Source organism: Micromys minutus (genome assembly GCF_963924665.1).
Source record: "Micromys minutus genome assembly, chromosome: 1".
NCBI classification, from domain to species: Eukaryota; Metazoa; Chordata; class Mammalia; order Rodentia; family Muridae; genus Micromys; species Micromys minutus.
This window is the reverse complement of record NC_137969.1, coordinates 46,786,962-46,931,140: the sequence shown is the minus strand read 5'-3', so window position 1 is coordinate 46,931,140 and position 144,179 is coordinate 46,786,962. Positions and strand designations below refer to the sequence as shown.

Sequence of the window (144,179 nt, the reverse complement as noted above, 5' to 3'; positions counted from 1 at the left end):
GACCACAGAAGCTAACATTTCCTTCTTTCCCTACACATCAATCAATTATTGTAAGAATACCACCAGAGTTTAAAGCCAAGCATGCTTTAATCACATACTGGAGCAGGTAGAGGGTTCTGGCCAAGCCCATCTTTGGGTTTCTAGAACATGTCCATGAATCATGCCTTGCAGAGACTTAAAAGGCAACCCCACAAGGCCACCATATCACCCATCGGGTCAAGCATATATCTTCACATATCTCCTGTTCACGTACCTCCTGCCTACATCCAGTCAGGGGCAAGCACACATCCTAATGTAGTTCCCCGTCTGGCCTCCCATAAACTTGCCAGGTTCTTCTTGTCTCTGTTTTCGTCTCACAATTGTTACATTATGGTTGTGACATAATATCAAAGAGAAAACGGGGGACCGAGGACATCCGTAACATCACTCAGCACTTGTGCGTTTATGAAGCCCTTTTGTGCATGCCATTGTGCTTCGTACGACAGTCCGTGGGATGTGTAACACAAGGCATGAGCATCCCCAGCTAGGCCAGCAGGGTTGCTGGCTCTAACAGTGACACAAAGCTGTACATGATAGATACCAGAATTATCTTTTGTGCACGATGTATGTGATGGGAATGTGCGGGGACAGAGAAAGCCTGGGAGAGGAGAGGCATTTGTAGGCAATGTTCTGAAGGACTGAGATGCAGAGATGCAGCCGGGAATGAGCAGACAAATGGGGAGAAAATGGGCAAGACTCCCTGGGGCTGAGTCCATCACTACAGGTTCGGAATCTCCCGAGGGCACGGCCTCACAGGATGACCTGAGTACGCTGGCTACCACAAGCACCCATGTTCTTTCTTCCCTGGGTGTTCTGAAGACAGGCCTGGGTCCAGATCAGCCTCTCCTTCCCAGACCCCTGACAGAGCCAATGCCCTGGAAGTACTGGCTCTGGGGTTTTCAGACTTTACTATCTGGAGCAGATTCCTTACCATCTCTGCATTTTGTGTACTTGATTGGCAGATGAGGATGACTATGTACTCATTCATGTTGCCATCATAAACATGGAAGATGTAGTCTGCACAGAGTCACGTCATGACTCGAAGGTGGTCCTGCTGATCTGTTTCTTCTTGAACATCTGGAACGCGGCCAGATGTAAACTCTGAAAAGGTATGATTTGGCCAGGAGCATAAACACTGGCCTTCTTAGCAGTGGAACCTCTGGCCATGACCCCTGACTTCTGGATCCCCACAGGGCAATGTGCATGGTCACTGGAAAAGGTGAGAACAGTTTAAGTACTTAAAGCCCAAATCACTGTTTTTGCTGCTTAAGAGTGAGCAAGTGCTGCCTTCCTCTGAGTTAGTCATAAATGCTACAAAGTGTGCCTTTAAAGTTCTTCCTTCCAGGCAGAGTCTTTAACATGGTGTCCCTATACCCTGAGAAGGGTGCATAGAGGAGACCGGGATAGAGAAAGTCTTAGAACTCCTATGTACAGATTGGCTAGAGCGTGTGCTGTTTGTTTATCGCTGCTGCAACAGATCACCACAAACTAGCCACGTAAACAACAGAAAACATTAACCCAGTTTCTGTAGGTCTTGGCCACACCAGATTCAATCCTCTATGAGAAGTCACACATGGTCAACACAGAGTGTCTACATCCCTCATTGAAGATTCTAAGGAAGGCAACTCGTTCCAGTTCAGTCGAGTTTGACTGAAATCAATTCCTCCTTGGATGGAGGACTGAGGTCTTCTCTCCTCGCCAATCAAGTTTTGGTCCAAAGTCACCAATAATCTGCCTCATGTTCCCAGGTAGAAGCTTCCAGCAACAACAGTTTAAGTTCCTAGTATATTGCAAAGTTCTTTGCTTTGAAAGAGGCAGATGCTTGCAGCCAATCATTGGACTGAAATCAGGGTCCCCAGTGGAGGTGTTGGAGATGAAAGGGTTTGCAACCCCATAAGAGGAACAACAATATCAATCAACCAGACTCCCCCACCCCTGAGCTCACAGGGACTAAACCGCCATCCAAAGAGTACACACAGAAGAACCCATGGCTCCAGCCACATATGTAGCAGAGGATGGCCTTGTCAGGCATCAATGGGAGGGGAGGCCCTGGTCCTGTGAAGGCTCAATGCCCCAGTGTAGAGGAATGCCAGGGTGGGCAGACTAGAGGGAGAAGGTGGGAGACCACCCTCATAGAAGCAGGGGGAGAAGGGATGGGATAGAGGGTTTCTAGAGGGGAAATTGGGAAAGAGGATAACATTTGAAATTTAAATTTTAAAATATCCAATAAAAGAAAAAAAAGAAAGTCTCCTGGAGCCTGCATGGGACTAACCTGTGTTACAACCATGTAGCTTGGTCTTCATGTCTAACTAGGAACAGTGTGAGCAGGGTGTGTCTCTGACTCTTTTGCTGGCATTTGAGACCCTTTTCCTTATAGTAGCTCACTCTATCTTGCCCTAATAAGAGGAGATGTACCTAATCTTACTTCACCTCTTCACATTTGGTTGATATCCATCGGAGGTCTGTGTCCTTTTCTAAGTAGAAACGGGGGAGAAATGAAGGGGTTGGGGAACAGAAGGGGGGCTAGAAAGAGAGGAGGGAGGTGAAACTATGGTTGGGATGTAAAAAAGTAACAGCAGAAGAAAAAGAAGTCCCTTGGTATTAGAAAAGACTCACTTAGGTGGCCCAGGACACTCTTTGGGGGTTTTACCTAAACTACAGCTATAAACTCCCTGAAGCCTTGGAGGTAATATGTCACAGCTCTGGAGATCAGAGCATGGCCATCTTTGGCAGGCTTTCTGCTGGCCATTTCATCAGAGAATTCAGGCCCTCCTACAGCTCTAGAAACTGGAGCAGCAGTACAGAGAACCACTTTAGGTGTCCTGACCAAAAGATTACAGTCCCACAACCCAGCAAGATTGATAGCCATGTTCCCACTTGTCCATTCATGCACAGCATGGCATCAGATTGTATTTTCTGTCATCTCAGGAAAAGAACCTGTATCGGGGACAAAAGGGGACAAATTGGTGAGTGTGATGAGTACATGACATGCATGTTGGAGATGTCATAATGGACCTCATCATTTATATAACATACTTCAATAATAATAATAATAAAATAATAATAATAAATGTGTGTCTCTTTAGTGGCTGGGACTCAGAAATGAGAACCCAAAGTCCTTCTGTGAGCACTTACATATCTTCTTACCTGTCTTTCTTAGCTACAGTAGCCTACAGGTTTAAAACACAGCTAAGAAGAGGATATCCAGTTCTGTGTCTCGAACTACCCTTGTAATACAAAGCTGTTAAAGACCATGTACTCATCTAACCCCATCACTCCCACTAGAAATTTGATTTTACTGATAAAAGATATTAATAAAAGCAACGTTTCTATGCCAAGCTAACAGGTAAAATCATAACTGTTAAACATTTATTTTATGTCTGCCTAGTCTCAAATTTCTACTGAGGGATGTGTTTTGTTTTCCCAGTGTAAGGAAACGCCAAGATGATGAGGTGGGAGTGGGTGGTTGGAAGTGGAAGCATCTTCATGGACACATTGGGGAGAGGGGAATGGAAGAGGGGGGAGGAGATGGAAAAGGGGGTAGGGGAATAACATTCAAAGTGTAAATATATAGAATATCCAATAAAAATGATTTTAAAAAGAACACAAGTTGATCCAAAGGTATGTGTTAATACAAAAGTATAGATAAACATGTACACCAGCTATGAACTCCTAAGTATATTTTTAGTGCTAAAGTTCCTGGTGTAAGGTTTGGAAGTTGGGGGTTATGGGACCAAGGACCTGTGATGGGGAGAACATAACCCTCTGGGGTTATTTCAAAGCTTCCCCAAACTTCCAAGATTTGTCACTTTTTGAATTTGCTTCTCTAGTTGTAAGTGAATTTCAAGCAGTTTAGAGAATTTTTTCCATGTATCCCCAGCCCTCACACCAGGCCTCTTGCTTAGCCTAAGAGCCCTAGGGAAGAAAATGAAGGTTCCTGCAGCTTCCATTTCTGAAGGTGTAAACAGAGTTGGGGTCTGAGTCTCTAAGTTTCTTGCCTTTGGGGACAGCAGGAGTCAAGAGTTTCAGAATGGCCATGGGGGTGGGGGCTTCCTGTGCAGGACTTTACACATTTGCGGTCCCATCAATCCAGCACCTCAGGGACAGGAAGCCAGCAGGGTTTGTGGAGCCAGATAGCCAAATAAAAAGAATCATTCTTGCCTTCCTGGAGTTAATTAATGATGAACAGAGCAGCTCAGCACACACACACACACACACACACACACACACACACACACAAAGAAAGAAAGAAAGAAAGAAAGAAAGAAAGAAAGAAAGAAAGAAAGAAAAGAAAGAAAGAAAAAGAAAAACCACTGATTGGGCTTCTCTGAGCAAAATATCCACATTTTACCCATACAGCCAGCTAAGCCTGACCCTGGGACCCCACCAAGGCATGTCAGACCTAGCTGGGGGGTACAGGGGAACTCACACTTTCTCTGCCTGTTCCTCATGGTGTTTCCCTTCTGGGTCTTGTTTTTATTCATTTTTCCAGTTTATAAAACATGCTCACTGATGGGCCCTTGGGGCACATGTGGAAAAGCTTAGACGACACAAGTACAAAACCAGACTGATCGAGAGTCGGGAATGTAGACCAGGAATTCTCCTCCATTAGCCCACCTAATGCATTAGCGCCTACTCCTGCCCCAGAAGCCTCTGGCCTTCACGTCCCAAACTCGATGAAAATGCTGTAAAGTTGATCTAACCCCCAAGCAGGAGAGCTACTCCCAGCAGGTGAGCCACCCCCACAACAGGTGAGCTACCCTCCCCCCCACCCCTGCCCAGCAGGCAAACTATCTGCCCACAATGCCTGAGATCTACTTTGTCTTAGTCTTTGTTTCCATCAAGACTTTTGCAGTAAGGACCATAAGTATGTCCCCATTTGTTGAGGGTGATGGTAGGGAAGACCTGGGAGAGGGTAGGGGAGAACAGGCATGGCCCTGTGGGTGTATATGTTCTCTAGCTGGAGACAAACTTATTGAGCAAAGCATTAGACCCTGGACTGAGGAGGAAGTTTTAATTTGGATGCCCAACAACTAGATGGGAGCCAGGTACAGGAGCTCATGTCTTTAACCCTAGTTGGGGTCCAGGGGAAAGGGCAGGTGGTTGTGGATCCTGGGGTTTCCAGCCAGGCAGCCTAGTCAATCCATGAGTATGGGGTTTAGTGAGAGACCCTATTCAAAACATAAGTAATAGAAGACTGTTGGGAGCCGTTTGTGCTGCACCCAAAGATGGTGCCGGCTTCCCGCCGATGACTCAACAAACAGAGCCCGAGGGATGCAGTGCGCATGTACCACGAATGCCACATGCTAATGAGTTACTGGAGGGCGCACCAATCAGGTAGCTACACGAGTCTCCTGGGCATTTATAAGCAGTGCATTTTTCTTCCACGTGGTTCCCTGCTCAAGAGTATTGTACAATAAAGGTTGTTCGCAGAAGAATCCTGTTGTCGCAGGTTGTTCTTGCCGGCGAGACGTAGGGCGCGTGACAAGTGGTGCCGTAAATCCTGGGAAGCCTTAAACATTGCTGGCGCCAAGGGAACCCTTCAGTCCACTGAAGTGGATTCAGAACTGCGAAAAGGTAAATAGGTAAGTTCCGAGAGACATGTCCCTTTTTGGATTTTACGGGGCGCCAAGAGAGCGTGCCAAAAACAGAGGCATGTCCCTCCTTGGATTCTCTCCGGCAGTAGAAGGGTTAATGCTTGCATTCGTGGTAACTGTTGTAACAATATTGCTGTGGAAGTTAGTTAGACATAAAGTTATCATGCAGCACAAAGAGGGCGGGTCAGAAACGGATCGGAATGAAGTAGGGAGCGCACAAGGAACAAAAATTAAAACAGGTAGGCTCCGAGAGGCATGTTCAAAACACGTCAGAAACGGAGCGAAATTCAAAATGAAAGTGAAAGAAAACCAAGAGGCAGAAGGACCGCCAGGAGAGCCCCGGGAAAGATTGCCGGGAGAAGAAACAATTGTGCCCTGGGAAACGAAGTACAAGTTATCCCGGAGAGAATACTTTGTATCCGCTAAAAGAGCAAAAAGCTTTAGAGCTGGCAGAAGAGGAGTTAGAGGATGAATTGTTTGGGTCTGAGGAGGAAGATTTAGAGGAGGAGGCAGCGGAATTTAAGGCGGAGCTATATCAGCCGGGGTGGAGAACTCCTGTAGCGAAACCATGGACAATGGCCCATTCCACCTAAAGAGTTAGTAAAATGGAAAGATGTCCTCACTGGTAATTGGAAAGGCCCAGATCCTAATTTAATACGCTCCAGGGGAGCTATTTGTGTGTTTCCACAGGGAGAAGAATACCCGATTTGGATCCCAGAACGTCTAACACGTCGAGTGCTACCAGAACAAGATGCTGTTCCACCTGCTTCTGATGAGCCTGTCCTGCATGACGATTCAAGCGGAACCGAGATGGGAGATTCTGTCGGTGTTTCCAAAACCGATGCCCATTCGCCTTAATGCAAAACTATTTCCTCCTTTGTTTGGCACCAATATAACCTTTGATGTACCGTACTTGCCCTTAGACACTGAGATAGCAGGGTTAGGGGAAAATAGAACTTTTGCCTTATCAGGTAGTTTTTGGCATGCCTTTGTGCGGAGAGACTGTGTTTCTGCTCTAGATGGTGTGCAAACTCCGTACTCAACAACAACGTGACAAAGTGGTCATAGCACAAGCTCTTGCTGCACTCGAAATGGGCACCTCTCCCTCTGTTTGGCTTAGTATGCTTAAGGAAAAGTGTTGGGTCTGTGTCTGGATAGCCCTTGCACCCTGAGCCTTTGAGGCATTGCACCAGGAATGAGTGTCCTACACATAGGCAGCCTTTGCACCCTGCAGGGCTCGTTCCCATTGCACACAAAAAGGTACCTTACCCAAAATTATTGCTGATCATGGTCTTGAACCCTAAAGGTCCAACAAGAGCCTGATGGTTGATCGGCCATGTTTTATTTAAGAAAGAAGGGGGAGATGTTGGGAGCCGTTTGTACCGCACCCAAAGATGGCTCCGGCTTCCCGCTGATGACTCAACAAACAGAGCTGTTGTCCAGCCCGAGGGATGCAGTGCGCATGTGCCACGCATGCCACAGCCCGCTCTCAGGGCATGCTAATGAGTTACTGGAGGGCGCACCAATCAGGTAGCGACACAAGTCTCCTGGGCATTTATAAGCAGTGCATTTTTCTTCCACGTGGTCCCCTGCTCAAGAGTATTGTACAATAAAGGTTTGCAGAAGAATCCTGTTGTTTCGCGTCGTCCTTGCTGGCGAGACAGGGCGCGCAACAGAAGAGAGTGCCCAATGTCACCCTCAGACCTCCACACCCTATGTTGCATCCCAGTGTCACGGCTCGCCTTATCCCCCTTAGGCTCAGGAAGAAGGTATTCATAGACAACTCAACATGTGTGACAACTGTGCACATACAACACACACACAAACACAGAAACCCACTAGAAATAGCACAAGTGTGAACTTCCAGGTTGGACCTGCCTGTGTTAGGGGTTCAGTGAACATCTAAATACTCCACTCAATGCTTTCTTCAGCCAGCCAAGGATGACTCTCTCCAGCCTGAACTGATCCCTCCAGAACAAAGATGAAGACATGCGCAAGACTGTCCAGCCACATCCTCATCCAATGGCAGCACAGCTGAGAGGCGTGTGGACTGGTCTGTGAATGCCTTCCTGCCACTAAGGGGGTAAGCAAAGCCATGCCACTTGCCACAGAGGTCAAGATGTCACCAAAATCCTAGACTCGTTTCCCACATAAAGAAACCTTCCAGAAGGACACTGTACTCCAGTAGCTGTTGGACCGCAGTATTTCTCACAAGAATGGAAGGGGGTCTCTGTTAAAAAAAAAAAAAAAAAAAAAAAACATCATATAGAGTTAAGTTAATGCAGACATTCTGTTCCCGATTTCTGAGGGATGATTCTCTGTGGTTTATCAACACTGTTTTTCCCCTTTACTTGATACATGAATAAGTGAAAAAGATGTACTTGGCAGAAAAGAAATAAGAGACTAGGTGATGCCCCCTGGCCAAAACATGGGGGTGTGGAAACAGGCAATTTTCCAAAAAGCCATTGCGTAGGTTAAAACCAGCCCAGGGAAATGTTTAACTTGCTCCTTGGTCATTTATTTGAGCTTTAGGCCACTCTTGGTCTGTGGTACTTAATGGAAAGAGTGTTTACCTTAGCAACCACAGCAAACTGGGATCCAGCAGGCATGCTGGGAGGACACAAAGTCCCTCCACAAAGGAGGCCATCAGCTAAGAAAATGTCACACTTCACATTTAGGGATGCCATCAAGGGATCTTTTAAAAATATTTTTCTGTTAGTGATGGCTAAGGGTGGAGAAAGGGAAAGAAAAGGAAAGGAAAGGCTTGCTTGAGGTCTCCTTCAATTTTCATGCATGCATACACACACACACACACACACACACACACACACACACCTAGTCCTTCCTTCATCTTTCTTGCTTGGCAGTCTTAAAGCCAGGAAAGATGGCTGGGAAAGAAGGAAGCTAGAGAATGCGGTATGGAAGCCATACTGCCCTTCCTTTGTCTGTGGTAAGTGGTCAGTGTGCAGGAAACATGGCCTCTGATGATGCACATAAAGTCTGGTTATTTCCCCACATGCAGAAAGGGCAGGGTATCCACAAGTGTATTTCTTGTAATTCACTACATCCAGTTAGTCCTCCATCTTCAATAGTAAATGCATCTCACCCTGTGCCTAAGATCAGGCATGCTATGTACATGCATATATGCACAGCATGCATGCAAGCACATGAAGGAATCTGCTGTGTAGATGCAGCCGGCTGGACCAGATGGCACAGCTGGCCTACTTGAGGACCTAGAATATCCAAAAGGAAGCAATGCACACATGGACCTTGCAAGGAACTCCAGCAAACCCTTAGCCTGACAACTCCCTCCGTATCTCATGGGAGGCAGGCTTCTAATGGTGGGGGAGGGGCACAAATGATGGGGGAGTCAGAGGATGAAAACCAGCAAGGGAAGTATAAAAGTGCAGAGAGCAGAAAAGAATCAGCGTGAAGACCTGGATTCCAGTGTCAGCAAGAGACTAAAGTCCAAAAGCACCTTTGCCCGTGGGGTGTGCTTCAGCTGGGCCCTGCTCTGTATTCACACTCTGCCAGACAACTGCTACTGTCCTCACTCACAGCCCAACCTTACCAGTGCCTTCCTACCTGTGCTCCTTCTCCTTCTGCCCCAGAGACTTCCACACACCCCCAAGAACAGCCCCAGTGTCCTTCAATCCCGGAACCCTCTGAGCATCCACTGAAGCTCTTAACAACGCTTTTCTCTGGGTCAGATGTGTCGACATTTAAACTGCAGGTTTTTACCCAGAGCCCACTTGCCAGTGTCTATAGATACTTATGCTCGTTTTGACTCAGGGTGTTACTGCTGCCATCTGAGGGTAGAGATCAGAATTTTGCTAAGTACCCTAACATGCATAGAACAGACCCCCAGCCCCAGCATGACTTACTCCCAAACATCAGTGATACCCAGTCTAGAAAGCCTGAGTGCTCAGGACAAGGATACCCCTTATCTCTGAAATCACCTGTCACTTTACCACTCCAAATACACACGGACTCTGAACATGATGCAGGAAGAGTAGCTAAGCGGATCAACACGTTTAAGACCACAGCCTGAAGAACAGTGTAGCTACATTTATCTCCCAAAAATGTATTTGTCATAAAAAGATATGAAATTACTGCACTTTAAGCTCTGACGGCCGGAAGAAAATGGTTACACTGGAGAAGCTTCCAAAAAGAGCCCTGGAGGATATGGCCCTTCACAAAACTCACCCCCAAATTAATCACTTCACTAATTATATTGGACAGCATTTCAATATACAATTCAATATGTATCTACTTTTTCTCAGCTTCTATTATGCTAATTTGTTTGTATAAATTATGATTATCAACATAAATAATTTGCATTCTTTGCAAAATGTGTTGGCTTTGCTCTCTATGTCTTCACACCCTTCATTTCCTAAAACCTCTGAAGGACAGTGTTAAGAAAAACTGGTTTAAAATGCACTCAGGAGGCAGAGGCAGGCAGATCTCTGGGAATTCAAGGCCAGCCTGGTCTACAGAGTGGGTTCCAAGACAGCCAGGACTATTGTAGCATGACCTTGTCTAAAAAAAAGGGGGGGTCATTTTGAGGATGCAGGCAGAACGTCCCATTCAGAAAGCAGTGTGACTCTCTGTGCATACCTCTAGCAGAGAGATGCCCTCACACCACTCCCTTGCCCCTCTGAGTCCTCGCTGAGCCCTCAGGGAAACGTGATGTCAGGGAGCCCCTACTCCCAGCCTGTCTGTTACTCTGAGCCCATCACTACAGAAAACAAGCCTGAAGATCTGCAAAGACCTCTTCCAAGATCTGCCATACCACCATGCCCATCAGGATGCTCAGCCGAGCTCAGGCCAAGTCCAAGAACCTTTGTGAAGCGAAAGCTTAGTGCTGGGAACTGTGCAAGAAGCAAAGACAGGGCTACAGTGGCAGGGCCGTGTGTGCTAATCACAGCCCTATGACAGTGGTGTCCCAATGGGGACGCTGGGCCTGGAAAATGGTGGCACATTAGAATGCAAGGCAGACTTTGACCCACAGCGAGATAGGGTGAAGCTCCCAAGACATCTCTGGCAGTCCTAAGCAGGATGGGGGAGGAGAAAAGTGCTGGGAGAACTTCGGGGCTGCTGAGCTTTCTCCATGTACAGCCCTCAAGATCCCATTTCTCAAGGGGGGGTCAATGGTAAGTCAGACCTATCAGGAGCTGAGCCCGCTGGGGCCTGAGGGTCTCCTTCAGACTAAACATGTAAACCCTGAACTCCCACAGATGTCAGTCTGGCTGGACCGCACAGTCGGACACCTCTGAAAGGCCATCCACTCCCTGTCTGAGAATAAACAGGACCATGAACTGTTGGATATTTTTTCTTGGCATGCATGGGAGGGTCAGGGTTTTCTTCTTTAAGGAAAGAAAATGTCATTTCCTGAACTGAGAGGTCAACCACAAAGCCCCCTCAGCCTGAGATTTTCCATGGCTGTCCTCTCGCTGTGCCTGCCGGGCTCTGCCTGTACCTCTGACCCCTCCCTTCCATGAAGTCTGGCCCTCACACCTCTATCAGAAGCACACCAGCATAGCAGTTGCCTTCTCTGTGACCCAGATTTGTGCAGAATCACCAGCCAGATAAAGCCAGCAACAGGCTGAGGAGTACCCTGCAGGCCTCCAGGCAGGGAAGTGAACCCACAGAGATGGAACTAGAAACTGGGTTCAGGTTGACTGCACCAACCTGGATCAGCCTCCGGAGCGTCTAAGATCAGATAATTCACTGTCAGCACATTTAAAGTTCAGTACAATCTAAGAAAATTCTCCAGGAACGGTCATTCCCATCCCAGGTTTCCAGGCAATAATCATTCCAATTCCAGGTGCACAATAAAGCTAAAGTGTGATTACTTAGAAAGTCCTATATACAGTACATGTAGCCATGCGGGTGTATTCTATCACTAAAGCAGTGTGTATTACTAAAATTCTGTTACTGAAATCTACTGTGGTCTCTGACAGAGGTCAGCAGGTACAAAGCAAGTGTGACTCCCCCCAAGGATGGGTTCTATTAACTGGGAGCTAGTGAGGGAGAGTCTAGGATAAACATTCTAGGGGATTTGGGGGGATGCCTGACTCTATACGTGGGTCAGGGTGGGTACAGTTTGCCAACACATGTCAAAAAGGTCACCAGGTCATTAACAATATCCATGCCCAACTTTCTGGATGGAATAGTGGGTATTCTATCTCCTCTGAATGCATTCATTCCTGGTTTCCCTGGTGATCTACCTGTAGGTGAACTTGTACCCCCAACAGCAAGCCATCAGTGACTAAGCTAGACCATAGCCCAATTCTGGCAGCTCTGGATGAGCCAGACCCATCACTGTGGTAGCTCAGAGCTCCTACCTGTAGCTGGTCCTCAGTCCTGCTGGGCTGGGGAGACAAAACTGACTTTCATATGGGTGCTTTGGGACTACAGTACAAAGGAAATTACCAATTCTGTAATATTAGCAATCCTTATCAGTGAATTTCTCTCTGGTGAAAGCAGAGAGACCTGGTTTGCACAGACTTGAAAGAGCCACCAGTTGGATTGTTGTACCACACAAATGCCTGTCTGCCACAGAGCCTCGAACTGGCTCACAAGAGCATCCTTCATTTCGCCTCTGCTTTAGATGCATCTACTTCCTCTCCCCAACCAGGCAACACCAGCCCACGGCAACTCAAGAAGTCTGAAGGGAGCTACCTGGGGCCCCCTTTTCCATCTGGGCTCATCAGGACAGCCTCAGCCCATGGTCTTCATCTTGACAAAGTCCACTTTCAAACTACTTGGAATTCAGAGGGGCACCAGTGTGTACAGCTTTGATCTAATTAGTATTTATTATTTATCAGCCCTTGATAAGCCAAGAACTGTTAAGCCCTGAAGTGAATAGCTGTCCTGGCCAGATCTGGAGACCAGAGCAAGCCACTGGTCCTTTCTCTTTTGCTTTATTTATTTCCAATATGACTACCATTCCCCCTAAAATGTGCTTACCCTGAGCTATCTTAGCCTAACCAAAGGCACAAGAAGCAGCCTTTAGCCCTCAGCTCATCCATCAGAAAACGGATATGTATTAAACTAAAAACTAAGGGCCCTTTGGCCTTACCACTGAGAAGCCAACCTCCTCCACTGCTGCCTCAGTTCACTTTTCCCATTGCTTCAAAGAACAGAAGAAAACTTGACAGCAAGCCAGAAAGCATAGGACCATCTTGTTCCACTAAGCCATTTCTCCCATCCAAAATACCCCTCTCAGCACTTGGGGCAACATCTTAAACCCCTGCTCCCCAGGTCAAAAGCCCCTGACTCCACATTCGAAGTGGACTCCACTTTGCATCAGACGCTCCCAAAAAGTGGCTTTAGTTCACACTTCCAAGACTGTAAGAGACCTATATCTGATCCTTGACGTAGTTTAGAAGGTGCCAAAAGGCATAGAAGGAGCAACATCTGGTGGGAAAGTCTGAAGATTTAGTTATATGATGCAGAGTGAATACTGACTTCATACTGCACAATGGCTGTATAATCCTGACTGAGTTACTTGACCTCCAAAAGTCAGGTTCTCTGTAGAAAGCATTTAATCCACTGGGTTGTCATAAAACATAAAGACAAGAGCAGAAGTGGATGGTCAGTCTCTTTCTTTCTCTTGCAGAAAGGAAATTCCCAAAGAAGCAAACAATATGATATTTATTTCTCCACTGAGCCCAGAACCAGCATTATCTCCCCCCTGAGACATAAATAAAAATTTGTAAGTAAAAAATATTTTTAAAAGTGGAGAAGTTACGCATTCTTAGGAGATTTGTGTGATAGCACATTTAGATGCTATACCAGAGACAGGCAAGCCTTTCGTTTCAAGAGCAGGAGAATGCATACTTTAGACTTTAAGGTCCTGTCTCTATAACAACTACTAGACAGTACCACACTTTAGAAAGCTTAGCTACACTAAGAAGCACTCAGGGGCCTGTAGGTTAGCTCAGCCAGTAAGGCAAGGTGAGCTGGACCACCTGAGTTCGATCACTGAAACCCACAGGGTAGAAGAAAACACCCTCCCGTGAAAATCAAACTAGGATAGCCTTAGGAAAAAACGGCCTTTAATTAGACTAAAAGGGAAATTGAAGACAGACTATTTTGTGTATTGTATGGATGCATCACCTGTCAATTAAAAAAAAAAAAAAAAAAAAAAAAACCTATGATCTATAGGAAAGGATAGGTGGGATATCTGGTAGGCAGAAAGAATTCTGGGATAGAGCCAGGCATTGGAAGAGTTGCCGGGAAGATGTGGGAACAGACACATGGCACCTAAACAGAGGTAGCCAGCCGCATAGCAGAGTGTGGATCAGTATAAATGGTTATTTTAAATTATTAGCTAGTCAGGTAATGAGCCTAGCAATATGGCCTAGGTATTTATAAATATATTTATAAATATATTTTGAGTCTGAGTAGTTGTTCTGGAAGCTTAGGTCAGGGAGGAAACCAGCCCATTGTACAACAACCTCCCACAAAACTATCCCCTGACCCCCACATATTCACCAGGATACATGCTCTCCTGCACACAAACACATGCAGAATGAATAAATTATTTTTAATGAAAAGAAGTTGGGGGGGAGACATGTCTGTTGTAGCAAAGTGTGCTTAGAAAAGGAGGTGAAGTTCCTGGGTTTATGCCAGGATGCCCAAGTCAGCATCTCACAGAGACATTTGCATATCAAGGTTTCCTGCAGCATTATGCACTGTAGCTAAGTTATGGACCAACCTAGGAGTCCAACAACACAGAAACAGATAAAGAAAAGGTGCTATGTATATACAATGGAATTCTTTTCAGCCATTAAGAATGAAGTTACGTTGATTGCAAAAAAAAAAAAAAAGTGCAATTAGTGGTAATCATATTAAGTGGATTAAGCCGGTTTCAGACAGACAAACATGCTTTGTCTCCACTTGTAGTTCCTATACTTTATATAGCTACATAACATGTGCATATATATTATCTAATGAAACAAAGGGATTCCTGGATGGGAAGTAAGAAAAGACAATAGAGGGGAACAGCGTGGGGTGGGCGTGGGATACGTCAACAGACAACAAATACTGACAGGAAAACAGCTGTAATCTTTTAGCAGAGTGTGAAGGTCTGACTGTGGCCCTGGACTGCAGATGGCAGACCCCATGCTAGCTCCACCTGAGCTTCATGGCTACTTCTGAAGACCTTACTACATCCCAATTTAAAGTTTCAAGAAACTGTGCAGTCTTACAATGTGTGGAGTTGCCACATTACCCTGAGCTTAGCAACCGACCTTTGTTTAGGCTTCTGATGGTGCCTGGTCACCCCTAGGGAATATGCTGAGTTCAGACTCCAGGCCAACTGACCATGTAAAAATGTGGTTTATCTTCTAGAAATACTCAAAAGTTAAGCAAACAGACAATGTGACGAACACAGAGTTTCTGTCTCATCCATTTTTGGGGTGCATATAAGGGTAAGCTTTGAGATATATGAATGCCCTACTTTACAGACCTCAGAACTGAGACACCAAGGAGACCAGCACATCTTTCACCAGAAGTGAAGCTCAGTCCTTGCTCCTCTGCCATGCTATATCTCTGTATATTCAGTTTCCTGATCTTTCCGAGACCCCATCCTCTTGAAATCAGCAGTGCGCAGACAGTTGCCACAGATAGGAACCCGATTGTTTTCGGGGCAAAGGTGACTTGCTGTTGGAGTCCTGGTTTTCTCCACATGTTGCAAAGATTTCACTTATGTGAAATCTTTTTAAAGAGCAGCCTGTGCACCTGGCAGCTGGCTTGGGGCGTTTACCAGGGCTGGGCTGCCGGCCCAAGTCCTCAGCCCCAGGCTGGGGCTTTTCTCTGCGGCACCTCTGTCCGTTCTTCCAGTGTATTCCTAAACTCTGGTTTTATTATTCAAGCAGGTCATTAAGCAGGTATAATTGACCTTGGTCTATTTAAAGACATTGTTCAAAGCAACAGCTGGTCTAAATGGAGCAATGAGCGCTCGTGCCCATCCTAGGAATTCTGCGTGCTTGCTGGAAGGGGTAGTCTCACCACAGTGCACCCAGAAGTGGAGAAATTTTCAGACCCCTCAAATCAGAGGGCCTTTGACTTCATCAGAAGTGCTAGTGGGTGGAGGAACTCAAAGCTTACTTCTAAGGTGTTCCGTTGCTCTCTGCCGAATGCACTTTCTCAGATCCTGCTTGTACCTCAACACGCCTCCCAGAGATGGACACACAGACTGTCTCTCATTCTTTCCAGCAAGGGCTAGATCTCTCTCTCACCAAATGGATGGTGACTCCAAGTTCCTGACAGTCCCTCCCAGGTGAGGACACATTGCCTGGGATAGCTCATTTGCCTGGGATAGCTCACTTGGTGGCCACAAACCTCACGGCCAAGTCAGTGCAGCTCCGTTTTCAGGACAGAAAAAATGCTCACACAAAGCCCAAAGGGAGTCGAGAGAAGGCCCAGCATCCATCAGACCGTGGCTTCTGCACCAGGCTCCCTGCTGTAGATGACTGGGCTCCTTAGTGGAAAAGTCCTCCTTGGGCAATTTTCAAATACTATCGGGATCTCTAAGCAAAGCCTAGGGCAACGTTGTTCCCTGGGAGTGCCTCACCTCCCTGCCACTTAGCATGCAGGACAGAAAGAAAGCAGCTACAGGCTTGCATCTGGCCATCCTTCATAATGTGTTCTTGGTCTATGCTGTGACACTTGTGGTTAAGGTCTCCAGGGCAGTGGGCTTCCACAGGACTGTGGTGAGCAGGACAGAACAGGACCAGGGCCTGAGTGCAGATAGATTAGCAGGCTCTGGTGACCAAAGCAGAGACAGAGTGTGGTCCACAGATGAAAAATCAACTGTCTATTTGTCTGTCTGTGCTCCCCTGCCCTTCACCCTAGAACTACAGACAGTCTGACACCCAGCCATCCTGATGCTGCTCCTGAAGCCATTCTAAACACATCTGACCTTGGAGCTTTGCTTCCCTCTTTGGAATTTCTGGTGATGACTAGACTCTGTACTGCAGACGCAGATCTTACCTTCAAGGATACTGCTGAAATCTAACACCACACCCCTCCCGGCCAGCCCTTCTGTCAATCCCAAAGCCCCAGACAGCCGCTGTACCCCAGGAGAGGGGGGAATGCAGACTGGCCAGCCTGGGGGAGGAAAGGGAGCCCATGACCCTCCGGGGCTTCTCATGCCACCACGTTAGAAAAATATGGAGCAGGTCAAGTTTCCTTCATTTCTTACGGTTTATAAAAAGCCAGTCTGTGAGTTTGGGTGGGAAGGCAACTGCAAAGGAAGGTCCCTTAGGCATAGAAACCCAGACAGCCTGCATGTCTGGGGGAGGGGTGACACACTGTTTGACAAAGGTGTCATGTGATATTAAACATGGTCTCAGACCTGTGAACACTGACCTCTGCCCTTTCTAGCCCCACCCCCATCTGTCCTTTGCACCCACCCCCAACCCCATTTCAAATCTGAAATGTAGATTTGGCTTGAATACAAATACCTTCCTCCAGCCAGAACTGAGCGTTCGCACACTCCAACTGCATTGAAGTGATACAATGCCGGGGTCAGAGTAACACAAAATACTAGGACCGCTAGACATAACACAGACTCGATTTCTAAACACCATTATAAGGCTTGGCAGTCCCAGCCCCCACCCAGCCCAAGCAGCGAGCTCAAGACACTTCCCCCTTTCATCTCCCCTGCGTGCCCTGCTTTTTCTTCTTAGGTGTCATGGTACTTTGGTTTGGTTTTGTTTTCATTTTTAAAATATGGGGGCTTATCTAGAGCTAGCCTTTTAAAAATAAGAACGGTGGAAATCTGTTTGTAACCTTCTTAAGAGAGTGACCCTGAACTGACAGGAAGAGCAGCCTTCTGCCTGCCCCTTGCTGCTGAAAACCCAACAGGGCACCAGGGCTTTTTCCCTCTGACTGGGAGGTGGCTTCTGTAGGAGACCTGAGCAGCTTAGCCCAGAAAAGGGTCTCTCTCCGAAATGCTCACTTTTCAGTGATGACCGTCTACTTTGTGTATCTGTGTGTGCTTGTGTTTGAATGAGGCCTCTGTGTGTGTCTGCAAGCTAAGCATATGCATGTGAGAAAGTGTGTAGATAGATCTGTATAGGGATGAGTTTGCACGTGTTTGGATGAACATCTGAGTGCCAGTTGAGCAAGTAAGTGCACGTTATCGCTGTGTGTAATGCACACATGGGGGGGCGTGTCACCAGGTGAGCCAGGATAAAGGGTCCCATACCTCCTCCTGGGAGCAGCTGCAGAACCAGTAGTTTGAATGGAAGATGAGCAGGAAGCTCTGCTGTGAGCCCACCCTGTTCTGGGACTTCCAAAGAGTATGTCAGAGCCTCTCTCTCTCTGTCTCTGTCTCTGTCTCTGTCTCTCTCTCTCTCTCTCTCTCACACACACACACACACACACACACACACACACACACCTGAGACTATCAATGACCTGCTTGTGCTCAGTGTCCTCAGCAACCCCTTAGCAGCTGCTGCCTGTGTCTCTGGTCCTTGGGTCCTCCATACCTTCAGGTCACTTAAGCCTCAAGTTTGCTTGGATTTAAGGAGCTCCTGGTCACTGCACCCAGCAAAAGCTCACTCACCCTGCAGACCTGCCACAGCAGAGGACCGGATGGAACCAGATGGACCAGAAAACACACATTCAAACTGCTCGTCCCTCTGTACCTTCCTCCTTGCTCCTCTCCCCATCTGGTCCCCAACAGTGTACCTATCAAGTGACAAGGACTCCAGAATTAAAATTTCCCTTTTCTCCATAAATGTATGCTCTTTACCTACCCCCTTATATTTCTAATCTCTTAAACTCATTTAATTATGTCCAGAGTAATTAAACTTGCTATCAGGGGGCATCTGGAAGGCAAGTTAATACATTTTAATTTTACTTATACAATGAATCTTTGATGGCACCCACGGTGGGGTAGGCCCTTGCACACTCCTGCAGTCTTGCATTAGATGCTCATGCGGATCATCAGTTGCAGGAGGTTAAGGAGCTGGCAGCCTCACCCAAAGCAGAACACCTCGTGGCAGGCCTGGGGACAGAAGGTATTGGGGAGCAGCAATGGAACAGAGCAGGGTAGGGCTCCAGAATCTCCAAAATCCTCCTGACCAAACATGGCTCCCAGCTAGACAAACCCTCCACAGGAAACCTGAGGATCTGCATTTCCTTTTAAAAGTCAGAGGAAGAGGACAGACAGACATAATAAATAAGGTGTGGCTTGTCTTGAGTCTCCTCTGGTCAAAGTCTTAAAGAGGTCTGCATTAGCCTTAACCAAAAGGCAGGCAGAGAAAGAAGCAGAGGGGCTCTGCCTCCTATAGATACACCCCGACATGGCTCTGTTCAATGCCATATCCTGTTTGTAAATGAAGAATGAATTGAGGGACACATACTAGGTACATAGACCACACGACTCCGGCAAGGATAAGCCACGTCCGCTTTACCACCTAGGGAGTGAGTTGCTGAGCAGAGGCTTGCCAAAACCCCCAGTCAGGGCCTGGCCTTGTGGCTTCAGGGCTTCTGGGGAAATGAAGCTAAGGGTGAGCCGGGTGCAGACTCACTTCACATGCAGTAAAGACACGAGGAAGAGGGTCCAAATCTGCAATCTACATGGGGACGGGTGGCATAGCTGACGTTTAAACCAGTAAATGACAAAAACATGGCAGTGAAACGCACTGCCCAACTCCGCCGTTCATGGAGTGCCAGGTCTCCCTCTGAGGGCTGTGTGGACCCTGATGCACCCTCCTGCACTGGGAGGCCTCTGGGCCCTGGAAGGCCCTGTTTGCTAACAAGCAACCAAGACAAAATGAATCCCCTCAGAGAGGGTGAGGGATCCCCTGTGGGAAGCGTTCACCTCACTGGAAACAGATGTCCCAGCCCCAAGGCACCAATTGTGGTATCACATCCCCAAAACACAAGCCCTCCCATAAATCACTTGGGGAGCCTGTTTCGTTTTCCTGTTCTGATGAAAGTGACCCCTGGGGGAGTGTGCACAGGCCAAGAGCTCTGTCACACTTGAGGGCTCCACACTTCCCTCCAGCTTACTGTAAAGGTGCTGGTCAAAACCACCACGGAACGCCCCAGGCTGTAGCCTCGGACCACACCAGCCCTGTGGGCGGCCCAGATGGCATTCCTGCCACCTGGCTTCTCCACCAGTTTTTGATCACGCCACGTGGATTTGGGGGACCTTGGGGTTCAGCTCTTAATTGTTCTAGCATTCTGACTACATAGGTAGCATTGTCTGTTCTGTGCAAATGTATGTTCTCTCCACGTCTTTAATCAGGGTTACTGAAATAGAATTACACAAAAGAGCCTCACTGATTCAGGGTAATGTTCACTGCAGGCAGTCACAATGCTGGGTGGAAAGAGAAGTACGCTGGGTCTTCTGGCCACACCCCTGACTCTTGGCAGTTACTACAGTTTTACTTTGCCTTTTTTAGAACTTACATTTAAGGGGGTGGGGGGTTGTGCAGAGTCTTGTCCCTGGTCTGTTCCCTTGGAACACTGTCTTTGGGATCCATACATATTGCTGTGTGTGTGTGTGTGTGTGTGTGTGTGTGTGTGTGATCCAGCATATGGATGTACCACAGTTTACCCATTCACTAATTGATACATAGTCCAGTTGATATGTTCCTCACCCACAGGTTTCTCTAATATGGAGTATCATTTCTTTTTTAACAAGAATTTCAGTTATTCTCACTCATTTAATAAAAAAATAGTCTTCTCCATCCTCTTTGTCCTCTTTGTCAGAATTCAGTCTATGGTTGGCCCATGGTTGACCTCTGACTCCTTTGCTCTGTTCATCCCATGCCCACTGTAGATGACAGCCACAGCCTTCTCAACATAACTTTAAATCTTGAACCCAGACCCTCCATTTTTCCTTTATTTATTTTCCCGACTGCTTTGGCCATGCTAGGTATTGGCATCTCCAGGTAAATGTAATTAATCGGGTCTTCTGCCTGTTATGTTTTAAGTTTCTAGAGTACCAGGAGCATGAGTTGAAATCTTCCATGGCTCCCGAGTACAGCCAGACCCACACTTCTGCATAAAAGTAGCTATCAGCTAACACAGGGAGGTCAAAACAAGAGAGGGAAGAGCCAGACAACCAATGGCAAGGAGCCATGGGAAGTCACATGTCAAAGCCAAAGGTGATGAATGGAAACCTCAAAGCCTCAGAGGGATAAGGCCACTCTTCCTTGTTGCCATGGTTGCTCTGTTCCACAAGTGGAGATGGCTCCAAAACCATCAGAACTTGAACATTCTAAAGTTTGGAGTAGCTGGCAGGTGGGGTCTGCTGATCCACCACTGAAGTAGGGAAAGGAAGTTGACTTCATGTCTTTCTGATGGTAGCTACTGGAAGGATCTAGAATGGTCTAGCAAAACACAGAGCAGGAGGTAGAGGTCTAAGATGTTAATAGTGAGCTGGTAGAATTGCCCAGGCTAACAAAGCCTACAGCTTCCTGTGGCCTCTGCTGAATCCCAGCCTGGTCCAGGCCATGTGACAAAGTCTGTTTGCTTCATGGAACTGTGCTTAATACTTGGTTAGAAAGGCAGAAGCTGGCCCTAGACCTCTGGTTTGCTTCCTCTCTTTCTTGAGCAGTTCAACTTTCTCCCTTTTGGGAAAGCCCAGCCCTCTCCAACTGAATGAGTTGGGGATCTTCTGTGTGCAGTGGAGTGAACTTCAACCTGCTGCTAGTTCATCCTCTTTGCAGAAAAGGAACCCCAGGGAGACTTACACTCAGCCTTGTGCTCTTGGAAACCCTTCCAGTCACAGGTCTCTGGGGCTGCTGGGAACAACCCTCCCCCTCCCAGGTCTGTCCCATCAACATCCTGACCCACCTTCTTAGAGGCATCCCAAACCACCTCTAATCTTCCTCTTCATTGGCTGCCTAGACACCTGGTATCTGAATCCTCTACAAGCTTGGCAATCCTAAAGTGAGGCTTAGGAGACTTGAGCCCACCTGTCCTCCCTTGACGACAGCACAGACCTCAGACTTACTTCAGAGTGGATAGAGCCCCATCTAGTCCACAGAGACCTCCTTCGGCCAGTCTTTCTCTCCACAAAAAAAGACCCTCTATCTCGAGACAGACACGGCTGAAAGGCCCCCAACTCGGGGCGCCTGGGAATGGTCTGGAAAGAACTTACTTCTCCTGTAGGAGCAGAAGGATAACTAAATTAAGGTATCTCCACTGTTTTTCTAAGCACAATGACATTACAGTAATACCTGTCACTAATGATCCAGCTTCCCACCCCCTCCCCCAGTAGAACTTACAGTCCAGTCCCCAGGGACAGTCTCACATTTCTATGCAAATCAAGTGTCCATAGTGAATGGGGAGGAGGCGGAGCCGCACTTTCTCCATGGATGGGTGGCTGGAATATATGCATAATAAAATGCCATTAACAGCTTGGAATTAATCACTGCTCTTACCCTGAATGGCCTAAGATCTATTTTCTGGGGCCTCCTCTGTGAAAACTGTAGATGGCATTTGAAGGTAATGGAGCCTCTGAATATTTTTCTAATTAACACCACATTTTTTCTATCTATTTCTAGAATGTTCCTCTATCCTAGAATATCGTAAGTTGTTGCAGATATCCAAGGATTTTTTAAATTTGTACAGTAATCCTCAAATGCTCGGTAATTCCCTAAGTGAGTTCCTCTTAGCTAGCCGATCGAGTTGGATCGGTCTGTCTGTGTGATAGGGTAACAGAGCCCAGCCCTGATATGCAGCTCCTTATATGGGGAACTGATGAATGTAGTACTCCTGCTAGGCATCCATCTCCTCTTTCTGACATGGTGCCTCCTGCCTATTCACCCTGGCCAAGCCAGGAGTCCCACGAAGCCAGCTGGTCTGGAGAAACCAACGCACAAACTGCAGCTGAGCAGCTGGGGAGCTGAGTCCCTTCACTCTACAATAAGGGATTGGATTCTGCCAGGAGGCACTTTGTCAGCCTGGAAGTGAACCTACTAGGCGAAGCTTCCAGAAGATTGCAGCTCTGCCCAGCACCGTGACTGCAGCCTGTGGACGGCCCTTATCTGGATGAACTGCACCTGTGTTCTTTCCCCACCAAGACCATGAGATGATAAATGTGCTGGCCCAGCTGCCATGTTTGGGGTGCTATGACCTGCAGCTATAAATAAGTACTCCTGCTTAGTTTTCAACTGATAAAACCTTATAGACTACTCCGCTGGGGATAAACATCTCCTAAGCCTTAGGGCTGTAAATCGTAAATCACCTAGAGACCTAGAGCATGCCTCGTTCAGGGCTCAGCCAACAGGTTGCTTTTGTAATTGCTCTACTGGCCTCCTCCAGATAGCAAGTATGCTGTCCTGCACATTGGATCCTGTGATGAGTCTGCAGTTGAGTTGCACTGTTCCGAGGTTGTAGGTGGAACATCCTCACCAAAGCCAGCAGTGCCTGGGCAGCGCTGAGAACAGTGTCCATGATCACAAGGAGGCTCATGCCATGAAACTGATCTTAGCTGGCTTCCACCCGTGATAAACACCTATTAACATTTATCAAGCAATCGGAATGTGCCAGTAGCTTTGTGACCATTCTCTAATATTCTAAACATAGCCCTAAGAATAACTTGGCAAATTTAAATCACCTGTGCAGTGACAAACTGTTAGATTCTATCAAAGCTGAATTAGAAACATTTTTTTGCTTGTGTTTATTTATTCTTGTCTTTTGTGTGTGCTCCCATATAATCTATTCCAGTAAAATTAAAATATATTTACTTTGTGTCCTTTTTTCTCATTCAACCCTGTAGCATGATCATCTCCCTATGTTGCTGCACTTTCTGAAAATACTTATTTTAATGGCTGCATAATATTCCCTCACTGAGCAGACTGACCCCGACTTGACTGTTCAGTACACAGGCTACTTCCTGAGGCTCATTCTCATAAGTCTATGGTAAACACTCTTGTACTAAAATCTGTGATCACATCTGTATTCTCTTAAGATTCTGTGCTAAAGGTGGGACTGCTGGGTCATGTACGAAAACACTTCTTTAAGGCTCCTAACGCACTGCCGAATTGCTTCCCTGAAAGGTTGCGCCAGCTCCTAGTCCCAAAGAGATAAACACTCGGCTTAGAAAGCGAGGGGACTTCAAAAGTGTGAGATAAACTGACCTCTTGTTTAAAGAAACAGCTCCTCAAGTTCCCCCAAAAGGGCCATCTAAGGCGCCCGGTGACCCCTGCCTGAGGAAGACTTGTTCAGCTTCCCTGACTGGCTGCTGCAATTCCCAGGGTCCCCAATGTCATTTTATCATCGTTGTAGGAGGGGATTGGCTGAGGTAAGAGGGGAAATGGAAACATTTGCATGATAATAAGCCTGAAAGTTAATAGTCTTGCTCTCACAAAATCTGGATATGCTACCTTTTAGCCAGCTTCTCCACAACCGGAAGTTCTTCTCCAAGGGGCTAGGATGTTCTCACTGCTGAATGGGGCCTCTGGTCAGGGCACTGAAACTATTTTCTAAACATATCCACAAAGCACAAAAAGAAAGAGTGAGCCAGGCCCAAGTGCTGCCACAAGGAAAGTAAAGGACACTTCTGTGACAGGAATTTTCTTGGTGGCAGCAGAGCCGTAGGGAGACCAGAACTACCACCCTTTCTAATCGTGAGAGTCCGACCCATTTTGTTACGTGTTGACAGGACCCAAAAGGATGATGTGCCTATTTTAACCTTTGAATGACGTCAGTTTGCTCTTGAAAACTAAAGATGAAGTATTCATGTTAAAATGAGTATTCAAAGTGGCAATAGAGGAACAGTTGCCAGAGTAAGGAAACAGGGGAGGGGAGAAGGGCCACCCCATCCTTGGCAGTGACCTAAGTCTTCATGAAAGAAATCAGAGTCCACTTGGTGCATGACCTCCACTGAGACAGCATGGGTTAGAGAGGCCAAGGTCCTTTGTGCAGCTGCTATGCGGAATGTTCTCCCTCAGCCAGAGCATCAGCAACTTTAACACTAAATGGTTCTGTTTCCGGTTTTGTGGGTCTCATGTAGGTAGAGGCATCCAAAGGAGGTCTACTGCATACAGCCACTCAGGGACCCAGGGAGATGTAAACCAAACCAGGAACCGCACTCATAGCTCAGATGGACAAAAAGTTATGGGCTACAATAAAAATATACATGTGAATAATTGTATGGTTTGCATGGATTTTAGGAATTATAAAGTGGCACCTCTGAATCCTGTGGGGTTTGGGGGGTTGTCTCGTTTTGTTGACATTTATTTAGTGGGTGCATATGTGTCACAGACACAGGCCAGCTTGAGGGGGTCAGTTTGCTCCTTCCACTATGTGGTTCCCAGGATTGAAACTCAGATTGCCAGGCATGGCAGCAAGCTTCTTGATCCACTGAGCCAGATCAGCAGCCCTTTTCTGTGTTCCTAGCTCAGAGACCAGCAGCAGTACTAAGGACAAAGGGAGAATTAGACACAGGGACTGGAAGCACCATTTGTACAGCCCACCAACTCTGAAGGGCCTTAGCAGAAAGGAATGGAGTCCAGACTGCAGTAAGAGTCAGTGATTGAATTTCCCTAGCAAACAGTATTGGCAAAGGCCTTTTCTAGACACTACAGCCGCGCCAGGACCTTCTAGACAGGTCATTCAAACCAGGGTGGCTTAGAATCCTGGGCTCAAAACAGCCTTGTCTCTCCTGATGGCTCTACCACACAGTCATCTAAGAGTGCAGGCAGAGCAAAGGCGTGGGAAAGGTTCCTGGTTCTAGCTGAGGGATGCTGGGAGGAACGCGAGCCCTGGCCAAGCCTGCCTGACTCCATCTGCAGCACTTTGGACAAGAGAATGATGGAGCAGAGGCCTAGGAAGATGGCAGCTTCAGGGCCATGTAGTGTAAAGCTAGGCCAGCTTCCTGCCAGCCTCTGGGACAGGAAGTATCTTAGTCACACGAGCCCAGGGCCAACAGAAGAAAAGCATTTCACTGTTCAGACTTCAGTAATTCACTAACAGAGCTCTCAGCAGAATTCTAGGGAAACAGGATAATTAGCAGAAGAAATCGGAACTTCCTGGCTGTTTGAGCTTCTCACCAATACCTTCGTTTGTTCTGGCTGAGCAGCAACTTGCCATTACCTCAGGGCACATCATCCTCAGGGTGCCTAGCACCTCCCTCTCTGCCTGGGAAACCCCTCCATCTGATACAGACCAATTTAGCCCGCTGCCAGAGGCTGACAGCACAGTCTCATAGACAGCAACAAATGGGCATTATTTTATATAAAACAACAGGAATCTGGCCCTCCAGACAAGGGAACCATGGAAATCCTCACAAAGAGGATTAAGATGAGGACAGCTTAGGTCAGTTGTCAGAGTCTGTGGAATACAACAGCCTCTTTCCCCATGAGAAGAGAAGTTATGGTTTGGGCTTCTAGTCACCCGAGTGGAAACAGCTTGGAGATCATCTAGTCAATGGACCATATGATAAATACGGAAGAAGAGATGGAGAAGCCTAAAGACAGACTGAGCTGCAGAGCAGCCATCAGGCCCGGTGCTCCTTTGTCCGCTACAGCTCATCCCACCACACGTGTGACCTGCTCACTGGAGTCCCAAACAACCAAAGTAATAGGCCCCAAGAGAGAAGCCGTGCAGGTCTCTGGAGGAGTGTCCCCAGTAGTTACCACTGGTGACAAGACAGGGTAGTGGTGGCACAGTCCTTCTGGGAGCTCCAGGGTGATGCCTGCGAGGCCAGGATGTGCAGGCACACTGCCATGAACTGTCATGTTCTTCTGAGTCATCACAGATCCAATTTCTGACCAACTTCAGAGCCTCAGTGACCCCACAATCCCCATCACTCACACACACACACACACACACACACACACACACACGCTAAGACCAGAGCGTTGCAGAAGGGGCATTAACACCAGCCTCCTCAGAGTGACTTCAGGCTCACTGTGACTTTCTAGATGCAGAGGTAAATACCTGTTCACATGCACTGCAGAGAAGAGAGCTTCAAGCAAGGACCTGTTCACCAGTGTGTTCTGGTTCCCAGAGTCCTTCAAGCAAGTGACCCCATAAGCCTTGGGGAACACTGGGCTTTTTGGCGGCATCTCTTAAACCCCTTCTGTGTGGATGGATCTGTGGATTTTATTTGCGGTGGGAGTATTGCTTTGGGAAGCATCTGAAAGTCACTGGCAGTGAATGCCTAAACTCTCCTTCTAGACTCAGAGGTGGCCACTTGTAAGGCACAAAATTAGTGGGAGATAGACCACTAATGTTACTCCACCCTGACCAATATTTGTGAGTTGGAAGGGAGTTATATTTCAGCCCTAAAGCATGTGACTTTGCAAAGCTAAAGAACTTTTTAGTTCGCGTCTGACCTCATCAAGACCTGAGTACACTGTAGTCTGCCGCTGCTCCTTGTCTCCACTCACGTGGACTTGCTATGCTCTGTGACGAGCTGAAAACCCTTCCTAAACATCGCACAATATCCTCCGAGCTTACACAGCTCTTCCTCACCTAGTTCATGCCTCTCCTAAAGGGGATTCTCATTAAGAACAATGTTATACTTTTCTCTCTACTGCATGTGTGATTAGCACACACAGTATGCCCAACCTGGAGGCAGCAGGCTCAATGCATAGTTCAGCTCATGTGTGGAATAGATGGAAACATGGATCTGCCAACTGTGAACACAGGGCCCCGCCTTACTGACTAGATAGCCTTCACCAAGCACCTTAACTAGCATGAGCCTCAATGTCTTTATCTAAAGAAATGGTAGTAACGCCACATGGCTTTAAGGAACAAATGCAATATATATGTCAAATACTTTCAAACCAAGTGTGTTCTCCACCTTTACCAACTGCCCAGTGAGCCGGCATTTCTTCCTCTTCTGTGTTTTTAATTGTTTGAGAGTTTTTGACATGTGTGTATTTGATCCTACCTCTATTCGCCATTTCTCCCTCCAACTCTTCCTCGACTTCCCTACAAATCCTCCTCCCAACAATATCTCTCCTTCCCACACCTTCTCATCCTCTTCTTTTTCTTCTAATTCACTAAGTCCATTTAATACTTCCTGTAGTATATAGTGTGGAGCAATCCACTGGAGGACGGGGCAACATAGCATTGGCCAAACCCCCAAAGCAGACTGATTCTCCTCCCCTAGTAGGTGTAGACCTAGCGATAGCTCTTCAGTTGATAGGATTTGGATCAGCGAGTCTCACCCTTCCTAAGGCCTTTAGTATATAATTCCTCATGTTACGGTGACCCCCAACTATTATTTTTGTTGCAACACCATAACTGTAATTTTGCAACTGTTATGAATTGTAATGTAAATAGTTTTGGTGACAGAGGTTTGCAGGGGGGAGTGAGAACAACAGGTTCAGAAGAGATTTCCTCTCTCCTGTATGCTGAAGTTCTGGCTGGCTCAATCTTATCTGAGTCTTAGGCAGGTAACCACAGGTGGTAGGAGCTCCTGCATGCAACCACCTTGTCATGTCCAGAAGACAGCACTTCATAGACCCTTGCTTTCTTCCTACCTTCTCTTCTGAAATTTTCCCTGAGCTTTTCAGAAGATAATAAGGGGCTCAGCGTTCAGCCAATGAGCACTCTGATCCATTATGAGTTTTTGGATTGACTGCTTTATGGCTTGTCTGACCCACAGTCTTTAAAAAAAAAAAAACTTTTCATTCTGAGACATGCCTACTATAGTTAATTAGGATAAAGTCAGACTTACTGACTATGAAGAATCTCAAAAAAAAAGGGGCAAAATACCCCAAAATAAAGACATCTGGAGTCCTGGATGCAAACGTGTGTTTCTGAGCCTCCTCATCTCTTGTTGCAATGTTATCTGAGTTGCCCTGGACCCCAGCATCCTTCATCATTGCTTCCCTCATCACAACCAAGCCTTGTAGGCTCTCGTGTATCTGTGTCAGCTCATTTCTGCCGTGATCCCCGCGGGTTGGAGATTTCACAAGCTAAAGAGGGAGGGAAATGCTCTCAGAAGCATTTAACTTTTTCTGTTCTAAACCATATCTCAACAAATGAGACTCCAAAGCTCCTGAGGACCACCCGAAGCTGCAGCCAGAACAGCCCTGGGCCAGTGTTGTTGAATGGTGTCCTCTAAACCTTCCCTCATAAATACTCTCTGCCTAATGAACCCGTGCCCCCAAACAGCCCCTGGACTGCTCTGCTAACCCCAGTACATGTTAAATTTATGATATATAAACAAGATGAAAGACCCAACTGGATTTATTTCCCTTTAAAAAGAAAAAAAAAATAAAGGCATTTCACTCCTGGCTGTGCGGAGATCTTGCTTACAGTCTGCTTGTCGGTCCTTGGATAAATCCTCTATGTGAATTCCCTGGTGCTTTTACCAGTCACCTTTCTTTCCCGACCAGCCTAGACCTATCTCCCTCACCACGTATGACACATGGCCAGTGACTCCGCTGTCTTCTTCTATGGCTGTGTCTAGTGTCTTCCTACCTGTCTGTCATAGAGCAATTGTCCCCTTTCTAGATTCCTCCTTCCAGGGAAAAGCATAGAGAGTCTTAGCTAGAAGCAAACTTGAGATTCCTGTGTTCAATTTACAGTTAAGAAAACTGAGGCCCAGAGAAGATAATGAATTCAAAAAGCTAAGAACAGAACCCAAGTGTCCCTGTTCAGAAGCTGGTCTCCTCAGCTGGCCTCCCTAGCTTCTCCCCTGCCTGGCACAGCACACATTCCTGCTGGATCTCTTGTGATGTCCAGAAGCCTGCCTTCCAGCTGCTAGCCTGGCCTTTGATGTCTAGCTGGGAAGGTCACTTGACTACCATGTCACTAACCCTAGCTTTAGCAGCTCTAGTGAGATAAACTAAGCCATCCGAGGAGAAGAGACCTAAAGTCAGTTTCCAGACAATCTGAGGATGATAATACAGGGATCTTCTAAGGGTTTGACTCTGTCATCTCAACCTGAAAAGTAATTTGAGAAGAGAACATTTGAACGTGCAGAATTCTTTAGGAGCTGCCTCAGAATGGTATAGACCTGGCCAGGCTACGATATGGTGAGAGGAGTCCTTCAGACCCATCCTCTTGTACATCTGAACAGAAGTTCTGTGAGCTGGACCAGAATCCCTCATTTTCAGAAAAGGTTGTCCTCAGTTTCTCTCCCCATGACAGGTCAGGACCAGCTCTGGATTGAGTACATGAGACTTCTCAAGAGCCAGATCCACCCTACAGTTAGCCCAAGGGCAGGCATGCTAGGAACTATCAGGATCTTTGCAGCCTGTCACAGTCCTGGGACATCATTGCTGGCTCCTTTAACACAGCTCTGAGGCCCCTGACAAACTATCAGACTTTTGTGAGCCTCAGCTGACTCATCTGAGAGGATGAGGCACTGGCATTAGCTGGAGGCATGGCGACAAAATGAGAAAATAAAGTCTCAATGAGATTCAAAGCCTTTGCAAAAGCCGTGAGTGTTCTCCCCCAGGCCTTCTAAGACCTTCCCCCAGATTAACTAAGTGGTTCGGAAGAAATAGCTCCTCCCCACCCCACCCCCCTTAACTCCTTGCCTTTAGTCTCCACTTCCACCAACTGAAGAGTTTTCAAAATTACAAGGGAAGAGCTTGGCCAGGTCATTTCTCAGAAACCAGAAAATAAAACGATTTGGTGATAAACAAATTTTAATCCCCTGCCTGGTTCATGAGCAGATCCAGCCTAGCACATCTCACTGTGCTGAGATGGTGTCCCTCTACTCTGGCCCCAGGTTGCAATCTGGAGCAGCTAATGTCTCTTAGCTCTGCTGTGTCTAGGCAGCTGTTGTTCCCCTGCCCACACCTTACCTTCCCGCCCCTGTCTAAAACTTGGACCTTCAGGATTGGGCAGATGAGCAGGTGGGGACCGCACCTTTAAGCTACAGGGAGAGAGAATGGCCCCATCTGGCATGGAAACAGGGCAGATAAGGGCAGTGTGGAACTTGTGGGACAGTAGGAACCATTTTCCCCATGCTTGGGTATTCCCATAACGCTGAGGAGCCAGCCCATCTCTTGAACTTTAAAAGAGCTCAGAAATTATCAGAAGCACTAATGTGATCAGAAGAAACCTTCCCCCAGCCTCCTTTTCCACTAAAGCAAATGGCTCTGAGGGCACAGTTCACTGGGAAAGCTCTCATATCAAACCCCAGCCTTAAAGCAGACATAAATATCAGGTCGGTTTCACAGTCGTTTATCCCACTCTGGGGATAACACACATAAATAAAGTGGGAATGGACACTCTTCTGCCCCAGGAATATGATTCTGCTCCAGACTCTAGGCTTGTTCCCATGTAGCAAAAGTGGCTGGCCCTTTTCTGCCTGGCTGGGGCAGTGGCAGAGGGACAGATCCTCAAGGGCCAGACCCCTAATACATTCTGCACTCTTTCCTGAGCCACCTGTCCCTTCTCTCCTCCCTTCCTTTAGCTGCTGCCACTGTCCCTTCCTCATAGTCTGGCCTTCACTCTGGGTCTTCTGCCTCCACATCTTTCTGCTGTGCTGTTGATACTTTTGTTTTGTTGATGTTTCCTAGCTGGGTCTGTTGGTCTGCTATTTAAACTATTTTTTTAATCACAGTAAAACATAGATGTGAATTTTTTGTTATTTGAACCTTTTCCAGACTGTTTCTATTGTCCCCATGTCACCTCTACACCCATTAAGTGATGACCCTTCTCCCTGTCCTGTTAGCCTCTGCCAATCTCTATTCCAGGCCTGTGCATTTTCCAAGACTGAGGATCTAATATCATTTAATTCTGCCTGAGAGTCTGTCTCTGGCTTATTTCATTCATCCTGATGTTCTCAAGGCCTCTCTCCACTGCAGTGCTATGTGTCAATGTTTCCTTTCTTTCTATGGCTGAATAGCATCATCCCATGGTGCATGTGATCTCACGTTTTGTTTAGCCTGCATCTGTTAGTGAACCCTTGTGTGGCTTTCACTTTTCAGAGTTGTGAGGAGCACTTCTGTGAGCATGGCTGTGCTCTCATTTCTTTGGGGTACATGCCCAGGAATGAAGCTTCCACGTCACAAGGTGTGTTCTGTGTTTAACTTTCTGAGGAAGTGCTAACATGGCATTCCCATCAGCCACACTCACCGACTTATGTGCCGCTGTGTCTTTATTTTATTGTTTGATTCTGTATTTGTGCTTAATAGCCATCTTAGTCAGCATGATGTCCGACTGCGTTTTGGTGGGAAGTTGGGAACTGAGCAGAATTTTCTCTGATCTCGAATCAACCCAAGATGAAGAAGAAAGCCCCAGAGGCCACAGGCCAGCCCTGTGGAGGAGATGCTGGTGGGGGCAGCCTCAGAGACGATGCCCAGAAAAAGCAAAGCCAGACTCCTCGGAGAAGAGCAGTGACCCACAGACTTCACTCTGTGCTGTTTCATGCCACACAGAAACATCTGCCTTTGGGTCTGACTCGACCTCCAGCCAGGTGTAACCTCAGGAGAGCCACCAAACAACCTCAGGTCTCAGTTTCCCAGTCAGTGAGCCAGGGCCGGAGCAGCTGTCCTGCCTCTGGTTGGTTCCTCCATGCTATGGTGAACATCCAAGGAGAGAATGGGGAAAAGGCTTCACAGGCTGCTGCCACACACGTGAAAACACTTAGAGCAAGACCCACAAGACAGCTGTGGCCTTCTGTGGTCTTGCTCGATCCTCCAAACCCAGGCTCTGCTTCAGCCGCCAAGCAGGACTGCCACTTGGGAGTCTCACAAAAGTGGTGTCATCAATTGACCTGTATTGCTCCTTTGAGTCTCACACAGAGTCAAGGCCAAACAGAGCAATGGCCTGACACAGAGAGGTACCACAGGCTCTCCATTTCCCAGGAAGCATCTGGGGACATGACTTCTCAAAGGCCAAAAGGGAATGTGAAGTCAGTCCCAATCTGAACTACGGGAAAAACACATTTGAATGCACACACTAAAAAGTGTTAATTAGCAATCCCACGCCACCCATTCTCAGGCCCTGGCCCATCTGTGAACATTTAGATCAATCTGAAGGGGTAATGTGAACTTTAAGAGCCTTAAGAAAAAATGTCCACTCTGGTTATTTTTGTTGTTTTGTATTGTTTTGATTTTTAATGGAAGGGGTGGGAGGAGTAAGTTTCTCCAGGGTCCTAGACACAGGTGACTGTTCCAGTGCACACAGGATCCATTCTGTAGTGAGAAAACTATCTATCCCTTGGGAGTTTGTCTCAGTCCTCCCAATGGCTGCTTCCACTTGGGCGACTGTATAGAGCTGACTAACCACTCAAGAATTCCATTCAGGGTATTCATTGGGCTCCCTGAAGTGAAAGCCACAAGAGTATGGGGCTGGGCCAGGTAGAAAAAATTTGGTGTGTAAACCTGGAGTTTATGAAGCAGGAGGAGACTTATCCTGTGTAGGTGGTCACCTGCCCTGGACACTGTGAACTTCAGGGGCCTCCTCCACAGCTAAACTTGGATTCTTCCTCTCCTCAACCCATCTTGAAGTAAACTGGGCTTCACTTAAAGCCAAGAACCAAAGCCTCCATGCTCAGCACCCAACCCTAGCAACTCCCCTTTCTGTTTCCCACTTCAGATGAGGATGTTTATGTAGTACACCCACAAATCCCAGATGGGCCGCCTTGCCTTAGCAGTCCTTGAGATGTGATTTCTTGGCAGGTTATCTTTTAACTCATTCACACCTGAGTGTTACCACACTCTTGTTCTTTGTTGTGTAAGCACTTTCTCTCCCAATCAGTGGTGTTACACAGGGGCTCTCATCTTTCAGGTTTTTCTTCCTTTTTTCTTTACATCCCACTCACTGTCCCTTCTCCCTGTCCTCAGGGAGACTCTCATCTTATTAGAGGACTCTGAGGTGGCACCTGGCTAGGGGAGGTTGAGACAGTCCAAGTTGCCATGAAACCCTTGCAAGCTTATTAGCCTGCCAGAGATTAGCTAATTCACCATCTAAGGCCTGGGGAGCCCTGACCTGTTCCTCTTCCTTCTCTCACACCCACTCTCAAGGACGTGTTTGCTCTGTTTCTGGAATGAGTTAGGAGGGGACTCACCTATGCCTTCTTCTACTAAGCCAATGTCACTATCACAAAAAAAAAAAAAAAAAAAAAAAATGGCAGCTGTCAGTGGACCTTTGAGATCCTGGGCTAGCCATACTTGAAACTTTCAGGAGTTTCATCAAAACTCGGTGAACTGGACATTTTTAGTGGCTTTCAAGGGATATTCAGTGGCTGTGGCTCTCTGGTCACCCCTAGAGTCTCAGATAGCACACCGTGCTAGAAGCTGGGGAAGGCTTCTGAGAGAATGTGAGAACTGAGGATGTTTCTTGTTGAGCTTCACAGGGTCAACCACCTGGAGAAACACGGGGTGCTGTTGACCTAAGAGGAAAGCATAACTCACCTGCTGGGGTGGACAGTGGCAGGAAGTCCAAGTGCCCCCACAGCCTGTTTGTGCCACTCGGGAAAGAGGAACTGACCTTTTTCTCATGGGGAAGTGCATCTTCTCCTCTAGAAACCACAGGCCCACCAGCAAGGGAGCTGGAGTGAAGTTCCTGTGATTGGCCACTGGGTGTGGGTCTACCACTTGCAGCCCCACCCAGAGGGGCTTCCTCCCTGAGAGCTGGCCAGACCCCTGCTCTCACTCAGGAAACCAGGCTTTCTAAAGCAGAGCTTGGCCTTGCCTGCCTCCCCTTACCAACACTTCGCCTCTAAGCCCAAGCCAGGAAAGCAAGCTGTGTACACTGACACTTAAATTAGATCCTTGCAATTATCTCTCAATCCCAGCTCGCCCCGTGCTTCCTTGTCACCTCTTTTTATAGCTAAAGTTGCTCGCCCTCGTTTTAAGTACATTGTGCATAAGGCATAGGCCAACTTCTGATATATTCCCACAAGCAAAATTAAATACCAGTAACATGTGTTTTAGTGAATTGGGTCCCTCAATTTGCATCTTATAATAAGGATGTTATCATACTGGTTTATGGCTCAGCTCTTTAGTTTTATCTCTCAAGGGCTAGATTCCCCCTCATGAGTTCAATATAAGTCTATGAACTAATGCAATTCCTACAACACTTTTCTTCTGTGCGCGCATTAACACTTTTGTGGGTGAAAGGGTTTTCTCCTGAAGTGCACACAGTACAATTGCCTTTGCTGAGGCTGTGGCGAGCCTCTGGGTCCCCCATGCTCAACTGTGAGGAAAAAAAGTAGAGGAGTAATCCGGGCTGCTACGCAGCACAGTCACTCGCACCTCCTCATGCTAAGACATAATCTCTAGCGTGTTCATTCCCTTACATTTAGATTAATTATAAAACATTGTCACCAGAATATTAAAGTAATGTTTAATACACAGAAGGGAATAAGGTATTCTGGAAAATGCATAATTTGCCTAGAATGATTTTGCCAGTTGCATGCAATATGATCTTTTGATTGCCAGCTATAGAAATATTGTGACTTAGCTTTCACTAGCTTTTTATTTTTGCAACCATCCTGTCATAGCGCTTTGAAAACTGTAAGCTTGGCCCACAGGAGAAAATAAAAAAGGTGGCCATGCTAGAGATCTCTCTCTGCTTGGTTCTAAATGAGGGTGACAGAGAGCATGGCAAGGGGTACACCCTGCACATGGCCAGGCCTATGTAACTGTATAGTAGTGGAAGGACGGGCCTAGTGCACACATGCACACACATGCACACTGTGTCCTTTGAACAGGCGTCTCTGCCTCCTAAAAGGAAATCGTGAGCTGGCTCCCTTGCTTCAGATGTTCTAAGATCTGCCACAGCTGTGTGCCCCAGAGAGACAGAAGTCAACAGTGCTGCCAGAAGAGGGTGCCAGCAAGTGGTGACAGAAATGGCACTGCCGTTCCCTGGGGACTTGTTTCCTCAGCCACCTTCCTCTAGGTACTGGGCGCTGTCCTTGGCTGTGTTGGTTAACAACCAAATGTCATCATCCACAGAGGGCTCCTGCCCTTGGACATCTCAATGCAGGTCTGTGCAGATGAGACTCCCAGATCAGCAATGGCTTTACAAGTAGTAAGAACTGTAAAAGGGGCCCCTGTCCCTTCCATCCCACTGGCTCTCTAAGCAGGGCTGGTGACCCTGTTCTGTCATGAGACCAAGAATGGGAGTAGGATCCTGAGCTTCGTAAGTCTCACGTTATTTTGAAATGTTTTCTGTTGCCCCGTGGCACCTGGTGGCAGTACAGCCAACACCTGCCATCTTGCTTCCATTTTCTCCAAGGCTTCCACTGCCTCTCCAACCTCTACCCTCTGCTCTTTAAAACACACAATGGGTATGAAAAACTAAGCCTCTCTCCCCTCACAGAGCTTATTTGGATGACTTAATTGCCTCTCCATTTGCAGCCGGGAGGCCCCCTGGGTCAGAATTCAGTGTGGTTTCCAGTAGGAGAGAGGATAGGCTTACTTTGCTCACACCCAGCCCACAGCTGGTCTATATACAAAGACTTCTCAGGCTCAAAGAGGGTAAGCTGACCTTCAGCCTGGCTTGCTTGTGGCTACTGTTACCTCTTAGAGAGAAAAGGTGGGAGCCTAGGAGAGTACTTTCTGAGAGGATGATTCTAGAGACAAGAGGGTAGTGATGACCAAAGACCAAGGTTCCAAGCATTACTGAGGTCATCTCAGCCACTGTGGTGAGGCCTGTTCTTCTGTTCCAAAGTGGGACACACAACATATGGATGTGTGGTAAATAAGACACCCATAGCAATGTTTTTGTGTGACTATGGATATGTGTGTGCTTCCAATACATAAATCATCACTTTCAGTGGGAAAAGAGGAAAGGCAACTGTATGCAAACAGGTCCCTGATATCCACATGCGTGTTTGCTAACTCAAGCTCTTGTGCCCTTGAGTAACAACAGTGCTGCCGAGTGTGGGTTAAGGCCTGCACCAGCTTAGAAGAGGAGACTTTGTAGAGAACAGGCCTTTATTTTCTCACAAGACATCATCTCCAAAGCCCCTTCTCTTATTCTCTATCACCCATGAAGGTCCACAGAAGATTAACCTTTTCAGCTGATCGTTATTGTACTTCAGTGAGATGGAACACTGGGGCCATCTTTATAATGCTGACATGGATCTGGCTCTCTGGGGTTGTTTCCACTCTTCTTACTGACCACCAGTGTATACCTATATCCTTTCTCTTAAACCACCATCTGAAGGATGAAGCCACCATTGAGCCACAGAAATTATAAGTCCTGTACTCTGGGAGAAAATCTAGGGTGGAAGGGAGAGTTTGGCACCCCAGTTCCAAAAAGCAAATTCTTTGTGTGCATTATGACACTAGACAGCTGCAGACCAGGCCTATGCCTGAGACAGACAGTAGTGGGGGATGGGGAAGTGAGGTATGGAAGGTCATCAGATGATACAACTCACAAGCACAGCTCAAAAAAATGAAGTCTCTATTTTGGAAACATGGCTCCCGGCCTGTTCTGGCTTTAAGCTGGGAATACATCCCTGATGGGCTGTAGGTTTCTTTACTCCCGATCCTTGTGAAACTCCTTTAATGACACATCAAAAAAGCTACTGTCATGGAAGACAGCTTTGTAGACAAGTAGTGCTGAGAGGGGAAGTGTGCTGAGCTTTCACTGTCCAGACAATCTTCTGATTCTTGGATCTTCTTGACTCATTTTTTAACTCTTCCCCTTCACAATTTCTGGAGTTCGATGACCTACAAAAATCTTTTGACTTTTTGCTCTCTTTCTGGTTGTGTTTGCCTTTCTCCTTTTAGACACAGTGCTAAAGGGTTAAATGCTTGATGAGAAACGATGCCTTCTGGATGTAAAAACAGTCCCTCGAGGCACTTGTTGGCCTGTCTTGGGCGGTGGCTGTTTCTTTAAGCTCAGCTTCATGCATACCAATGGTCAGTCAGTGAGGTATGAATGGTTTAGAGGACAGTGTGGGATGGCTGCAGACAAGCACAGAGAGGAAATTTACATGGACCACAGGAGGTCCATGCAAAGTCTGACTAAATAATTTGATCAGAGGTACAGCCATAGCAGAGCCAGAGCAACTACCTAATGTTTTCAAGAACTTGCCTCCTGCTGCTCAGTTTCCTTCCTCGGAGCCCCTTCAGACCACTTGACTCCTTGCTATCCAAGCTCTAAAACTTTCCCGTGGACAAAGTTCTGGAAATCATTTACTGACCATATTTTTTAATGTATTGACTGACTATAAGATAAAAATACAAGCTGTTCAGCCCACTATTAAAAGACCTTGAAGATAAGGAGGTTCCAGGTCAGTTTTCAACAATTTCTATGTTTATTGGAATGTTCTAGCATTTTTGTAGATAAGCCTCTTCCAGCCCCACTGGGAAAGTCATCACCACTGAACCACCAGTGTTTCCCTGAAGTGGATTGTGCTGGTCATATTGCCAAAACCCTAGCCTGTTTTTGAAGGCTGCTAACACTTACCATCTTTGATACCCCAGGAGATGACCTTCCTCTGCATCCCTCCAGTTTTCATGCCTTGTTTATGAATTAATAATATCAGACCCCTCCATCACTCTGGGTTTTTATTCTTACAATGATATCCACCAAATAGGACAGACTCTAACACTCCGAGGAGGGACACTGCTCTTGCACCTCCTCATTGTTCTTATAGTGACTGAGACACCACCTGGTATCCTGGAGAGTGTTGGAGAAAGCTTCATGTATGTGGGCATCCTGAGAGACATTAAAATATTGGATATGGGAGAAATACACACTTCTTTGTTGTGTTCCATTAGAATAAATTAGAAGCAGGTAATTGGTTACAGTTCAGCCTGGGGGATTAAAATACCCAGACTTCGCCCCTGTCTAGGTCACTTATCTCTGATTGTAGGACAAAGACTATGTCCCCATTATAACTCTCTTTCTGAATCCTGTGGTGCTGGTGTTGATAAGCAAGACTGGGCCAGCTCCATGAGGAGACATCAAGATATACCCATCTCTGCCCTTTGAAAGGCAGTTTGTAAGTATGCATGCCAATGATGCTACATAAAATAGTGTTCTCATTCACCCCACAGAGCTCCCCCCCTCAAACTGCTGTCTGCATTGGCAAAGTGAATTATATATTAGCATTTTAAAAGGCCCACTGTTCTCACCACATCAGCTTAACTGAGACCAGTTATTTAGTGGGCTTCTAATTAATTTAATTCTCCACTGGTGGCGATTTCTGATGGGCAACGACTGTGCCTTTTGCCTCTTTGTATCCCTTCCCCAGCACTTTACTCAGTCGGCTGCCCAGAGCAGGGACGCAATAAATATTTGTTGATTGAACAAATGAATGAGCCTTGCTGCAGATGGAGAAAGTTTGTGAATAAATTCTTAGATAAGCCACACAAAACCAAAGTGGTCCTCTCGTGAGGATTCAAGGAAATGCACACATCATAGGAAGTAAGCAGAGCGGCCTTGCTCAATAGTCAACAGAACCGAACCTTCACAGCAAGGCCATTTTAATTCTGATTAGCACTGTTGTTGACTTTTTAAGTATGATTTGGAGTCTTGGTGTTACAAATGTGGACAAAGCTCTTAAATGAGATCATCCTGGGAGCCAGCAGGAAGAGGGAGATGAGATAGTTAAGGGTGGGGGTTCTTGGGGCTCAAGAGATAGACACGCACATAAAGGAGTGCACATTTACAATCCCAGAATCAGGAAACCGGAGCCCGCTGGCCAATCAGCCTAGCCACACCAAGTCATTAAGTTCCAATGTCAATGGGAGACTCTGTCTCAGAACAATAGGCATACAACGTCAACTTCTGGCCTCCACACGCATATGCCAACATGTTCATGCCCATTTGAACACGCCCAAGGAAAAGAGGAGGGATTTTGAGGTCCTACTGTAGGAACAGTGTAGGTTGTGTGCTTCAGGTTTCTCAGCATCCGCAGAACAGAAGAATAGCACCCAGGCCATACGAGTGATGAAGAAGACGTAAGAACGGAACTAAAACACAAGTAAGAGGGGTCTCTCCTTGACCGTAGAATGTAGGAAAACCTCAATAAATATTAGCTAGCATTATTTGCATCTTAACATGTATTGTCCTCTAATCTTCACTCCAGGCAGGCAGCTCACCAGCTTAGGATGAGAAGGGTTATGGTTTTAGTCAGGGATGGCCTGTGGGACATCTCTCCATCTACAGCATCAGGAGTGTAAGGATTTACCGTCTCTATTCATGCAGAGTGTAGGTCAGAGAGAGACCTCTACCTTCAGGGCACAGATAAAATGACCCACAATGGCAGCTTAAGTTTCCAAACCAAAATCACTGTTGCTTTCTTTCCTGAAACATTAACTTTACAAAGAATATGGGTTTGCCAGGCCAAAAGCAAAGTACATATCCCCAGGACAGCCATGAGTACTGAATTCCAGTACTCTAGATTCATTGCAGAGTCAAAGAACATGTAATATTCTCTACCATTGTGACTGTCACTGTCACGTGCTGCTTGGGAACAGGGACTAAGAGGGCTGGCTCTGATTGGTATCAAGAAGGAGGGGCAGAACCTTGATCTGCAGACTCATAGACAAAACAACTCACCAGTCTGGGTAGAAAAGTACAAGAGGCTATCCTGGCACATCAGTTTTTGTCATGGGGAAAATCAAAACACATTTGGAGAAACAGAAAGGCAAGAAGAAGTGGGGTGACTACAGACCGGTCCACATAGTGGGAGGGCTGAGAGGGGAAGACATCTCTGTTCCTAAATTCTGGGAGTAATCAGTGGGCAGAACTGGTGTCTCTGGAACAGGGTTGTGATCCTCTGCAACTCTAACAGAGCAAAGGAAGGCAAATGATCTCCACACACCTCTCAGCTGACTCTCTGAGGAAAGGAGACAGAAGGCCAGAGAGGGCAGCAGGAGCTGCCTGCCTGCGTTGCCGTGAAGGAAATTCTTGGAGCCTACCTCAGAGTGGGAGGCAAGTAAACCTTTTCCCTCAACAGGGACAATCCATGTGCTGCTGTCCAGGGATGCTGCCTTCCAACCCCAGCCCCTTTCTGTTTCAGAGTGAGCTTTGCTCTTGCAAATGCTGCAGACAACTGCAGTCCCATCAGCCCTAAGCCATTCAAGTCAAGCCCCTGCCCTCGCTCAGGCAAGAAGAGAGGTGACAGTAGAGCAGAGAACCAGGTTGGACAAAGGGCGAGGCTGAGAGAAGATGAAGGCTTTGTCCTAAAGAGAAAACGGACAGAGAGGCAAGAGGAGGAAGCCTCACCGCACAGTGATGTGGGTCATCACATCAGCCAGCCCGCCAGCCGCCCCACTTCTCCACCTCGATCCAAACTCAATATCCTCCAGTAACAAGATTCCAGGCATACTATTAGCTCATGGATTCCTAGCAGGATGTGATGCAGCCTTGAAATTCAAATCAAGTGGGTGTTTCTCTTAAATCCTGTAAATGGAACAGATTATGGAATCTACTTAAGTCATTTGTGATGAATTTGGTATGACGAGGGCTCCTTTCACTTTAAAAGCCACCACTCAGCGATTCCTGGGCCATACGTTTATTTCTGTCATTGGAGGTGTAGATTCAAGAACCCTTCCCGGAAGTAGCCAGAACATTCTATCCGATTACAGACACTACATCATAGCCCTGAAGCATAGGGCAGGCATATATGCTTCCTGCTAGGGCTGGCACCATCAGACAACCTTTTGATTGTTTGTTTGTTTTCTTCCTTCCTTCCTTTTCTTCTGAGGCACACCTTTTCCCCCTGCCACTAAGGTTTCTGGTTTTAGCAGGTAGAAGGACAGGACCTGTCATGTTAGTCCATGTGCATAAGAACTGGACTTCTTGGATTCCAGTTCTGGCTCAGTGGCTGAGGTACTGCGCTTTCCAGTTTGTCAATGACTGTCCTGTCACCCCATGTGATCATAGATTCTTCCACCACCTTCAGGCCACATGTTCAGTCTGAACCATGAGTAATTGCTATGCTTTCTTTCAGCTTTAGTTTCTTCTTTTTCCATATACTGAATTTATGTAGCCAGGAGGAAAGCTGATTGTCACGTACATGGAAGTGTTCTAGCGGGCAAACACACAACAAAGGAAAAGGCTATGTGGTTAAAAGTTAGAGGTTTCCATTCGTGCTTAGGCAATAGGGATATAATCTGGGCTTCTGGACCATGCTGGAAATGAGTTCTCTGGTTGATGCTAAACCAGCAGAGAGCAAGCAAAATAGTGTGGGGTTGTCACTGCAGACTCGGAGGGGAGAAGTGTGATACTGTTTCCCTGGAACAGGATGGATTCTTGAAGAGGGCAGGTGTGCTTTGCAGTACTGTCGAGCTGAGTTTCCATCAGGCAAAGTATCCCTCAAGTCTGTTGCCCTCACTCTAGACCCAAGAAGGAGCCAACTCCATGCCTAGTACTGTAAGAACAATGACAGCCAGTATAGCCCTCGAAGTCTAATCAGAACCCTGTCACTATGGTTGGGGCCAGAGATTTGGTAGGGAAATGTTTTAATAAAGATGAACACTAATACCAAGGTTTTAAAACCTATAGTAATCTCAAGTCAGTTTCTTCAGATCGGTGCTGTTCACTAATAATAAATGACAAACAAACCTTAAAAGTGTCCTAACCACTGAAAGGATCTGGCTGCAGTGCTGTGACTCTCAAATGCCAAGGATATGCAAGTAGGACATGTTCTGCCAAGGTTTGGGCACTCAACATGGCCTCTGGAGAAGACAGATCAAATTTGAAGTCCTCTGTCAATATCTTTATCAAACCATCACAGGGGTTTGGTATTAATTTCTCAGGCATTTCTGATATTTAACAGGCTGGTACTGAAAGCATGTCAAGTGGCTCTCTGTTATCACAGGCCCCCACAGTCTTACTGACTTTTGTATGTTGAACATATGAGAAAACTAACGTGCATAGTCTAGGTCCGAGAAGAGGGTAAGGACAAGCCTATGTTGTTGGTCCTCACCATATGAGTAGCCAACACTACGTCCTCTACTGTATAAAAAGTACATTCTGGGCAGGCAATTAATCTCTCTGCAATTTGAAGTTCCTCTCTCACCAAAGAAGGCACAGAGAAGACCTGGTCAGACTTGTTGGTCTTTTTCCTGGCTTCCACAGTCTTCAAATAACCCTGACCTTGACCTATCACTCAGCAAGATGACTACAAAACCATTCAATCCCATATGAGGCTTCAAAACTTCTACCCCCACCATAACAACCTATTGCAATGAGTCCCACATGTGACTTTTCATTTTCTTGCATTAAAAGATGTGAACAGGAAGGTATGGAAATTTTTGTTTACTTTTAGTGAAGGGTTGTTCTTTCTCCAAAGGAGAAAAAGATTTATTTACCCTCTTTGGTTCACTACCTTCCAACAAAACCACTCCTAATGCTACCTGCTCATTTAGCCACCGAGTCTTAGAAAGAATGAAAGAAGTGGGGATGGAAACAGAGCAGGTCTGAAAGTGTGAAGAATGTCCAGGACCGTTCTCCAGGCTGCCAATATCTCTCCCAGTGGAAGAGGGACCACTCTTCCCAGGTATCATCGAAGAGCCAGCACATCCAGGAGATGCTGGTCACTGAATCTCTTGTGGGCTCAGAGTTAACAAGTCAGACAGAGAATGTGGCACAGGATGGCAGTTTCTCTTGGAAATAACTTCTTGTCTGGCAGTCCTATTCTAACCCAGAAAGACTCAAAAAATAAAAAAACTCAACAGTGAAACATGTGCAATCAGGATTATTTGTCATGAAGAGTCACAGAGGAGATGAGGAAGTCACAGCGAGGATGAGAAAGAAGTCACAGAGGGAAGGAGGAAAAGGAAGAGTCACAGAGGGGATGAGGAAGAGGTAGTCACAGAGGGGATGAGGAAGAGGAAGAGTCACAGAGGGGATGAGAAAGGGGAAGAGTCACAGAGGGGATGAGGAAGAGGAAGTCACAGAGGGGATGAGGAAGAGGAAGAGTCACAGAGGGGATGAGGAAGAAGAAGAGTCACAGAGGGGATGAGGAAGGGGAAGAGTCACAGAGGGGATGAGAAAGGGGAAGAGTCACAGAGGGGATGAGGAAGGGGAAGAGTCACAGAGGGGATGAGGAAGAGGAAGAGGAAGTCACAGAGGGGATGAGGAAAAGGAAGAGCCACAGAGGGGATGAGGAAGAGGAAGTCACAGAGGGGATTAGAAAGAGGAAGTCACAGAGAGGATGAGGAAGTGGAAGTCACAGAGGGGATGAGGAAGAGGAAGTCACAGAGGGGATGAGGAGAGGATCCCTCCGACCCATCAATAGCCATCCCATCTTCTGTGTATGGAAACACACGTGTGTGCTTGTCGGCCTCTACAGCCTGTGTGCTGACAGCAGAAGCACTTAGAGAGAGGCCTGACCTTTGGTTATAACCAAACAGAACTGAGTAGCTTCAGCCGTGGTTCAGAAGCCTCATATTGATACGGGCTTAGCAAGCTTTAGCTGTGCTGAGTCCCAGTCTCCTGCACACTGGAAACTGTGAGATCTGTTCCATGAAGGAGCAGATGAAACAATGCACATGAAAGTTCTGTACAGAGCATAAACTAGAGCACTATTATTTATGATGAATAAGCAGGAAGGAATCCAGCTGCCAATTATTCTTGCTATCTTTTTACCAGGTTAGGTAATCTAGCCAGAGGGCGAATGGGTAAGATTTTCCCTACCTAGGTTCACAGCCAGTATGTAAATCTGCAATGCACAGGTGTCTGAGATCTATTATTTATGAGCCTATTTTAATATGCCATATTGTTTCTAATTTTCTTCTGGATCTGCAGACAGTGGAAAATACCAAATGGAGGAAAGTTCTTTCTGAATTTAGCACCTATCTTTAGAACAACTAAAAGTCCCTGATTGCTAAAATATGAGGGGCTCATGGTGGCAACAGTCCGCTCTGATGGGCCCCTCCCTCCTCCAGCAGTGATTTCACTTGTTAAGATCTTCCCCACATTTTCTGATGTGCTGGAGTTTCATGTTTGTATGTATTAAGACCTAGTTGCTGGAAATTTGGAATCCTAATGTCAGAATATTTCATAAGCAACTCCTGACATTTACCATCCATCCAGTAGTGTTATCTTTCTTGAACTACATTACAGACAAATTCAGACCCTACGCGGTAGTCACCAAAAACATATATTTGAAAAAGGGGATTCAGTGTGCCATATTTATGCATTATTTAATGGTATGCAAATTATAAGTCAGACAGGAAAGCCACACGTCAGCATTAATAAACAGCAATACTGCTACATTAATTATGATATTACTGTGATTTATTCCCTAGTTTTCACATTTTGATTCTCTTTGAAAATGTATGCCATCTGAAAAACCCACTTCCTTTTCTATGTCTCCTGCCCAGCACTCGAGTCTGGTCCTTCTGCCCACCCTACGAGCTTTCGAAGGAAACGAGCACACAGACATAAAGCCTGGAACAGCCACATTGCCTCACGAGCATTAAAAATAAAAACAAAAAAAAAAAACACACAAAAAAAAAAACCAAGCACACACTACCTAAAGCTCCAACATTTATTATGTCAATGTTAAGCACACTTTTTAAAAGACAACATAGAATGTATAGAAACGAGGGGTTGGGGTTCATGCTCACTTCCACAGTACGGGTAATTAGGTTGGCTGGTTTCAGAAGGGTGGGACGCCACTCTGACTGCAGCAGGTCCGAGGGCCCTCGGGATGGGACGGATTCACTGTTCCAATGTGGGTCTGTTTTTTTTTTTTTTTTTGTTGTTGTTGTTGTTTTTATATTTTATTAAAAAATATAAATAAAATGGCACTGCAGGCCCAGGCTGGGAGGACTCGGCAGGACTCTTGTCTTCTTGGAGGCTACTGTCAGAAAACATCACAAACTAGCAGGAAGACGGAGCTCGCTGACATCGGCTGGGCGGCGCATGTCCACCCCACCCCTGGGGGCTTCAAAGTTTCTCAGAACTTAAGGGCTCTTGAGCTTCCATCCGAAAACTGCCACACATCTTGAGCTCTCGGGGCACTACGCCGAACGGGGGTGTGTGAAGCACCTGGAAAGAGGTTGGAGACAGAGGAAGGAAAAAAGTACAGAGTGACTTGGCCTGGTGACTTTCTGGTCTCTTGCTAGCTTTTAAAAATTATGACTTAAATCAACCACAGGTTGAGCCACTGCCATGATCTCAGATCTGCTCTCCCCTCCCTGGATATTCCCACCACCAAGTGCTTCCCGACACCTCCCACCTTGTCACCCAAAGGACCCAGACTCCCTACCCCAACACAGGGAAGTCCTACCAAACCTGGGGCACACCTGGAAGGAAACTCTCTTCCTTACAACTGAGAAAACTTAGTAGCAAACAGTCCTTTGTCAAGGATAGTGGGAGAGGGAGGAGGGAAGGGAGACACTTTCTTAAAATGATAATAAAATATAAAGAAACAAAAATCAAAATTGATGTGAAAGCAGCTCAACAAAAACATGAAATGTCACCAACGTCAAGGCAGCCAACAATTTACAAGAGGTGAACACTCTCTCAAAAGGAAACCAGTACCCAAGAGTTGCCCTCAAATTGCACCCAAACTGCCTGTAGTCTCCTTCAAACATGCAGGGATTTTATTTGCCTTTTGTGTGTCATGAGGAATGGTAAGTTGAAGGGACAGGAGTGACAATGTTCCTCCAGAAACCCCCTTCACTGTGGGCATTGACTTCCTGCAGCGACCTCATAGTCCAGATGTGCTGGGGAGGACGGCTACTATTGTGCCATTACAGGCCTCGTTGCCATGGTAACCTGAAATTTCAGGGGCCTGGTGCCTCTCCTCCCCTGACTCCAAGGAGGCAGGAGGCCTGAGGTCTGGAGCTCAGCTGTGTTCCCATATAGCTCCCCTGAGCAGTGGAGACCTGGACTCAGGGCCTGCTGTGACCAGGTGGACTCTGGGGACCGCCATTCCTGGCCCAGTGCTAGCACTGCCCATGAGGCCTTTTAGATGTCCCTCCGACACCCTTTGTTTGACCCACTATTTATATTTAAAGACCTAATAGGCAAAGAACAGCATACACATGTGCCACATTCCCTGTTATACCAAAAGCACACCCAGCCCCCTAGGTATCCCAGGCTTCTGCATTACAAGAAATGTTGGAAAAGGTGTTTAACTTGTCTTTCTTCATTGTCTCTGTGAGAAGTATGGTAGACTCTTGTGTCCTCCTTACATAGTTTTTGCCATGTGACAGAAAGGAAAAACAGTATTTGGATCAATCAGTTTGATTACTTAAGCACAACCACCCTTGTGAGCTGTATTGGCTCCTTTCCCCATTTGGGAGGGAGGGAAGACTCTGTTGCTCCCAATGTCAAAGGGAATTAGAATGAGGCCGGACTCCTTCCCCAAAGATTGGTTCCCTGTGCTGTAGTGAAATGACAGTGGGCTAACAGGATAAGTTGCTGGAAAGCAAATGTGAATAGCCAAGCACTGTCTACAGTGAGCTGGGGCAGCAGCCCAGGATACAGCCTATGTTCTGGAGTCTGTTTTTAAATAATAATAATAGTAATAGGAATAATTTCTGGGCAAGCCTTGGGAGATGTTTAGGAAGACACTGAATTGAGATCATGGCTTTCAATGGTAGCATTTTCTCAAAATATAATTCCCCAAGTAGGTTGAAAGAACACTGCCAATGGCAGCAAAATCTCCACAACTTAAAAAAATAGTCCCGATCATGCTAGGCCAGGGGACAAGGGAGTAACCGACCCATCGTGAGAAGCACAGGGATCAGCAGCCATGCGTGTGTAGGTCAGGGAAGTATAAATACAGAGAAACTATTTCCTCCTTACGGTTCAGGGCGAGGGGCTAGAACATCAAAACTGACCCAGGGGCGTCTCATTTTCTTTTCAGGATGGTCTCAGATAATCCTGGTACCTTTAAGCCCAGCTCACAGTATCTGTGGCTAAGCAGCCTCCTCTGTATCACTGCAGATGAAATGGTGTCTAGTCCACCCTCCCTGCCTCCACTTTTTTTTTTTTTGAGTTCTCACTTTAACCATTATGAGTATATACAATATGGGTTTATTGCATATACAAAATTGGTATTTAAATAAACAGTTTTATCCACAGAACACTCCAGGGGAAAGAAATCAACTACTTCACACTTCCTGCCATGGCTGGTACACTAGAGGTACCTTGTTCACCCAATGTCTTAGAAACCTTTTGAATGTGTTGGATTTGACTTTCTGAAGATTCTACAAGCCGGGGAGAAAATGGTCTCAGAAAGGGTCCACTCACACTGGAGAAGTTAGGGATTAAAATGTAGAACAATAGTATTTGCTGTATTCCTGCTTGTTAAGATTTTTTCCCAAAGAGAGGGCTTTAAAAAAAATCCCTTTGGAGCATCCTAGGTACCAGGGGGTCACATGCGTCCCACTGGCGTACCAGGACTTGCTGGACTTGGCCGAGAATTCTCAGTGGCAGGAATGCCACTGTGGGACACTTTTGTCTTTGGGTCCCAGTACAAGTGAAAGGGTTCAGGGTCAGGACGGGGAGTGTCATGTGGAAGTTCCATTCTTGGTTCCATGTCCTCATTGCTCGTTCAGCTTCAGAAAGAACATTTTATAGTAAGGTTGCAGTAAGTCAGAAGACGATGGAACCTGAAGAAGCTGTCTCCCAACAAATTTATTTAACTTTGGGATCATGTAAATCAAACTTAGTCTATGATTTATTACCTAATATTTGTGCCCCTCCCCGTTCCCAGTTTGATTTAACATATCTCAACCTATAAGGATAACGCATCCACCATTAATTCTGTCAAGATGTGAAATCTAATTATGCTAAGAGCATCGTATATTGAGGGATTAAAATAAGTACTGTATATAAAATCTGCATAGCTGCACTCCGAGGTCCCCTCAGAATCACAACAGGGACACACAGAAACTGTATGGATAGTTAATATCGTGAGGCATCCAACGTCACCATTTTGTCATTCACAGATGACAAGGCACAGGGAAATAGTTCTATCTGTTTTGGAATCAGTTTGATACCCAAGTAAAAACACAGGTACCCTTCCTCAGTTCACTGACAACTGACAAGTCCTCCACAGGTTCCTGATTCTCGTCCTACTCCACCCATCTCAGCACCTATGAAATTATTCCTCCAAACACCCCCAGGCCAGGTCTTCCCACTCAAACGGACTTAAAAAATAAAAATAAGAACCAAATACCTTACTTTATCTCTATGTCAAAAGATAAAAGTCTCCTGGCCCCGGATAAGAGGCATCACATGGAAAGACTGCTTCACACTCACCATTGGGAAAGAACCACGCAACAAAAACACTACCACAGGAGGACAACAGAACAGCTTTTGTCTGAGGGTTTACAAAAATAAAATAAAACAAATTCTGTTGGATGCATTCACCTGCACTGGGAACATGGAGACGGTACCACAGAGGCACGGGCTATGTAATAAAGCTAAAACTGATACTGCACATGCCGGAGTGGGAAAACCAACAACACAGATCTCTAAGGAGAGGACCTTTTAAACAAATCTAATCTTTTCAAGCCATTGCGAAATATGCAAAGATAATTCATCGAAGGGTTATTTATCAACCCTCATTTGCCTGCAGCATGATACAACCATATAGCTATGTATATGTTTTAGGTATATAAACATATATCCCCAAAACAATCTGTAGCATGTACAGACCATAGGATTTCAGAACCACAAGGCAAACCGTGGTGCATCTTAGGTGCTCGTCAGTGGCCTCCTGAGACCTAGCTCACTCTTGCTCACTCACCCTTGGCTGCTGGTTTCTGGTTTGTTCTTCCTATATTTATCCTCCCCTTGTTTTATTATTGTTGTTGCTAGTATTCGACAGATTTACTACACTTGCTGCCTTTGTTTCTGGATTTTTAGGGTTAAGGGGAAAGGTCTTTTTCACTATGAAGAAAGGCCATTATGCAGAATAGGGAGCTTTTTGTCTAAGGACCCCCTCTTTGGGCATCACTCTCTAAAACAGGGAAATAATGGAAGAACAGAAAGGACTTTTAGACACAACAGGCACAGCGGAAAATCCACAGGAGACAACTGAGGGGCTCCTGGGCTCCTAGATACCCAGTGGGTCCCGCTAAGGACGGAGCAGAAGTTTTGAACAGTGCACAGAAATTACCTTCCAACTGAGCTAAAACTGTAAATGCCTAAAATACTTCCATGGCTTGAAGGATGTCTATGTTAATAATAATAAGTATATTATGCTCTTTTAGGGTATAATACACACATCAAAATGCCCATAGAAATGACCCTGAAAAAGACTGACTGGCCTTCTCTCAAAACCTGTTATTTTGTTGCAGGTAATTTACAGAGTGTGTCAAATGAGGACACAAGAAGCTTACATTGTACTTTAATTTTTTTATTTTTTTTTCAATAAAGGGACAAAATGGGTGTATGAACAGGTTAATGCAGACAACTGCCAAAAAAACACAGACAGTGGTTTTTCCAATAGAACTTAACAAAGACCAGAAACAAATACAGTAAAAAGCCAGGTTGCAATGACCTTTGGTCATCCAAATAAAAAAAATAATAAAAACAGAGAAAAATAAAAGATCAAATTAAGTGCCTCTGTTTTGAACAGGGCATATAAGCAATAATAAATAGTGACTCCCATAGTAAAAGATAAAATTTCAAGTTACGACAAACAGCTTTCATTACAGGAATAGAAAAGGCCAATAACAAAATATTCTGCATTGCCATTTACAAAAAAGTATTGACTAAAGCGGGCTTTCTCTTTAATATGCTTTGCATATGAAATCCTTTCCAATCTAAATATAAAGCACCATTTAGTTTTTGGCAATGAAAAAAACTGCAAAACATTGTTTTTTTTTTTTTTTTCCTTTTTTTTTTAATTTCTTTCTTTTACTGCATATGAAGGGAAGATGCTGGAATGTCGGGTGATCGGGGAAGAGGGGCAAAAGCACACTACATAACAAACCAACGCTATTAGCTTGCAGTACAGCATACAGCATGGCAGCAGGAAAGGGGGAAGGTTATGTACAACCCCTATGACAGCCATCCACGTGACATTCTAGCAGGCTCCCCAAACCGCCATTATATGGCTTCTCTGTACAATGTCACACCTCTCTCTCTCTCTCTCTCTCTCTCTCTCTCTCTCTCTCTCTCTCTCTCTCTCTCTCTTTTGAAGCATACAAATAATTTGCACTATATTATCCTGCCAAATTAAAAAAATATACTGTGGCAGCCTGTCTTTTTTTTTTTCTACTAACAAAAAGGTACATTGATACCTTTTGAGTGAACAAGCAACAGTTAAAAATACAAGCTTCAATATAAATACTATAGTGCCTAACACTAGATGAACATTTAATTCAAATACCATTCTAGAAATACAGAAAAAAGACCATAAATGTGTTTTAGCATAGGAATCAACATGAGTGTGCATTTTCCTATATTTAAGTACTATATAATCTTAAACCTTTCCCCATGTATGTTTTTTGTTTGTTTGTTTTTTACAACCTGAAGAGCGGTGTGTGATCCAAGGCATAGAATTTCCACTACCATTTTTAAATGGATAACAGGTCTTGTAACACCACCAAGACAATGGAACCCTAAAATGTTGTTCCCCCCTAAACATAATGAAGTGTCTTTTTAAAAATTTTTTTTCTTAACATTTATACTTAAAAAAGTTTTGTACAAAAATCCTTGCACTGTAGAAGCGGAAGTCATTCGTTCCTATGTTAAGTTGTTTTCATTCACAGCGCTTGCAGTGTTGCGTCCGAGTGAGTAAGCTCATTAGTCAAGTAAATGGCTGGCAAAGTTTGTCTTAGCTTTTTTAGGTTTGTTTGTTTATCATTATTATTATTTTTTAATGCTCATCAATGAGATTGTGTTCATTTTTTTCAGCATCCTTGCAACGTTTCCCTTAATAAAGACCTGTAAACTGGGAAAACTGTACAGTGCACTTAATTGTCCTATCTGAGCAGGTTTATTTTATACTCAACCTCTGTATCTCTGATTAGAGAAAAGATACAGGTATCACAGGCAGAGTCAAGTGCTATTTGAACACCAACTGGGGCAGATGCTAGCTTAAAACAAGGAAGAAAAAAAAGGAAGAAAGAATAAAATAAAATAAAAACAATGAATCCTCTCCCATGCTAACACAAATAGCACACAGTGTGTGGAAAAGAAATGAAGTACACCTTCCAGGGACATATATATATATATATATACTGCTGTTCTTAAAGGTCTTCCTCTTCTCTTGTGAAGAATGTCACATTAAATGTAAGTCTCAGCGATTCATAGTATCATAATTGTATCACTATCCGCTTATACACCTGTTCTAGTTTCAAATGGCAAACAATACCACATTGTGCTAACCAATCACTTACTGTTTGTTTTTTTTTTTCTCTCTCTCACCATATCAGCCTGTTCTTTCAAATGTCCTCTAAAGGGCTTAAGTTTATCATTTGATTGTCCATTCGACAACCAACTGGAGCTGGATCTATTTCTTTTGGTGCCAGAATTTCATTAAATGTATCATTTTAAACAAGAATTGTCATAAGATTCCTTGCTAATGTATTTCATCACATTCCAGGGCCTTTGCACGTTTCACATTCAATTTGATAACCCTTTTTAAAAAATAAAATAAAACTTTAGGCAAAACAGCCCATTTCTTTTATGCTCTCGCCAGGAGCAAAGTAGCTTTTATACTGGTAGAATCAGTTTTTGTTCACAAAGTTAAAAGGCAAAAATTGGATTAGCTAGGACATAATGGGTCATATTTTTAGGTAGCCATTGTTGTGAGAAATACAACACAGATTTACATGCTAGGACCTAAAGTTTATTACCTCACCCAATGCTGGATTAAGCTACAAGTTTATAACAAGCAGAAAAAAAAAACCATCAACATGGTTTGAATAGATCCAAGGCACTCTTTTTAAAAGCCAAATGATAGAGTAAACTTGTTCTTCTGTTAATTTGTTGATTCAAGGCCTTTTTTCCCTCTCCAATTAATCCATGTCACCCTTTAGAGACAGACATTTAGCACGGTTTTCCAGTGCTGTCTGTTCTGTCTGTAGAGGGTTAGTTAACCCACTGTTTCCCTCCTCATGTTATAAAATAAATCTGTACATGATATGTATTACAGAATTATGCAGCATAGTTTGTGGTTTTCCCCCCTCCCTCTCTCACACTCCCAGAACGGAACTGGAAACAGCAACATGTTTGCCCATAATGAATTAGGGACAATTTAAAACAGCCATAACATACCATACATGCTGTCTAAGTTAAGGGGGGGAAAAAAAAACAACAACAACAAAAAAAAAACAAAACAAAAAAACCAACATACACAACATGTAAATTATTGCACAAGAGAAAGGCTCAAAGTTTGCGTAAAATGCAATAGTATTGCCCCAAACATGCATTCAAACGGTGAGAACATAAAGAATTTAACATTTAAAAGAAAAAAGAGGAAAAAAATTAAAAAAAAAAAAACCAAAACCAAACCAAAAACCAGGTGTGCTGGTGACAAGCACTCGCTCATGTTCTTAGCTCCCATTACTTCTGTTGTTTGTCTGTTTGTTTGTTTGATCACATGGGACTAGAAAAAAATCCTACAGGGAGTAGGGCTGGAAGGAAAACGGGGAAGGGGTCAAAAGGGGGGCAACGGGTGGGAGTGAGGGAGGGGTATTAATATACCTCTATTCAGTTTTTATATCATTATTCAACACTCGATCACTGTGCCATTTTTTCATGTGTTTCTCCAGGGTACTGTACACGCTAAAAGGCATCTTACAAATTTCACATTTGTAAACGTCCTTCCCCACCTGGCCATGCGTTTTCATGTGCCTGGTGAGCTTGCTACTCTGGGCACAGGCATAGTTGCACAGCTCGCATTTATAAGGCCTTTCGCCCGTGTGGCTTCTCCTGTGGACAGTGAGATTGCTACAGTTCTTGAAGACTTTCCCACAGTACTCACAAGTGTCGCTGCGTCTGCCCTCTTTTGAGCTGGGCCTGCCCGGGCCCGGACCACTAATATGGGGCGTGCTCCCTCCACTTCCCGTGCCGCTGCGCCCCGAGATCCCTCCGTCCAGCTCCCCGGGCGGCGTGGAGAAGCGCAAGCTCCCGTTCTCCGAGGAGTGCTCTGACGAGGAGGCAAAAGGCGATTGTCTGGAGTCTCCGAAGGTAAGGAAGGGATCTTTGAGCTGCCTGGAGGCCGCATAGCCAGCAAGCCACTGCGAGTACACGTTCTCCGTGTTAGGCATCGCGGCCGGGGGCAGGTCAAACTCCTTCTCCAGCTTGATGCGCTTGGAGAAGGGGCTCAGCGAGCTGGGGCTACCCAGCAGCAGCTTTTTGGACAGACCCCCCGAAGCCGATTCGCCGGGGGAGCAGCCACGACCATTAACAGTGCCATCGTCTATGCGGTCCGACTCGCCGGCCACCGAGTCTTCGTCGCAAGTGTCCCTATGGCCCTCGGCCTCGGCCAGATGGCTACGCTTATGCTTCTCGCCCAGGACCTGGTGGAAGGCCTCGCTGAAGTGCTGCATGGAGCTGAGCACCATGCCCTGCATGACATCCGGCAGGGCGCGGCCCTCGTCGCCCACGCCCACCACTGCGCCCCGAGAGCTGTTCTCATGGTGGCGCGCAGCCTCCAGGCTCAGCCCGAAGCCGTAGTCCACCCTCTCGCTCTCCGTCAGCTCCTCCTCCTCCTCTTCCTCCTCTTCCTCTTCTTCCTCTTCGTCCTCCTCTTCCTCCTCATCCCCATTCTCTGGGATCAAGTTGGGGTCGTTCTCACTCTTGAACTTGGCCACCACTGACTTGAGCGCACTGCTGGCGCTGCCCACCAGGTCGCTGGTGCCGGGTTCCGGGGAGCTGGCCGTGGAGAGGCCGTCGTCGGACTTGACCGTCATGGGGGACGACTTGTGCATGTGTGTCTTCATGTGACGCTTCAGCTTGCTGGCCTGTGTGCAAGCGTGGTCGCAGAGGTTGCACTTGTAGGGCTTCTCACCAGTATGGCTGCGCCGGTGTACCACCAAGTTGCTCTGAAATTTGAACGTCTTGCCGCAGAACTCGCATGACTTGGACTTGACCGGGGGCTGGGAGGGAGGAGGGGCGGACTGCAGAGGAGGGAGGGGGGGCGTCGCCAGGAAGGGTGGCTTGCTACCTGGCTGGAATGGTTGCAGTAACCTTTGCATAGGGCTGGGCCGGCCTGGGGACAGCGGTGGACTAGACGTGTTCCCTGCCAGCTCTCTAAGTCTCCTAGAGAAATCCATGGCGGGAGGCTCCATAGCCATTGGATTCAACCGCAGCACCCTGTCAAAGGCACTCGGGTGATGGGTGGCCAGGGCCATCTCTTCCGCCCCCAGGCGCTCTATGCGGTGGGGGTCCAAGTGATGTCTCGGTGGTGGACTAAACAGGGGGGGAGTGGGTGGAAAGCGCCCTTCTGCCAGGCCGGAAGCCTCTCTCGATACTGATCCTGGTATTCTTAGCAGGTTAAAGGGGTTATTGTCTGCAATATGAATCCCATGGAGAGGTGGCTGGGAAGGACATTCTGCACCTAGTCCTGAAGGGATACCAACCCGCGGGGTCAGGGGACTTCCGTGTTCGCTTTCTAAGTAGATTCTTAATCCATGAGTGTTCTGTGCGTGTTGCAAGAGAAACCATGCACTGGTGAATGGCTGTTTGCAAGTTGTACATGTATAGCTGCTGGGCTCATCTTTACCTGCAAAACAATACAACACCAACATCAATGTTTAATCACTGAGGCAGGCATCAGCAATTGCTTATTCAAGTTCCAACACCCAGCCTCTCCTGGTTCCATCCCTCAGGCCTCAGCCTTCACCCACCTACCCCAGTGCCATGTTGTCTTCCATGTCTGGAGCCCAATAAATATTTGTCAAATTGGTCTTCGTGACATTTAACTCAGTTCCAAGAGTTCCATACCCAAGCCCCATAGCACAAAGTCCTAACTGGTTCAGGCTCTGTTAAAAGTAGCACTCCATGCTAGGGCTCTCAGCAAATGTCACTTCAGCTGTGTGCCACTGCCTCGTCGGTTAAATGGGGTACTGAGACACCACAAGACCAAGGCCGGAGTCAGCTTGGTGTCACTGACTCCTCTGGTCTTAGTCCATTTTCCTGTGGGCTGTACGATAGCTTAACTCTCTAACAAGGCAACATCACTGCATAGAGATAGCAAAAAGCGGTCAAAAAATCAATACAATTCCCTGACCCTACACAGTTCAACACGGAAAATCACTAATTGTTGGTATTGCCAAAATGACAAAAGACCCAAAAAAAGGGTTTTTGGAGAAGAGAGTAGCAAAGCTCTCTTACCCCTGTCTGTTCCTGAACATCCTACAACCCCTGTTTAATCTCAAGGGGTGTTGTGATTAAAATCTCAAAAAGAAAAATGTAATTCTGTTTAACTGAAAAGCTGTATTGAATCTTTAGGCATTCGCCCCAGTTCAGCAGACTTAGGGGTGACTGGTGCCAGCTTCAGTAGACCCAGCGTACTGGTCGTAGGAGCAGGAGTGGCAGCCAGCACCATGACAGGCGGCAGGCTGAGCAATGCTACCCTAGCCGCCTCCTCATTATTTTGAGAGGCTAACAACGTGAACCAAATTATACAACATCCTGCACCCTCAGCTGAGACTCGGCTCCAGTTGAGAAAGAAACAGAAAGATACAGTTCAGCTAGTCAACTCTTTGGCCTGTAGCCAAGCTGTCTGGAGAGGGGCCCTGCTCAAGTCACATTGTTTCTCTCTTACTGAAAAGAACCCGAGAAGGGTAAATGCCACTTTGGCAAAGAGGTGGCCAGCTTGACTTCACAAAATCATTCATTTTTTTTTCCTGATAGCTAAATTTAAATATATATTCCCACATATGTTTATCCGTGTGTACACATATATGGGGTTTATGGAGTAACCAACCAACAGTTTACCAGCCAACTGCAGCATTTAAGAATGGAGAAGAGACAGTGGCCTAGGAACAAGGGTAAGACTAGCTAATGCTAATGGCCCAGGGACTAAAAGGGGGGTTGGGGGAAGGGCTTTAACTATAACTGAGAAATACACTTTCTCCCTATGTGAGCCTAGAAGAGTCCCTTAAGCCCAAGGCTAGCATTTCTAAGAAACTTTTTCAATGGGGGCAAAATTCACCAGGGAGCTAAGGAGTGGGCACGAGGAATTCTTCAATTATATGATTCCTCCATTTAGCAAGTCAGAAAGAAAAGCTGCCAAGGTCTTCTCAGGAGCCCCAAACACTCATATTCCAAAACAAGCCAGCCTCGCTCAAGCGCTTGTCTAAACAATGGACTCCTGCCCTGCCCTTGTAATTTACTTTACAATGCATTTATAATCTCACTCAATATAGCCCACTCCTGGGGAAACCTCCTTAACAAGATTAGATGGTGAGATACCAAAATTAGGTTTCAAACATTTGTCTAATGTGGAGGGAGGAAGGAAGGCAGAGACTTTGAAAGAAAATGCTGACATTAGAATCACATTATCTGCCTCTTTTCTTCAAAGAGAAATAAAAAGCTTCAATGAGAGTATTTTCATAATTTTTTTGTTGTTGAACAATGACTTGGGATCTAAATAGCCAGGAAAAAAAAAATCTGGATCCAACCACTGTGACCCTCCATGGCTTGCTTTCCTCTTTGCCTCCCTAGGACTCTGGGTCATTATCATATATTTAGCCTAACAATCAGACAAGCCTGTAACTAAGAAGGGGCTTCAGTCAGCTGAAGCCAACCCTTAATACTTTCATCACCCCAAATGCCTTAAAATCATATTTGACCCTTATAATCTCTTAAAGGCTGGGAATGGGTCCATAATTAGCAATGACGGATTCAAGTGTGCCAAAATGAAGCCCCAATAATGAGCCAAATTCTGGGCATACTAAGCACATGGAGAGTCATCTGTTAGCTTCCTAAGAGACTTAAGGAGAGCCCATTTTATTTTGCTTTTTAAAACTTTTTCAGAGCCAGTTGTCTGGTTGTGCTACAGAAGGTTAACATTATGATGCTGCCCCCTCACACCCCCACCCCTGAATAAACACACACACACACACACACACACACACGGCCAGAGGATACAGCTCTGAACTTATAATGAGCACACACACCACCTTCACTATCGCCCTCCCATGTTCCCATCAACTAGATATTCCAGAGCACAAGGGCACCTACTGTAATCACAATGTCAGTGACTCAGGACTACATGGAAAGACGCTCGGAAACTGGTAATTATTACCAGTCCACTAATAGCAAACGATGCATTGCCATCTCACCATATAATCTGCCTTTCACTTCATCCGTGCTGGTGCACATTATATTACAGCGCTCACAGACTCTAAATTCCTAAACTGCACTCATCAATAAATGTACTCGCTGTAATTTGTGAAATGACTTTGTTCATAACATCTTTGATGGTTTATAAAGAGCAGAATTGATTTCCAGCATGGCAAAATTAGGGCTACATTGATTTATTGATGCGTAAAATATAATAATATTCTTCATTTACTCTGATAAAAATCAACTTCTCGCTTTGAGAGCTTCATTGGGCATTTACCAGGATTGTTTTGATTTAATGCAATAAACTGAGCCCCGCCACCTCCCCAGTACAAGAACTCAAGGCACTGAGAGGGTTAAACCCAGCTGTTAGCCTGCCTACTTACTGCCTTTAAAAAAAAAAAAAATCATTTTATGAGAAGGAATGGTCTCCATTTCTAAAAGTGTCACCAATGTGAGACAGTCATGTGACAGGGCCCCTGAGTGCCATTTCCTAGCTTGTGACTTGGTGCCCAAGTGAAAAGTTCCGAGGCCTCGGGATTCCTGAATGTGAAGCAAGCATTGAAAACAGGACATTGAAAGAAGTGTGTGTGTGTGTGTATGTGTGTGTGTGTGTGTGTGTGTGTGTGTGTGTGTGTGTGTGTGTGTATCAGATTACGCTCCCAGCACTGTTTGACAGCCTCAATGCAGGCTTTGGCAACAGAGTCAAGTGGGGAATTGAGTCACTGTTACTCCTTTACAGTCAAGGAGGCCACAAGGCCAAGGGCCCTGAAACCCAAGGAAGTCTGGTCCACGTAGCTGAAGAGGAGGAGCACTAGCTTTGTCCTAGTGCTGTGTGGTGCCCTCAGCCATTGGCACATGCCTTCTTCTGACTACTCCTGTAGGGAAGTGTGCACTAGGTGAGGACTGTGGAAGGGGTAGGACTGCCAACTGCAGCTCCCAGGCCTCAAGAGCGCCAAGCTGCCCTTAGACAGCAGCCCTTGGCCTCTCAGCCTCCTGCCTCCACTGACCCCCTCAAGTCCTCTTCTCAGCCAAGTGCAGACCCCAGACACCCCTAATGGAAGAAAAACTGCTCTCCGCCCAGCTGTCTTACAGAGTAGAATCTGTGAAGTCAACACCTAAGCTTTCTGTGTTCTGTGACCTAAGGCAGGCTCAGGCCCAGCTGGGGAGAAGATGAGGTGCCTTAGTGCCCACCAGTACCACCTAGCCCTTGGGACCCAGGGGCTTGTGAAATCCTGGAAAATGTCCGTTACCTGGGATTACTAGGAGATTTGGAATCTACTCTCCAGGTGCGTGACCTGTCTTTAAGACACCATTCCCAAGATGGCTGAGGCTAATGACCAGCCCCTGAGAAGAGGCCTCCTTGATAGCCTTAGCTTTTGTGTCCTACACCTTGTTATGCTCCTTAAAATAAACATTAACTGACATATTATGTGTCCTCCCTCTCTCTCTCTCTCTCTCTCTCTCTCTCTCTCTCTCTCTCTCTCTCTCTCTCTCGGGTTGGAATGAACTCCTCCTTCAAATACTTTGGCCATTCGTGATTCATGCCACACACTTTTTTACACAGAGAAGAAAGCCCACTTAGCTTCTAAGATGTCTTTCAGAAAACATGTTTATAAATAAATAAATCTGAATTTCATAAAGATATCCCTGCTATAAAAGTTAGTGGTGGTAGAGATATGCGTGTAAGAAGGCGGCATGGTGCTTCTCATTTTACCTACATCTCTGCACATCTTCCTCTGCAAAAAGGAGAAAGTCAAAAATTCTATGTGTTGTGCACCTGAATGTATGTATATATGTACACATATAATATACCATATGTACCTGTAAATATACCACTTTCAGATACACACATGAATGCATAAGTAGCATGCATTATAATACCTCCGGCATAAGTTGCCTGTGATTTTGGCTCCTCCCAAGGATGCGTGCCAGACAATCATGTCAAAGCAGAATCCATGAGGCCATAGGAGTGAGTGTCCAGCAATCAATTAGCTGTGCACACATAGGTGTTCTAGCCACCAGTCATGGAGCCAGGTAAGACCAGGGGGAAGAATCCCGAAGGGGAGGGAAAGTCACTCAGGGGCTATGGGTGGGAGAAGAGCTGGGGCCAACTGAGTAGTGGATTAATACACATGCAGGTGCCAGTCTGTGTTTCAAAACCCCCTTCAGTGCTTAAAACATAAGGCTAATTTCCAGAAACTCTCATCTCTGTACACACAGACATTCGTAGAAGAGATAATGTTCAACTTACAAATACCCTGCGGGGCATATTCTGCACTCATCCCGGGCGTGGGGATTAGAGCTCCGTGTGCAGACCGAGGAGAGGACAGGCCCCTCCAGTGCAGAAGTTTATCTGTGAAAGAAACCCAGAATCAAGCACCATCGCCATAAACAATGAGCATCATAAACCACAGGATATCACATTTCCCTTCCATTAAAATAGATTAACATCATTACAGCAGCCTTGCAGATAGTACCAGGCCCAGGGCCCAAAACAAACAACAGTGGAGAGCTGTTCCCCACCGGTTTTGTTTTGTTTTTAATTTTGGTCTTTTTGGACAACAAGGAAGGGGTTGGTTTGAAGTATGAAGCAGGGGCTGGTTCTCAGGTCCCTTTGCTTATTTGTTGGTGGTTGATTGTTACAAGATACATATAAATAGCAAGGAGAAAATTGGTAATATGATGGGTAGGCCAGAGGAAAAAAGACGGAATTTATCTGCAAGGCTGGTTCACATGCACCCAGCAACTTTCGGCAAACCCCATGCAAACAACTGGCTAATAGGAAATGAGTGGGGTTGCAGCCCACACTCTCTTTCAGAGAACAGCACTCTTTAGCTTCCTCAAACAGCAGGTATCTCAGGATTTGGCAGGCTGCACTCCAGAGTCCTGTCAGTGCGGACTGCATGGAGGCGTGCCTCTCTACAGTACAAAGCTATGAGGAATGAGCAATGACTTTTAGCATTTAAATGACTCTGGACAAGACCCTTACATCCCTTCAGGGTAATGCAACAAAGTGAGGGGGGGGAGCAGTAACCATCAAACCTAAGGCCTAGGCTCTGCCCTCCACTGCACACGCGAAGACAAGGTGAGTTCTCACCACTGAGTGTGCATCACAGAGCCACGAGCACCTTTAGCCCTGGGAACCCTGTGCACAGTGTCCATCTTCCCAAACACTTCCCAGCTCACTGCCCCAGGAGAGGATGACCTCGTGATGGGGGAGACAGGTAAAGGCCGCATGTTGGAGTTCAGAAAAGCTGAGTTTGATGGTGAGTGAGCAGGGACACGAATTGGAACAGCCCTGGAAAGTATGGCCAGCGAGTAGATCCAGGACACTGGGTCGCAACCCCACATGGGGTCAAACACTTAGCCCTGAGAACCCACTTTTCATACATATGTCATTCAGAGTGGCACAAGTTTGTCTAAGGCTGCCTCACAAGTTGCTGGAAGTTGCCCAATGTTGCATGTTGCTGAGGCCTTGGTTCCAAAACACAGCATGTGCACGTTACCTCGTGCATGTCACCACCTGCCTGGCGCAGACTCAGGGTCACGGTGCGCTCGCAGCTGCAGCCTTTTACTGCACACAGAGTTGTCTGCTCTTATGGGAACACAATGCTTTAGTCACAGAAAACAGAGGCCTCATACTTTCCCCTCTGCAGTCTTCCACACGGCAGATTAGAACGGTGATGCAGAGAATATTTTATTTTAAACAATACTTGAATCACTAACTTTTGAGTTTCAGAGGAGAAAAACAAATCAATCTAATTTTGGCTTTGAATTAGGATAGAATTTCCAACAACTTCTGAAACAGCCTTAGAACATACTTCTGCCACTTTGAGCTACATATTTGTGAGAAGTGGGTTCTCAGTATCAGTGATCATAAAATTAAAATATAAGTGAACTCTGAAAAACACTGAGATGCTCTCCATCCTGTAGTACAAAACACAAAGCCAAGATTTCATTATTTATGTAAAAATAAACTCCTCTATCTCATTAATATGCAAATTTGCTTTAGTCTATAATAAATGTTAAGATTATATGCATACCAAATAATTGCTTAAGAAGAAATTGTCTTATAGTGTATCTTAAGTAAATGTTTGATTTGTGTATTTGTTTTATGCAAGGGCACACAGAGTCACTTGAAAAATTAGGTGAAAAGCAGTCACAAGTAGAGAAAAGAGTAAGAAATTCATTGAGATCACTTTATACACATGTCACCAAGTGCAAGACAGGACTGTGGAGCCAGATCCCTTTTATGAGGAACCTGATGGATCACAATGGCCTGCAGAAGAAACCTGCTATTGCTGGGCTTTGATGGTGGCATACCAAGCCTTACGTTCTCAACCTGTAGGCCAAGACCCCTTGGGTGAGAGCTTGAATTAGCCTTTCATAGGGGTCGTATATTAGATATGCCACACTGCCAGATACTTACACTGAAATTCATATCAGTAACAAAATTGGAGTTATGATATAACAATCAAATAATTTATGGTTAGGGGCACCCCAATGTGAGGGACTGTAATAAATAAAGAGCCAAGGCATTTGGAAATTTGAGAACCTGCCTTAGGCCATCTATGAAGACACTGCCTCCTCTTGGACCAAAGCCCAAATAAAACCACAAAAAGGAACCTGTAACTGTGGGAGACTTGGTTGAAGAAACAAATAGGTGTACCTTTTGTTGTTTGTGCTAAATTGGGAGTGGGGGGGATAAAAAAAATCAACTGTCAGCTAAGTTCTTGAAGTTTTCAAGGAGAAACCTGAGAATCCATTCTTGCACCTGTTCTTGCCTCTGTGAGCTTTTCTGCGGCGGCAAAGCATGAAATTCTTTTCCCAGAAAACTACATGCCTGAGGTACTTCTGTGACCCCAGCACAATAGCAACAAGGTCCTTGAACCCCTGCATGGGGAGAGCCCAACTTCGAACTCCCTGCCCACTTTGGGAAGATACCCTAATCCAGTATCCCCAACAAGGAATGGGAGAGCTGTTAGCCAGATTTCAGCTGGATGGTACGTGTGCACTGCCAGATGCCTGGTAACCTGTTAGCAAGAAACAAGGTCACCTCAGAGCAGCAGGGACCGGTGAGGTCTCAGTGACCAAAGCATGCGAGTAACCACCTTAGTTTGTTTGGAATTTTGTTCTTGGCGTTGTATGAAACCTCAAGGCTCACCCATCTGTGTCTTCGTTGTACAGATGGGAGCCTGGAAGCTTGAAAGTAAAGGTCTTGCCCATGGTCCTGCGCATAGTCCTAACATAGTAAAGACCTGACTTAGTTCCCAGATGCCAGTGTGTGTCTCCCCCCTTCTCTGCTCCCTCTGCTGTGCTTGTCACTTGATAGGAAGTGCCAATAAAGAAGGTTCTCTTGGGCCAAAGAGAAAGCCAGTGATTGTAAATGTGTTTGTTGCCAAGCCTGAGAACTGACTCCCACAAGTTGTCCTCAGATCTCCATATGTCATGACACATGTGCAGCCCTCCCCCATACCAAAAATACGTAATACTAATTTAAAAATAAAAAAGCAAATTCTCATTCTTCTAATTCACTGGGCAGAGTTACCAACCTCTACTGGGGCGGGTCAGCCTATCTATGTGACAAGGCTTTCAGGATGCCTAAGGACACTGACACACACACACACACACACACACACACACACACACACACGTGCCCTAAACTGGAACACAGTACCTGCTCTGCAGCAAGAGCTTGTGACCACCCCACTATCACATCCTCTACCTCTGCTTCCTCTGCAGACAAACCAGCTCAGCGGGAGCAAAGTGTTGCCCTAGCTGGTAATTTATTTTAGGAACTAGCACGGGGTCGTGGTCATCCTGATAGAGACAAGGGGTGGGGGCAGCCTAATGTCCTTTCCAGGAAGGGGGTCAAGCAGGGCCGATTATAAACTCAACTGGCTCTGCCTCTTCTTCCACTAAAGCCACCCTTTAATGTTCTCCCTAGCAAGGAGGATTGACATTCCCACATGAACTGGAAATGCTAAACTGTTAATAGTCTCCCTAGGGTTTAACTTCTTGCTATGATGCCTTCAATTGTTTCATTCCAGCTTAGGCAAAGTAAAGTGTCACAATTAATGCTTCTGAGCATCAACTTGAGGAACCAGTCTGCTTTCTCTGGCAGAGGGACGAGAGCTGTGCTGGCTGAGGACTCCTCTTTTCCAGCCTCTTCTCTCCCCAGGGAGACGAGGGCTCCTTAGCTGGCTGGGAAGTGTTGGTCTATTATGTCTTGCTTTGTTTCTTCGTGGGCTCTCTCAGTGAATGGCTCCTAAATGCCGACCCATAGCCAGCACTCGCTTCACTGTGGAGCTTGTTGGAAATGCAGATTCTTTGGACTGACCTCAAAGTTGTCAGACCAGAAGCTGCATGAGGTGGAGAAATGTCTGTATTAAGCAGCCCTCTGGTTGACTTACAGTCAAGTCTAATACAAAGCACAGAGTAAGCTGGACACCGGAAGCTCTGAGAGTCATAAGCAGAGCCCCAGGGACCATGAGTCTGTCCTTTCCATGACCCTAGTATTGTAGGATTGAGAGACAAAATCAGAGAAATTCCTAAAGGCTCTTCCACATGGAGTTCAAAGTTCTATCTACCCTCCATCTGTCTACCTCTCACCTAGTTGGCCAAACTCCTCATCAAGATGGAAGCCCACATGGGACAACACTCCAGTTATCATCCATCAGACAGACAGGAGTTCTCCGCAGCTTCCTATAGATGCAGTAGTACCACGAGCAGTGGTGGCCTGCTGCGTGGACACCGGTAAGACTGGACTTGCCTTCCTCTTCCCAGACTCTAGTGTACTATATCACGTTTTCCTCAAAGTTTCTAAATGCCTCCTGCTCCTTGGGTACAAGTCTTTCCAAACTGTCCCTTCAGAAAGGCCCCTTCGGGCCTGCTCCTTGTGTTATCACAGAGATGGGTTTATACATTGTTATGTTGTGAAGTTTCCTTATGACTGGATACAAAATAGGGATATATTTTCCAGATCTTACTAAAAAGCAACAATTTGGGAGTGATTCAGATTTGATGTTGCATATCGGTCACTTTGCTTCTCTGCATTGACTGGATACGAAGTTCTCAGAAGGTGATCCTCAGCAAGATCCTCTCAGATTGAAAACTAAGTGGAGTGTTGGGTTTCTCCAAGAACATCTCAAAGATTTCCTGACCACTACCATACTGCTTCGCTTCTGCAGCTAACCAGTAGGCATGCCATACAGCAAGCCACGTGGCTGTCTGCATGTCAGGAAGCAACAGCTCATACAAACTGCTAAGCCAGAACACAGAACACTCCTTTCAGTTCTAGGATCCTCAGGTCTTCCCTTCTCCTAGAAGGAAGTCTAGTCTAGAAGTTTCTTTATCTAACTAAAAAGCAAATCCAGCCCTGAACTATGCTTTGTGGACTACATCTAGCTCCTGACCTGCATTTATACACTGGCTGCCAGTTCCTCTGAGAACCTGATTTACCGGTGCATTCTAGAGCAGACCAAGCCTGTGTCCTGAGCTGTGTTCATCGGTGCATTCTAGAGCAGACCAAGCCTGTGTCCTGAGCTGTGTTCATCGGTGCATTCTAGAGAAGAACAAGCCTGTGTCCTGAGCTGTGTTCCTCTGGGCTCAACACACTACAGCTGTCACCACACAGAGAACTCCTAATTAACCTTCTGATACTGCCAAGGTCTGCTCCTTTTGGTTCTGCAATGGGTGTTTTATCCTTTGTTTCTTTTTCCCCACTGGCTGAGGTTTTACTAAGTCAAGGTGATGTTTGTTTTGTTCATTCATAATTTTTGTTTTTGAGGCAGGGTCTCACTATGTAGCCCTTAGCTGGCCTGGGGACCTGACTATGAAGGCTAGGCTGCCCTCGGCCTCACAGAAATTGGCCTACCTCTGCCTCCTGAATGCTAGGATTAAATTGGTGCACTGCCACACCCTGTGAGTTTATTTTATATTCCGAAAATGCAGAAGTAAGCACGCATCCTAAACGTCAACCTCTAGAATTTCCTTCTTTGGAGCTTGATTGGTCTTAACAGTATTGGATGCTACCAGTGACTTGACTGTACCACTCATTTTAGTCTCTACTTTTTATCTCTACAAGCAATTCTCCTCTTTCAGATCTGCTATTATCCAAACAGTTGCTAATGTCACCTTTCCAGTGGTCTCATGCTAGGCCTCCTCTCAACAAGGAAGAAGTATGAGATGCCATCTTCCATGCCCCCTTATCTATAAAAATGCAAGCTACCAATCTGCCAGGCCTAAACAAAATTTTCTGCAATCTGTGTCTTTAACATAAGCAAAGCACATAATTCAAAAAAAAAAAAAAAAAAAAAATCTTGCTTTTCGGAAGAATAACTAACCAGAAAAACATTGTGTTCCATCTCTGTGTTGAAATGCAGATTTCCCACTAAAAGGCAAATCTTTCATTTCAAAAGGTTGAATAGGATGCTTCTTAAAAAAAAAGAATTCCAGCTGGTTAAATTTAGGGTGTTGAAAAAAGTTCACTCCAATAATATTCTTTGGCTCTGGGCCCAAAGTATTTTCACTTGATCGTGAATTAGATAAATTTTATTACACTTTAAGCTTTTGCTTTAGAATAGTGAGGCTTTTTGAGGAGACCACAAGGGCAGCTGAGTAAAGAGGCAAATTGTCTTACAACAATTTTTTTGATTGTTTAACCACGTACCTCCCTATGCAGATATGTGTGTCCCGGGATCTGTTCCTTTTATTCATTCTTACATATTTACTAAATGCCCACAATGCCCAAAGCTATGGTCTGGCTTCTGTGAGCGGTGCAAAGAAAACTCAGACTGTCCTGCAGAGCCTGTATCCAGTACAGAAGACAAATCTTGAGGAGAAGCCACCTCACTCTCCACATAGAAACCGTGTCATAAGAAAAGCACAGAACTGCTGTGAAACCCACAGGGAGAAAAGCTCTTGTGGGGTACCTGCACCCACAGGCGGCAGGGTCCCAAATTTTCAGCTGTTCAAATCCTTTCTATACAGTAGCATAATATTTGCATGTAGTATGAACAGTCTTCCATGTTCTTAAATCATCTCTTAAAACACTGCAGATGATTAAAGAAAGAGATGTACTAGTTGAGGAATAACAGTAAGAAAAATCGGTACATGCTTGGGATAGATGCAATTGTTAAGAGCACGTTTAACCTGACATTGGAAGAATCTATGAACACAGAAGCCACTGGACTGAGACTCCCAGGTGTCCTTCGCTTTGGAAGAGAGAAGAGGAACCTTAGGCAAGAGGTTGACTTATGAGATAGACTTGGAAAGTGCAGAGAAACTTTCTAGACAGAAGCAAGAATAAGATGGTGGTGCTCTGCAGAAGACAGCTGCACGGCACCTAGAACACGGGGCTCCCCAGACAGCCACACCCAAACTAAAACGCTGCACTGCTCACCCCAGCAACAGCAGTGGGTGCGCTCATCCAAATGTGACATCCTTAGATCCAGCCTTTGAAATACTACATTTTCTTAAAACAAGGAACAGGCCCGTGTGGGCTACTTTTAAGCTCCCAGACAACTCAGCTCACCTGTCCTGTTCCCATAACAGCGGTGGGTGGTCTGCTAAAGTGACTGTTTTATTCCTGAGGCCAACAAGCCAAGTGTGGATAGCCATGTTCTTCTTTGAAGCCACTGCCTCCCTGGTTTAAATAATCTATTTCAGATGTCTCATCGCCAGTCTAAGATAGCCTTGTACTTCTTGAGCCATTTTCAACAAACAACCATGGAGAAATGTTGAGATTTCCCCCACATTTCCTTGTCTCTTCCATCATCAACATGGTCTCCCCTCCAAACTTACCCTTTCTTCTCTTGGGAGCCAAAGCAGGGGCCTTTGGTGACCTATGGAGGTCTTCATTTGGGGAGTCTGTTGAACACATTTCTCAGGTTGCTTGTTGTGTGTGTGGGGGGGTGGGAATAGGGATGACTTCTGGACTATGTTTAAAGATGCTAAAGATGCTGCTGCAAGGTCTGTCAAGACTATGACTCCTGTAATCCTAGCCCTCAAATAGCAGATGCATGAGGACAGGAAATTTGAGGCTAGCCTAGGCTACATAGTGAGTTCCAGGCCAGTCTGAGCTGTGAGAGTCAGCCTGCCCCCACATTCTCCTCTTGCTGGAGAAAAGCCAGGAACCTTAGTGCTTCAGGCCCAGCTCTGCAGCTCACCAGCTATTTCTCACTTCGAATAAATCCCATCCATTTCTGGCACTAAGTCTTCTCAACTTTAAAAACGAGAAGGCTGGATCAACGGAGTGACTGCTCTCTGCTTCCCACGCCTGTCCAAGACGTGCAACCATGCTGGCAGCAGGCTGCAGGGGCCTACAGGACAGTGTGGGCTTCATTACCAAGCTAGCTTTTTTTAACAGAGAAAGTGATCCTGGTTTGACTTCCTCAGGCACAGACTTGCAAAGTTCACAGTATGCAGGACCAAGAGGGAACCCAGAGGGGGTGAGTCCTGAGCCAATCAGAGGGAAGGTCAGAAAATCAGGAAGAAACTTCCCACAAACGCAGGCTAAATGTCAAGGGAAAAGGTCCCTGCAGCCCATGCCAGGACAGTGGCTGAGGGAGGACTGGCACCAGAGCCTGCACCATCTCTCCACAGCCCCCTTCCACCAGGTAGCAAGGCCCAGCCAGGTGCTCTGTAGTTCCTGCTCTCAATCCACATGGGAGTGTTCCTGGAAAACCAGATTTTATAAACTGAGTCACATCGGCTAACTGATACAACTTCAGAAACGTTTCCTCCTCTCCTGGGATCACAGTCTACCTTTTAAGTGTGCTCCTCCCCCTACAAACATCCTTCCATCAAGGAGTTAATGATCTGTAAACAAACACTTTAGATTCAGTGGGGGAGCTTGAGAGTAAGGAACCCCTGCAGGGAAACCTTTGGAAAAGTTAACAGTCTTTCCATAATGAGAAAAAATTACCCTTTATCAGTTTCAACTGGTGGAATCTTGGTTGTGTGCTGGACCTTCTGAAAGTTGACCAGAATTGCAGTCGGTGCCCCTGCAAGTACACCTCAGAAGCAGCCCTGGGCATGGTTTTTGCAGTTCATTGGTCTAGTTTCACAGAAATATGCTCCCAGATATCCTACCCCCAAAAATGAATAGGAGGGGAGGAAACTGTCTCTGTAACCTGCAAGCCTTTAGAGCCACACCCCCAGGTAAGCGTCAGATGTCAGAGGAGGTGGAAGAACCATTTTCAGCTGAGCTGAGGAGAAAGTATCCCGGCTGTGTGGCCCAGGAAAATAGCCATTTGTTTAGCAACCGTTAAATTCTTCTCTGCCAAGGCAGAGAAGGGTTGGTCTATCAGAGCCAGCAGGACACAGCACTTCCCAGCCACTCTGAAGAGGTCTACCCTAGCCTCTTTATCTGTGCCAGTTCACAATAAATGTCATTTATACCTCTGTGTCACCATTTAATGGGCCTTGGGGAAATGCCAGAATAATCTAAAAGAACAAACTTTCAAGAAGACCCTTGCTTTTCCAAGGGTGACTAGGGAGAGAGAGAGACATGGACCCAGGTAACACAACAACCCAGCTGGACAACCCTTTGGGGGTGTGGTTTAAAGAATGGGAACACCCCCAAGAGGAATCAGGCAGGCCTCCTTCCTTCACATAGTCAGAATACCAAGTCTTCAGAACTGGCCCCCTTTCAGGAAACTGTGTGCCATGGCTCCTGTGAGCTTTATACACTCAGAAGCATCCTGATGTTAAAGTAAGGTGGTCAAGGCTGGGTCTCGGAGCTCTGTTCACCTTCTGAGCACATGGCTTCTCACCATTTACCTCAGGACCCTCCAGGTAGGCCACAGCAAGCTGCACTTCATTGTCATAGACACTGCAGACAAATGCTTGGCTTTCCGGAACTATTCTGTGGTACGTGCACTTCAGGGAAAATGGGAGAAGGCCCACGCTGAATTGAATATTCTGTGATATTCTTGTCAAGAGGTTCCAAGAACCAGAACTGGCCATTCTCCAGAATTAAAGCCTCTTATGCCCCATGGTTAACAGAGAACCACTCAGAAATTACCAGAGCTAATTTAAGGAGCCAAAGCTCCAAAGGCAAAGAAAAGAAAATGGTCTAGCAGGTCAGGTTCTGACATTTCCTGAGGATCAGAACTAGGCCGCCCTTTCGCCTGAGGTGAGGCTCAATCTAGGAGGTTCTACTGTGAGGCGGGGCCTCCTCCCATGACAGCTCCCCCTTTCAGAACAGGCCTCTGTCACTCAGCACTTTGGCACAGCTAAGGCACAGGGGTAGCCCTAACCTCTCTCACAGAACAATAGGACTGTTTTCTTAGCATCGTGGTTATTTTCCTGGTTTTTAACCCAGCTTCAAATCTCTCTCTTCTACAAGTGACCAATCCATAAAGCAGTCCCTAAGCAAACAGGGGAAGTGCACCAGTACAAGCCAGTCACCTCAGAGGTGGGGTGCTGCTGGCTATTCTGAGACACACTGATTCTGCTGATGCAGGGGACGCTATCTACAACCCCCCCACACACACACCTTCAATCCCCTCACATGAAGACTAGACATTCGTCAACTCCCGTTTCCACTCCCTAGAAACCTCTTCTTGGGAACTGGGGTGTGGAGTAGAGAGGCTATTCACCACAGGCACTGGGTGGGTGGGTGGGGGGGGCTTGTGGGATCCCACAGTCCAACATTCATTTGGAAACTCTGAGCCTGCTTGAAGTCGCAGAAACCCTCTGGGTCCATGTGGTCCCAACCTCGAGGCCCCCAGTGTCAAGACCCCTCAACTGTGCTCTGAATGTCACACACCGCACTCTCCCTTAACAAGCCCCTCAGGCTGAAATCCCTTTTCCTCAGTGCCTCAACCTTTAGCTGCCAAGTAGAAAGCCCCCTGTCACGGAGCCACAGATCGCTGCCACAATGGCGCTCAAACCCTGTCAGGTGATACAGCGGGTGGACAGCAGGCTGATGCTGTTTCAAAGAGGCCGACCAGGCAAGAACCGTCCTGTGCTCCTGCCTCAGCTCTAATGCAATAAAATGTCTTTTATCAATGTAATTCAAGCCAAAGAGTCAAGGGTCTGTCACCATTTTAAAAAGGCTTATTACATGGCCACAAAAATTTGCCTCAGGCAGAAACCTGGCATGTGAGGTACCAGCGTGGGACAGGCTCTTTTGATTTGATTTTATTTTCTTACAAAATCCGAAAATGAAACGCTTCTATCCCTCCCTTCACCAACCGTTTTTTGATTTATGGAGAGGAGGGAAGAAATCTGAAGTTGACAGGTTGGGACAACTCCACTCAGCTTTCCCACTCAAAAGCTGCTTTTGTTAAATCACATCTTGCATTTATGGCCTGCGGCTCTTGGCTGACTTTAATGGTTCTTCCAGTGTGGAGCAAGCTGTGGACTTCCCCAGGAAGAGGCCCCACTGAGATGATGGCCCTCTCTATACCAAGAGGAGGAGTGTCACAAAGACCAGGGTGCCGAAGGTCTGAGGCCCACAGATTAAACAAGGCAGGAGTCACAGAGTATTTGCCTGTCCTCTACAGCACTTAGGTCCTTGTCATCCGCATGCGTCTGCCATTGGCTCACCAACTGATGGTCCATCCTCATAAGAACCAAAACCATGTTGTCCAGGCCAAGAAGAGCCCTTAGGTTCTCCGGAGTCTAGCACAGAGAGAACGCATGTTCCTACTGGAGAACTACTCTCAGTGAGATGCTGGAGGGATACAGCCGAGAGCTGCCAGTGGCCACAGAGGGAGCCTCCCTTCCCCAAGGCTCCAACATCTCCCTGGTGAATTATTCACGGGCCATGAAGCCTCTGGGTCCACCTTGAACCAGAAGGTGATTACAACCCCTCAAAAATGCCCACTGGCCCTCAGTTCACTGTACTATTTTGGTGATCTGTAATTGTAGATTTACTCAATGGTTGTTATGAACAATCAGGTTAATAATTCACTTTGTAAATGCTGTGTAATTACACAGTAAGAACAGCTGCAATGGTTGTCAAATTTCCTTAGTCTTTGATAAATGTGTCCCAATTATTAGTCTGGGATACTTTCCTCTCCCCCTTTCAAATTTGTGAAGGCAATTCTCCACTTGTCTCTCTATTCTCCCCTTCACCTGCACCCCGGTCATTCTGTCCCCCTCAAAGGTAGAATCATGACAGTTCATCTGTCCAAATACTACTACTGGGAACACATAAAGTTTTTTTTTCCACAAAAAAGGGAGGGGGCTTGAAATCAGCCTAGCAAGCTAGTCGTGGAAGGCACACTCATCTGGCTGTGGTCCAGGGGCACAGGAACAACCCAGATCACAGTGTAGGAAGGAGAGCCCGGGAGGCCTCGGCATGGTCAGGACTCCCTAGTCAATTGACCGTCAAGGACCACAGATTGGGAAACTGAGTCTGTAGGCCAGGCTAAGGGAGAGCCTGCCCGCTGGGAGGACACCTTTTCACCAGGTCATGTTGGACGATACACCTCTGCTTGGGAGAGGCTGGGAAGTGTGGGGGATAGAAGCAAGTTTCATAAAACTTAAAAATGGGTGTAGGTCCCCAGGAAAAGTAAAAACCTTCACAGAGGGCCTCACCTGTAATTCCTAGGAGCTAAACAGTGCTATATCCACAGCAGCCCCCACACAACACACCACACCCAGCCAGAGCAGAACATGCTTTCAAGGCCAAAAGGGTATCTGCACTAGAAAGGTGGTAATATCAGAACCTGGGTCACCCTGAGCTAGACCTGAGGCCCTGCAGGCCACAGGATGGTTCAGGAGATGCTTTGAGCCTAGCTGGTAACAGAGGGGAGGGGAAGGGTGAGAGAACTAGCTGCAGCCAGCCTCTGCTACAAGGGTCTGGGAAGAGGAGAGGGGCCGTCTGCACTCGGATGCTTTGGGACTTTTTGAGTCTCTCTGGTGCTCTGCCCAATCACGAATTCTCTCACCCATACCCTCCAGTACATATAGCCCATTGGTTCAAGTGTTTCCAAAGGCTTCTTTCTGTCCCCAGATAAAATGAATTCTCTAAAAGACGTTGTTTCACGTGGCAAGGGGGCTCATCGACCAACATAGTGTCTTGGAAGGAGCAGAGCACCACGTGCCATTTGGAAAGTGGGCTACGGAAAGCCCCAGGGTACATGTCCGACCACCACCGGCTGACATTTAGGCACTGCCTAAGGACAAGGGTGGGCTGCTGGTCCTGACTGAAACCTTCAGATTTGACATGCAGGTGTGGGGAGCTTGGCACGCTGTGGGAGAGACCAGCCAGCAGAAGGGGATGTCTGTGCGCGCAGTACGTTTTTTAAGGTCACTCTTTCTGGGGAGGTCGGTTGGAGTTTGCTGGGTGTTTGTTCAGGTTGTGGTTTCTCTTCCTCCATTAAAAAAAATTTGGATCTGTTTTTCAGTTTCCTGTTCATGGAGCGGACAGAAGGAGGCTGCACAGTGAGTGGAGGAGGTGTGGGGAGGAGGGAGGCTGAGCGGAGGGAGGAGGTGTGGGGAGGAGGCTGAGCGGTGGAGCAGGGCCGAGAATATCCGGAACTGGAGAAAAGTGAGAAACAGAGCTTTTTCTTGGCTTCCACAGTTGTAATTTCCACACCACTGCTTAGTTCCTGGGCACCAGGCACAGAGAGTGGGGAAGGGGCATGTGACAAGTTTACCACAAATCAGGATTTGGCATTTAAATCCACGGGAAGCAGGAAGAATAGAGGGACTGCTTATTTATAGATTTGCAGATGAATTGAACAAGATAACCAAACCGTCCTGCTCGCGTCTCTGAAGGAGCAATTCCATTCTGGGATCTGGAAAGTTCCCCATAATTGAGTAACGCCCGACCCCAACATACTGCACTGAAGCTCAGGCTCAGGTTCCTGAAAGCAGGGCAGAAGGCGGCTGCTTCTGTGGTAGCTCAGGAACTCTGCTTGGAAGGACAGGTTGGTCCCACACTACATTTAACTGGAATCAGTTCATCTGATTATACAGTGCCTTGTTTTCTGGAATATGTAATCATCTCTTTCTGATGACATTTTAAATATCCAACTAGACAAATAATTTCAGCACTAATTGATGGCAGAGCCAAGCTGGAGGGGAGCTGATTGGCAGAGCCCCACCCCCAACAAATCATCTCTTTCAAACCTCACAGGAACGATGCTGAAACCTAACTTTTGCTGATAAATGCTTAAAGTCTGATTTACTGATAAAGAAGCTGCAAGAAAAGCTGCATGTCCGCCTGTGGCTGTTTTGAGAGGTGTTTGAGAAGAATCTCGGGCAGCATGATTTACTACATGATTTCCCATGAATCATTGCAAGGGTAGAGTGGGGAGAGCTGAGTGATCAGCAGAAGGATGCCTGCTCTTCACGCCTGCTCTTCCTGAACAATGCCGGTGGTGCTCGGAGCCATCCCTTGGCCCTCCGTTATCTATCACAGGGTGGAGAAATGGTCTCCACAGGAGAAAACCCAGACAAAGATACCCGAATAATCATTTGGGCCTTTGAAAAATTATTGAAATCAATGACTTAGACCAAAACTCAGATTTTCCATCTTTGAAGAGAAAGCCCAGCCGAGGCCTGGAGCTCTCCATCTGAGGTCCAGAAAGACTCCACTAATCTCAGGAAGCTCCCACTGCAGCAACGGGGCTCCCTCAGCTTCAATCCGTTTCTTCATCTAAGGCAGAACCCAAACGAATCATTGTCTCCATCAATCATTTTGATTGTAGTGCTCAAGAAGACACACTGAGTTTGACAGCTTAGACCCCACTGAATACTGCACGGGCAGAAATAGCTCCAAGGATACTCATCTCCGGGAAATGTCGAAATGTATGAACTGCTGTGTTAGCATATTATGGATTACAGTATCTGAATGAAGGATACAGTTAGTGAGTGAATGAGTGAGTGAGTGAGTGAGTGTGTGTGTGTGTGTGTGTGTGTGTGTGTGTGTGTGTTAGGAGCATTCACCCCAAGTGCATAATGCCGATTTTTGCTCATCCCTTTTGCCTCTGCCGTTGCTTCATATTCTTTCTTTTCTTCCTCCTTTCCCTTGGTTGCGTTACCCCTCTTGTAACAGCCTCATGGTAGGCAAGTGGGTTCTATCACTTTGGCTGAAACCAGACGCTGTTAGATGTAATGATTATCTGCGCCGTGACACTTACCTCATGTGAGGGGGTTTGTGGAGTGCGCTACTCTCATTTAGAGCTCCTCCGTTAATTAGGAAGCCCTCAGATTTCCTTGACTGCAGGTCACTATCGACAGCTCATGCTTCTGATGGCTTGCCTGTGACAGTTGTTGGGCTGCCCTTCCAGGAGCTGGCAGGGTTGTCCAGACTCTGACAGTGTCAGAGAATTCGGTCACCACAGCCAATTCACAGGAAGTTACAGGAAGGTCGCAGTCTGTTTCCCCATAGCCTTGAAGCCTCGAGGAATCTACATTCACGTTCAGCTGAAAATAGCTCCAGTTTCAAAACTCTCTGCGTTCTCTTTGCCCTCCTTCTTGAACTCCTCTTTCCCATCCTCCTCTCCTCTCTCACCTTTGCCCCTCCCCCTCCTGTGGTCCTCTACTGTGGGAAGTGGACACACTTTTCAGAAAGGGAACTCACACTTAGAGACAGCCCATCTGCTTTTCATTGAAACAGTAGTGATTGTGGAACAGAAACTGGCCCCCACCCCAGCTCCCCCCCACACACACAGTGGCCAGCAGGGGCACTAGTAAGGTTGAGGCAAGTCTCTACTTCTAGCAGGCCTCACATTTTCCTCCTAAGGGGAGGGGACTTTGGAGGGGCAGAGAAAAGGGAAAGGAAGGGAAGGGAGCTCAGCAGCTCAGTCACTGCATGGGGGGCTGAGATTAGAGGACCTCCTCCCCTTGGAAGAGCTCAGGGCAGGATGTAGACATGGAGCGGTGCTTATGGCCACGTGAACTTGTGTGCTCTAAATTTAATTGAGGTGTTTATGTCTCCTGTTTAGTGAGTGGTCACAATAAACTGGGTCTTTCAGCCCGCATAGGTATAACTGCTCACATACACTTGTCTCCAACAACAAGGTAGGTGCTGTAGGGGAACAAGCAAGGCAGGAACCACAGTTGTAAATACTCTCAGTTCCCTAAAGAGCCCCCTTCTCCCTTGAGGTTGCGGCACACGGACAAACTTCAGCCTTACAGCAGCAATCTTAGGACATGCCATGGCCTAGGATGTTCCAGGGCGTTACAGGCATCATACAAACTGGATTTGCATGACTCTGGATCTGTACTTGGCTCAGCAAGGCAGCTGTGGTAGGGACACTCAGGATGCCACCAGCTGCAGTTTAGAGCTAGACCTCTATTGTAGATGCTAGTCCCAGAAAAACCCTCTATGCCTGTAAGCTCATCAAAAACCCATAACCGTGTGAGCCAGAGCAGACCCCTCATCTTTTAGATCTTGCCTATGAGAGAGAAAAGCAAACCCAGACTCAGAAAATGATATGAAAATAGCAAAGCCTGATCAATTTCTTTAATGAAAAACCTCACTCCAGTATCATCACACTGCCAGATATTGGGTTCTTAGGAAACTGTCCCAGCAGCCCAGATGTGAGAAAGAGCTCTTGCTATTCTAGAGTAAAAAATGACAAGTTTCCTGTCTTTGGGGACTATCACAGAGTATCTATAAATAGCAGCAATGCTTGTGGACAATAAGATGAACCAACCCAGAGAATGTTGGTATTTTCCTCAGGCCACACAGAAATTACAGGTCCTCCACACATGCCCCCTTAGCCAAAAGGATGACTTTTCCCTCTCACACAAACATACAGGAGCACATGTGGCTCCCATTTTTAACATGTCCAGGAGGAATGAGATTGTCCACTTTACTTTCTCCCTCCCCAGCTTCTCTCCTCCGACCTTCTGCTCTGGTTCCCTTCTCCACTGGAAGGGAGAAAACTGACAAGATTTCTCGTAGATCCAGGGACCCACTTCAACATGTACCCAGAGACTACTAAGAACCTTCTAGCAGCAGAGTGGGAGCTAGGATGGGTGCCACATAACTGTCAAAAAGATTTGGCCATACGGCTGCTAGGCCAAGGTGTTCTGTGGGGAATTGCTACGGTTTCCTCAGGATCCTCGTTCTGTAGGTGGGACAAGGCTCCCTTCCAGAGAGTGACTATGTGAGTTGTTCTTTCCTCATGCACCAGATCCCAATACCAATCAGAGCTCTGGTCAATTAGCCCACTTGGCCTGACCTCCAACCAGCCAGTGTTGAGCCTGTTTCCCACAGAGAGGGAGAACAGTGGCTCAAATCTGGAATTCACACACATCTGTACAGTTAAGTGCTAAAGTGAGAAGCTCAAAAGGCTAGATTTAGGTGAACACGCAGGAGACAATTTATAAAGACTTACCAATCCAAGACATTGAAAGAAAATGGGTGCACCTGACCCAGAAGAGCCTTGACCGTTCCCCTCTGCCTAAGCACCATGAGACCAGTGGTAGATGTAAGTGAGGTCTTTGGGATTTAAAACTCAGCACTGAGCCCATGGAAATGCAAGCTCAGAGACAGAATTGGTCCAGGAGCTGTTTTCACGAAGGCTCTGAGAACAATTGACAACTGACTCAGGGACAAAAGATAGTGACAGAGAACCAGACCACACTCTTTGAAGGACACCGAGTTTGTGTCTGAGAGTTCCCCACAGGCTCCCATGTTTTAACACTAATCCCCAGCAGGTGGCACGGTTTAGGAAGATAGTAGGGACTTAGGGCAGCAGTTCTCAACCTATGGGTCATGAGGAGAGAGAGAGAGAGAGAGAGGGAGGGAGGAAGGGAGGGAGGGGGGAGGGAGGGAGGGGGAAGAGGGAGGGAGGGAGGGAGGGAGAGAGAGAGGGAAGGAGGGGGGAGAGAGAGAGGGAGAGGGAGGGAGAGGGAGAGAGAGGTGGGGGGGGAGAGAGGGGGGAGAGAGAGGGAGAGGGAGAGAGAGAGGGAGGGAGAGGGAGAGAGGGGGAGAGAGAGAGATGGAGAGATAGAGAGAGGGGGGGGAGGGAGGGAGAGAGAGAGAGAGGGAGGGAGATAGAGAGAGAGAGAGGGAGAGGGAGGGGGAGGGAGAGAGAGAGAGAGAGAGAGAGAGAGAGAGAGAGAGAGAGAGAGAGACTACCAGCATTGCAGTTATGAAGTTGCAACAAAAATGATTGGGGTTCCACAACTTGAGGAACTGTACTAAAGAATCAAAGCATCAGGGAGGTTGAAAAATCACCGGCGTAGGGTCTATTGTGACCATAGGCTACTAGGGGGACATCCCGAGCATGGCCTTCCTCAGGTACTCCTGATTTGTGTTCTCAAAAGGAGTCGGCCCAGCTCCCACGTCTCCCGTACTGTGATGGATCTCTAGAGCTGTGAACCTAAATAACCTTCCTCCACTTAACTTGCTCCTGTCAGGAGCAGCACGTGCCAGGAAGGGACCTAACATCAACTCCATCCTCTTCTTGAGTGACATTGTGAATGCTATCGTGGGCAACCTGAACCACTCACTGTATGCCCCAAACCTGGCTACCGCTCCACTCTTTCCTTGCTAACAGAAATGAATTCAGAGCAAATTAATATATAACTGTAAAATAATCCATCTGAATGAAAAAAGACCTGGGAAATGCAAAGTTTAAGCAAACAGCCCTCCCTTAAAACTGGCTCAGCTGCTGAGCCACACAGAGCTCTGTGAACGGCGAATCTGCCCGCCTTCGGTCTGTCACCTGCCATAGGCAAGAGGACAAGCCCCTCAGCACACACAATTTTAACCTTTTACCCATGTAACGATCTACTTAATATAATATTGTGTCTTTAATCAGGAAAGTGTAAGATGATTTGGTATTCTGTAAAACTCCCTAACCTATATTTTGCAAGTCAATTAGCCAAGTTCTTCATACTAATGTCAGCACAGCCACACTGCACCTCTAGACAGACTTCCAGGCGTCTGCACCCTATGCCACTACACACAGATGGGATGAAGCAAACTCAGCAGGGGGAGAAATATGGTGGGCAGGTACATTTTGCCATCCATATGGAAAACCTCAAATGGAGACAATCTTCCCTCAGGATCTTGGGGAAGGCTATAAATAATAGGATATACTAATCAACGGTGTATATTTAAAAGTTAATGCAGAATTGGGTAAAGGTAAAACTGAACAAGATTCTTTGCAAGTCCAAGTTAAAGTTCCCAGGGACATGATTAGCAAGCCTCAGCTGGTTCCCTTAAATTGGCCTCACTCTCTGACAATCGAACCAGCCTTTAATAAGGGTGTCCACGGTCATTTCTTACTCTCTTCTTGTGAGCAGTGGAGTTCAAGAAGCCACAGACTGATTTTAACCAGTAATGTCATCAAACAGTCAAATCAGGAAAGTGCAGAAAGGTTAAGACTAGAAACTCTCAAACCCTTTATGGAAGAGATGAGCAGGAAGTTGGTTGACATGTATGGACCAACGTGGTCACACCAACAAAAACAAAGCTACTCTCATAACTGCTGGTCTTCTGACTCAGTTTCCCAATCTCCAGAAAGAGGCTAGAATATCACTGGGTAGACCTAGCTAACTACATAACTAGGGATGCAAGATCAACACAAGAATACCTAGCGTTCATTCCATTATGGAAAAGCATTAAACTATTCTAAAATATTTACCTCCATTGCTGTTTCTTTTTTTCCCTAAGAAGGAGTGAGTGAATCTGACTAATTCATCAAAACCTGTGAAAGATGGGATTTCTGATTCTAACTCAATTTTTCCAAGAATTCAGCCCATCAGAGAGGATGAATACGCTCTTAATCTCTGTTGAACATTGGGAAATGCCACTGCGTTCTTCCTAAATCCTCTTCTCAGTCCTTGGCCATCAGTTATGACTTGACAGCATTTAAAGATGACAGTACTTGAGGTAAGAGGACAATGCCATAACAGGGTTAGAGCAAATGTGAGAGAGGACACAAGGAGCTACTGCCATTTAGGTAATGTCACCTGTGATCAGTCTGTGTTTCATATTTTGCTGACACAGGAGTCAGTATCACTTATGCGACTCACTGTAAACCCTGCTGTGGCTGTAAACAGTTGCCTTTTGGATGAAGGAAGGGCTCTTCGCTCTGGGGGCATTCGGTGTGACCTTCCAGCTTTAGCTGGAAATTGTAACAATGCAATCTTGCATTAATAACCGAACATTACAAACTAGCCCAAAGTCACTACCATCCCAAATGAAATTGTTTTCAGACAAAGGAGAAACTGATGTGGGCCACAAAAGAGGGACCTCAACATCTAGACACCCAGCTAGACACCCAGCTAGCTAGAGGGAGCTGGCCCACAAAAGCCCAGTGGCCTAACCCCTTGATGCCTCAGCTCTCTTTGGATGCAGTCCCACCCTTTTTGCCTTACTTCTGCCACTGAAGGCTTTTCCTGTACCTACCACACCTTCTAGAAGCCACTGTTCCCTGGCTGTAAGCACGTGGTATCCCTGCCTGACATTGAAACAGCTTCCTCATTGTCCAGGACAGCCCAGCTATCCAAGTGACCATCCACAAACAAAAGCTCATTTGACCAGCACCTGTCTAAACCTGACCAGAAAGGGGAAGTAACATCAAAGAGGCTGAAAAGAAATTCTGACATTTTAAATCCAAAAGGCACTTAAGCCTGTTCTAGAATATTCTATGCCACTGGACTATCTGCCTTCTTTGTTGGCTAGCTAATCTCTAGAGATCCCAGGTCCCCTTCCTTTTCAATTACTTATACACTATTTTTTATTAACCCATTTTTATTTCATCCTAATAATTCATTCACACTCAGCCTAAACTATTCACCCCCACATAGAAGGGTGCTATTAGAGAGGACAGATGGTAATACGGAATTTTTGTACTTGCCTTGCTTCATCCACACCACCTGTAGATAAGTCCCATCATACACTGGAGAACAGGGGTGAGCTCGACAAGGGGATGCTGGACCCTAATCACACAAGCTAAGGCCTAGCCCTCTGCATCTACAAGAGTGGCACCCACACTTCCCCACATGAAACCTTGTCTGCATCAGTAATGGTCAGACCTTGGTCTCCTACCGCACTTCTACAGGCTCCCATTTCTCTTAAGAAAGGAAAACCAACTAACTTCATCTGCTAGAATGGACAAGTCGGCCAAAGAGAACCCACTCCATGTCCTATAGCACCTTCCAGAACGCCACCTTTGACCCCTGCTCAGAGCATCTTAGTAGCATGCCATGGTCTGCAAGGTGCAGAGCAGCTCCTGCTATTCCTGAGTTTCATAATTCATGTGCACATAGCTATTCTGGTCTTGGCTCCCTGTACCCAATGGAAATTCTGTTTGAGTGGACGCCCTCTTCTAGCCTCATTTACTTTCTGGCTTTTCTTCTTCCTCTCCAACTTTCTAAAATATTGTGCATGCTTCAAATTCACAGGGAAGGTCAGTCAAGCCACTTGGGCAAGAGTATGGGAGTATGGGCTCCATCCAGCCTTGCAGGGCACCCACAAACCACTCCTTCTTTCCAGCCTAATGCTCCTCTGTGGTTGCCTCTCTGTCTCTGACTAAGTACGTGCCTTCTCAACCTGTTTCCTTAGTGCAAGGTCTCTGCCTTCTACTTGTTTTTCTTTATTTCACAGAAAAGGCATCTGATATATGACCAAAAAAAAAAAAAAAAAATGCAACCAACTATAGTGAGAGAATGCTTTACTTTAGCAAAAGGAAAGTTACTCTTCCAAATATCATTTCTGCTCACAATCATAATTTTAACCTCCTCAGTTCCCACAAACAGTCCCGGTCTGGTATCTGTTTGAACTTCCAGATAAAAAAGGCAAGTGGCAGTTACATGCTATGCTACACAAAGATTAGCATTAATACCCACCCTCTTCCAACAGCCACACCACACCCCAGGAAAAGCCAGTGTGAAGTTCATAGGCCACCTAGACCACATATGGATGATGAAGTCTGACTTGCAGGACTTGGCCCCCCCAAGTAGCATCTTCTTTCTTCGAAGCCCAACTTCAGGTGCAGCTCTGCAGCTGTGCTCAACCATGCACATGTGCATGAACAAAGAAGTCAGCGTCCACATGAGCATGTCCTGGGCACAACACCGGGAAGAGTGGGTTTCTTGTGATTGTTTTGTAGAAACAGGGTCTTGCTATGTAGCCCTAGCTAGTCTGGAATCACTATGTGGATCAGCTTGCCCTTGAATTCAAGGTAATCTCTCAGCCTTAGTTGTTGGGATTATCAAGTCTGGGCCACCAAGTACAGCCCTAAAAATACATTTTTTCCAGTTTTTAATTATTTTTTTTTACAGTACAGATTTTATCTCCCTACCAGTCTACCCTCTAAAAATGCATTTCTAATATTTTTTGAATCCAAAAACACTATAAAAAGACTCAACTTTAGACAGTATGCAGCAAACACAGACACTCCTGTGTCCAGTGGCTGCAGGGTCTGGTAAGAGGAAGTCCAAGCAGAACCAAAGGCAGCGGATAATTTAACTGTTATTGAAAGTGTTATGTAACAGATTCTTCAGGCAAGTGTCTGTAGCAAAGCACCCTGGATGTCCTTTGCCGGCCTTGAAAGGCAAGACCTGGAGTCAGGAGAGTCACCAAGTAGCGCTCAACAGAGGTTTTTCACAATAAAGACCCAAATCTTACAGAATCCTTAACACCAAGCCAAGTTCGGAAAAGGCATCCCACAAAAGTTTGCCAGATAAATGAATAAAGTTCAGATGCCACATGTTTGCCATCGCATCAGAAACTGCATGACAGGTAGTTTGGAGAAAAAGGTGAATGTTTAAAAACAACCCCCCTCCCACTTTCAGGAAAGCAGGGAGTTACACAGCTAGTGTTTTCTCCCATAGAAAGTGGGCTTCAATCGATAAACATGACTGAATCTGCTAATCTGTTTTTATAACACCTATCAGGATCCTAGAGGGGTAAATGTCCTCTCTATCTCCTTTGCTTTCTCACTCTACACGAGAACTCACGTCTCTTAGGAGTGCACACACTCTGTTCAGGGTAGATAACCCAGCCCAGCTCCCTCATGTAGTGAGCAACGGTACCTACTCCAAGCCCAGACTACATGTTCCTGCTTTGGACCCCTTCAGAGTTGGTGTGAGTCTTAAAACACAAATGGTTGATAGACTAGCAGCCTTCTGCCCCGATCTCGCTCTAGCATATCTGTCTGACAGCTTGACAGAAGCATGGTTTACACACAAGTTGCTTGCTTTAGTGTACAGTTTATGTGTTTGGTTATATAGTCATATAACCACCACCAAAATCTAAAAAATTTCCATTGCTCTGAAAAGCTTCCTTGTGACCTTCTGCTGTGGATCACCCACAAGCCCTAGGTCTTTGTAATTAGTAATCTGCTTCCTACGAATATAGTTTTGACTCTTCTAGAATTTCACATAAATAAAATCATACAGGCTGTCGCCTCTCATACATAACTTCTTTTTCACAGGGCAAGATGATTTTAAGACTTATACTGCTATGTATATTACTATTTCATATGTTTATTGTTAAGGAGTGGTAATCATACAATTGCTCACCGACTGATTGACATTTGAGTTGTGAACACTTTGCACTGTAATGATCAAGCTAAAATAAGCATTTGGCCTAGGTATTAAATTTACAAGCATGCATATCTTTGTTTCCCTTATGTAAATATACCTAAGGCATTTCGAGACCGCAGAGAAGGTGCTGGGCTTACGAGTCCGGGGAGCCCCAACATGTCATTGTCCTCTGTCTGCTCCACTTCCACCCCGTTCCCCGAGGAGCTCAAGCCCTAGGTGTGTGCCCCAGCCATCTGTTAATCTCCACAACCAAATGTCATTTTCCACCAAGCAGAAACCTCCCAATGCACTAAGGAGATGATGGGTACAGAGCCCAAAGCATCCACACAATATACATGCTTTTGGACACATGCAACCACATAAAAATGAAGCCCTAAGAAACCCTATCAGGTCAAATGATGGGTGGTTGGACTTCCCCTGTTATCCGGAAAATTGAACTAAATATCCTAAGGAAGAACTCTTGTTTTGCCAAAAGGCCTGGAAAAGCAAGAAAACATCAAGCCTTTGGGCAGCACCCAAAGGAGCAGCTATTACCCAGTGCAACGAATGGTAAAGAACCACTACAGGAGGCTAAGACACACTGCTTCCCTCCTCTCATCAGCCACTCGGGGCAGGACCCTGGGAGAGCTAGGCCCTCAGGACTGCATCTGCAGTGTCCCCACTGCATTGGCAGAAACAGAGCAGGAGAAAGCATGGGGAGCAGATGGGGTGTGGACAAAAGGCAGGGGGCCACCTTAGACAGAAAGAGCTCAAGCGGAAGCAGCTGAAGGAAACAGAAAGGAGACTGCTACTGGAAATAAACAGAGAATGGAGGGGAGGGGTGACCCCCAGGAATGAGACATACCTGTAGTAACTATAACCCTGAGGCAGGAACTAGGCACTTTGGCTTCTTATCTGCGCATGCCTCTACTGAGTCTCAGGCTCCCGCCACAAACAAGCATTGGAATAAACTGTCTAACACCCCGATGGCTTATAAGTCACGTGCCATTTGCAGAGATGAGAGAATGGGGAGAGAAGAGCCAAGTGGTCCAGAGCTGAGATTAGGCAGGAAGCAAGGGAACAGGAAGAGGTATCTGTTCCACCTGCCTGGCATCCAGTTGGCATAGCCAGACGTGGCAATGGAGAGGGGTCTGTTATGATAAACAAGTCCAGCCTCAACCCCGCGGATTCACACAAACTTGGCTCTTCAATGAGAACTAAAAACAGAGGTTCATCTGTAAAATAGAACTAATAATAGGAACAGCTTCATAGGGATATTAGGAAGGCAAAACACATGCACATTTATGAAGTGTGCGCAGCAGAGTAGGAAAGCTTGTGAGATAAAACGCTAAGGCCGTTCATTACTCACACCTCAGCAAACAGGAGGTGAGCAGCCCTTTTCCAACAGCAAGTCTGGGGTCCATAGGAAAGAGAGAAAAAGAGCAACAATGAAGGTTCCAGCACGGAAAGCAGAACCAGACAGACAGACAGACAGACATGTGAAAACTGGATAAACATTGACAAGGTGTAGCAGTACAGACAGTGGATCCTTCACCTCCCTTACAGTTTGGGGAAGGGTGATCTACTCAGCCAATAGGGCAGATAAATCACTTTATTCTGCTTGAGAAATAAAATCCAGTTCTCCACTGGCAAGAGCCTTGAGAAAGAGGGCAGTTGAGCAAGCAGGTATAGACCCAAATACCCAACAGGGGCCAAACCCTTCTTTGGGGCCTGTAATAAAGCAACCGTTACCTGGTAGTGGTAGTGTACACCCTTAATCTCAGCACTTGGAAAGCAGAGGCAGGCAGATCTCTGTGAGTTCGAGGCCAGCCAGGGTTCCACAGAGAAACCTGTCTCTACAACGCAAACAAACAAAGCAACTGTTAGCTTATGGTAGGCCAACTCCAAAGGTTTCTCAAGCTTGGTGCACACTGCTTTCTGCCTCCCTAACCAAGGCTACTTCATACTGTTAGGGTTTAGAATCAGCAGTAAGCTCTTATACACACCTGGGACAGAGATCAGCACAGTGCCTCTCTTCAGCCACATCACTACAGACAGTTGCCAAATCCTGCCACACTTCCTTCCCCATCACAGAGAGAGTGTGTGGGCTCCGTGAGTACCTCAGGGCCCGACACCTTAGAAGCAAGTTTAGGCTCAGCTCAGCCAGTGAACACTGTCAGGCCGTTTTCTGAGTGGAGAGTAGACATCATGTGTATGTTGTGGTCCCTATGGTTTAAGTTTGGGGTTTCCCAAGAGAGTAAATGTTTGAAAAGGACCCCAAGTTTGCATGCATAGATGTAAGGTACCAGGCAAATTCCCTCCATCTCAGAGAAAGGTTACTCAACACCCCCTCCCAACAGAGGCTTGACACGTGGAGGCCTGAGGCAGATTGCACACAGTTGGGAGCAAAGCTACATTTCCCAACACCTGTCTGTTTCCATCATTTTAGAATATTTTTTTAAAACACCTACAAAACATACCGTAGATCTGAAAGCATTGCAACAAAGAAGGAGGTCAGAGGACACCCCAATGTGAACGCTGAACCCAGGCTTTGGTGACAGCAAGCAGGGACAAGGCTGAAAGCCATGAACCGAAGTCCCAGGAAGGAACTACACAAAGGCAATGGGGACTTGTTCGTGGGATCCCAGAACTCGAGACTGAGAGGTTCTAGGGGCTGGGGAAAAAAGGCAGCATTTATGGACACTTGGTCAGTCAGGCTACTCAAAGTGCCCCAGACAAGGGGACAGAGAAAACCTAACTATCCAAGGGGGCTGGACAAAGGATGCATATAGAACAGAGGGAGAGTGGCGGAATGCTGAGCGTCTCACGGTCCCATGGTGTCTGCCAAAGCCTTCTGATCAGCTCTGGACACATGAAAAACAACTCCATAAGAGTTGCCTTCAGGAAAGCAGGAGAGAACACCCATCTGCCCTGAGACTGGTACTGAGCGGGTTACCTTCTGAAAGAGGACCAGCCAGTAGCCTTTCACTTTCTGGATATCAACGTGAGCTCTCTCTGCACTTCCAAAAGGAATATGAGGTTAGCTCCTCCTCGGATCTCCTTCCCTGTCTGCAATGCTGGTTTCTACAGAACAGGACACACTACAGACAACCACAAGGTGTGAGTGAACAGCGCTGACCACTCGGTGCTTGTCTCCGGGATTACTCCAGAGTTAAAGGTTCATAGTCCCACCTCCTCCCTCCCACACAGATCTGGTACACCAGAGCACTGTTGACCTGCCACTTCAAACTCTGTTTGATCAGCATCCTCTAATAAAGCAGAGATGAGAGACATTTTTCTTGCAACCTTCCCTTTCTCTATGGACATCTTTTTGTAGGTAGTTAATGCCCTATAAATGCTTGATGAGCTAGAGACAGTCCATGAAAAGGCATACCATTATGCAGGGGAGAAGATTTTATAAAATGAAATCAGTTAAATGTTCTGCTTTATAAATTTAGATTTGTTTTAGACAATAAATATCCAAGAAGTGTTTTTGAGTAAATCCCTAAAACTTGATGCTGGCTTAGCAGGCCAGGGATGCATCAGAGCTTCAACATGAGGACTCAGACTCAGACTCCAGCACTGAAATTAAATTATGATGTCACAGACAAAGTTGCAGCTATAGCATCAAGAATGGGCTGAAACCTTGATCAGCACTCGCTAGTTCAGTAGTCACCACTGCCCCATCCTATCGAGGTAATGATAATGACCATTATGATGATGCTCACAATAATAACAACAGCTTCCACTGGACGACACTTGGCAGCTTATGGAGCAATTTAACAGCCTTTATTTGCCTTGAAGCCCTTCCAGCCCAATCTGCTTTTCCATTTCTGAGTGACCACCTCATTTCCTCCCAAGGATCCTCTTACGACAGAGACTACTCTACACAAAACTGGGGAAGACCACAAAGTTAAGGAACTGGGAGACCCACAAAGCAGCCCCTAACAGTTGGTTCTGGTCCTTTGTGAGACAACAGTCCAAGCAGGGCTGGTACACACCCAGAATCCTAGTAGGTGGGCAGGGGAACAGGGTTGGCCTCCGAGAAAGATGGGCCTCTGGAGAGATGGGCGTGAAGCTCCCTGAGAGTACACCACAGCCCTGGGCAGAGAGTGGTAGGTGTAGATAATGCCCATATCGATAACCAGAGGGCCTGGGAAGAAGAGGCCCTGGACATTACAGGCTGGGCACAAGGACAGCTCACAGGAGGATCAGTGTGCTCCAAAGCCTCCTCCCTAGCTTCGACCCCTATCAGTACCGAACCAATCCATAAGACACACGCCCAGACTGGGTTGGACAAGAGGGGTCCCCATAAGGTTGTAGGGTGTGCCCTGAGAAGGTAGTGAGGTTCCAGTCTCTAAGTATTGCATTACCCAGGTACCAGGAAGGAAGGCCTCAGGCTGCCTTGTTCCTACTTCCTTTCCTAGAAGTGGCCTGGCCACTTGTACCTGGTCACCTCTGGCACCTGGTTCTCTCAGATTTCCACAGCAAATGCGTTAGGACACTGGGCCAAGCTGAGCTGCTCTTCCCACCTACGGACTCATCAACGCACAGGGTCAGGGAGCAGCTGAAGGAAGGAAATGGGGAAAGGCAGTGAAGTCATCTTACAAGTCCCAGAGTGCTCCGACTCACCCCATTGCTGGCCAAGAATAATCACCATTTGAGAAGCCGAGAGACTGTGTTTGAGAACACATGTCCTAATCTTGGTGTGTCTCACACAGGCATTTGAACTGCAAACCTGTACAGCTCCCCCACCAAGAGCAGGAAGCCATTGTGTGGGGAGGAAGACAGCCATGTCTCTTCCCATGTTCCTTCCTCTGACTGTCCAGTCATCACACATGGACACAAAGGGAAGTATGTTCCAGGTCCAGCTCCCCAACGTTCCTTGGGGTTCTCTAACACCGCCCGCCGGTTGCTATGGCTTTTCATCTTTGAGGTCCAAACCAATGAGCTGGGAAACAGTGTGGCCAGGCAAAGCCCAGCTAAGCCAAACTCATTACAATAAGGCAGACTTTTTCAGTGAGCTGCCAAGGCACAGGCACACCTGTATCCCTGCTGTAACGTCTGTCCTATGTCAAAGACTGAAGTTCAAACAAACAAACAAACACTTTGCAGGGGAGGCTCCATGATCTACATTAGCTCAGAGGACAGGCCTAGGCATACATTATCTCTAGAAGTAAGATGGGACACTAGTTCTGTTTTACATATAGGAGCCTAAGACCCAACCCAAAGCTACCCAGAAAGCCCCTGAAAAAAAAAAAAAACTTCACACTCAGTTTTGGATCCCCAGCCCTTTAGAGTCACCCCCACACACACCTTGGTGCCCTGGCTAAGCAGTAACTCAATATATAGACCGGGTTGGCCTCAAACTTGCCAAATTCCACCTGCCTCTGCCACCCTAGTGCTGGACTAAAGGCTCCCACTCCAGGTGAGTCTTCCCTTAAGGCAGCATTTAGGAAAGTCCTGCACTTCTTCACCAGCCCCATTGACAAGCCCCACATACTGAGGGGCCACAGAGTATGGAAGGTGACATTTTCTGATGTTGCTGAGCACTCTGCCACCTCAGCACTCTGTCCTCCTGCGAGCTCATAAGCCCCAGGTGCAGCTCCGGCAGCTGGCAGGCGTCAAGCAGGACTAAGAAGGGTAGAGAGCAGGCGCCAATCTGCCTGTTCCCAGGGCAGGCCAGCCTGGGCGAGCCCCTTCAGCCAGGGCACCCACCCCATCGCAGGCTGTTTACTCCAGCTGGCTTTTGTCTCTGGTCCGCCTGGGTGCTGCTCCTTCCCTCCTTTTCTTGCTTTCGGTCCTCTGCCCAGGCTTGCCTGAGGCTCCTTGCCAATGTGGTTGCATGTCAGGGCTATGCCCTAGGCACTGAGGGCTACAGATCCCAGTGCCCTGCTACCCAGGATGCATGAGGTAGCATGCAGTCTGAGGGTAGAACAGGGCTGTTGGTTGAAAACTTGCCCCCAGGGGAGAAAATCCCCAAGACCAGCCTGGGTGAAGAGAGGGCATGGGACAGGTCAGACTCCCTAAGACCAGAATCCAAGGCCTCTGACTCTTCCTTCTCATGTACCACACCTCTGTGGGCTGACAGACATATCTTCCCAGTACGGCAGGGAGTGGCTGGAGGCCTGGCCAGTTCAATCAGACAGTGTGGGCATCCGAACAGGGATCCTCTGCAAAAGCAGGGGGAGAGTGGGACCCTGGGACATGGGGAAGAGGTAACAAGGGTGCTTCCTAATCACGCTGAAATAGGGGCTCTATACCCTAGAGGTCTCTCTAGGGCAGTCTAATGTCTGCTACTTGCAGACTGCCCCTTTGAGGTACTGAAGGCCCTGAGAGGCAGAACAGTACCAGCCCACTCTACTCTAAGCCCTAGCCTTCCAGTGGGGTGAGCACTCCCAGAGCTAGGCAGACAGGCACGAAGCCTATTTCAGCGCCTCCTGACCTTGGACTTGGGACAGCTCTTCGCTCTCTTTGAGCCTCAGTTTCTTTATCAACAAAATGTGTGAGCTGGCGTTATTCCAAACCACGCTGGGTTGCTTAGGGAATGTCTATAAAGCCAAGCACAGAGCAGGATCCCCTCGTCCCTGGAACTCGGAAGCAAAGGTGAGAGGGATGCAAGCCCTTCTGGCCTCCTAACACTCGTCCATGGTTGGGAGGAACCTGAATTCCTTGGTCCATTCTGCAGTTAGCTAATTCAAAACTGGAGGTGTTCACCAGCTTCAGGAGTTCCTCCCAAACGAGATGCCTCTGCTTCTAGAGAGTTGTCAGTGAAAACTGTTTTGTAGTTCTTTCCAACTATTAATTAGGAAGTGCTACCTTTATCCTGCTTGTACTCAAAGGCACTTATTCTGTACCTGAGAATAAGGGGTCCCAGGGAGTCTGGGACATTTGGGAAATGAAAGAACCTTCTGTCATATGATTAATGACAAATTAATTTCCTATGTTTGTCCTGTCCTATGTGTTCTCCTCAGGTTGCTGCCTTGTGCGGCAAGAAATGCAGCCCTTTCTGAGCACCATGCCTCCTCACAGCCCAGGGCTCACTTCCCAGAAATCGCTGGGAGTAGCCGGCAGATGAACTCAGAAAAGGTGTGCTTGCCTCTGCCTTCCGGTTAACTCACTAGTCTCTTCTACTGGTTGTGTTATTCTGGGTGAGCCCTCAGTGTAGCTCCACAGAGAGGCTGGGCACTGGAGGTGCTGGAAACCTGGCGGCTCTGCTTGTCCTAATGACACAACTCAGCCCTCTCAGAATCGTAAATATTTGTGCAGACACTCATCCAAGCAACAAGCAGAAGACGAGTCCCCTCACACGGCTGATAGGCTTACGTTTTATCGACCTAATTTTTTTTTCTCAGAGTAGCCAGAAAGATGCACAGCAGATGTGCTCAACTCCAAAGCCAGAGCTTACAGTAGGCCAGCCTCTATGGACTATGAATGAATGGAGAAATAAATCCTTGGGGAAAGCCCCAGACTGATAAAATTATAGAGTAACTCCTATGCAACCCTGCACAGTGCAGAGCTGTGCCAGCAAGGTAACAAGCCTGGCCACCACACACCATACAGAACATCTGAATTTTCCCCTGGGTTCCTTCCCTATATCATCCCCATAAGACAGAACATACCCATCACACTGAGTTGTGCTCTTTTTATTCTAAGATAGGAGTTAACTAGACATTTAAAAGTTTTCTAACCACACATCAAGTAGCACACCCGACATCTCGGTGCTAGGAAGGCAGAGACCAGAGGAGCCCAAATTCCAAACTTCTTAGGAAGATCTTGTCTCAGGAAAGTCTCCTAAACTTGACATTTTTGTGTGACACAAAGGAATTCTTGACACATTCTTGAAACTTTGTTTTTGAATTGTCACCATCAAAAAGAAAAACAGCCCACAAATTCAGCTAACATGGTAATTTAAAGGGCAGGACACACCAACAGGTAATGATCAAGGAAAAATTCTAGTCTTGTCTCTAAGAAACTCCTCGACCAGGCCAAGGTACTTAATCTCTAAGTGGGTCGAGTTTCATGAGGGCAAAACGAGACATAGAAGGGACACACACATGCACACACACACACACACACACACACCCCAACAACAGCAACAAAACAAACACTATTGTCAGGCTTCCTAACACCTACCTCTGACCTGTCTTCCAGGGCCTGGGTCTATGTAGGATGGATAGTTATTAGCTTGGAACAAAACCAAGCTGTCTCATCTTAACACATGGTATATGATTTTGGTTTTTTTGTTTTGTTTTGTTTTTTGTTTTTGTTTTAAGTCAAGGCCAGTGATGAAGGTGTCTGTGTAGAAAGGGCAGATCAGGACCCACTCACTCCCAACCTGAACACTCCTACTCCTTGGAGGATGACACTTCACAGACTGTGCCAGCCCCACCCTGCACCTCAGCAGTACCTCTAAACAGCTGGGAGACACACTTGCTCCAACTGAGAGGACCAGGACAGCCCGATGGCTGAAGGGCAGCTGCAAAGGAGCCTCTCTTACCCAGGGATTCTGAAGTACTAAAGCCCCCCTCCCCCAACACACATGCTCACCTCTGCAGCCCAGACCGCCATTCCAAGAACCAAGCTTCTGCCCAGGGACAGCTGGCTCTTACTTGAGAACTAGCAGTTCCCTTGTACTCCCTCCACCGACTCCCAGGATGGGCACCCACTCCCACCCACAGGTTTGCCTGCTTGTGCATAGTCCTAGTCTGGCACAAGCAGCCTCAGAGAGCTTGGGTTTACACCCAAGCATTAACCACACTCCTGATACTACTGGCTGTTCTGAGTTTACAAAGCCTTGGCTCGAAGCTGTTAGCCCAGGACCTGGACAAAGCACCCAGATGACCCTAGTCCAGGGAAACCTGCTTTGTGAGAACTCACTGAACCTGTGTAGGTCTGAAAGACAATAAGCAAACTCAGCCCCTGTCTGTAGGATGTTCTGAATCTTTTGTCAGAGTGCATTTGTTTTTTGCTTTTGTTTTCCAACTAGACAGTAATTCATCTAAGCCTCCTGAAGCTTATGATAATAATTTATTGATTTTAGAAGGAAAAGGGGGGGAGAGAGGAGGAGAAGGACACTAAAACACCAAGTACTAATGCCCAGCTGAACCCCACATTCCCCAACACCTGCTGTCAGTCTGAGAACTTGAAAAGTGTCTTGTAGACTAGACTGCCCTTGTGCCAAGGGGCACTTGGTCTCCTTGTCACCTCACAATTGCCTGGCAGGCAGGACTCCCCACAGGAAGCAGAGGCACTTAGCAAAGAACAAAACAGAACCCTGAGCGTACCCACACAGCAGTAAGTCCAGCATTTCCCCCCAACAGCTGCCCCTGGCCTAGCTGTGAGAAGAACAATCAAGACACTCAGTCTTCCAGGCCTGACTGAGTCTGCCTTCCTCTAAGTCACTGTGTGGCCTCATCCAGGCTAACCACCCACTGTAAAGGCCAAGGAAGCCACCCAAGTCTGAAAGCTACGAATCTTACACACACTTGAACCTGCCAACCCGCTCTCCTAAAAAGAAGGCTGTAATAAAAGAAAAGTCAACTTCATACTATCTGTGTTTCTAGACTTACACTAACGCTCTGCTTGAAATAGGGGCTCAGCCTGGAAGCCAGACAGGTCGAGTTCACAGCAAAAGGGGGAGAACAGGTCTGCTCAAACAACCAACACCATGTCTGTTTCCTTGAAGCCAACTATTCATGGCTTTTCCTCAGGGTTTCAGCAAGAAATGGTGAAGTCACAAAAAAGGTGCTGGGACACTCACTGCTGCTGCTTTGGAGCTATTGTGATAAAAAATTTGATGATGTATTGTCCCCTCAGACCCTACTAAAATTCAGCTTTCTGCTGAAAGCCCAAGTCTGTGGCTCTAAAAAAGTTGACATGCCAATGGCCATCTCTGGATTGAGATGCCTCTTTCCTGTGCTTCCTCACATGAGATGAAGGGACCGGTAAAAACTCTCTCTCCCTCCCTCCCCCTCCCATCTTCCTCCCCCCTTTCCCCTCCCTATTATTAACAGCATGATGGTTATTAAGTGGGATGGGGCTGGCTTTTCATAAACCAACAATACTGTTAGGTTTAAAGCACACAGAGAAACTGCTCCAAGGTTGTCTGTTAAAGAGTTCCATTCTTGCAGACTTTTTCCAAATGCCTGCTGCAGTACTAACAGCCCCAAAGGTACAGGGTGCTCTGTCAGGACTTGTAGGTGAGAGGCTGGAGCAGCTGTCAGCTTCAGAAAAGTCACTCACCAGGTAGTCAGTGAGTGGGGTCGCCTTCAGCCGGACAAATACCACATCTGCACTGTGGGCTCCAGGGGCAGCAGATGCCTTATCTTGTTCAGGCCAGACCCTCTTTCCTTACCTCACACACACCTCCTACCCTTCCTCAGTTTCCTAAGTTCTGTGGAAGGCAAGTATCCTCTCAGTCACTAAGGTGGGAAAGCTGTAAAATAATGTCCCCTCCCACCAGTCCCCATCTCCTAGGAACAGGAGTCAAGATGGCCACCCTATGATGAGAGTAACACAAACATACACACACACACACACACACACACACACACACTTGCTTGCTCAAAAGTCTATAATTTTAGATTAAGCGTTTTATGATCCCTTGCATAGGAAGGACCAGTTCTGCTTCAGTAAGGGACAAGCAGCCCTCAGACAATGACGAACAGAACCATGTGCAGCCAACACACACCCGAGATCGGCAGCAGCCACACCTCACTTCTCTGCCAGACGCTGTGGGGGTGGAGTGGTGGCATTTGGCAAATAACCCGAATCGGCTTTCTGCTGGATAGGGGACACCGCATAGACTCCAACGTGCAAGTGACACCAGATGGTTGGAGAAGACAATGAATTACTCATAGTCAACCGATTGCTGTTAGCACACCTAAAGACCCCGCTTTTTCAGCTGCCAGTTGACACCCACCAGACTCAATCACAGAGAGAGGGAAGAACACATAGGCCCAAAATAGCTTGCAGAACTCTAGACATTGGCTCTCTCCCTGCCAGAGGGCACAGGGGTCAGTGATGACCAGCAGCTGAGACTCTGGCTTCTTTGTGTAGCTCCTTCCTTCTAAAGGGAAAGTCGCTTTGAGGCAGTGGAGTTTTATTGGCCTGACTTACCACAGGGCCCTGCTAAAGACTCCTGGGCTGGCCTGTAAACTGTCCTGGATCCTGAGACAACTATCACCATGCATGGCCTCCCTCGGCAGCATCTTATGTTTTGAATCTCAGTTGTTCTCTGCACTCCAAGAAAACCACAGAAACACAGCACCCAAAATGCTTCTGTGCAAAACCTTTCCTGGGACTAATGTCAGAGGCCGCTAGCTCAGCAAATGGCCATGCCCAGCACCCTCCTACACTGTGCAGGGAGCATTTACCACCAAGGAGTGAGCCCCCTTGACTTTTCTTCTTGATGCCTGATATATATCCATTTTTCTGTCAGCGGCCTCAAATAAAGTCTATAATGCTGACATTTACACATGTGTACTTATAAATGTTATTTCATTATAGCCTCCACAAAACTACTTTTCTGCCTAAACATTCAATTAATGTAATTAAATTGCTACCTGATGGCATTATCTAATTTTACTTGGGATCCAAACTATTGAATAGCATGCGTCTTTTAACACCCTGACGAGGAAGGCATGTGATGGGCAGAGCTATAAACATGTTGGCGTAACTGAGCTGTTTAAAAATAAATTAGCAAACTATAAAAATAAACAGTAGCATGCATATGTACTCAATTATGAACTAACTCTAAATTTTGTTCTGAAATACTGTCTTTGACCTTGGTCATAAACAAGCACTATTAAAAAAACATAATCTCCCCACAGACGGGAGGCCATCGATTAAATGGTCTTCCAGCACAGGAGAATGCAAAACCAAGACGCCAAAGGAAAATGAGAGAAAGCAAGGAGGAAATCAAAGAAAAGAAAGTGTTTCTCTCTCTCTCTCAAAAAAGACGGGCAACGTATTCGAAGTCCCTAAGCTACTTGCACTTGCTAACATGAAGCTGCTCTCTGCCCAGGCCAGCAGTTAAAAACACGTTTGAGTACTTTTGCATTTCCAAACGTTTTGCAATCTCTCAAGAAAGAGGGGAAGAACTGCTTCCAAATGCAGCTGTTGCACAAGCCCCCAGTCTGTACCCTGCACTCCGTCATGAGCGGTCTCCCCACCTGAGGTAGCTCACCGTTCTAACTCTTCTGCTGCCTCCGAGTCCGGAGCTTTTCAAAGACATATGGCAGAAATGTGGAAAGCATCCTCCAAACAGCACCAGACAGAAGATGGGGAGGGGGCGAAAATCAAGATGTTGGAGCTGCACTGGGGACATGTTTCCATGCTAATTTAATACTCTTGTGACAAAGGGTAGCATAGCAGGGACCCTAAACTATGGGCTATCGGTATTACAATTGCTAACGCAACAGAAGACAGCACATGCGCTGCTTTCCAAAGCTTCGAAAGCCATAGTCTTCAGGGTTGGCAAGATAGTGCAACCCCACCTTCTACAGAGTCATGATAAAGCTAGAGTTCTCTCCTGTTCTCCTCATTGTCTGTGATTTCACAAACACAAGCAGTTGAGCAACCGCTACTGAGTTTCTAATCTCAAAGAACCAGCCTAAAACGCTGATTACCAGAGGGTTTGTCTGCTCTCTCCAACAAGAACAAAGTGCACAGCTGAAGACAAGACGGCACTCACACACACTTCCATTTGGTTCCCAATGCAGAAGCCGGGTGGGAAAGAAGCTCTGGGAGCACATGCCTCCACCCCAGGCCAGGATCCCTGCAGGAGCAAGAGCGGACCCCAAGTCTCCTCAGCACAGGGCACCACACAGCCATGGAAGGTGCCAGCTGCTGCTGTGGGACATCCTCAACAAACACAAACTGTGAGGCCTGGAAAGAGCGCGCCGAGGCACAGGCTGGATCTTTATTTTCCTCTGCAGCACTCCATTTGACAGAGAAGGTGGTTGCTGAACAGGGGCAAAAACTCACCCTCAGCCACCACAGAAAACTGGTTTCAGAACAGTTTTGGGGAAGATGCCAGCATGCACCCAAAGTCTTAAGACACTAACCTAAGCAGGAGCCTGGGGACAGCTGAGGCCCTTACATCTCCCTGCCTGGCTCCTGCCAACAAAGATGGACCCATGAACTGCAGCCTGAATCCCTCAATGGGCTCTCCTCTGAGTCACCTTTGTGTTTGACAGTGTAGCACCATGGTGGGGACAGACTGATGACCGAAGCTGGAATGAAGGAGGCAGACGCTGCAGCGCTATGCTGACGGTCCTTTTTAGACAGGGAAGGAAAGAACAGCCTGGGAGGGACCTGTTGATGCTTTAACTGTCACCCCTCACACACGAAGACCTCCTCAATAGGAAGGTGGCCTGGACAGACCAAAGGACTCCTCGTTTCTCCCTGAGTTAGCCTGATCATGGTTATCTAGTTTGGAGAGCTGGGCAGAGGTCATTACAAAGGAGCGGTTTGTTTGTCTCTGGTCCTCTCAAATTACCCCTACATAAATTTCCTTGATCTCAGCTTTGGCTAGCTTGGGTGTTGTGAGGATTCCAAGAATTATTTGACTTTTCCATGAGAGGGCTCTCATGCTCCTGCGAGGGAAATTGTTCTATCTGCCAGCTGTGTCTTTTTAGGAATCGGGAAGGAAACAGTTCTGTGGGAAGGAGTTAAAAGGTTGCCTCAGGAAAGCTCAGCCCCACTCTGACCATCAGACCTGAGCACAGTGAGGAGATGCCACCAGAAAGGCTCTGGAGGTGCGAGGCGCAGGGCTAACTGCCTTTCCTAAAGGATTCCAGTGTGAAGGTGGCTCAAAGATTCTGTGCCGTGAGTGGTGGGTGAGAAGGTCTCCCGGCAGCTCTGTCTGCTTTCTGTGGTTTGCTTTCTCCATAGACCTCTGTGAGAGAGGCTATGTAGTCCTGAACTGAGGGGAGTGGGCCTAGATACACCCATGTGCCCTCAGACCTCCTATCGGCTTCCTTACCCGCCCCCACCCCCAAGGTCTAATTCTACTCCTCCAATCACCAAGCCAAACATCTCCGCTCCACTGTGTTCCTCCTCTCGTGCCCTTTGCCACCCTGTTAGCAAAGCCATTCGATTCTATGCTGTCCATGGAGTCTGTGGAGACTCCAACCCTTCTCACAGCTTCATTCCATTGGCTACAGCAACCATCGCCTTGCCTAGGTCACGCCTGTCTGCTTCTAGGTGGCCTTCTGGACTCCCAAGTCATGTGATGGCATGTCCCTCCGGTGATTTCCACCCCCCTTCAACCAAAGCCAAAGTCACAGGACAGCCCTTGAGGAGCTCCTCCGATTCCCAGGCCTCGGTTTCCACTCACCTCCGATTCCCCTTCAAACTTCTCCAAAGAGCCCTGCAAATGGGTTAACTCTGCAAGGGAAGCTTGTCTGCCATTCCTCAGTCTGAACCTTGTTCCTCAGACCCATGGGGCTGGTTTCCTTACACGGGCCTTCTCTAGCCACCTGCCGGAAGCCTGGCCACTGTGTGTCTTCTCTCTTGCTCTTCGTCACCCTATTATGCTCCCTGGTGCATGTTGATTTACACAGTGTGTGTTTCTCCATTAGAAGAGTACACTCCCACAGAGCAAGAATTTTTTTAGGCTTTGACCACTGCTGTATGCCTGACTCCAAGAATAGTTCCCTCTTTGTGGCAGGTGTTCAAAATATTTGTTGAAAAATGAATGAGGGAACCTTCAGCGTCCCAAACTGCCAGGCGGTGACATCTATAAAACTGCCAGGCAGCCTGACCTGGGGCGTTTGGAGTTAAGAGTTTGGTTTAAAGCCAAATTCCATTTCCCCCACAGGCCCTGAGGCCTAGAGGGAAGAGCATTTTACATTATAATATAAATGAAGGGGTTCATCTGGTTTGAGGAAAGAAAATATGTGAGGTGGGGGTGGCAGCAAAGATAAAATGCGGAACTCTTTAAGGAGCCATTAGGAGAAAAGTTGTTAGAAACTTAAGAAAGGTTGATTTTAGTGCTCCCCTTGGTGGCCATGCTGTGTGCCACGGCTCCCTCGCAGCCACCACACATCCGGTCACAGAGAGCCCACACTTGCACCAGGTTTTGCACAGAAGACAAACCCCTGAGATGCCAGCTGCCACCGGTACCCTCAGATGCTCTGGGACAGAGTCTTCCTATCCAAGGGTCAGGATATAACCAGAAGGACCACGGTACCTCCGTCCCCTTAGCCTATACTGTGAGAGGTAAGTAAATGTTCCTTGGTAGGCAATAGCATGGAGAAACTGAATTGAAAGAAAATACCACGTGATGTTGCTCAACTCAATTTCCTTATCAATAAAAGACCTAAAGATGCTATTCCTGCGGACATAAAGCGCTGGTGACCATTTGTTAACATGTTTCATTCTGCTAACATTTCCCTCTCTTTTCTGACCCCCCCCCCCACACACACACATACCATCTCTCCTCTCGGGGAGATGTTTGAGGTTAACAGAGCTGATCTGATTAAAGCCAGAGACTTAAAGAACACAACTCCTCACAACTCTGTTAGCGACCACCATGTTTCTCTTGTTGCGGTCTCATAAACACAAGTGCATTCAGTCAATGGATGTTTCCCAACCATGCAGAAGCTGCATGTACTAAGTCGAGAATGCATCAGGTGAGAGGGCCACGCCCCTTCTCCAGCCTCTGCCCTCTTCTCTATGGCAGTAAGAGTGAATGGCAAAGCAGCATCTCCCAGTCTGGGTCTCAGGCAGAAAGGATCTGCACTCTTCACTCCAACACTGCCTCCCCCACATATCCGGCCCTCAAATGAGAATGCTGGCATCATTAAAGGGAGGTGGCCTTGTCCCCTTCACCTCCCATCCAGCGCCAACCATCACACTTGGCACACAGTAAGTATTCAACATACAAACAGAAGAGAGCTCACTGACAAGATGACGTGGCATCTCCTCTAACTTCGTACTAGAGCTAAAGAGAACTTAATCCCCAGTAACTACATGTTGCTTGTCAAATTTAAGTTGGCTTCCATGACATAATTGTTTACTTGAAGTTGGTTCAAACTCTGGCAATAGTCACAGCCCGATGCAGAAGCTTTCTTTACTCTCTCCTGGCTTCTCATCTAGGAGTCACCTTTGACAGGAGAACAAGCAGGTTTTATTACAATACACACCTAAAGTGAGTTAGCCGACTCAACCACATGGCCCACCTACACAGCATCCTCCTGGATAATACACGAGGGAAGAAAGGAGCGTTAGCTCATAGATTTGGCAGGCTGAGCTCACCCAAAGCTAAACCCCAAGAGCAGCTGCTCACAAACCTTCCTGGCCCACACCTCTTTGCCCAGGTCATTCGTGTCCCCAGAAGAGTGCAGGAGCTACCTAAGCTCAAGCAAAAGCATGCAGGAGGCTCCAGGCCGTCCAGACCACTTCCCCCAACTGATTGCCTCAGGCTAAAAGCAGTAGCCATCCGCCATGCCTCTAGAAGAGGAAGCTTTCACACGGAGCTCCCTCTAGTACACAGGTGGAGACAGACAGACCAGTTGCATCCCAAGAGTGTGGGCCACCTGCCCAAGCCTAGACTCCTAAGTTTAAAACCACTGTCCCACATGGTCAGCACATTCCTCTTGTTGTTGTTGTTGTTATTATTATAAATCTAGTTGGTCTGTCTAAGTCTAGACAACATGACAGAAAATAAGTGAATCCCATTGATAAGAGGGCTTCGCTACTTAAACATAGAAAGCACAGAGAATGGGAGGAGAGGAAGAGAGCAAGAGAGCAAAAGAGACAGACAGAGATAGAAACAGACAGAGACAGAGAGAGACTTGTGAAACAGCTACCAGAACAGTCAGAGCTACCTGGAGGCCGCACTCAGTCCCTTGGGAGTCTAGGCCATGTGGTCTCCCATTAGCGGCTGCTTCAGGACTGCAGACAGGATGAGCTCCAGTTCCTACACCCTCCAACCTCCACTGAGGCTCTTCCTTTGCTCCCCAGAGAAGCCCTGCCCTAGACTCTAGGTGATAAGAGGCAGAAGATGCTACTTAGTCATGGAGTAGAGGCCCCAAGATGCCAGCCCACGCTCCCAGTCCCGCCATGGGATAAAAGGGACATGAGATAAAAGACACCGATGACTGTCCCAATCTCACACCTTGCAGTGACAGAGTCGGATATTCAAATCAGAGCTCAGCTTCTAACCTGAGTAAATGACAAACTAAGACCAAATATGAACCAGAATTACATGAGGAAAAATACAAAAGTACAACAGCAATAAAAAATAAAGCAATCTGTCCTCCACAAAGGCTATACATAATCTACAAGAAAATATTGGCACTGTGAGACCTTGTGAACAACACTGGCCACCTTTTACTAATCCTTCTTCAAAGAAAAAGTTGGTGACCAAGTCAAACCGTAGCCAACCCCCAGCCCAAGACTCTCATTACCTAAATGACCTGAAAAATACAGCAAGCACTGGGTAAGGGCCCGTGGGACCAGGCCATCTGTCTGGAGCAGTCATGCACTCTCAGGCTAGGGAAAGGCTACCTGCGCACAGAAAGACAGAGGTAAGACTCAGGCCGTTCCTGATTGCCTCAATGTCTGCTCCCAAACTTGATACTTGAGGAAGAAGTTCCCAAGTCCCCCAGCCCTCTGTGAGGTCATCCTGTGGGGACTGGAGTCACTGGGGTGAGCAAGGTGGCAGGTACTTAAGTCCCTGAAGTCAGAGAGCAGTAGCCCTGCTCGCCACTTGAGCTAATCTTTCCTCACTGAGCACCGGCAAGGAAGGTGGGAACCGAAAAGCCAGCCTCGGAGCTATAAGGCTGTGATTACTCACGCCACGTCTGTGTACTCTGAAATGCTTTCCCATGTCTGTAATGTTTTTCCTACCATCCCACACGCTCACCATCACCTCTTCTCACCCCAGCACACAGAAAAGATGCACTTATCCTATGCATCTGGGCTGTTGTATCATTGAACACAGGAACCAACTCCTGCTGTTTTAACATGGCTTCTGTTGGAAATTAGAAGACTTGGCCTTGCCGGCCCCCGGGGAATCTGTGCTCTGCCTCTCCCAAAGCTTTGCTCTCCATGTGTCAGCAGAAAGTTACGAACGCATCTCCCCGGAGCTGAGCTGCAGGACAGACAAGAAAGGCTACTCTGTCTCTCCATCTCCGTGACACCGTCAGCAGCAGAGTAGCTGAGCAAGAGGCACTTTGGGGACAGGATCGTAATTCCCCACCACCCTGAGAAGCTGTGATAGGTAGGGCAGGAAAACCAAGTTTATATGAATTAGGCCCCAGAGGGGCAGCCAGAAGGGAGAGACTCCTGCCCAGCTGGGAGTGACCAATGAGGAGCCAGGATTCCTGTGGACATCAAGCTGAGCAAAGGTCCCCAGTGAACACCAGGTTGTCAAAAGTTAAGTGGGAAGTGAGAGCACAGAGGCAGGGACATGGGACGCTCTCAGGTGGCTCATCACTGTCACCTACAATCATCCAACGGGTGTGTGAGAAAGAGCTTTGAGGAAATGGCAGAGTCTACAGAGAGAAGAAAAACAAGAACAAATTTAGGAGTTGAGCTCAGGGAAGAGAGATTATTGAAGACAACAGTGGCAGTGGATGGAGCAAAGTCCTCTGAAATATGAGGGGGTCTCAGCTCTGTGCTGCTGAAGACATGTTCTGTCTTCTCTGGAATGCAGAGGAAGTGGGTCTACACTGAAGCATGAGAGATTGAAGGTAGACAAAAGGAAGGATTTCCTGCTATTGAGAGACAGCTTTAAAAATAGAACTGTATGCTTAGGAAGACTTCGGTCAGGACGGCTGAGTCTAAGCCTTGTATGCTTTGGAGAAGGTCATCATCCCAACTCCTTCTTTCCCAGTGTCCAACAGTCTGGACAAGAAAGACAACCTGTTAAGGAGATACGCTGTGCAAACACCAGGACTGCCAAAACCCAGGATATCCAAAAGTGTCAGGTGGGAAACTGAAACAGGACAGAGCAAACAGGGAGAAGAAGGAGCGGATAGGGAGTACCCAGAACAAACTGGTGTCTTTCTGGGTTAGGCATAAATGCTTCAAACTGCACTGACAGAGCAAATTTTGGGGTCAGGAAAGGGCTCCAGCCATCACACACAGAAGGCAACATAAGACAAAACTGGTCCTGGCCCCAGATACAACAGTGTGAACTGGTACAGCCATACTGCAATGGAAATGTGGATATTCCAATCTGGGCTCTGGCTGCCTAGCAAGCAATCTCGCCATTCATGTCTCCCTCCAACTTCCCTTGGTTTCTTAGCTCAAAGTAGGTGTGTGTGTGTGTGTGTGTGTGTGTGTGTGTGTGTGTGTGTGTGTGTGTGTCTGTGTGTCTGTGTGTCTGTGTCTGTGTGTGTGTATGCATCTATGTGTCTATATATGTCTGTATGTGTATGTCTATATATGTGTAGTGTATGTATATGTCTGTGTGTCTCTGTGTGTATCTGTATATCTGCCTGTGTCTCTCTGTGGTGTGTGTGTGGTGTGTATGTGTGTGTGTGTGTGTGTGTGTGTGTGTGTGTGTGTGTGTGTGTGCTGCTACAGCTGGAGCCCAGGGCTCCCACAAGGTAGACAAGCACTCTATCACTGAGTTATATTTCAGCCTCAATGTTCAATAAAATGTTTCTTCTGTGATGAAAATTACCTGTTCTCAAATATCTATTCTTTCTTCTATGATTCCCCAGATGCTCCTGTCAACTACAGGAACAAAAGAGCCTTGCCCTAAAAGTCAATTTCATGGGAGACGGAACTTCTAACGACAGTTTAAAATAATTACTGAGGTTTAGCCATCTTAATCTAGGAATGAGACCCAACTTTTCTCTATCCAGATTCCATTGGACAAGCCTGGGCCCGAGCTCATCGCATCGGTGTCCCAGTCCTGTTGTCTGGACTCCGGCTCTGCAGAATTATCAAAAGTAAAGAAAGCATCCGCTCAGACGACGGTCCCACGCAGGCGTCGGAAACAGACCCCAGGAGTGCTGCAACTGGGTACCAAGCTTTAAAGACCTCCATGCAGAGCAGATTTAAGAGTATACCTGTTAAAAGCCTCAACTGACCTCGAGCACAGTGGTCACGCGGAGGGGCGGAGTCAACGGTGGGGACCCAGTGCAAACTGAGTGGGAGATCACCATCCAGAGGGATGCCCGGTCTTCACACAACATGGGGACAAAGCAAACCTAGATCCCTAGACCTCATGACACAGCAGAGTGGGTGCAGGTGACACACTACACCAGCCTTCCTAAGGACTGTGAAGGCAGTTAGAGCTCTGGCTATCTGTTCTTCACTGTGGAATTCCCCTAACAGGTCACACAGAGCCAAATGGAGCAGCAAATGCCAATAATTCCAGCCAGTACTCCAGATCTGAGGCAGAAGGATTTCTACAAATCTCAAGCTAGCCGAAGACAAACATGTATCATCATCATCATCATTATTTATACAAGGATATCATTATATAACCTTGGCTGGCCTGGAACTTAATATACAGAACAGACTGACTTCAGGAGCAAAGTGATCTGCCTGCCTCTGCCTCCTGAGCAAAGAAAGAAAAAAGTCCACCCGGATTCAAAATATGAGCCAGGGTACCACAAAGTATGCTGAGAGGGGTGTTTCCAGGACCCAGCAGTTACATTTCAAGATGACCTGGACAGATTCCACAGAACGCCCCTGCTCAGAGTATAATGGTTAGGATGCCACTAGTTAGATTAGACCTGATGCAGGAGTGTCAGCCACACTCTGGGAAGTGGAATCACCCAACTCCTGCAGAGTGCAGGAGTCTATCGTGGGCAGAATCAAGGCAGAAGGCTCCTTTTTAGCCAAACTCAACAAAGAACACTTTTAAATACAGATGTTAAGGGAGCTTGGTGGTGGGGGATGGAGCAAGAAATACAGCCTGAGGAATCCGTGCTCGCCCTTCTCCATCTACAGACATTAACATCTTTAAGGCATTTCATGTTTTTTTTTTAATTTCTTTAACCTCTGTATGAAGAAACATAAAACACAGAACATTACACCTGTCAGGTGCAGGGCCCTTAACTATCTCTAGGCAGATGAAAGTCGGAACATCAGACTTTTAAAGACGTGAAAGTTAAAGATTAAAAACATGTTGGAACGCTTACTCTGTGCAATGCCAAAAATGTGTCTATAACGTGTAAGGAGAGATGAGTTTCAAGCAGAGCAGGAGAAAGACAGCGTGTTCATGCTGAAGAGGAAACTAAGGTCCTTGTTGGCTCTCTTCCTCGTTCTTCCTTGTGAGAGAAATTGTTACTGAAATCTGACATGCTTTGCAATAGTGAATTAATCACTCAACATAGTGAGGTTGGAACCACTGTAATCCTGTGCAGACTCCCAAGGCCTTGTGCTCTGACACATGAGGGTGGGAGGAACTGCCATGTCCCTTCCATGGGCACGAGGACACACCTATCCTGAAACAGGCTGTTAGTGCATCCTCCTCACTGCCCCAGGAACTGTAAAATCCACAGAAAGCGAGAACATTTTTGCTTGGCACTGCCATTTGCCAACCCACGACGAAGGGATTAATGGCTATGCTTGGCTAACGCTCTCTTGGCATCTGTGTATGCCCCCTTCTTTTAAACAAGACATGTCAGTGAGGCATAATTGTACGTAATAATTCTACTTGGAATTTTCATGCATAGCGATAGCAACCTGTGCATAAATGTGTATGTGATAAGGTGTTAAGGCATCTTCTTTTCCAAAATCGAACAATTCAAAAGCCAACAATAATGTATTAGACTCTACATGGGCAGGGACCCTCCCCCAAAACTTTCAAAATTATTTATGCAAGACTACTAAAGTCTCCTCAGAAGTTCCCAGGCAAATGGCCGTGTGTTTCACTTTCGCCCTTACAATAAACTCCTCTGCGGGTTTTGTTTATTTTGAGGAAACATTTCACTTTTTTTTTTTCAAAGACATGAGGTGTGAATGATGCAAAACAGTATTTGGATATGGAAGCTAAGGGATTTGCATAACGCATGGATAATCGGTGAGTATAAAGTCTAGAATCGGATGAACTGAAATCAAGTGCCACAGAATTCTTAAAAATCTAGATCATAAAAATAAAGAGCCCTGCCCTTTGATGGAGAGATGCACATATTTGCATCCTGTGTCTAAGAAGGGAAAATTATCTCCACAGTTTTGTGAAAAATTAGATCAGTGGCTTTGTCAGACAGTGCTGTTCTCTAGCCCAGCGTCCTAAAGTATAAAGGTACCAAATTCTCAGTCACAGAACACCAAGGAGAGTACAAATATTTGCATCGCAAAAAAAAAAAAAAAAAAAAAACAGATGTTCCCCAACCCTACCCATGCCAGCCTTCCTGCTGGCCCTATGAAATCCACACTCCACCTTCCTGCTGACCCTATGGAATCCACACTCCACCTTCCTGCTGACCCTATGGAATCCACACTCCACCTTCCTGCTGACCCTATAGAATCCACACTCCACCTTCCTGCTGACCCTATGGAATCCACACTCCACCTTCCTGCTGACCCTATGGAATCCACACTCCACCTTCCTGCTGACCCTATGGAATCCACACTCCACCTTCCTGCTGACTCTATGGAATCCACACTCCACCTTCCTGCTGACCCTATGGAATTCACACTCCACCTTGCTGCTGGCCCTATGGAATCCACACTCCACCTTCCTGCTGACCCTATGGAATCCACACTCCACCTTGCTGCTGGCCCTATGGAATCCACACTCCACCTTGCCCCTCGCCCCAAGCCAGAAACTATCCACTCGTTTCCCATTGCTTTCCAGTGGCGTTAGCATGTGAGGATAGAACCCTCTTTGAGAAAATAAAACAAAAAAAGAAAACAAGGAAATAGTGTGAAACAGTGAAAACAAAAGAATCATGTCAGCTTCATAAATTTCCTGTCAACCAAGCACAACAATGAAACTGAGTTTGAGAAATGATGTATCTGAACTTTTCAGGGAGGAATGGGACAGGACCCACCAAAAAGGAGGGGATAGCCTAGTGATCAGCACCACCCCTATTTCCCTTAGCAATGTATGTGATAGGGAGGCCAGTACTGCAAAAGGTTTATTAGGTCCCCAACCTCCCAAGAGTAACTTGCATACTCAAAACTCCCAGATGGACAGATGCTAGCAGACAGGAAACACATGTGCACATGCGCGCGCGCACACACACACACACACACACACACACACACACACAAGGGTACATGTTACATTTCCTCAGCAGCTGCTCCCTATTCTCACCGCTAGTGAGGCCAAACCAGCCTAAAATTCAATTTAATCTGCTGTAAGCCCAAGTGTTAGGCACTTAGATGGCAGCTAAAAGCACCGCTCTCAGATAACTGAGTGACACTTGCTAATAATAGCCTCTGCTTGAAGCAAGCAGGAGCAGACATTTTGTGAAGCTACGGGGACCTGGGACCTGGGAAAATTGGCCTCAGCTTCCAGAAGGCATATGCTGGCAAGAGTGGGCAAAGCATGTCCCACAGCAAGCTCTGGCTTTTACTCTACAGGGGATGCCCATTCCAACTTGACTTGCTGCACACACCTGCTTGGGGCTGTACCCCAATCCTACCTGCCACTAGGTGCTCCAGAGCTCTTGACTGAGTTCTCTGACCCTCCCTCGATGGCATATGGTCTCTGTCACAAAGACACAGTTCCCAAGCCGTGTCCTTATCAGTATGCCCAGCTCTGCTCCACAGGACACTAAGGAAAGAGGCACAGCCCAACATAATCCGCTCCAACCCAGCGTGTCTACAGAAACACCACAGGAGCGAGGATTCTCCTTTCTTCTGGAGAATGGAGTACCATTACAGCAGACACCCCAGAACCCATCTTGTTCTGTCCTTAACAGTGGCCTTTCTAGATACTGGACTGAGCTCACAGGCCTCACTTCCATACAGGATCTTTGCCCTTTCTGACCTTGACTCCTGTGGGCTCAAAGCAGGTCAGGTCCTAGTAGTCAGGTTTGAGAAACCCTCAAATGTATGCAGACAGAGAGATGGTCTAAGTCAGGCCCGTGCGCCCAGCATCCAGCCCCACCTGTGCTAGCCGTATATCTACAACCCCATCTCTGCTGCCTGGTAGATTATTCAAGTTGATCCCTTTTCATCAGTAAATACTTCAATATGTATTTTTTTTTTAAGATAAGGGCTCTTTTCCCTTTTAAGCACAACCACAAAACCATTACTACACCTAGAAATAATACTAAATGACAGTAATTCTTATCCAATAGGGCAGAACAACTCTAAACTCAGAACCACCTTTTCCCATCTGAGTATACATTGGAAAACCCCATTCACCCACACTCAAGACAAGCTTCCAAGGAAAGCACTCGGAGACCCGGCATCTGAAAGCATAAGTGACCTTGTTCAAAGCCCCTGCCCCCTTAGGGCGGAATGCGCCTTTTGGGATACTGACTTCCTTAACTCTCAGCCCTGCCCTACAAATGCACTGCACAAGCAGGCACACTCCCAGTGTTCAGAACTGGTATTTATTTTTCTTCCAGGACCATGCTCTCTTAGACAACCCTGTACAGAATTCATTCACAGAGCTCATCTTAGATCTACAGCTGACTAGATATGTCAGTTATGTTCCAAATGGATTTTCACAGGTCAAGGTTCTGCAGGCAAGAGCAAATACTATTTTTAGACAGGATAAGGTCACGGTGCTTTTAGAGACAGTGAGGTCTACAATAAAACCTATTGATCAGCCTTTGGAGCTAGTGCTCCAGGGAGACACCGACAGAAAATGCCTGGCCATTTTCTCTGTAGACACAGTGGGTAAAATCACATTGGACTTAATATCTTTCAAGATATACAGTAAGTAAGAAGTAACTGTGTACAGATTGCTGATGTCCATTTAACCAAATGCAGATGCAGGTCGCAGAGGCTTCCCAGTAACTTAGTGGAGGCCAGGCAGACCTCTGCCTGGTGCTGTATCCTTACACTTAGACCCAGGCTCTCAGCTGGACCGTGCTGAGCGTGGCAGACTGTCAGACAAAAGGCTGGTCTGAGCTGGGGCTGAGGAAAGTAGTGTCTCCACAGCTATCTTTCTAAAAACTTCAGTACTCACTAAACAGATCATGACAAATTCTAAAGCCCTTCCTACACAGCTGACAGATTGAGATCGATTGATAATATGTACTATGACCATACCACCATGAGCCCATCTGCTCTCACCTGACGACACAGATGTGTGTGTGCATGCAACACAAGTGTTTTGTGTGTGTGTGTGTGCATGTGCGTACAGATCTTTAAATGATACTTGATTTATTAGAGGATTTTTCTTTCTAAAACACACAGTAAGTCTTTCATAGGTGTACCACACTAGATTTCAATAAGAAAAACAGCATTCCTTGCCAGATGAAACTTAAATTTAGAAATACACTAACAGAAGCTCAAAAAGAAGAATCATAAACACACACAGAGACAGACAGACAGACAGACAGACCAACCAGCCACTGAAAAGTCTTTCAGCCAAACCCAGAAGTTTATGAGTTTGCCAAGGTTTAAACAACAGCCCTAAGTGATTTACGTAAGTCAATAGGAGCCTTAAGCAAAGTTATTGTTTTAACAAACTATCGTAAGTCAGATCTCAGAGATCAATTGCAAGATCAATCAGCATCCTCATCAATGCTGTCATCAAAAGGGCTGTATTATTTTGGAAAGTCAGAGCCACGGGAACTAGTGTAGAAACTGAAGGTCTCCTCATTTATCATTTCCTTCCATCTCACAGCCCAGCTCACAGACAAAGTCTGCCATGGTAAACAGAATTCATACATCACATTGTGACAGAGCCGCCCTGTCCGTGAGCTGGGCCTGCCCTAGCTGCAGCTTCCCACCCATGTTAGGAACACTTGGCTGAGACAACTTCTCGATAAGGGTGGGAGGAAGAAAGGGCTCTGGGCTTTCCCCAGCTTCCTGTATCACTGCTGTCTTTTTTTTCCGTGATGCTAACATACATGTACCTGACCTGTTATCTTCCTTTCTGGACTGAGTCTAAACTTTTTCTTCTTCATTCAGAGGGCTTTAATTTTTGTTTTTTATTTTTGTCAGAATAGAAGAGCAGTTAAAATCTCAAACAGCTCATCAACAGTTCCCTTACAAAGCACATCTAAGGGAAAAATGACCCCAAACATTATAAATTAGAGAGGCAGTATTTTAAATAAGTTACTTTTTATTTAAGTTATAGATCTGAAGTGTGTCTCTGTCCCACAAGAAACACATTTCAAAATGGGCTCATTCCCCCTAATTCTGAGCCCAGAGAATCATAAGAGAAAGTTTTAGAGAATCATTATTCAGAGGGTAATTGCAAATGTTCCTTTTTGGCACGCTACTGAAAGCATTGTCTTATGTCTGACTTAATGGCATATAAATGACACTTTCTGGACAGGATAGAAAGTAGAGTTGTCCATGATGAAAGTCAGTTGTAAACACAGTATTTAGGAAGATGGCCTGCAAAGATCACATGTCCTAGGACAGCCCATATGCTTTTACCTACATGATGAATTAAAAAAAGAACAGTTCCCTCAACTTATGCTGTCTTCCCACAATAACAGAGGGAGAGCACTTCTAAACGCGCTGCATCGGATGCCTTTAACAAGCAAGAATGTGAAACTCCAAGAACTAAGCATATGCAAACTGTGTCCATACAGAGAAGCCAGCTTTTAGGGGAAGGAAGGAGCAAAATATCACTGAATTCAGCCAGTTAATTGAATTTAAAATACCTGCTTGTTTGAATGCAAGTGACTTTTTTTTAAAGTGTATTTCTATTTTGATACAGTTAGAGTTGCCAAGAAAAAAATAAGAAGCAAGATTGAAGAAAATACACATTATATTCTTTGAAGTTTATCAAAAACAGATTGCAACAATTAAAAGATAGAGCTGTGGAAGGTGGAAAGTTCTGTAGATTGTCACCATTCTATTATTCGATTTTCCTTTCAGCAATTTGGAAGACACCAGTAGTACCCTACTGCCCACCAGAGCTTACCTTTGAGGCAAATCAAGAGAATGCTCAGCCCTCTCGGTAGGTGAGACACCCTCAGAATGTAAACTCCAAAGAGAAGGGAGAAACTGGCAGGTTGCTTGCTTGTCCTGATGGGGCTTAGAGAGCCACCCAGTTCCAAACACCCAATCCACAAATGAGAAAGAACAGGACACCAAGATGTGACAGAGAGGCTAGAAAAATGGCGCAGCAGCTAAGAGCTCATCTCACAAGGCGCCCCATCCTCATGGGCACCTCACGGCAGCTTTTAACTCCAGCTCCAGGAAAATAGGAAGCCTCTGACCTCCAAGGACACCCCTCAGTCACAGACAAGCCATTAAAAAAAAAAAAAAAACAAAGACGTCTTTAATCTTTTAGGAAAATAGGTGTGACGGGAGCCCAGGTTCCTGGCTGGGTATACACAGGGTCAGAGACCAGATACCCTGGCTACCAGCCCAGTGTTTTATTTTTTGTCTTAATTTTCTATTTAGATTTCTTTACCATGTACCAATGTTTTGCCTACATGCATGTATATGCACCATGTGCATGCTTGTTGGATGCCCAGTAACTAGTGCTATGAATGATTGTGAATATGGGTGCTGGGAATTGAACCTGGATCCTCTGCAGGAACACAAGTGCTCCTAACCAGTGAGCCACCTCTCCAGTCTCCAGTGTCATTTTAATATTAGAGGTTAATATCTCTTGTTAATCTACAATGCCCAAAAGATCTCAGATCTTCATGACCTCTTAGCAAGTCTTGGAAAATTTTGCCATTATTTTTAAATAATGTAAATATTTAAAAAGTAAAGATCCATCTGTAAGACCTTTGCTTGTTTTGTAGGGTTATCGTCTTCATTGTTTGTTGATCGCAGTTTATCATAAATGATATCTCTTCCCACAGTGGGCATACTTACTTCCTAACACAAGGGTCACAGCAGGGTAGATGGCTTGCCACCCTCCAAATTGCCTATTTTCCTATAAGGATGATTTCAAATGCTAGGCACAGCATAGGGATGGTGGCTTTTACCAGTGACTTCTGAAAATGCTAGATAGGATAGAATTCCAAAATGAGGTGACTGGATCAAAGGCAGAGTAGCGTATCTGTAGATAAAGTAAGTGTCCCAGCAGACAGCTACTAGTTGGCTCGATTTTGTCCCACCTTCATCAAAAGCTTTTTAAATAGTGTCCAGTGTTTAAAAAGGATTTCAACTTTGTGTTGTACCCATGCCAAATCCTCTGTGCATCTAATCAAAGAATCGATCAGACAACATAGCATATGTTTACCCTTTACCATTTGGGACGTGTACATTAATTACTACAGTCTTGCCTCCTATGCCTTCCCTACCCTCCTTCCACCCAAGACAGCAGTCCTCAAAAGCGTCCACACAACAAAAATGTATGGGGTAATTAAGTGGATATTTGTAATTAGAACTTAATAATTTGCATCGGGGAAAATGAGCTCTGATTTTAATCTGCAGCGCATCTCGATTAGCCCAAAGATAGTGTAATTCGGTGGTTTGCAGGCCTCCTCTCAGATTAGGAAACAATGCCAAGCCTTCGGTCTGTGTCTCTGTTAAGGAAAAGACACAATGAAAATGTTTGACAACGTGAAAGCAGCCATAAATTACATGACAACTGTGTAGAAGTCATCATGAGACAAATAAAGGACTGACCTATAATGCGCCTGACTTGTCCTGACACACAGGACTCTCTGCACTAATGTCTGCTCAGCCAGCGAGTTCTTAAGCGGAGAACTACTTAGCGCCAGAAACCCTGTAAATTATCAGTAGTCAACAGCATTGATTTTTAGTCGACATTTCAATCAGGTTGAAGTAGAAATACTGCTTGGTTCATCCAGCAGCCCCTAGCCTATCCGTGGCCCCTCTGAGGTCTCCTCCGTCGTGGCTTTGTTAAATTTCCACTGCATTTACCACTCAATATTTATTGTAGCTTTGCCACATCCAGGCACTTGGCTTGAAGGGTCGCCATCCTGCCTCTTGGGACATTAAATTCATGCTTACTTTTAAGGAAGGCAGAACCAAGAAAAGAAAAGAAAGGAAAGAAAAGAAAGAAAAAGGAAAAAAGACAAAAGGTCACGATTAAGGAAATAAGCTGAGAGGTGGGGGGTGGGGGGGCGGCTCTAAAAGAACAGGATTCTTTGTATCACTTTGCTTTCCAGTCTACAAATCTCAACAAATAGAACCAAGGGCTTCTCTGCTGGGGCAATCCTGCAGTGCAGCCCCACTGAGCTCTGAACCTGGGATTCAAGGGATACAAGATAGCAAAAGTGAATAGTAGGACAGGAGGTAGGACCTGGAACAGGAGACATGAAAATGAATATGCTGTCGGCCAAGAGACCGGAAGCCAACATGTTGCGCTCTTTGCTGGCCAGTGTACTTAACAGCCACTGCCATCCCCCTCGCCCCCCCCCCCCGTCCCCAACTCACAGAATCCCCTGGGGACAAACCAGACATTTTGGTGGTGGATATGAACAGCCTCCAAAGCAAAGCTTTCCAAACTGCACTCCCCTCTGCCAGCCTTCTTACTCTCTGTGGTGCCTCCACACATAGTAGGTGCTTCTCAACTGGTGCAGTTGTGTGAATAAATGGGGACTGGGAAGGAGGCACCATTTGGTTCTGGGACACATTAGAGAGTCCCTTTACAAGAAAACCCGGGTCTTGCTTCTGCAAATGTTCATAGTATGAACATGTGGAACAGCAGGGAGAAGAGCTTGGTGAAACTAAAAGTTTGCCTCAGGTAAAACCAGAGGACGTTGGATGAACCTGTTGACTCTAATTTCCACTCAAAACTTCCCTCATATCTTGCCTGCCTTCCTAACTTGCCCAACCATAACAGGTCTTCAGCCAGAAACAAAACCTCCTTGAAGCAGGTTATGTCTCCCGCTCTCCGTCTTCCCAGTAGCCACCCCATCCCCACCGTCCCCCACACACATGCACGCACGCATGTGAGAGCACATTCTCTAATTCTCACTCTACACACCAGGTAGAGGCGGTGACAAGGAAACAGCTGCCAGACTTCACAGCCCTCAGAAGCCGGTTTGGTTTCTTGGTCAGCCCACTCTTATCCCCTAACCAAGTCACACAACATGAGGTAATAAATTCTCCTCCTACTAATGCACAAGACTGTCACCTAATGTTGGGCTTCTTCTGGACAGATGCGAAGTGAGGACTTAAAAGCAGTGTTCCCGCGCCCCAGGCAGTCCTCCAGTATGCCTACAACACACTGCCAGAGACAAGATAGGAAAAGTCTTCCCTTTTCCTGAAAACTAAGGGGGAAAAACAAAACTTGACCACAGAAGCCACAGAAGAGTCAGCCGCCTGCAGCAGGGCCCAGCACACATCAGCTCCACTGCACAGGGTTGCAGTGTTACTAAGACAGCCCAGGTGACGCAAGGACTCCAGAAGACTGCAGCTATGAACCATCAAGGAAGCTGCCCAGCCCTGGGTGGCTCTCTTGTTTCCTCCCAGAGCCAGTTGCACAAGCAGGAACACTTCTTTTAGGGGCTGTAGCTGCAGCAACAGCACAGCAGATGGATGCTCACGTGTGCGCTGGAGAAGGCACAGTTCCACGTGTGTAGCATGGGGCTTGCTTAAACTCTCTCTTACCTGTTCGATGGACCCTAGAAGACAGGAAGTTCAGGTTGCCTTCTTTTCACTCAGAGGTTCAATGACCTGCCAAACTCTCCAGCCAGTTGGTGGCGAGGCAGAAGTGTGAACGGAGCATAACTACCTACATCTATCACACATACAAAAGCTTCCTCCTCATAAAGCAACAAATGTATATGAGAAAAAAGAATGAACACCTGTGCATGGTGGGAACAGCAGTATCTCATCAGATCCAAAATGGCTACTGACCTGCCCCTACCTGGGGCTTTCTCTCCACAGGCTCACATACAAGGCATCCCCCATCCCCACCTCTGGCTGCTCCCATCTCTCCTCCCCCTCCTCACCTCACACCTACAGCACTACACTGAGACCCAGTTCTAACCCTGAGTTACGGTTTTAACGGTAACTGGCCTTTCTATCAACTGTCCCGATCTAAGCCCAAGGACTCCATTCATCTTCACTGGGATGCTCCCATCAGCGGGAGGCAGGTGCTACAACTCGGGAAACTGAGGCTTGAAGAGACAAACCTGTTCAAGGTCACATCACTAGAAATGACAGCATCTCTCTACCCTCCATCTACCGTGTTTCATGTGCTCAGATGCTGGGGAAGAAAAGAGAGAAGATGAAACACATTTTTAAGGGCCATTTTCCCCTTTTGGTCCTGCTTCTCTTTCTTACCAATTCAGTTACAAAGACATCCTGGTGGAAGAGGATCAGACCACATCTAAGACGGAATTTTGTAGGTGGCTATTGGATGAGCCCACAGACCCCCAAATTTTTCCAATTTCTATTTGCTACTAAATAAAGAGATCTCTTTTTAATCCACCTCCCTATGAGGCTGGGGATAGAAATGTAGATTCATCTCATTTTATAGTGATACTTGAAATGATGTTTTTGCAAGGATAGGATAATTTTTTTAAAAAAGTGTGAAGAGCATTTCAGACAGGTCCCTAAACCACTTGGAAACCCTAGTGTTTCCTAGCCGGGATTCTACAAGCTCAGCCTCAGCCCAGCCTCAGCCCCAGCAGCGCCTCTGGTGGGAACTGGAACATGCCTCCTGCCAGCACATAACAGGGAAATTCAATTACTTCCCTGACTAGTGGCAGGGGGGCCAAGATGGCACATTAAAAGAGCTAAAAATGTCAGAAAGTTATTGGGCTGATGGTTCATGCTTGCCAACACTCATATGTGGAATGCATAATGTCACAATAAGCTCAGAACACAGAAACAGACTGAGAAAGATAAGATCGTCGGAACAAACTCAGCCCCAACACATAGGTTTGCCATCAGTCCTGTGTGGGAAATGCTGGGTTGCCAGCAAGGGCACGTTTCCCACCCCTACACTCTCTGGGCCTTTCTTTCAGATTATCTTTCTCAGCCACCAAGAGATTAATTCACAAGTGCTTTCCAACAAGTTCAACTTCAGCCATTAAAAAAAAAAAATGTTTCCATCATTTCCTAATTGCATATGCAGGCCCACTAGGCACGCCCCAGCCAGCAGCACCCAGAGCTTACACATACTGGCCTCCCCAGCACACGTAACCCTGTGGATCTCAGGCCCTCTGGCTGCTGGCATCCACACAAGTCTTTATCCCCCCAACAGCAAGCCAGGAAAGATGATAGAACCTGTGTATGTAGCCAAAGGATGAGCCTCAACTGGTTCAGAGGGGGGGAAAATTGAACCATGTGTGTATGTTTTCTGTGTGTGTTCTCTCTCTCTCTCTCTCTCTCTCTCTCTCTCTCTCTCTCTCTCTCTCTCTCTCTGTGTGTGTGTGTGTGTGTGTGTGTGTGTGTGTGTGTGTGTAACATGGAGCAATCTACTAGAACACTGTGTATGCATGTGTGTGTGTATGTGTGTACTTGTGTGTGCGTGCGTGTGTGTGTGTGTGTGTGTGTGTGTGTGTGTGTGTGTGTGTGCTCAAGCACGCATCTTTTGCCTTTGGCCAGAAGACCTAAGTGCATTTGATGTACAGTCAGCAGGTATTAAGAAAGAAAGAAAGAAAGAAAGAAAGAAAGAAAGAAAGAAAGAAAGAAAGAAAGGAAGGAAGGAAGGAAGGAAGGAAGAAAAAAGGGGGGAGGAAACACTGGAAAGGCTTGACTGCGCTGGGGCCCTGACATGCTCTCATCTAACGCCTGGCCCACAGCCAAGTTCATCTGTTAATGGACAGCCACAACCCAGCCCTGCCCCTCCCCCCACCTTCACTGCCCCTCCCCAAGTCTTCTCTGTTCTCCTACCTCTTTGGAGCTCCTAAAAAAAAAAAAAAAAAAAAAAAAAAAAAAAAAAAAAAAAAAAATGAGACATCGATTATGTCTGCGCTTTCCCCTTCTATTCAAGATAAACAAAGTGCTTCAAGTTCAAGGCGCACCCTGGGACCCTTGACAAAACAATCTATCACTCTGTCTGCTAAACCAGTCTGGCTACACCATGGCCAGGGACGCAAGGCTCCTGACAACGACGGACAATTTCCCTTTGTGCTGCCTCCTTCCACTAACCTTTTTCTGTGCCATGTTCTCCAGAGCAGATGGACTTGACCAGTGTTCCTGAAGCCCCTCCCGGCAACCTCAGAAACTGAAGAAAAGAGAGAAGCTCCTGGATGCCCCTCCCCCACCACCCTACACACACCCCATTTCCTTAGACCTACACACTCTCCACTGTCACCCAGATAATAAATGAAATGCAGAGACTGCCCCTTCCTTCATTCCCTGCAAGAATATTTTAAGTGAGTTTTGTTTTAAATCATATCCATTAATTTGCCCTGACTGGCAATTAAATGCAAGCACACTTTTTACAACCAGTACGGAATGTATTAATTATAACTACAAATGGGCAAACGAGAGCACAGTCCCTCCTAAAAATATTAATAAAATGCATAATAAATAATATTAATGAAACAAAAATAGATTCATAAGCCTTGGCCTGGCCTTTTATTATTTCACAGAAGGGGAAACGCAGCCAGCAAAACTTGCTCCACACACTTTGGCAGAACTCTGACCAAGCACCACCATTAAACTCTAAAGAGTATGTTTTGGCTACACTCTGGATTAGGGGGCAGGGAGGGATCCAGAGGCCACCATGAGAAGCTGGTGACCCTTGAAGCCAACAGGGTTGGAAACGCATTGCTGACATGGTCAAGAAAAGCTAGCCTAAGCCGGCCCACCTTCCTAAGCCAGGTCTAGGTAACTGCTCAGCTCACCAGCCCCTACCCTGTTCCCCAAAAAATAACAAGCCCCAGAAAACAGTAAAGGGTCTTCGCTAACTTAAAGAGTCCCAAGGGTTCAGCATCAGCTTCAGGCTGAAGGCACTGTACCCTGCGCCAGTGTTGGAAGCCACCTTTGTCCCACTGGCCAGAGCAACCAGTCTCCCATCACCACCAGCCTCTGCCTCAGTCCAGCACACCCTGCCCTGCCCCTCCCCCCAAACCCAACACACCCACGGAACAATTGAATCTAATTAAGATGAGGAGGAAATTTGCATTTTCCTTTCACTGTACCCCTAGTAATCACACAAGTTCTTCAAATTTTGAGAATTTTGTTCCTCTGCTAATTATTTCCGTCGTTTGCATTTCAAGGCACAGACAGTCTAGCTCACTGGTGGTCTATTAATAGTTTGAAGTTTTGCACTCAGAAGAAGGTAGGGGTGCCCCCCACCTTTTAAATTATTCTGTCATTTCTAGTTTTGTCAGAAGAATGGTTTGGGGGGCATTAATAGTGGGTTTTGCTTTGGTTTTCTTTGCTTCTGATTTTTGGAGTTTTGGGATTTGGGGGTTTGGGGGTTGTTTTTTTTTTTTTTTTTTTGTATCCTGTCTTTTTTGGTGACGATAGTATTAATATTTCCTCCAAACAGCAGTTTCTGCATCATTCTGCATATTAGAATTTCATCTAACAGTAGTTACTGTCTGCCTGGCTTATTGATTTATAGGACCCTGGTATGTAATAAAAGAAAAGAAAAAGGAAAGCAAGCAAACAGAGAAGGGCAAGGGAGGGAGAGAGAGAGAGAGAGAGAGAGAGAGAGAGAGAGAGAGGAGGAGAAGAAGAAGAAGAAGAAGAAGAAGAAGAAGAAGAAGAAGAAGAAGAAGAAGAAGAAGAAGAAGAAGAAGAAGAAGAAGAAGAAGAAGAAGGGAGAAAGATAGAAAGAAAGAAAAAAGACAATTTCTTGGAACAAGTGTGTGTTTGCTGATCAAATTTCAGACCATGTGTTGTTCATTATTATGGCTTTACTTGAAATCGGTTTGCCACACCGAGATGGACATACTTCACGTGTCTTCTCCCCCACTCCCTGTAAGGACTTTGAAGAACAGCACAGTGTGTGTAAGGTACATGTGAAGCATGGGCTGGCTTTGGATTAAAACAATGTTTCAACATCTGTAAATTTTCTCAGAAGCTGTTTCTGAGCAGCTTATGTAAAGCCACACATGATTTTTAAGGAGTTAATGAGATTGTCCTACCAACAAAATGTAATGGTGATTTAAGAAATTCTAATACTTTTCACTTAACTTGCTGCAGAATCATTTGTGGACTTGACATTTATGCGGTCTCTCCATTACATAACAATCTACCCTGGGTGCACTGGGTTGGCAAATCTATTAGAAGGAAATGTGTCCCCCATGGAAGCAGAAGTTTCCAGTCGGTTTTGACTTAGCACTATGTTTCGACGTAAAGTGTTATTACAGCCGAGTGGAACTCACGGCTACTCCATGCTCATGGTCTTAACTCTAATACTGCCATCTTTCTTACTGCTTCTGGGGCTGTGTCAGCATTTACATTCCTGGAAGTTAAATAAACCGGCATGGCAGAACTCCTGGATAGAGTGAATAATAAGGCTTATGATGACTAAAGTGTTTGCCTTCTGCCTTGTTAGGATCCCTTTCTTGTAAAGTTTGGGGGAGAGGCAGAGAGAAGGCATGAAGAGGGCTGGAGAGAGAGAAGGGGAGAAAGAGAGAGAGAGATTTACACACTGGCTTCCATATGTCACAAAGACCTTGCTCTCCACAGCCAACTATATTGAGGCGGTGTCTTAGTTATTCTTACCCATTTTGTGTTTTCTCCAATACTAGATCACCTGAACACCCCCTTCTGCAGCTCCCTCTCGCCCCTAACATAAAAATATAAAGGTATTTTTTTTTACCCATTTTCAAATAGCAAATTCTCCATTAGATTTCATCATATCTTAGTAAAGCAATTACATCAAGAAAATGATAGTGCGTGTGGGATCAATTATGCATGCAGTTGGCCGGAGACCAAAGGCTGTGAAGTCGGAGAGGGCAGAATCGCTCGACACACACAAATAAAAAGCCCCTGCATCTCACAGATGGACCCCATCAGTTCATCTTACTGCCTAAAAAGTTCATGCACTTAATAATTTATTTGTGCTCTGGATACTGTTTCCCAGCTGAATATTAACAACTTTGAACTGAAGCATGCTTTTAGCATGGCGTGGATACAAGCCACAGTAGGGCAAGGCTAGAGCCCTCCGAGGTTAAAATTATATTGTGTTTCTCATACTCTGTTCATTTTCCATCACAATTTATCTTCTTCCATTAAACATTCCTTTTAATCAGAATATCTGCCTCGGTGTTCTGATTCTGCTTGTTAACCAGTGGTAAACTCGTAAACCAAAGACGAGCATCAATAATACAGCAGAGACCGCTCCATGGCAGAAGAGGCCCCAAATTCCCAGGTTCTCAAAAATCGGAAACCGTTAGTTAACACCTTGTTTTCACAAGCGAGGCCCTCATACACCTGGAGGGAGGCACAGAAACATCTCAAGGCAACGTTTACTTTGGCAACCAGAAGAGATCACAGTAGAGCCCAGAGCAGTAGACCCACTGGACCTACAAGATGAAAGAGCCAACCTAGCCCAGTTTCCAGACACAAGGCACCCTCCAAAGGTTTGTCCCTTTCTCCCTTCTGAAAGGGGAGCTGGATGTCACAGTGCTAAAACATCCAGGCCTCCCTCCCACCAGACTACTCACAATGAAAGATGTCCAGCAGCGTCTGGGGAGAAGAGACAGTCACCCCATTTTTCTGAGTGTCTCTGGACAGGTCTCAATCACACACTTAAATTTTACAGTCTCTCCCCCAAATGAGAACAATTTCTAGGCAATACGTCCACAAACTGTACTTAACGTTAAAAGAAAACGGATAAAACAGATGTAATTACTCAAGGTTAGACTTCTAATTCCTCAATTCACTAAAGAAAACTTGGCAAGAAGATGCTTCATTTTGCTCCTTTCTACTGGGGCATCTGAGGAGGAGAGCCACTGAGGCAGCTAATACACAAAACATGATCAAAAGTGATTAACAACAGCTTCATATGCAAATTGCATTAATGAAGGAGTGCAAAGTCATCATGTAAATTAAATATGTCAAATCTCTTGGTGAACTTTCAATCTTGAGAAGAAAAAACACTGCTTTAATTTTTTTACATCATCAATTTTGCAAGATTGAAAATCTAAGAATCTTGGTGTTATAAACAATTTTCACCTTTTTTTTCTCCTTCAGCAGGCTGACAGACCAGCCTGATGTGCACCGAATGTACATGTTAATAGGCCAATCAAAAATGCAAAACAATTCGCAATTACTGGAAGGACCTAATGGTCATTAGAATTTACAACTAGGTAATGAACTGAAGTCTGCCCACACCATGCATATTCATAAAGCAATTTAGCCTTTGAAGATTAAAGAAGTGCTTAAAATTCAAATGAGCTTTAGCAAATTATCAGTAAGATTCATCCAAAAAGCAAAGGGTTTTTCTTCCTATGATTTCCTCATTTTTTTAATGCAAAATTGTTATATCTTCCAGACTGAGCTTAAACTAAACATAGAGCCTCCAGTCAAGCCAAAGGGGCTGAGAGACAGACAGAGGCTGCAAACATCGTTACGGACTTTGTTCATAAAACTAAGCCCTTAAGAGCCAACCTATCTCTAAACATGGTAATTTATCAAAAACAGCCCGGAGTTGCTCATAGGCAACAGTACAGTCCTCCAACAACCCAGATTACCACGCGTTCGGTTCCCCGCCCTCCCAGAAAGCCTTTCCCACTCAAGTTGTCTCTCCTGTGTAAACATCCACTGTGGTAGAAAAACAGCTTTTTCATCGGCTTGGAGTGGCATGCCTTTTAGAAGTTTCTGCTTCCAAAGGGAAGAGAGCAAAAGGGGGAAGAAATGGAACACAGGCAGAGAACATTGTCTGGTTTACTTCTGAGAGTGAGCATCCTGTCCTTTAGTATCTGTCACCCTGACTGCCCTCATTTGGACTGGCGGTACTTCAATTCAAGAAGAAGGGGTCTTGCAGGCATCCACTGGCATCCACAGAAAGTCATGTGTCCACCCGCCAGCAGAGGCCCACCCCAGTCAATAGGAAGCATCATGGAAATCTGGATTTCCATGCTTCCAAATGACTATTCTGGAGAAGCCTCTCCTTGCATGCTGACACGTCACTAACCCTGCAACATTTTTTTTAAAGCCTAGCTAGTGGCAGGATTCTCAATGTATCCATCTTCCCACACCCCCAGATATCACCCCCAGGAGTGTGTGCAAGTCATGCCCCAGCTGGGGGACAAGCCACACTTGTCCCACACTGTCAACAGCTTTCCAAGGGCTACCGCTAGCCTCACAAGCCCCTGTGCTGCAGGGATTTGTTTGGACTTCCCTGCCACCCTTGGCTCCCCTACACTCCTTCATGAATATGCCAGACTTTTAAAATAGTTAATGTTACCAAAAAACTATGAGTGCGTTATAAAGGGGGAACCTCAGGTTCAAGTGCTGGCTCCCTGACCCACATTAGCGGACCCCACTTTAATGTTTATCAGAAATAATCGGACACGGGGCTGGGTGAAACCTTCATTCACAACCATCTGTATGAGTCACAGGTCCACAGTCCCAACCAATTCTGTTTGACACTAATGTTACTCTACATGAGTAGAGTTCAGTGCGTTCCAAGATGGGATTTGACAGGGTAAATCAGAATTAGATTAAAAACAAAAGTTTAGAGACTGATGCTACACTACAGAGCAAATGGGACTTGAAGGCCAAATTTCCCCTAACTGCCTTGGAGTCCTTTTCCCTCTTAAGAGCAGTTGCCTACCATCTCCCTGCTGGCCACAGTCACACAGGAGAGTGAGATGCTCACAGGATTTGGGATAGCCCTCTTTAAATACAATACCTATATACTTAATATATAGCAATTAACTTGTGGTCAGGAGCCTGCAGGCAGCAGGCTGCCCCAAGCAGATAGCAGGGGAGGAGGGGCCCGAATCTGGCAAGCACAAAAGACAGGTCCAGCGACAATGCCTGCTGTCAGCAGCTGAATTATTTTTATACAGGAATTTTTATCTCTATTGTACAAACAAGTACGTGTCTGTGCTGACTTGTTAAGCAATCCACTTGTATGTAGAATAAGGGTTTTTTTTTTCTGCTTGCTACCAGTCACACAGCTCTAAGATCAGAAGAAATACATAGTCTTTGAAGCTGCTCAAATGTTTTAGTTAAAAGGACAGCAGTTGTTTTCAAAGATCCAAGAGTATCTTTATCAGAATTAAATTTTTCCTTATTGATTTTTTCCCCCTTAACATAACAAAAACATAACATGAGAAGGTTACGATTTATTATTTAAAAAAAAAAAAATCAGCCTTGAAATGGTTTTTCAGTAGTCAATGCCCGTTCACTTTTACATGTAAAAGAAAAATCTTTTTTAATCTTAAGATGGGATGAAGTAGGAGAAGCTCCTGAGACTTTCATTTTAACATTGGTTAGTGCACTGTTTTAAATGTAAACTAGGACTTTTGTGGATGGGGCAGGGCGGGGGTGGGGGATAAAGCAGTTCCTTGTGGCCAGCCCCGTAAATATAAGCATGCCATGAAATCATATTGTACATGGAGTCAGGATAGGGAAGGCTCTGCCTTTTGTCCAATGAGATGTTCTGTCTTTGAAACGTAAAAGACCAGATTCAGCAAGTCAAGCATTGTTCCAACCAGTTAAGACTCTTCCCTAAGAATTAACAGGTGGGATTGCTTTCCTGAATGCAGGAAAACAAACAGCTAATGAATATAAATTTGGTGGCCCCTGCTTAGTAGGGGATGTGGTGGCCTGTGCTTAGTAGGAGGCTTCCCTGTGTATTTTAGAAAGTTCAAAAACAAAAATAAAGGAAAGGTTGGGGAGGTGCAACAATACCTGTGTTTGTTTTGAAGGTACTTCTTTGGGTTTCACAGACAGTCTATTTTTAATAGATGAATTTGCCTCTGTCTAAAGGCAAGATCAAAATGTAGGTGCAATTGTCCTTCACCAATGTTAACGGTGGTGAGCATATAAACAAAAACTCATTGTGAATGGCCAAAGGTCCCCAGGTATCCCCTTCATCAACATACCTGCTCCAGGGCCCCATTGGGAATTGCCTGTGGAGGACCGATTAGGTTCTGAACAACACGCAGCCGAGCCTGTCTAGAGACATACGAGGCACCTTTCTCGCCTTTTACAGAAGTCTCTACCTGATCATCTCACCTCTAGGTGAGTATAATTTGTGTTTAGCACTCTTAAGACCTTGGTATTTATTTAGGTAGATCAAAAGGAGAGAAAGAAAGGAGGGAACGAGGGGAGCTATGGAAGGCCCAGTCTACCTCTGGTGCACCCAGCAGCTGCACACAGCACATTGCCTTAGAGGGACCTGCCCAAGTAAACCTTCCAGCAGGGTTGCATCATACCTGCTCGGTCCCTGGGGCAAGCCCGAGATGAGACACCTCAGTCCCTGTCGACAAACTTCTAATTCTCCAGTTCTGGCAGCTTATTTTTCCAAAGTGTTTTGTTACAGGAAAACCTGTGTATTTTTCTTTGTATGTTTTGTGGGTTTACCACAACTGGTTCTGACAGCTGTTGATTCTGTTAAATGAACACATTATAAAAATTCCCTATAAAACCTCAAGCAATAACAAACTCAAGAAATATAATGGAAAAATATTTTAATGGAACTCTAATTGAGAGTAGGTTTTTAAAAAGAAATATAAATAAAGGTATAGGAGTCCTTAAATCAGCTGTTTGTGTGTGTGTGTGTGTGTGTGTGTGTACAGAAGTGCATGTGTGTTTAATAGGAGAAGAAGGGTGTTACAAATCACCACAAATATTTACACTGTAATCCCTTTGTTCAAATCACATACTTTTTAACAGAAAAAGCTGGAACTGTGGTTATTTAAAATTTTAAATATTCAAACGCCTGTAATTAACCATATGAAACAAATTATGTTTCTCCATACCAGCACATGGAGATGGAGGGGAGGTGGGGGAAGGAAAACCTAACTGGTGGATTGGGAGGTGGCAGAGTTGGGGAGGCAACTCTGAAAAGGAAGGGATGATGTTTTCATTTTGCTCTAGATCAAAGCAGAACAAGACGGGAACTGTAGCATGGCGCGCATTCTTCCGTCGCTGCCTCTCACACTGGGCTATCTAAGTTTATACAATTCCCTAGCCTAGCTGCATATTAAGCTCGCTGTGTACAGCTTTATTATGGTGCAGCAGTAGAGGAGGCATTAATATTCCGACTCCACATCTGACAGGGCATTTACATGCGCCCATCTGAGCGGCACCTGAGAGCCCCTCCAAGGTGCAGTAACTGTGCGCCTATTGTAAAGGCAAATGAAGCTCACCTATTCCCTGCTGGGATCAGAAGTGACCTCGCCACCCCCCATGCCTCAAATCCTTCCCTTGCCAACCTAACTCAATGCCATCACAGAATGACGAATGAGCTCAGAAATAGACCCCAAGTTACTAACCCTGCTAAGAGCAGCAAAATCCTTTGCTGAAATGTTTTAAAGATGCAGAAGGCAGTGCAGCTGGCCAGTAAAATGCAGGGAGACAGATTTCAGCAAACCCAGTATGGAATATGTTACATTCTAAAACTGATTAGAAATATGGTTTGATGTTTACTAGCTTCAAATTGAGTTTGGCATCAAGCATCCTGGCTTTAATAATGGTGGCATTTTAGTAGTAGTAGTAGTAGTAGTAGTATTTTAAATTTGCCTTTGGTCTTAGAGAACACATGTGGAGAGTGAAAGAATTCTTATTCGTCAGGTTACATTTCCTGGAAATTAAGTTTGTGACAGAAAATGACTCCAGTAGCAATAATATGGTTTGTGCTCAAATTAATTAGGTCATTGTTGTAAAAACTGCATGGCAAATTACAAAGGTAAACTTGCAGATATTGGCCAGGGTTCCATCCCCTGGGAAGTAAAAGGGAAGGGCAGCTTAAGGGTGCTGATTTACCTGAGCCACTAAAGGAACAGAGGGGTACAGTGGTCAATTTTCTATTTGTATAGAAAAATACCGGTCATTCTCCATTAAATTATATAGTCAGCACATATTTTATGAACTTTATTAATGTCCTCCAAATTGATACATAAAACTAAAAACCTGTTTGAAATATTAAAAATGAGCCCTACAGTTTAAAAAAATGTATTTTTTTTTTCTTTGAAATAGCAACAGAGCTGAAAGAGGCGTGACCCAGATGAAATCTGAACTAGCAGAAAGGTACCGAAGATCGTTGGTGATTAAATCTCACGCTAAATTGTGGCACGGTGCCAAACTGGGTCCAGCTTGCTGCTAAGTGCCTATTACCGAGAGAGGCTAGTAGTGGTCTACGTAAAGACAGACTGGGTCTTGAAATGAATTTTGTCAACTAGTTTCCTTGTGTGATAAAGGATGCAAACTCACCAACCAAGGTAGATCAGATAAATGCCCAGTCGCATCTCCCATGCGCTCTCCTTCTCCCTTCAACCTTGCATCTTCCCCATGGAAAAGCCAAACTTTCTTACTTGGTAGCAGCTATGCAAAGCCATTTGCCTCCTGTCCTTTATTAAACGCCCAATAAGACAGCATGAAAATCTAAAATCTGCATTCCGTGTTTGTGATGTGCCACAGTGTGGCTCCCCGCTGTTGGCCAAAGACAGAGGCTACAGTGTGAAACTAACGATTTGCCAGGACTCTAAACCATGCCAGTAATGTTGCCAATTCGCCTCTCTCTGAGCTGAAGGTGCCTGTCCTGACCCAGCCTGACAGCTCCACATGCAGCTGCATTCCCCAGCCCATGGACAGTCCCACAGCTAAATGCCACGCTCCCTGGGAGAAAGGTGTGCAAAACATACTTCAGATGCTGGAAAAGAACGCGCACAACCGGCCCCACAGCAAGGATGGGTTGATTTGAGAAATTACAGCACTTGGGGGTTTTTGTTTGTTTTAGTTTTCACAGAATAAACAGAGAACGGGAGGGAGACTTTGTCCCCCTCTGTTCCTATTCTTGAAGTGAATACATGTTTGTGTTTCCAATAAAAGGCCATTTTTACATTAACTGTCTGTAACAGCAGGGGAGAGAAGAATGAACAGTCTGCACATCACACACAGGATGTTCTCCACATCACGTGGGTCTCTTCTCAAAACTGTTATTTCTGAAAGATGCCCAGGATGATGTGCAATGCTTCTTTTCTGTGCCACCCAGAGGGTGACATCTGAGGAACTTTGAGATCCTTGGGATCTTCTCTATGTTAGATTTTGCTTTTCTTTTTTGTCTTTCCAAAGTAAATTTAGCAGCCATTCGAGCCACTGTGTTTAATTAAGCTTTCAAAAGTCCTCTAACAATGCCAACAATTGTAGGACACTTCTGCAGCTCAACCATGCAGTCACTGTGACAGTTCTATTTACAATGTGTCTTAGAGTTTCTCTGACATTGTACTTTGACAAAACATCCAAGCTGCCCATCCACAAACTTTCCCTGTCTTATTTACAAATACAGCCTGTATACAGGGCTCCCAATTCCATGAACATCAGTTTGTGGGCAGTGGCCTCACAAATGCAGCCTCCCTATGAAAATGCTGAGTATTTGTTACAAAACAATTTCTCTGCTCTACGGCTCTGGAAGTAAATAAACATTTGCCAGTATTTTGCTTTGCTTTCTGGATGGCGGTGTTTTCTGAGATTTGCTGCCACACTGACAATTGACTTCATAGATCAGTATTGTTTTTTATTCAGAATCATACAGATGAAGAAAAATGAAAAATAAGTAGCAATAATAAGATACTATCATTTATAGTCTCATTTATAATTAACACACAAATGCATCACAGAGAAGAAAGAGAAGCTGGCTCTGCAGGCTAAAAAAGGCAGTGTGGGACTTGCTTTACCTGTAGCTAGCACGCTAAATCATGGCTTTTAAGACTTCCCTCTCACTAGAGACTCTGTCTTACATATCCAGATATCAGCTACTCTGTGTAGGTAGGTGATTTCAAACACCCCAATGGAAATGCCTGCATTCCAAATGTTAGGAGGGAAAAAAAAAAAAAAAAAAACCAATGCTCCATCAGTAGCAGCAAGCTTCCCAGCATCTCAGCAGACTTCTGTTTTCCCATTCTGTTTAAAAGCTAACTTTATGATAGGCTAATCCTAATTTAAAGATCCCTGTGTGCAATGAGCCAAGACTTGAAGACTGGCACTGTGAGACAATGTTTGGGGTCTTTTCTGTGAAAGAAAACAGTTTTATACCCTCTCATCTACAATGGGTATTTTACGTGTTAAGATAAAAAAGACTCAAAAAAATATATATATAGAAAGCTTCATCGGTCAAAGGCTGCTTCTTTCTATCTAATGTTGGGTGTTTGACATGCATATTAATAGACTAGACCACACGATATAAGCTGTTAACAGCTATTTGAATTAATACTGTTAAAATGGTCTGTGTCTCACAATCATATAAGGCTCTGAATATCTACACAAGGTGGAGAGGCCAGCTTTGGTCAATGTTTCTGAACATAGATAACCACATGTGCATAGCACATGAGAGCACACACATCCATCTACTTCTCAGGTAAAAGAGCATCCTGCCAAAAAGAAAAAAGAATGGTCTGCTTTGGAGGCCTGAGCACAGCCAACAGGCATGCTACTTCATTGCAGCTCTTAAGGATGTTGTCTTACCCTCCTGTTTCAAAGTCCCCAAATTTTAGGCTGTCCTTAGGAAGGTTTCATTCCTGCTTCCTGCCTGTAAACTGGCACAGAGCACACTGTGAACTCAAGTCTAACTTCTATTATTTCATAAAGCTTGCATACCCAGCATGCTCAAAGGACTGCCTTTCATGTAGATGCCAAGCATATTCTTATAGTCATCCATCAATATATTTCTTCCCCAGTATAGACCACTGCTTCTCTCTTTAGGACACACAGTTCCAGTGTCTACTGAATGGTTAGTGTTAGAAATGGTGGGAGCCCCGGCATAAAGAAACCAGCTGGGAGCCCACCATCATCTTGCCAGAACTTCACTTCAGGGGCACCTGAAGTCCAGAGCATCATAATTTATGTGCAATAGTAGAATGCTAATTTCACTATAGGAATGCTGTAATTCATTACCGTGAGTTACGAGAAGTCATGATTCTAGTTACTGACATCTCACTTTGAGATGTGGCCATGCGGTTTATGTTCAGCCAGTGCCAGGGTAAGAGCAGATGAATAATGCCATGAAGGAGTGGGGGTGCTGCAGTGGCTTGTGCATGGAAGGCCACCTCACCTGGATTGCATGTCAGTATCTGAGACACCATCAGAGAAACAGGGCTCCATCAGCCCTGTAAAACAGATTTCAAATGCACTCCCTTCCTTTAGTCTTTCTTTTTTGGGGGGGAAGGGGGCTTTCAGATTCTGCTACCATACCGTAATAGTTTTGAAATACCCCAGAATCATTATGACAACCAGTTAAGGACAATTCCTTTCCCTGCACATCCATGTAGAGTCCCAACTAGGAAAGTAAAAAGCCCTATTTATAAGGCTTTCCTCAGCCTTCAGATTCCTCTTTTAAATACAGAGACCCTGATTTTCAAACTGGCTAACCTGAAACTGAAAAGCTATTTAGGCCTTCAGGAGTAAGTGTGGTTTTAATTCTTGCCTGACAGACACTGTGTTTTGTCTTTTAAACGAGCAGTTCCATATGTAAATATGATGTTACATCACACAAGCCTTACTCCATATTTGGTGATTTAGCAAGGCTTTGGATCTCCAAAGACGACAAATCCCCTTCCGCCTGCTCTGGCTTCATTAATCATGCCTTACGCTTCTGTTCCTTTTCCTTCCAGTCACAAGGCAGCACGTGGAAATGGTCATTGCCATATCCTACAGGGAGGTGGGGGAGATAAAAATCTTAACCTACACGTCTCAGAAGCTAAAGGTAGTGGCTTCGAGACAAACACTCGATGCATGCAGCGTTCCTGGCAAGCAGATTCCTCACTTCACTGAAGGAAAATAGCTGAGTATTGTTACAGAAAGCATAAATGGGAAAAAAAAGATAGAAAATGCCACTCTTGATCTTAATGATCAAATTCCAGATTTGGGGGAGGGGCGATGTGACATTTAATCCCCCCAGTCTCTGGGTCACTGACCTATTATAGTTCAACTCCATGGTCCAACTGTATCACAGACAGGTTCCAGTAAGTCTCGTGACTGACTATCTATCTTTCCAAAAATGAACACACCTGCTTTTAGAGGATGGGGCAATGCAGAGAAGGAACTGTCTCCCAGATGTGGAAATCCAGTTACCTCAGAAGCTGCTTTTGCTTTGTCTAACGTGCTAAAGCAAACAGTGTTTGAAGGGCCACTACCTAATGTTGCTGTTTGCTACCAGGACAGGGAATTAAAGTCCCTCTGTTAGCTTCTAATTCTTTCCCTGGAGCTGCTGAGAAACCCACATACCTAGCTACGTCCTTGGTAAAATTAACAGACAGAGGGGGGGGAGCTATTAAATATGTGCATGCATTTTTTTTCCAAGAAAATTTTTACACAAGGCTAGGGAGAAAAGTGTAGAGTCTGTCTGGACTGGACATTTGTAAGGGTGACATGTGGCTGTGTAAACCACAAACAAAATCAAGATACATCTGTCAAAACCACATCAGAGACAAGAGAAAGCACAGAGGAGCATTTATCACTGAGCTGAGGAGGCAGGCTGCGGGGAGCAGCCGTTCCTGTCAAACCAACCTTTTGAAATTTCCAACATGCCCTTAAACTTTTCGTAAGCATGTCTGTGCGCTTCAGCAGCTGCCCTCTCTACTCTGGCCTGGCCAGTCGAAAATGGCATCTTAAAGTCACGGTCACTGTGTCATCCCACCGCGGGGCTGTGTTTAATTACAGCCCCATACAGGCTGACAGCCGGTATGGATCCAAGGCTAGCCCTGGAGCTCAGTTAACTCTTTCCAGCCCTCCAGACTAGCCACTGGCTCAACTGCAAATGCCTGTGTGGTTACCTTGCCTCTGATACATCCCCAAGGCCATAAGTGGACACTGGAAACTGAGCTAGGTGTAGTCAGGTTCAACACTTTAAAATGGGAAGGCAAGCAAGGGGCCGAGAGTGTTGGTAGTGTCACAGGCAGGCGGAGGATGTCAAGTGTGTGTACCTTTCCCACCTCCATCTGACTCAGTAAGGTGGAAAACAATTTATTGTCAGAGTTCTGGACAGAAGCAAAGGGAATGATTATTTACAAGGCTGCCTGCCATAGACAGTCACACGGAGAAATACAGACAGACTTCACCTCCTTCCTGCTTGACTACAATGCCTCTGCAAACAAAAAGAAAACATGCAAACAAGCTTTTCTCCTTTGCTTCTCATTTACCTGCTATGTGTTCCTGTTTGGGGCAAATTCCTCTAGATGACGTTGATAAACAATCGTCATCCTCTGGCGTGACCTGGATGCCAACCTCCACAGGATTGGATGCCTTTTTCATCTCGATGGGAGAAGGGGAAGGCGGCTTATCCACACCTTTTTCTAAGCAGAGGCTGCCATTGCATTGTTTCCGTTTGTGCTCGATAAAAATAAGAATGTCCCCCAATGGGAAATTCATCTGGCACTGCCCACAGGTGAGAAGGTCATGGTCCCCTTCTGGAGCTCCCAACGGGCCGTGGTCTGGTTCATCATCTGTAAGAATGGCTTCAAGAGGTTCGGCTGTGGTTGAAGAAACAAAAGCACAGTTACTAGAGGACCAGTGGGGAAAGGGAAGGAGGACGAACAGTCTCAGTCCCACCCCTGCCTCACCAGACTAGCACAGGTGTGTGTAGCAGTTTCTACATAATACCCAGGAAATATGTACACAGGCAACATGTGATCTGCAGGGTATCGATAATTAAATCTATCAGTGAGGCTGGCCATCATGAACTAAAGGAAATCCCTCCGACTTGAAGAACTCCAAAGAATACATACTCACTATAAGTTCTTTCTTTAGATTTAATAGTTAACACACACACACACACACACACACACACACACACACACACAAACAAGAAAAAACAAAACAAAAAACAAAAAAAAAAAAAACATTAAGACAGCTTAAATAATAACTACGGGGAAAACATGAACTGAAACCAGTGCCTACCCTCCCCATACAGTAGGTTGTCTATTGTGCCCAAGATTAGAAAAGGACAGGAATAACACAGACAGCCTTTGTGTGTGAATCTCTGTACTGACACATGGCCTCAACACTGAAGGCTGATGCAACCACACAGGACGGCCACATTTGCCCCGAAGTCCTAAGGCAGGACCAGATTCACCTAGCTACCCATCACAACAAGGTGAGCCTCACACTGCTAACATCTTTCTGCCTCCTCAGCAGCGCCACAAAAATCCAAGGAACATCACATTCCCTGGCATGCCTTCCCAAACATGTCCCCTAAATGGGATACTTCTGAGTACTTAAGAAAATAAGCCAATTAGTCGTCATGATTTTCTCATCCTGAAGAAAAGAATGTCTAAAATATTCTAAATGTGTTCTGCTTGGTGGCATCCGTGACATTAGAAATCAAAGTGGACACCCAGGCTCCATACTTCAGAAGGCTGAGCATCCTTTCTTCGGAGTTGAGATGTTTTACCTAATGTAGTCAAAGTTGACTAATTTTCTGAATGAACTCCAAAATGCTTCATTATGGGAATATTTCTGCACACCAGCAAATGTTAAAACACTATAGGCATGGCTTTCTTTCCTGATGCCTGGGCTTTTTGTTTTTTTGTTTTTTTAACTTTGTACTTCATCATCTATTTGAGTAGCTTTTATCATTTTCTTCACCTTGCAAGTCAAGAAAAGAGAGCTGGAAAATCTTGCCTATGGTATCTTAAAAGAGAGAGAGAGAGAAAGAGAGAGAGAGAGAGAGAGAGAGAGAGAGAGAGAGAGAGAGAGAGAAGAAAAACAAGAAAAAACTAAAAAAAAAAATCACAAAATACAAAACATGTCCAGGATGCAGTTAATGAAAAGTGAACAGAAAACGTACAAGCTTTAAACAGTTAATCAGTCTGACCTTCTTTAGCAAGCTGCCAATTTCACATTTAATGAACTTAAAGCCACAGAGAATCAAAAAATAGATTTTAATTTGAGTGTAGAATATTGGAACAGATTTTGATAAAGTGCAAAAATCCAGTGAACTCAGGTTAAATTTATTTCAACCCTACCCAGGCTGAATACTGAAGGGGAAGATCTGGAGTAACTCCCAGATGTGTTGGGTGAAATAATATTGAAAGTCCTGCCTAAGCTGCACCTGGGCTCAAGTAGGACATGTCATAATTTCTAGCCTTTGGTACGCCTCCTAATTTAACATAGGTCACTGTGAGAATATGAAGGTTAGGTTATCTCCCTACTAACGGAGGCAACAAAGTAAGCACTTAGGTCCCTCTGCCCAACATCCTGATCAAAAGGCAAACACAGAATGCAGGAGCATGCCTTTCAGATAAAGGAGGCAAACGGAGGGACATGCCTCTGCTTTGTGTCTCTGTCATTTTTTTCTGCATTTGCTTTCATTTTGAGCAAGTGAGGAGTGGGAAGTCATGGTCCGCTCTATCTGCTGTTTGAATTACGGATTTTACATGAACATTGGTAAATGTGGCCTTTTCTGCTCCTGTTGTTTGGCTACAAGTTCTGAGGTTGAGACACTGACTGAAAGGCTCAGGGGGTTAATTTTTTTTTCCTTAAAGGTAAAAACATTTTTGCAAATCCTGTCATCAGGACTCATGTTGGGTTTTGTTGTTGTTGTTTCCAGGGTCTGATGGATATCAGAATGCAGAACAGTATTTAGGAGCAAAGGGGATATTCTCTTAGATATCAAATAGTTAAAGGTAATTCAGTACAAGACAGACTTGGTTAAAGTCTTCTAACCGTACTGACTGAACTGATTTACAATCAAAACCAGGAAATGAAGTGGTAATTCACAGGTTGCTGATTACACCTCCACATTTCACCTAATTAATTTTATAGGAGGCAAAGTTCTTGAAAATAACAAGATGATCAAATGTACAGATATAAAACCTGTAACCTCAACATTTTCTATGCTCTTAACGTAAATTATTGCTAATTACCAAGAATTCTATTCTAATGTATGAAATGCATTTAACATCCATCTCCCTGAAAAACATTTGCCTAGTGATGTGCAGAGAAATACCAAAACGTGTTTTTATTATTGCTACTGCATTATCTTAAAAAAAAAATCACACCAAATAGGGCACAAAGAAAATATGAAAATACAATTCTCTTTACAGCAGCCTAGTGATTTGCATTGACTTCTCTCAGTGGCGATCAGCGTTTCCTTTCTGACCATCAGATAATTTCTCTGTATTTTAATGCAAATTCCTCATCCCCTAAAAACATTCCTAACCTCAGCCATTTTACCCCCTCCCTTCAATTCAACTCCATTCTAATTCACCCCTACAATACCACCCTTTCTAAGCCTGGGCCTAACTCGGTACAAAGCGGGGAGTCCTCGATAGAAGTGGAAGGGAGTGGATAAACCATCACAATAATTACCCGCGAATTCTCTCTACAAGGAGAGGAAGACAAAATAAAATGCTCTGCTTTCATCCAGAGAGACAGGACAGCCTCAGTGTCCCAGCGACTGCAGACCGATGTGTTTATATATTCATATTTATTTCTCTCTTTTCTCCCACTCCCCCTCCCCGTCCTTCCCCCTTCCCCCGTTACAAACATAAAAAGAGGAGGCAAAAATCCTTGTAAGAAATGTTGAGAAGAAGCAAGGAAACCAGGGCTGCTGGGGGAGGGGGAGGGGAGTAGGGAGCTGTGGCTCCCAAGTTTGCTTTTCAAGTGAATTTTTCTACACACGGTTAAAGCAAACGGAGGCTAAAAATCGGAAAGGCAAAGCTAAGAAACAAAAGCAAAGCCAAGGGCTGCAGGCCGGGGGCCGGGGCCCTGCGGGAGTAGGCCGCGCAGAAAGTGAAGTTGGGCGCCCGGGCTCCGAGGCACAAAGCAGCCAGCCTCCTTCCCGGCTGCAGGCTCTGGCCGCGCGCGCTGGGAACACGTGCAGCGGCGGCCTCGGGGCCCACGGCCCCAGCTCGGAGGCGGCGGGTGGCCCGGGGACCCCGCCGCTGCCTCCACGCCCCTGCGGCCCGGCAGCCGCCGAGCACCCGGAACCGGCCAGTTGTTGGGGGGGAAAGGAAGTAAGGTTTGGAAAACTGAGCTGGATAACCTGATCGAGTCTTGGCTTCCTCGCGCACACCCCGAGCGCGGGTCCTGAAATTCACTCTGTGGACACAGGCTAACACTTTTACTTTGGAGGATCTGTGCAAATGTGTTTCGCCCGCGATTCCGGGCACCGTGTGCGCGCCAGGCGGCGACCGCGGTTATTCATTATTAATGACGCTGCTAGCCCGCATCATTATGATGATAACTATTACTATTGTTGTGATTTCGGGCTTCCAGGCGAGAGCTGCAGGAGGCGGGGAGGGGGAGCCTTGGGTTGCCAAGCCGTCCGGTAAGCCTGCGGTGGCCGCAGAGACCTGCGCTCTGCGCGGGGTTGGGGTGGGGGGGTGGAAAAAGTGAACCCAGAAGCCAAGGGCAAACTTGCCACATCCCGGGGTTCGGCCATGTCCCTAAACTCGAGAGAACCTACTCTCCATCGCTCGCCACCAAAAATGCCTTTCCTGAAAGGACCCTAGAGTGCACCCGGCTCCCCGCCGGGAGCTCCCAGGTCCTCTCGCACGTGGGGGTGTCGGCTGCACGCCCCAGCGCTTCTCCACGGCCCTAGCCAAAAGCATTTTTAAGTCAAAATGAAGAACAAAGACCTAAGGGGTAATGGGGGGTGGAGAAAGGGAATTCAGCCTAACCGTTCGTTGCCCCCCACCCCCACTCTCCCAGAGCTCGTCCCTCCCCCGCCGAGAAACGCCGGGCAGGGGGGTGGGGGAGGCTCTGGTGCAGGTTCAAGTTCGTGGAGCTTTTCTTGATCTTGTTCTGCCTCCTAGCGACCAAATGGCTCATTCCGTCCACGTAGCTGAGGACGGGGCTGGGGGCTTGGGGGGAGGGGGAAGGGGGATGGGGGGCGAGTCCTACAGACCCAGCAGGCTCCTGCCCTCTAAGCACCCAGAAAATGAAAGAGTGATCCCTGCACATACCCCTCCATCTGGCCTCCTAGTCCAGTGTCCTTCCCGGGACAACAGCGAGACTAACCCTCCCAGCCTGGAGAGTCCCAGAAGAGACCTAAGTGGGAGGAGAGTACTGAGCAGCCCGGACTGCGCCTCCCAGACTGTCCCTGGCTCCCAGCGTTGCATCCTTCCGAAAGTCCCAGTGTCCCGGCTTTCCCGAGTCCTGCGAACACTGCCCTTCCTTCCCGCCGGTACCTGGCCGGGCTGTAACTTCACACCGTCGCGCGCCGCGTCTGCTCTGTATCCGGCGCGGCCGGTGGGAGTGGGGGCGGGGGAGAGCGGCGAGGGAGAGATGCGCGGGGGTGGGGAGAGGGAGGGCCCCGCAACGTGCCAGGGCGGGGGAGCTTCCGAAGTGTGTGACAAGTTCCAGGGCCCAGAGAGGGAAAAAAAATATTCAATTCCCAATGAGCACCCCACCCTCGACAAATGCAGACGAGACATAGGGGTCCTTCAAGCTTTCGTCGAATCGAAAATTAGGAGTCGTGAGTGAGAAAGAAGGAATTGAAGGGGGGCTGGGGGTAAGCTCCATGCCTTTTCTTACTGGACTCAAACTTTCCTAAGTGCCCACCACCGCTTCTCTCAGCACACCTCAGGTGGAGAGAATCGTCACCGCCACTAACACTACATAAACTCACAGAAACCCCTGACCAAGACAGGCCCAGGGTAGAGGGCAAGAACCCAAAGGTGAGACTCTCTAAGTCCGGGGACCCTGCACCCCAAAAAATGCATAGTCAAAACACTTCTGCCCCGCCCCCTCCTCTACCTAGCCAAGAAACTGCCTTGGTCCTAGAGGCTACTGGCCAGATTGGGGGGTTAGAGGAGAAGAGAAAGCACGTGGTAACCTCTCAACCGCCCAGAGTTAAGGACAAGAGGATTTTAAAAGAGTACCCTGGGTGCAGTGGAGGGGACTGGCAGAACTCGCCTTTACAGCTGCTCTGCAAAATAAAAATGTTTTGCAAAACCGAGTTTCATCCAGCAGCGTTCGCTGTCTGAGAGGTCGGAGGGAGGGTTGGGTATTGTGCTAGGGGCGGACCAGAGCGCAGGCCGGGCTGGCGGAGTCGCAGCGTGGCCTGCCGCCGTGCCTGGAGGGTGGGCGGCGAGCGCCGGGTGGGCGATCCCGACTCCAGACTGGGGCACGGCGAGGTCGGGCGAGGCCCAGCCGCTGCGGCCGCTTGCTCCGGGGCTGCCGCGGCGCGCTCGGTCCTCTGTCTGTTTGTTGGCAGGAGGCTCCCGCACACGCGGTGCTTGTAAACATTCAGACACGAGATTTTTCCCAATCAAAATCCACTTCCACTTTTTTTGAAAATCTTCCAAAAAATAGTAAGAGGAGGGAGTTCCTCGCTCCCTCTCCATGCCGCCGGCGCTCTAAGTTTGCAACTTGATGGGGTTTTGGGGAAGGGGTGTCAGGGATTTTTTTTTTCTTTTCTTTTTCCCCCCTCTCTTTTCTCTATTAGACTGTGGAATTTCTGCAGGGGTGGGGGTGCGAACGAATCCGAGTAAAGAGGTGAAAAAATACTACTGGCAAACGTCTGGCTTCTTTAGGGTAGCAAGAAACTGTACGTTCTCTTGCGTTGCTTAAATTTATTATTTTTTTAAATTTATTTGCGCATCTTCGCCTCGTCTCGTTCAGGGCTCACCCAGGAGGGGCGGGCAGCAGCAACCCGCCGGCGGAGACTCTTGCGCCCTCCCTCCCTCTACCGCGTGCCCCTGGCCGCCTCCTCTCTCGGCCCTTGCTCCTGCCCTTCGGCAGCGGTGGCGGCGCAGGAGGGCAAGCGTGAGGAGCCCGCACAAAAGGCGGCGGGACAAACACCCACCTCCGGCCGGAACAAAAGACGGCAGCGCCGGGCGCGACTCCGGTCCTTCCCGGTCACCCGGCCTTCCCAGCCGCTGCAGCCCCTCTCCGGACTCGGCTGACCGGGAAGCGCCCGGGGCCCTCCTCTACAGTCCCACTTTCGTACTATTGTGGGGGTGACTACTTTCCTCCCACTGCACACTTAACCGTGCACACGTTGGCGTCCTAAGGCCGGTCTCACCTCTTTTCTCCCCAGGAATTGTTTTTTAGACTTGACTCCCTCCCTCCCCTCCCTCCATTTTCCTATAGAGAAGTGGAAACAACCCCCTTTCCTTCAAGCTCCCACCCCCAGGTTTGCTTGTGAGTGTCCGCGTCCTTAGCATTGTTCATTATTTTTGCAAAACTAGGGTAGAAATCATTGCATTTCTTTTGGAAAGAAGAAATAAAGCGGCGGAGAGAAGGAAAGAGGAGGAGTCAATTTTTTATAAAAATTAAAAGATGCGTGCCTTCTCAAAAGTGCACACGGTTCTCGTTCGAAAAGGGATGAGGGGCTTTTTCCCTTTTAATCTCTTTTTACTTCGACTACCGAAGGTTTTTCACCTGAAAAAAAAATTAATGCATGCACACACCCCTCTCTTAACCTCACTCTTGCTTAGCGTCCCGCGCGCCCTCGTGATTATTAATAATAATTATTACTATTATTGGGTTACTTACGCGAGAATTCCCGTTTGCTTAAGTGCTGGGGTTTGCCTTGCTTGCGGCGAGACATGGTGGGCTGCGGGGCGGGCGGGCGGCGGCGGCGGCGGCGGCGTGCGGACGACGGCTCGGTTCACATCGGGAGAGCCGGGTTAGAAAGAAGGAGACTCCAGAGAAAATATCTTCATCAGTGCCTTTTGACATCCAAAATAAATTAGAAATAATACAAAGATGGCGCAGGGAAGATGAATTGTGGGAGAGCCGTCATGGCTTTTTTTTTTTTTTTTTTTAAGAAAAAAAAAGAGAGAGAGGAAGAGAGAAGAGAGATAGAGGGAGAGAGAGAGAGAGATGAAAAAAATGGCAAAAGCCCCCCTGAGCTGCAAGTTCAAGTGCGGACGTGACGTCCCTGCGAACTTGAACGTCAGGAGTCTGGATGGACAGAGACACACAAAACATGGGCAGGGCGAGCAGGAGAGAAGGGGAGGAGGGAAGGGGAAGCTCACACCAATGGACACACATCAGGGGCTGGACATGAAAAAGAGACCAGGACAAGCCAATGGCCAGTGCGGGGCGGGGGAGGTGCGGGGCGGGGGGCTCCGCAGACGCCAGACGCGGCCCCTGGGGGGAGGGGCGGGCAGAGGGGAGGGGGCTTGGGGCGGCTGGCTCACCAGTGGCCGCAGCGAGCGCCGCGGCGGTGGCGTGGCCCGGAGAGAAGAAAGGGGCGGCGGGGTGGGAGGGAGGAGGGAGGGGGAGCAAGACTTGCGCCCCGCTCCACTCCCCCCCACCCCCGACACACACACTCACCGACCCCAAAATGAAAAATTATTGAAGTGGGGGTTGGGGGCAGAGTGCTCCAGGACGCTGCAGCCCTGAGTCAAGAGAGGCGCGGGCGGAGGGAAACCAGGTAGAGTAGGTCTCGGACACCCTCCTCCGCGCGCACACCCACTTTCCCTCCCCGCCAGGGGACGCCGAGGGCCCGAGTGCTAGCCCCGAGCTCGTGGCAGCGCTCGGGAAACTTTGCCCAGTGAAAGCTAGGAAAGAAAAAAAAAAAAAAAATCACCCGAAGTTGAGAGCTGAGCCTCCAAGTTAAGAGCTCTGCTGCGGGCTAGGGGCGGCGGGCGGGAGCGCGCTGGCGAGAGAAATCCAGCCCAAGTTTGTAGGGTCGCGTGTCCGGAAGGCCAATGCTGGGGCCCCGGGGAAGCCGACGCCGCCCGGAGAGAGACGGTTAGGGCGAGGCTGGCGACACAGGCCTGGGCTAGAGAGCCGAGAGCGCGCCCCCCAAGGCCAAGTCAGGGACCCGGGATCTGAGCGAGCCCACAAACAGTCGGGGGCTGAATGCCACTGAAGCCCAGACTCCCCAGTTCCCGAGGATTGCAGGGACAGAAAGGTCGAGATACGTAGACCGAGAAGCCAGATTCCGGGTGTTTCAGTCCCCAGATGGGAGCACTCGGGGCTCGAGGCGCCCAACCGTCCACCTCTGAGCAGCCGGCGGCCCGAGGACAAAGCACGGGTAGCCCCCAAGAGCCCGGGTCTCTGGGAACCTGCTCGCCGCGCTGCGGGAGGTCCTGGAGCCTGATTCCGGGGAGGGACACACCCCCTCCCACTCCCGGGCAACTGCGAAAGCACTGAGCAGGGGAAAGAAAAATGTTTCCTACGGACAGAACACAATTGTTCCTAAGCTCGTACTGGAGGAAAGAGAAAGTGGGGAAAGAAAACTGGTTAGCAGGAGCCGCGGGGAGACCACGATAGTGCGGCCCTCGGGTCACGGCCGCGCTGTCCAGGCGCCAGCAGCCACCGCACACACCCGGGACCCCGGAGCCCCCTCGGTCCCCTCTGCAGACCTTCCCTGGAAATTAGGGAAAGACCTGTTGGAAATAAACCCCTGTCTCTTTAATGCACACGCGCGCGCGCGCTGCCGCTGTCAAAAAGCGGGCTTCGCTCTGGCGTGGGATACTTTCAGTTTTACGTAAAATATACAGCAACAGCACCCCCTGCGATTGGAAAGTTTATTCAGAAACGTGCTACAAAGTCCCCCGGCGTCTCCCGCCTCCCAGCCTCCCAGCCTGCCTGCACCACCCTGCAGCCGCCGCCGCCGCCGCCGCCGCCGCCGCAGCAGCCGCAGCAGCAGCAGCAGCAACAGCAGCAGCAGCAGCCAGGGAGACCGCGCTCCGGGTCCAAATCTAGCAGCGCCCGGGCGGGGGCGGGGGATGGACAGAGTCCCTAGGAGGCGCCGAGGGCGCAGGGTGGAGACCCGAGCTGCAGGTGGAGGTCTGTGAGTCTCTGCAGAGCCAAAAGCCTTCCTCCCCTCTCCTCTGGAGCCTGCACCCAGCGCCCCCGCACCCCTCCTCTGAGAGGTGTCCTATCAGTAAATTCACCCACCCGCCGGGGGATTGTATTGTTTTTAAGGCAGGGCCCGGGGCTTGCACACGCTCGCCCACCTCCCCGCTTCGCAGGCTTGTAGCTGTTTATTCCTGTGTCTAAGGAAAGTTTCAAACCTATTAGAAAATGGCTTGCCTGACTAGGCGAAGCTTCGGGCCCCTCTGAGGAGGAAACACAGGTTTTGATGACCAACGTCAGGAGAGCTGTGGGTTAGACTGATTTGGGGGGTGCTGTTTCCCCCTGGCTGGTTTTCCTGGGGGGGGGGGTCTTGAATTCTGTTTGAGGAGCAGGAAGACTATTGCAGTAACTGCACGACACCGTTCCCCCTTTTCACTGAGTTCTTCAGAGCAGGTCAGCATCTCTTCCTCTGTTTTTTTGCTTGTTAAACCAGCCTTAGAATCACCAAATGAATGTCGCCGCGGGAGGCGGGAGGGGAGGGGCCACAGGGGTGGACCTCTGCAGGATAAGTGAGAGAGTAGAAGAAAGTATAAGCTGGAGGCCTCCGGAAAATAAATAAATGCCTCTTCAGGTAACAATGGTGAGCCAGACTCCTTCAGGACGAAGCTGGGCAGATTTGAATCTTGCTCTCATCCATAAAAGTCTGTACAGAAAGAAGACATACATGGACAAATTGTGCTTAGAAATATATACTGTGTGTGTGTGATTTATATATAATGGTGTGTGTAAAGCTTTTCAGGGTTGGCTGTAGTGTAAAAAGTAATGACTTTATTACCTCTGAAAGGTTCTGTGGTTCACATTTAACAGTCTTCTGAATTACAATTCATTACACAATCGCGAGCTCTCGAAAACCGGCACCCTATCAGGGCCGCTATCTGTGCTTATTTCCAATAAATAACTGGCAGCGTTTTATTGATTTTCTTTTTTAAAAAATCATAGGAAATTAAGCACTTAGTAACAAGTAGGTCTGCCGTGTTACTGCACTTGTTTCAGATTCCAGATTTCTTTGGAAGCCACATCTTAAAACAGACATTAAAAACCAGTTACAGCTGCTTGCCCTGGGTGCCAGTGCAGAGGTAACCGGCAACGTTTTCACGATTAACATATATTTAATTTCTCCATCATAAAATACCCAGGGTGAGATGGGACCTGCCCTCTGCTCCCGCCCCTCCCCCAACCAGATTTCACCCAGCCCAGAAAAACAGGGCTGTGCGTCGGCATTCGGTCTGTCCTCGCCGGCCCCCCTCCGGTTTCTAGTGCTCGCGGGTACCAGTGACGCCCCTCCCTTCTCGCTGATGGATATTCACCCGAGCGCCCGAAGGTGGGGGAGGGGAGGTTTATAGGAGTGTTTAAAGAAGTAAAAACATGGTGTTCTAAGAGATTTGAAAAATACCGCATAAGTATTGATTAATGATGCAGGTGGTGTTGTGGAGCGGGGTGAAAGGTCAGTTTTAATGTACACACTTGGGCACGCAGTAAGTATATTTATTTACCTCTCCAGAAATGGCTTTTTAAAAGTAGTAAATTATGACAGCGTTAGAATTCTTTTCTAGCCGTTCAGTTAACTTCGTTTGGGGTTGTAATACCCTTGCTGCTTTCATTGAGAGGGCTCGGTGGGCTCTTTCCCAAACCTTTAGTGACGACAGTACGTAAACCCCAGGCCAGCAGACGACCCCTCCCCTTCCCTCCTCCCCGCTTTTATCTTGCCGGCGGAGGAGACTCCCCATACTTCCTGCGGTATATATTCTGCCTCTGATCTCCGTACTTAATAGCCAAGTCCTGGTTTATGCTTTATAATGTGTTGACAAGTTTTCTAACAGACTTTCTGAAATAATGCACATATATTCACGTCGGTTAGAAACCCACCGTATTTTTAGCGTCTAGTAGATCTATACCCTAATGCGGAGAGAGGGTGTAAATCATAGAGGGTTTCATAGTCCTTTCAGTAGTTTTCGGTATGAAGTATGAGCCGCGTGGCCTCCAGACGTAACCTTTTAGAAAAAAAGACAGAGCTTTTATTTTATGGTGTAAAGTGCTTTTAGCTTCGGGGTTCTGAACGTGAATGTGGTCAACAAACAGCTTCAAGAGGGGGGGCTTAATACAGCCCCAGCCGTAGTGTGAGCATCCCTTACACCGGGGACTCTCTGCGAGCTGGAGAGTAAGGGGTTAAAAGGTCTGTCTGGGTGGAAAGTACAAAATTAAAATAAAATATTCACTGTTTGTCTTTAGCGTGAAATGCTTTCGTAGATAAAATAAATAAATAAATAAACGAGTGATTGTAAATGCAATCAGTCCCATCTCGCTTTTCACTTCATTCTCCTTTCTTTCTTTTTATCATTTTTGTTCCCTAATTGGCAAACCAGAAAATAGAGAATGGGCAATCATCTTTAGGTTTAGACCCTACATTCAGCACAGAATTCCCATCTGAGGCTATGGAGGGGCGCTGCTAGCTAACTCTTAGACAATGCTTTTGAAAGGGCAGAGGCTGTGTTTGAGAAGAGTGAGCTTCTGTGCCCCCTGCTGCCTGTGTGACCCTGAAGCCCCGACCTAAGGAGGCCCACGAGCGTAGACGGTATCTATCCCTTTGGCAGGGGCTCAACTTTTTCCTGGGGGGGGGAGCTGGGTGTGAAAGGCACAAGTGTCCCCCAGTCTGGTCTTTCTCCAGAGGTTGCCTGGGTTTCTGGGGACTGGCAGGTTTGTTCATGTACCTGGGCACACCTAAAAGAAAGGGAAGGAAGGGTGGGTCTGCCCCTAGACAAGGCTGCTGTGTGCTGAGTCAGTCATGCTTGAAAAGTGGGGAGCAACAGTCTCAGTGAAGGGACTCTTCTAAAGAGACATGATGTTCTGGTTAGAGACGTGCTGGATGAAGTTGTTAATTGGATGTCCTAATGTTTGCATGAAAGACACAGGTACAATGCTGACTGTCCAGCGGACGGAGGTGGTGATTTCTGGTACGCATAGTAAATGCTCAACAAACAGTCTCTGAGTGAATGAAATGCTCTCATCACACCCATGGTACCAATTCATCACCATCCAAACTGTATTAATTTGCCCAGAAACCAACAAGGCTTTGGTGAGGCAGCCCTACACAGTGACAGTCAATTTAAGCCTTAAAGTGATTCCTACCAAGGACAGCTCAAAGGAGCTGATCAGTTAACAATAGAAGGCAATGTGTGCACACCTCCCTCCAGCAACCTACACTGTAACAATCCTCCAAGAACCCAGGATCAAATATTCACTTCCCCCTTAACATTGCTTTTGGATATGTACCAATCTATTTTATGAAAAAAAAAAATACAATCAAAAATATTTTGGACTTTATCCTCTTTCCTTGCTTCCTGAATCTTTTACTGATACAAAAAAAACTATTTTTTGCCTGATATGTGGTTTTCACACCCAAAGTTTAAAATTAGTTTCAACTATGTGTTTCCTTTTTTCTTCTGCTTTTTTTTCTTTTTGTAAACAAAAAGAAAAGCAACACACAAGTGCATGGACACACACACACACACATACACACATACACACACATCTGGCCTGACATTTTGTACAGCAAGTTTCAGCCCAGTGTGATTTAAAACAATGTGAGTTAAAAACCTCTTAAAATTTGGGTTTATAATGGAAACGCTGACAGACTCTTAATTATAGCAGCCTCGCCAGACACTGCTCTAATGAAATAGTTGTGCTTTCATTACTACGAGGCACTATCGTTAAGGGTCTGTCAGTGTTTCTATTATAAACCCCAAGTTTAAGAGGTTTATAACTTGGGCTGTTTAAATGGCACTGGGTGGAATTCAAGTTATCAGTCCAGATGTGAAGTTGTTTTATAAAAGGCAAAATAACTCAGCTGTGGAAGATTTTGGATCTCTCTCTCTCTCTCTCTCTCTCTCTCTCTCTCTCACACACACACACACACACACACACACACACACACACACACATGATTTTTAGTAGTTTCAGATGGTTTTACTGCCAACTTTCAGCAATGACTTCACTGTCTGAAAGGGAATTTTATAGACAATTCTTTATTTGGACAAGAACTCTTTGCTATCCTTGTAAGTTTTTATTATTTTATTGTCTTAGAGTATATATGTATGTATGCATCTTGTGTGCCTCTGTCTCTGTATATGTGCCTAT

General features: G+C 46.5%; 1 protein-coding gene across 7 annotated transcripts; it reads right to left on the bottom strand.

Annotated features, from left to right (window-relative positions):
- Positions 1-45,413: 45,413 nt before the first annotated feature.
- On the bottom strand, positions 45,414-137,781 carry BCL11A (BCL11 transcription factor A; the record flags this gene model as incomplete). 7 transcript variants are annotated; one of them, XM_080940195.1, is made up of 6 exons in its annotated part: positions 45,424-45,515; positions 53,425-54,487; positions 55,025-55,167; positions 59,989-60,090; positions 130,424-130,753; positions 137,727-137,781. In XM_080940195.1, 6 exons carry the CDS (start codon positions 137,779-137,781, stop codon positions 45,424-45,426), a joined length of 1,785 nt encoding a protein of 594 aa, XP_080796321.1. The 7 variants fall into 7 exon arrangements, with proteins under 7 accessions (XP_080796322.1, XP_080796321.1, XP_080796318.1 ...); XM_080940196.1 differs by lacking the exon at positions 53,425-54,487 and having other exon boundaries at positions 45,414-45,515; XM_080940192.1 differs by having other exon boundaries at positions 53,425-55,167.
- Positions 137,782-144,179: the final 6,398 nt, after the last annotated feature.